Raw genomic sequence first — 144,179 nt, 5'->3', positions numbered from 1 at the left:
TGCTACTAAGAAAGGAAGAACAATCTAAAAGCTGTCAGAAGAGAAACTTTGTCAGGAGTGACAGACTCAAACCCCTGTGGGAGCTGAATGAAGGAGATTGCGTGTGGTTGAAAGGCTCTGCAGAAGAAGGAATAGTACAGGTACAGCTGAACACCCCTTGATCTTCCCCTGTTCGAGTTCTGGAATATCATTTGACACCAGGATTTTTCAGCAAGTAAATCTCATGGAGCACTCAGATCTGTACTTGAAGGCTGAACCTGTGAGTAATGATCCCCCTGCTCATACAGACCAGCCACCATCTCCTCCGAACCTGGCTGAGAGGAGACAGCCAGCTAGCTCTAACAGCCTCCCTCCTGCCTGAAAGATTAGGTCTTGGAAACCCGAGGAACTCAGGGATTTAGTAGCCAAGTGCTTTACTTGGGAAGGACAATCCCCTGGCATGAGTCTGAAGGGTCAGGCAGTCTTAGGGTGACCAGATCATCGCTATAAAATATCGGGACGTGGGGGGCGGGGGGTCGAGCAAAAAAAGGGGTGGGGGGCAGAGCCAAAAAAAAAGAAAAGGAGTTTCAAAGGGGCCGGGGGCATTAGCAAGCCCCGGCCGCGAACGCTGCCCTCCCCGCGGAGCCTCCCGCCCCCCGGCCTGCCACGGGCATATGCGGCACGTGGTGGGTCCGGGCGGGGGAAGCGCGGAGCAGGCAGGGGCCAGGTGGGCAGCGCGGGCCAAATCCCCACTGCTGCCGGAGAGCCCCGCGCCTCTCCCTCCCGCTCGCAGCTGCGGCTCCTTCCCGGCGGGACACGCCTCCCGCCACCCCAGCCACATGCGGCGCACGTCCCCCACGCCTAGTCTCCCTCCCGCCGGGAAGGAGCCACTGATTGTGCGCTGCATATGCCCAGGGCGGACCGGGGGGCGCATTCCGCCGGGAAGGAGCTGCAGACGCGAGCAGGAGGGAGGGATTTGGCCCACACCCCCATGCCACCCACCCGGCCCCTGCCCGTTCCGCGCTGCCCCCGCCCGGACCCACCGCGCTGCCCCGCGGGCTGCAGGACTGGAGCAGCCTCCAGGCTGCGCTCCCGGCCCCGGCCCCCGTGTGCAGCGGCCCAGGCAGGAGCCCTCTGGCGCGGTGGGGGGCTCAGAGCTGACTCACCAACTCCAGGATCCAGGCACCACCGCCACCCTCTCCCTCCAGGCTTGTGCCGCCATGCAGCTGCAAGCCTGGGAGGGAGGAGGAATGCTGCGTGGTTGGGGAAGAGGCGGGGCCAGGGCAGGGATTTGGGGAGGGAGCCAATGGGGGAAGGAAGGGGCGGAGCCGGGGCGGAGCGGGCGTGAGCGCCAGAGCGGAGGGCAAAATTTCTTGTTTGTCCAGTGTCCTGACCAAACATTGGTCGGGACGCGGGACAAAGAAGCAAATATCAGGACAGTCCCGATAAAATTGGGACGTCTGGTCAACCTAGGCAGTCTGTCCAGCTTTCACTGGGCTGTTTTTAATGGTCTGTGTTGATGTTTAGTGCATGGCTGAATGTATTATTTGCATTCCCTCCTCACAGAGGAGGATTTTGTCTAGAGACACTTTTTAGACAGGCCACTAGGGGGCCCTTCCAGAAGACATATACAGCTGCATGCAAGGAGGAAATTAAGGTTGTTCTGTGATTCACCTTCCCTTTAGCGCCCTCTGAGAATTCACCAGTCTGGGCTGGAAGGCTGCACAGCAGCAATGAGGTTGAATCAGATCACTGGGATCAGGCAGGTGTTATGATGCTAATGGCTCATGCTTCTGAAATTCATGCATGATGCTCCAGGTGTCTGCCACATTAGCCATGTTTCCTGCAGGGAGCTGAGACACTGCATTCACTATGGCACTAACCTAGGGTTACCATACGTCCGTTTTTTCCCGGACAAGTCCGGCTTTTTGGTAATCAAACCCCCGTCCAGGGGGAATTGCCAAAAAGCCGAACATTTCTGGGAAAAATACCGTCTGGGCACTTCCCCTCCCGGGCTCCAGTTGCTCTGCTCCGGTGGCTGGGGTCCGGAGGCAAGGGGGCTTCCCAAAGCCGGAGCTCTCGGGCAGCTCGGCTCTTAAACAAAGCCGAAGAGTCACGGGAGGAGCAGAGCAGCCGGAGTCCGGGAGGGGAAGTGCCCGGCTGGGGGCGCAGGGTCCGGAGGCATGGGGGCTACCCGAAGCCCGAGCGCTACCGGCTTCACGGTTTGCCGAGCAGCCTCCAGACCCTGCGCCCCCGGCTGGGCGCTTCCCCTCCCGGACTCCGGCTGCTCTGCTCCTCCCGTGACTCTTCGGCTTTGTTTAAGAGCCGAGCTGCCCGAGAGCTCCGGCTTTGGGAAGCCCCCTTGCCTCCGGACCCCAGCCACCGGAGCAGAGCAACTGGAGCCCGGGAGGGGAAGTGCCCAGACGGTATTTTTCCCAGAAATGTTCGGCTTTTTGGCAATTCCCCCTNGGGGAAGGGGCGGAGTTGGGGCGGGACGGGGGGGGAAAGAGGCGGGGCCAGGGCCCATGGAGTGTCCTCTTTTTTATTTTTTAAATATGGTAACCCTAACTAACCAGCTGGTGGCATCAGTACATCTGTGGCACTGGACTAACACTGTGAACTTCCTGAGCCCAGCCTGGTTCTGTGGTGTTGGTCACATGCACAGGAGGGGAGAGGTTCTCCAAACACAGCTGGAGAGAGAAAATCATTATTAAAAAGACTTGTAAATGCTGAGTACTCATGGGAATCAGGCAGGAAGTGATGTAGTGGTAAAAAAAGAAGAGGGTGAACTCCCAAACTAAACTCCATATTCCCCAAATGAGATCTGGTAAACTCTGTTTACCCTCGTTTAATCCTAACTACACAACTGCAGGCAGGTGCCTAAGGATAAAATTGGAAGCCTAACTCAGGCTGCTATTTTTGAAAATTAGGCACTGAGTATGTTCCTCACAGCTCTCACAGGTGCTATCACCCAGACAGTATTTACCATTGGGTTAATTAACAACTGGTAGTTTATGGCAAGACTGGCAAGTGTGTCTGCCTGGTGAGCAGCTCAGACTCTATTATCATGAGATGTGAGGCAGTGTTCAGAGCATGAGCCTGGTAGTCAGGAAAACTGCTTTCTTCTCCAGGCCTTGTAATCCCATCCCTCTGTGGACTTAACTTCACCTTTCTGTGCCTCAGTTTCCCTGCCTCCTGAACTGGGAAATTTCAAAATCTTTTTTTATTCTAACACAGAACAAAATGTTGAAATTTCTCATAACATGTAAAATTCAGACAGTTTTGACCTGAAAACCATAGAAAGGAAAAGTTTGGAGCTTTTCAGTTTGAAACGAATTAAACATTGAAATCTCAGTTCAGAAGAGGAGGTTGAGGTGTGGCCCTTTTTGTGTGTATTTTCCAATGCGTCAGTGATGGGGAAGGGAAGGGTGGGCTGTCCCTGGCTGTCAGACACACACACACAAAAACTCCTAAGCCTCCAAAACAATGTGACCAAGATAACCCCTATGGAGTGTGAAAGGGTGGGAGGTGGGGATGAGGGTGGGAGAGAAGAAAGAGGAGGAGGAGGGGGAGGGGAGTGCAGCCCAGCTAGCAGGTGCCCAGCTCCACAATGTACAAGGCCTGCACAGGACCCCTGTGTAATGGAAAGCCCAGCCAAGCAGCCACAAATTGCAATGGTCAGTGAGACAATCACCAGCCCCAAATCATTTCCCTCTGTCCAAAAATGTTGGGGGGAGGCAGGTGCATCTCAGCTGGTCTATAGGGAACTCCACAACCAGATGCTCAGTCATGTACTGTGTGTTGGCCTAGCATCAATGCTCATCACATCCAGAGCAACAGTTCACCGTGTGTGACATGCAGATCAGCTGAGCCAGTCACACGTTCTCCCCAGTGTGTGTGGGCACACTCACCAAGCATGGAAAACTCCCTGGAAACATGGGACACACTTCAGTCACCGAACAGTAGAAACAGAGAGAAAAAAAGTGTGAAATTAAAAGAAAATCAAACATTTGAAAATAGGAATTTAAAAAACAACACTAATACGTTTGTATTTGAAATTTGTCATAAAGGGGAATTTCTTCCAAATGAGCTTTCTTCAAACAAAGTATTTCACCAGCTCTCTCCTGACATGCAGAAGTTAATACATTTCTTTCTCTCCATAGAAACCTATGAAACTTTGGTGCATATAGGAAACCACAGGCAAACACACAGATCCAGAGAGATTTGTCCCAAGATGCATGTTTAAAAAAGAGGTGTCCCGACATTCTCTCATTGGAGAGACAGAGATAAATCCTTTCAAACCCAGACGTACCTGCAGAAACCACAGTAGAGCAGCTCATTTAGAGCAGACTCATACTCCAACCAGCAGGGCCTGAGTGAGGAAGAAAGTGGTTTCTCTCCCACCACTCACTTCCCCTCAGGCAATGTCGCTCTTTCCTTTCCTGACTGTGAACTCTGCTATGAGCTCCTTCGCTTACATAAACATCATTATAGGAGCTAACCACAGCTGAGAATCACACACATGCACTCATAAAAAATATACAGTTCTAATCAGAACTGTGAAACCCCTGTAATTTGGCTCTGAGCTGGGGAGTGTTTTCTCTCTCACACTCATACACTTTTACATTGTAAGAGTTTGCAGGCCAGGGACTATCTTTTATTATATATTTGTTCAGCCCTCAATGTACAATGGGGCCCTAATCCTGACTGGGGCTGTTGCCTTTTTTCGACCCGAGCAGCTAATCAAAGTTTGAAAGTTTGGGGCTCTGGGGATGTTCCAGCTGGAAGCAGAAAGTGATGGAGTCTGGTATTTTCTTTGGTGCAATCTTGGTTGTTTACAAGGAACATACAAAGTCCTGCTACTCCAAACGCAGGAGGGACTAAGAACAAAAGGAGCCAGTTTTTAGTTTACAGCCCTCAAGTTTCTTTAGCCAATAGACCCAAATGCTCTCTTTAGCACGGGGATCTGCTCTATGAAGGGCCTGTCCAGCCAGGGAGCAAGAAGCACTGGTCTAAGGAGAAGCTCAGCAGGCAGGTGTTGGCAGGGCCAGCTCCAGGATTTTTGCCGCCCCAAGCAAAAAAAAAAAAAAAAAAGCCGGAGTGCCACCGCCGAAGCAAAAAACAAAACAAAACCGGAGTGCCGCCCCTTGAAAAGTGCCACCCCAAAGAGCCGGAATGCCGCCCCTTTAGAAGTGCCACCCCAACCACATGCTTGGAACGCTGGTGCCTAGAGCTGGCCGTCGGTGTTGGGAACCAGCTAATCCAGCTAAGCAGCAGCTAATGAGTGGCTCCAGTTCCCAACTGGAAGATGTAAGAGAGGACCCAGGCTTGGGAGGAATGAAAGACAAACACTTCCCTGAGCAGCAGCAGGAGGAGGCTGCAATAGTGCAGGTCCCTGTAGCCCCCTGAGGCTAAGGGAGGGCTGTGACCCTTGAGCTATTAAGGCCAGAGGACTCTGCAGTATCAGCTCAGGTCAGGACTATCACTTCTGTTACTTTTCCATATGCCTTGTCTTTGTGTGGTAGAGGAATAACAGAGGAGGTAAACCAGAGTTGGGTGGGGCTGGTTGTTTTCCCCCCAGGCTGGTGGACAGGCCCAGCGGACAGGTGGAGAATGTCGGCTGTGTCTGCCACTGCCCAGGAAACCATGGATCTTGAATCCCCTTTACAGTGGAGTGTGAGCAACTGTAGCTACAACATCAGCAGCTGCAGCAGATTGTTACCCAGCAGCAGCAGTTACACCAGCAGCTTCAGCTACAACAACAACAGTGCCAGCAAAGCAGCAGCAGTTTATGCTTCACCTATTAACCCTGCAGAACTGGAGCCCACAGGTGGGTGCTGGGCTGTGGTTACCTCTGTGGGAGGGAGGAGTCCTCACCAAAATGGGGACAGAAGACGTTCTTGAGGCCTTCCTGGAGACTTGAGCAGTTGACCAGGGCATACTATTGGCCCTGGGAGGAATGGGCCACTAAGATTGCTCCCTACTCAACAGGAGAGGCCCAGGCAGTGTGTCATGCCCTGGGGGTTGAGATGGCAAAGGGCTGTGGGACACTCCAGCCACCCTACCTAGGACTTAATGAAGAGGGCTATCGTCGTCCATTCAAACATGAACCCATTGGCTCTAGATTCCCATCAAGGGCTGCAGCCCAACGATTCCGGGATTTGTTTTCTCTCTGGCTGAAATCAGAGACGTATTTGCCAGTGGAAATGGTGATATTAGAACAGTTTTGCCAAACTACCCTGGCATGGCCTAAGGAGTGGGTTGGCTGCCACCAGGTGACTTGCCTGGAGGAGGCAGTCTGCCTTGTAGAGAACTTTCTGGAGACTGAATTGGAATGAGAGCCTCTGGGAAAACCTTGGCAATCAAACGTCCATAGCTCAGGTTCAATGGGGAAGGGGGCCTGGGCCCCAAGAATGGGAAAGGCCACATTTGGCTATGGGGTGCACACACAATGCCCCAAAGGACTGAAAGCCAGGCATAGCCCTGACAATGAGCTAGCTGTAGTGAATGAGGGCTGACAGCTGAAGGAATCACAGCTGGGTGTGTGTGGGGGGCATAGTTTGTTTTACTTGTGGCAAGAAGGTCACAAGTACAAAGATTGCCCCCAATTGCACTGTGACTCTACCTGTTCCTTCTGTTCCTCAGAAATGTGTGGCGAACCCCTCGAGCTGAAGGCTTATGTAGCCCCAGTTACAGTAGCGGGGGACTGAGGTGTTGGGCCTTGTTAACTCAGGTTCTGGGCAGATGTTCATTCAAGAGCACTTAATTGCTCCCAGCTCTCTAAAGGGGCTGAATTGGTCTATGGAGAGTGTATTCATCAGGATGTTTGGCCCTACCCTGTGGCTAAAGTCAGGTTAATGGTGTGGGGCAGCAGGTTAAAATGTCAGTGTTGGTGGCCTGACACCCAATGGTATTGGGCTGGGACTGGGGACCTGTAAACAATCTTGTGAGGGTATCTGGGAAGGCAGGGTTGGCACTTAACATGGGAAGCCAAGAAGAGGTTAATGTTAAAGAAATGTTACCCTTTTCTGACCCTCAGCTGTTCGGTTCCAAACCAAAGTCTGGCTGGGAGCAGTGTCACGCCTGAAGGGTCGGGGTGCAGTATAGTTTGGAGCGCCCTAGGCAGCAGGCACAGGAACAGCCTCCTCCTAGGGACAACCCACTGGTCTTAGATGAGGGGCCCCACTACATCCAGAATCAGAGGGAGGAGCCAGTCTTGAGTCTTCCGTATGACCAGTGGACTTGGGCAAATGGGTTGTTGGTTGATCCAGACCAAGATGCCCAGTACCCACATTTTGAACTAAAAGGGGATTTCTTGTTGAGGGTGATCCTGGACAAACAAACCAGGGCCCGTCAAACCCAATTCCTGGTCCTCAAGTTGTATTGGAATTAAGTGTTAAAACAGGCCCAAGATGTACCGTGGTCCTGCCACTTGGGAGTGGAAAAGACCCAAGGAAGAATACAGGCCCAGTTCTTTTGGCCCTTGGATTATTGCAACCTCAGAAATTATTGTGCATCCTGTCCAGAATGCCAACTGATGGCCCCACCGCCAGCCCACAGGGCCCCTCAGTCCTCTTCCATTGGTGAGCAGCCCCTTTGCCACAATTGGGGTAGACCTCTTGTGATCCCTAGAACCAAATTCAAGCCAGTGTCAGTTTATGTTGGTGATTGTTGATTATGCCACTTGGTAACCTGCAATGTAGCACTGCACTTGGCAGTGTCCCAGACACAATAGCTCCCCAATTAATTAATGTGTTTGCAAGAGTGGGTTTCTAAGAGTTCTCCTAACAGACCAGGGCACAGCCTTCATGTCCCAGTTAATTCCTCAGTTTTGTGGAAACCTCTGTTGCCCGCAAAGAGCCAGCCTGGTAGAGCAGCTTAACCATACATTAAAAAAGATGTTGCAAAAATTTGTAACTAAGGTGTGACACTCTGTGCCCCAAAGTAACACTCTGCACCCCTGTAGTGGGGTGGTTACCTGCTCCTGCCCAGAGGGGTTTAAAGACAGCCCTGGGAGAGGGCTGTGGCAGGGGAAAAGCTACTAGGCTGATTGGGGAAGCAGCTGCAGCTGGGCCACACCCTAATCAGGCCTCAGCTGGCCCTATAAAGGCAGGGATGCCAGGGGCAGACACAGTCTCTCTCTAGCTGTAGAGGGAGATGGGCCTGGTTGCAGGGAGCTAGAGACAAGGTACCTGAGAGGAGCAGGGCTGGAGAAAGGCAGAGGAGCTGGGGAGCTCCAGCCTAGAAATCCCCAGGCTGTGGCCTAGTATAAGGCCAAACAGGTACTGCGGGTTGCGGAGGGCAGCCCAGGGGTAGGCAGAGGCAGCAGGTCCAAACGCAACCTTGCCAGTGATGAGTAGGCTGATATTGCAGTCTGCCTAAGGGCACGGGGGCTAGACAATAACTGGCAGTAGCCTTATACTGAGGTGGGGATAGTGGGTGGGGGTTCCCCAGGGAGGGGGGACCCTAAGACTGAGGGGTTACTGCCAGGGGACAGCGTCCCAGATAAAAGGGGCACCGGGGTCCTGGGAGGGACACAGGGGCCAGAGTGAGGTAAGGCAGATCACTGGCCTGCAGAGGGTGCTCCTGGCTGGAAAGTGAGCTAATTCCCAGAGATGACCAGCAGGAGGTGCTGCAGGGGTGAGTTCACACCCTTACAACCCTATATTCACCATAATGATATCATTATATGATTTATATAATTGTGATACGTTTTGTACAAAGTATGCTTTGCAAAATATCATTTTAAGTACTAATCTGTTGCAATTTAACAGGACATTAATGTTTATGTGCTATTTATATCTAGAGTTATGAAGTTTTGCTCAGTATCTGTCACTAAAATATGTCTGTGTATGTAGCTGAGTATGGCGAAATAAAGCAAATTCTCTGCAGTGCCCTGGTACTTCACAGCCCAGACTTTAGTAAAGAGTTTATCTAACAAATGGGTGCATTGGAATGGGGCCTGGGGGCTGCACTCTCACAGGAATTGGAGGGCAGAGACCAGCCCATTTTGCACTTGAGAAAGAAGTTGCCGCCCCAAGAACAAAAATACACAGTGATAGAGAAATAATGCCTGGTGGTAAAGTGGGCCACTGAGGACCTTAGATACTATTTATTTTAATCTCATCATAGACCATGCCCTCTTTAAAATGGCTGCATGCCAAGAGAGATACAAACCCAAGGTTGCCCCAGTCGTACTTGGCTCTGCATCCTTATGCATTTACCCTTCGCCATCGAACTGATGCCACACATATAAATGAGGACTTTTTTCACGAGATGGGGGAGGGGCTGGTAAGATCAAGAGACGACTCCAAGTCGACTCCAGGGAGCGGCATGTGGCAGGGCAGTCTGCCCTTTAAGGGGCCGAGGAGCCAGGGAGCAGCAAGCCCTGGCCTAACGAGAAGCTGAGCAGCAGATGTTGGGAACCAGCTGACTAGCTAAGCCGTAGTTAAAGAGTGTCTTTCATGTCAGGGCCAGCTGTAACTTTTTTGCTGTCCCAAGCAAAAAAAAAAAAAAAAAAGCGCCGCTCTGCCGTAACAACCCCCCCGCCCGAGTGCCGCGCCACCCTGCTGTAACAAACCCGCCTGAGCGCCGCCCTGCCCTGCCAAAACAAACAACCCCCGAGCACTGCCCAGTCGAAACAAACAAACAAAAACCTCGAGCATCGCCTCGCCACCTGGAGATTGGTCGCCCTTTACAAGGTGCCGCCCCAAGCATGTGCTTGGTCGGCTGGTGCCTGGAGCTGGCCCTGTTTCATGTGCAGCTGGAAGATATAAGTGAGGATCCAGATCTGTAAGACGGGAGCACCAGGACAGACAAATACTTTCTTAAAGAGCAGCAGGGCAGGCTCGCAGGCCAGCTCTGTGGTCCCCCTCAGGCTAAGGGAGAGCTGTGACCCTTGAGCTACTGGAGAGTACAGGACGCTGCAGTGTCAGTCCAGGTCAGGACTATCACTTCCGTTACTTTTCCATACACCTTGTGTTTGTGGGGCAGAAGAATAATGGAGCCTGTGCAGAAAGCTAAAACAAAGCTGGGTGTGGCTGACTGTTTTGCTCTCCACCTGATAGACAGACACACCAGACTACACACTCTCTTTGGCTTTTGCCAGAGTCACACTGTGCTCACTCACAGGCTACTGCTTGGCTCTCTTGCCTTTTGCCTCTGCCTCTCTGGCTGTTCTTGTCTGTTCTCAGTTTCTGTGTGAACTCTCCTCTCCCACTGCCCTTTGTAAAACAATGCTCAGCCAAAAGCTCCTGGGTGGATTCACAGACACCTTTTGTCTTAGATGGGAGCTTATGCTGACCGTTATGTTAACTGAAAGGTGAGTTCATACTTATCAGTATCCAGGGGGATTTTACTCAATCCGTGATACAGTTTCAAGTAGGTCATATCAGGGGCCTTCTGAACACTACACTAGTACAAATAATGATAAATATAATGCCTTATTTTAAAGAGCTATGGATATTCTACAACTCAGACTCTCTGGCCTATCTCAGTGCAATGGGATTTTCAGGTTTTCATACTTTATATATCAAATACAACATAGTCTCCCCCAAAATACTGCAATACCTGCGGTTGCAATATCTGTCACATCCATTCTGTAAATTCTCTGAACTAGGTGAAATCAGATAGATTTTCTCTGTGCTGTCTAAGAGCACATCTGCAAGCAACATCTGCTAAACATCTAGTGTCTGCACCAAACCCCGGAAGTGCTATTGGTGTTCAGGATAAGATGGTTTGGGGCTTGTTTTTGTTTGTTTGGGTTTTTTAATAATGGTATAAATATATCGATTTTTTTGTGCTCAAAAATGGCTGACCCATTTTCACTAAAAACAAATGTAAATCACTTTAAGTAAAGACCAGATGTGAAAGAATTCAGCCTGAAACATAAAAAGCTATAAGGAGCTGAAAAGGGACCTTTTCAAAAGGAAATACTCAGGCAACATTAACCATACCTTTAGTGCAGGGGTTGCTAGGTGCTCCATCTACAATACAAACAAGATGACACCCATACAGTTGGATGTGCCTATCAATGGTCAGCTCTTGTAGTGAATTCACTCAGTTTCAGCAATTCTTTGGACAAATTTGGTTCACTAGATCTGGTGACCTTGTTATGCTTATAAGAAGCACACAGAATCTTTTTCATGGGAAAAGGCAATACGCCACACTTATTGGAAATACAACAATTAGCATATGCATTCAAACACACACACACTCTCTCTCTCTCTCTCTCTCCCGCCAGTCAATGTTCTAGTTACCAGTCCAGAGTCCAGATCAATCTAGTAGTCAGCTAGGTTGATCATGGGTAGGGACAAGTTGGGTTCTGTTAGTCGTGACACGATGTTCCGGGGAAGTCTTGGCAGGGCAAACCCAAGTTTCATGGCAAGGCACCCTGTTTATATAGTGTTTTTCCTTCATTGGGACCAATGAGTTTTGCTCCGTCATGCTGTAATCAATTGTCTGACGAGTGCTTGTTTTCTTAAATTGTCCTTCTCATCCTTTATCTTGTGCTTTCATCAAGTCTCTCAGGGAGTTACCCCATGCTGGTTTTGAACACAGCTATCTTGTCCCCACTGATAGGTGCCTGTCTCATCTTTAGAGTTGTCAATCTGCCCTCTTCTGACATTTCAATAGGGGTGTGTTGTAATCTTCTGGTGCCCTTGCGTCTGTCCTAGTTTCCTCCCTAGAATATCTGGCTCGGTGATGGCCTTCACACTTATTTTCTAACACACCCATTCCTCATTCACACACAAAACAGAATTGATTTACACAGAACATTTGAACAGGAGCACCAAATTGCAATGCAAGAGAAAAACAATCATGGCATTCTTTTACTTATTTTAAAATGCTAAACCTACAACAAAGTGGTGACCCTAAAAGGTCTGTTTCTGCCTTGAAATCAGCTCAGACACAGATTCTGGCTGATGCATCTTTACCAATGGCACACTAGGCCATTCCTTTCTGCAATTCTAAAAGGGTGGCTGAAAGGATATGGTCAAATCATACACCAATACATTTAATACATGCTACATTATTATTCTTTATCCTTCATTCTACATTATATAAAATACAAACATAAAATCCTACTACTACAACCTCAGTGACCTTAATTCTCCAAAGTGGAGGTGTAGTGGGGTGGCTGCCCCATTCCAGCAGAATATGGGTGAAAAGCAGCCAGGGAGAGGGCTGCGGCTGGGATAAAAGGAGTGAGAGCAGCTGAGGTAGTAGCTGACCACAGATGTGGCCAGCTCAATCAGGGCCCAGCTGGCCCTGATAAGAGGGCTGGGGGGGCAGGAGCTGAAGGAATCTCACTCTAGCCCTGGAGTAGGAAGGACTAGCTGCCTGGGAGCAAGGTACCTGAAGTGGAGCAGTGCTGGGGAAGGGCAAAGGGAGCTGGGGAGCTCCAGCCTAGTAAGCCACCAGGCTGCAGGCCTTGTTGAAGGCCTACAAAAAGTACTGGGGCTGCGGAGGGGCAGCCCGGGGATAGGCAAAGGCAGCAGGTCCTACCCCCTTGCCAATGATGAGTGACCATGACAGACTGCAGTCTGCCTCAGGGAAAGAGAACTAAATGATGACTTGCAGTAGCCACTGAGGCAAGGTGGGCGTTGAGGTTTGGGGGTTCCCCTGGGAGGGGAGACCCAGAGTGTGGGGGTACTGCTGGGGCAGAACCCCAAGGTAAAGGGCCCCGGGGTCTGGGAGGGACACAGGGGCATGAGGCAGGTAAGATACCAGCCAGCAGAGGGCACTCCAAGGCTGGAAAAGAGCTAATTCCCAGTACGACCAGCAGGACTGCGGTGGTGAGTCTTCGCTCGATTTGCTACAGGAGGCTTCATAGTGGAATTGGTTGAATAATAAGAAAGATTTACAAATCTCAGACAAACTGCTCCAACTCCATTTGCTGCTGTTCATGAGGTCAGGCCACTATTCAGATGATTGTTTGGGACTCTCCCAATTACTTTCCAATCTCATGAATATCATGAATATTTCCTGGAAATGTATTATTGGGTCCTTATCAATCACAGTGCATCATGTGTTCTTCATCTTCTAGAAGTCTCACTCATCCAGTTGAGGAACAGACACAACATTTTGGGATCAATCATGCACCACAAATAGTGAATAGCTAGCAGTCAGTGTGAACAGTTTGCAAACATTCTTTGGGCTGAGAATACCTAAGACATTTTTATGTACTGGTGCAGGTGAGCAAATTATATGAAAGCCAAAACTCACCACATTTTTGGTTTGATAACAAATGTTCAGCAAGATCTATTGTATACCCAGCTTGGTGAAGCAGCTTATGTTAATAGTTAGATTGATGCCCTTTCAATGGACTGGTTCGGAAAACATGTGAACAGTTGTAAACCAACAAGGGAGAATGATTAGCCCTTTTGCCAGGTTGACAGAGGTATTTAGGTTTTTCTATGTTCAGCATTGCAAGGCCTAAGGGTATGTCTATACTTCAGGCTTCCCATGTGTTGGGCCATGTGTTTTTCCCATCCCCCCCCCCCCCCCTTCACACTCAAAGCTTTTAAACATGTTTAGAGGAGCATTGAATCTGTGATGGTGTGGATGGCTGGTGGTATGGGGAATAGTTTGGGTTAACCCTTGACCTTATCCACCCACACCTCATTTTGAGAGAGTCATCTAATGCCATTCCCAAAATTCCTTGTTCCTGTATTTTCCTGCCTTTCGACTTACTCACTCTCCCTTTATGCACCAGAAGCTACCTGATGGTTTAGAGACACTTGGTTGGTATTTAACCCTTCATTTTCCACATGGCCTGCTCTAGGTACTGCACAGCTTAGTCCAGTTCTGCCAAGCAGGCCAGAAGATGTCAACCCTGCTGCATTCTGCTGGCTGGCAGGATGGATGAACCAGAGCATATTGGTTTTCAAACTTTGGAGCTCACCCCTTTGGGGTGGGGAGGCACAGCACAGTTAACAAGCATCCTCAAAGACCTGAGTGGTTGGTGAGGGCTCCTCTCACTGTCTGGGTGTCCTGCTCCAGCTGCTGCTTGTAAGAGTCCTTGGACTAGAACCCAGGTCTGCAGAGCCTGGGACAGGTGATGTTCCCACAGTGCCAGGGAGAGGCCCTGCAGACCCACAGCCAGGGAGCACTGTGGAGAGTAGGTGCCGCAGGAAGTACCGCCCCAGAGTGACAGTACCCTGAAGCCCTCTGATTGGCCAAGCACCCTATTTAACTGCACAGACTGTGGGCCTGCTGCGACTCCAGACCTCAGCTTGTTTCCTGATCTCTGAGCTCTGACCCGAGTCTGACTCTGACCCTGACTCTTGCCTCTTGCCTCCTGCCTCCTGATTCCAGCTTAGTACTACCTCTGATACTGACTTTGACCCCGACTCTTTCATATTGAACCCGGTTCTAGCGATTCCTCTGACCCCTGCTCACCTACTACCATCCCCGATGTGTTGACCCCAGCCCAGTGGTGACCACTAGGCCAGAGCACCTATACTCGGGTCACTTATAATATGCCCAAAGCTACTTCCACCCCACTCTGCAGAAACTCCTTAACAGTGAGATGGAAGAGGTGGATGTGCCATCATTCACTGCACCCCATGTGGTACTGAATCTGCAGGAGTGTGTCACACAACTCCAAACCAAGAACCATCTGGTGCAGTCCCAAGTGATGCAGCTCCTAGCAGAAAATCAGACACTCCGTGAGCAGATACCACGGTCCCAGGAAGAGAATTCTGTGCTCCAGGCTCGGGTTGGGAGGCTGCCCTCTGAACAGGGCGCCACAGTACCACTGCCCGAACATTTTGATGGGAACCACAAGAAGTTCAGGGGTTCCTGAACCAATGCCATCCCCGATTCCTGCTCCACCTTCAAATGTATTCCACCATCCATACCAGGGTCTGATGAGTGATCAGTTTACTTGCTGGAGAAATGCTGGATAGAGTCCACTTCTGGAGCAGGACAGCCTTCCTCTGTGGCATGGAGCATGGGTCACTTGCTGGTTTAAACTAATGTAAATGGTGGATTCTCTGTTACTTAAATCATCATTTGAGGACTTCAGAAACTTGGCCAGAGGTTAAGGGTCTATTACAGCAGTGGGGTGGTGGGGTTCTGTTGCCTGTAGTGTGCAGGAGGTCAGACTACATGATAATGATGGTCTATTCTGACCTTAAAGTCTATGGGTCTGTGAGCCCGGTGCTAACAGACTGGAACACCTTCCTGCAAGCATTTTCCTGCAATTTTTGACAACTCTCATAACGCTTGCTTAGCATCAGCTGCATTATGGAGGGTCCAGCAAGGGCAAGGAGCAGCTGCCTCACATGCTGATAAGTTCAAGCAACTCACAGCTCATGATGTGTAGAATGCAGGGCTGGCTCCAGGCACCAGCCGACCAAACACGTGCTTCGGGCAGCACCTTGGGGCAGGGCGGCGCTCGATTTTTTATTTTATTTATTTATTTTTTTTTGATGCGGCGCTCGGAAGGGGTGCGGGGACTTCAGGTGCGTGGTGCTCGGAGGGGAGGTGGGGGCTTCAGGCAGCGCGGGCGATTGGGGGGCGGGGCTTCAGGCAGCATGGTGCTTGGGGGGCGGGGCTTCGGGTGGTGTGGTGCTCGGGGGCGGGGTCTTGGGGGGCGGGGGCTGGTGCTGTGCAGCGCTCGGAGGGGGGCGGGGGCTTCGGCTGGCTTGGGCGCAGGGATTTCGGCGGCGCTTGCGGGGGGCGGTACGGCAGGGCGGCGCTCTTCTTTTTTGCCTGGGGCAGCAAAAATGTTAGAGCTGGCCCTTGTAGAATGAGGCAGTCCAACTGCATTATTTTCATTATGGACTTAGTAAGGAAGTAAAGGATGAGCTACCCCACACTGAGACCACAACCCTCTTGGATGTGTTCATTGACTCTATCTCTGCTTCTACAACAGGCTGCATGAATGCAGAGGCACCAACTTTCTGTTTCCCTTGGGGGAGCTCAACCCCTGCTTTGCCCCCCACTCCACCCCTTTCCCAAGGCCTCATTCCCATCCTGCCTCTTCCCACCCCCACTCCACCCCTGCCCTGCCTCTTTTTGTCCCATTCCGTCCCCTCCCCAAACACACTTCTTCCTGACCCCACTCCACCCTGTCCCCCTCGGCACCTCCTGCACACCTCTGAACATCTGATCACTGGCGGATGGGAAACACTTGGGGAGAGAGAGGAGCTGATCTGTGGGGCCGCTGGTGGGTGCAGAGCACTCACTGTTTTTTCCCCATGGATGCTCTAGTTCCAGAGCCCTCACGGAGTTGGCACCTATGCATGAATGAAAGGAGGAGAGGAGGGGCACCTTGCCACTGCTTTGCCCACATGTTACACTGAAAACTCCAGGGCGCAGCCATGATGCAGGTTGATCTGGGCCACTGGCACTTGACCCTAGCAGAAAAGGAATGTTAATGACACAATAAGCGATGCAGCACCCAAACATGCCCTCTCCTCTTGCCCGTTGCAGATCTCAACCAGCAATGAATCAGGAAATAAGTGAGACTAGGCAGCATGGGGGTGCTGGTCTGAACAGTACCAGATCACTATGCTTTGGAACAATCCCCCGGCCCTCAAGAGAAACTCGATCCAGGACATGCCACCCCCCCACACACACACTTCCAAGTACAAATAGTTACATACCATGGATGGGGCCAAGCCAATTGCCTCCCAGTGGGCTCTGATCAATTTTGAGGCTACTGATAACTTCACAGATGCTAAAGTTGCTCAAGCACTACAAATCCCCCTATGTTTAAAGCCTACAGCATTTCTAGTAGAAACGATAGATGGGTCCCTCCTGTTTTCAGGGCCAGTGATGCAGGAACAGTACTGCTAGAGACCATTATTCGGGGCCATTGGGAAGTGCTACAGTTCAGTGTCATCCATTCTCCACACTTCTTCCTAATTCTCGGCATCACCTGACTGGAGCAGCGTAAACCTTGCAACTCCTGGTGAGAAAAGAGGATCAGCTTTGTTTGAATACTGCCAAAGTCTCTGCCTTCATGCACTTAGCCCCAACCTTCTGGTCCCAGGCTCCTGCACCAAAACTCCCTCCCAGAGCTTGCACCCCTGACATCTTCCTGCACTCCAACCCCCTGCCCCAAGATCAGCCCGAAGCCCTCTCCCACACTCCGAACCCCTCAGCCCCAGCCCAGAGTCCGTACCCCCTCTTGAACCCCAATCCTCTGCCCTAGCCTGGTGAAAGTGAGTTAGCATAGGGGAGAGTGAGTGATGGAAAGAGTGTGGGGGGGTGTAGTGAGCGGCTCAGGGCTTCAGGGAAGGGGCAGGGCCTCAGGGAAGGGATGGGGTAGAACCTGGGTTTCACTTATATTCAAAAAGTGATCTTGTGCATAAAAAGGTTGAAGATTGCTGACCTAGACCCTGGACCTCCATCACTTTGGACTTTCATAGTGGAACTCCCTGACTCTCATAACCACACAGTGGTCTTGATTATTGTGTGCCATTTTGGTCAGCTGATCTACTTCATCCCCTGTAACAGCTTGTCCTCTGCTGAAACAACAGTTCGACTCCTAATGGTTCATGTGATCTGTCTTGATGGACTTCCAGAGCATATTACATTGCACCGAGGCCCACGGTTTGTCTCACACTTTTGGCATGAAGCACTCAGGCTAATGGAAGTTCACGCTTTTAACTCCTCCATCTACCATCCCCAGACACATGGACAGACAGAGCCGATGAACTGAGTATTAGAGCAAAACCTACAGTGCTTTTTTAACGACCATCAAGATAACTGGCTCTGCCTCCTTCATTAAGCTTAGTTCTCATACAACAAGCTGAACACCTCACCAAGGGCACAGTCAGTTCTTTGCAAATTATGGGTTTCTCCCAAGCTTCCACCTGGACTTGACAGCAGCCTCCCTGAACCCAGCAACTGCCGACTGGATCCAACAAATTCACCACATCCAGGAGGAGCTTAAGGACTATCTCCAAGATGTGAAAAGGGACTACAAGCCATATGTAGATCATCGACACCAGGAAGGCCGAGCTCTCAGGGTGGGTGGAAAGGTCTGGCTTGCAACAAAACACCTCCATATGAACAAGCCATACTGCAAGCTAGACCCCCCAGTTCCTTGAACACTTCCAAATTTGTCAGAAAATCAACCCCATCACCTTCAAATTGCAGCTCCCTCGGTCACTGAACTTACATCCCCTTTTCCATGAATCCCTCCTGAAGACTTACACAGAGCCTCCCTTTGCCAATTGGTCTCAACAGCCACCCCTGCAGGTCCAGGTCCAAGAGCATGGAGAATACATAGTCCATGCTATCCTCTGCTCTAAACTGCAGTGGGGGAAATTGTACTACCTAAGCGATTGAGAGGCCTACGGTGCTGAAAAATGCTCCTAGGAATCCACCGCCCATTTCCATGCCCCTGACCTAGTAAAAAGGTTTCATCAAGACCACCCAGATATACTGGACCCAGCTCCCAGGCAGAGGAAGGGTGCCCCTGAAGAGGGGAGTGATGTACAAATTCATTGATAAGAACCTGGGTCTGCAGAGCCTGGGACAACTGATGTTCCCACAGTGCCACTAGGATGCCCTGTGGAACCACAGCCAGGGAGCACTGTGGAGAGTAGGTGACGCAGGAAGTACTGCCCAAGGGATCCAGAATGACAGTTCCCTGAGGTCCTCTTGTTGGCCAAGTGCCTTATTTAACCCTGGAGGGAGCCCCAGGAAGTCCCTGACATGTGGATCCCAGCCCAGCAGTGACCGCTAGGCCAGACCACCTACACCTCAGCCCCTAACACTGCTGCTGGGCTGGAGGAGCAATGAGGAGGATGGAGTGGGGAGCAGTGGGACGTGGCTACTTCCTGTGTGAGGTTGGGGGGCCATTCCAGTTCACTTGTTTATATGGAGGCAGGTGCATGTGCATCCTTTGGGAGGTGGTTCCTCTCTGCCTGCGCAGGCTGTTGGGCATGTGTGCTGGGGTCACCCTGGGTCTGGAGGAGTCTGGCCTGTGGGTGATTTGGGGGAAGGAGTTCCATGGGTAATGCCAGAGGAAGGGGAGCAGACGGGCTGTTTTTGTCCTACTCGGACTGCCCACCTGGGGCATGTTGCAGGCAGGGAGTGCTCGTGGACTTGGAGTATTAAGGCATTCCGTCCGATGTGGGCTCCAGGACCCAGGAATCCATGAAGTTGCTGTTTCTGTTTGGAGGGAGCAGGGCCGGCTCCAGGGTTTTGGCCTCCCCAAGCGGCCCAAAAAAATAAAATAAAATAAAAAAGCCGCGATCGCAATCTGCGGCAGCAATTCGGTGGAAGGTCCTTCGCTCCGAGTGGGAGTGAGAGACCGTCCGCCGAATAGTTAGACCTGCTGCCCCTCTCCCGAGTGGCCGCCCCAAGCACCTGCTTGCCAAGCTGGTGCCTGGAGCCGGCCCTGGGAGGGAGGGAGGTGCCGGGGAGGGGGGGAATATCAATCTCTGAAGGAGGGTGGAACGTGCCAGAAAACGTTTGGGAATCTTTGGGCTAGTGCGTGTCCAGGATCCATTTTCCAAGGACCTGGTTTAGGGAGGACCTCAAGAAGAGCCTGGAGAGGGAGCAGCGAATAGCCAGGGATTGGATCCACAGCCTGGTAAGGATCAGATCTGCCCACCATCATTATTATTACCACGCGGGAAAGTGTAGTGTAACAGGGAGGGATTTCTGTGTTGTAACCAATACAATTATTCCTATGGAGGATATTGCAGGCAGTAGGATGGGTTAGCGTCACCTAAGGGTGGAAGCCACAACATTTCCCTGGCAACCATTTTCTCCCACTCTCCTTCACTGCTTGTCCTTCTTCTTCTGTGCATTTGCTGGGGTGGGAGAGGGAAGGAGGAAGAATCTGCTCTGCTACCTCTGCATCCTTATTCAGCATCCTGGTAATGTTTGCCCTAATTTTCCCCAAATCCTGGCAGGTGATGCCTGAAAACATTTCATCCAGGAGAAATTCTAGATGGTCAGTAAGGTTCCAGGCAGAGAATAAAAATATAAGAATGGCCATACTGGGGCAGACCAAAGGTCCATCTAGCCCAGTATCCTGTCTTCTGACATTGGCCAATGCCAGGTGCCCCAGGAGGAATGAACAGAACAGGTAATCATCAAGTGAACCATTCCCTGTCACCCATTCCCAACTTCTGGGAAACAGAGGCTAGGGTCACCATTTCTGCCCATCCTCGCTAATAGCCATTGATGGACCTATCCTCTATGAATTTATCTAGTTCTTTTTTGAACCTTGTTATATACTTGGCCTTCACAACATCCTCTGGCAAAGAGTTCCACAGGTTGACTGTGCATTGTGTGAAGAAATACTTCCTTTTGATTGTTTTAAACCTGCTGCCCATTCATTTAATTTGGTGTAATTGCCGGGATCACTTCTGGATCCCTTTTCAAAAATTGATGTCACCTTAGCTATTCTCCAATCATGCGGTACAGAAGCTAATTTAAATGATAGGTTACAAACTACAGTTAGTAGTTTTGCAGTTTCACATTTGAGTTCCTTCAGAACTCTTGAGTGAATACCATCTGGTCCTGGTGACTTATTACTGTTTAGTTTGTCAATTTGTTCCAAAACCTCCCCTAATGACACCTCAATCTGGGACAATTCTTTAGATTTGTCTGAGATGGGTGGTCCATGAACAACTATATGAGCTAGAACAGAGAGATGAACTCTGTGCACTCAACCTGCATACATCCCGCATTGTCTGTACAGACACGTGCAACTTGGACAACACATTCTGTTGTGGACAGGAGAGCAGGGGCCACTTCTGGCACCAAGTTCCACCACCAGGGTGACTGACTGTGATGCCTGAGTTTCAGATAATTGCACTGAGTTGCACTATTTGTCTTTCACTGTCAGGCATCAATCAGCAGTTCATTTCACTCTGCACATTGGTTAATAGTTATTTATGGACAAGCTGTGCTCCATCTGCAATGGCTTTAGTCATATCTCTTTTATTTTCATTAGTTTATTTTAGTTGTGTTAATAAGTTGGTTTGGTTGGACAATATGATGGTGTGGGGGTGCTTGTTAAAGAAAGAAGAGGCAGGAAGTTTTGTCTTAAGCTTTTCATAAAGTATCCAAATCTCATAATCATGAAAAAACATTACCAAAGTGACAACAGTCATTTTGATAGGTTTAGTACAACAGTGTGAAACCTTACTGCATCATGTTCCCCCAGCACATGCCCCATCACTGCATTACAGGCTCCTATCCCGGTACCACATCTCCTCATCCCTGTTCACTGGATGTGGGCACACAAGGCATCCCTCATTTCCTTTACTGGCTTGGATCCAGCCCCAATGATGATAGGGACATGTCTGGTTGCTAGTAGTTGGGGCAGGTGAACCAACAGGAAGCTCCAAGCTCAGTCAAAGAGGAGCTGCTGGGAGCCCAGAAAGCAAAAGAACTCAGCTAGCGCACAGCCCCTAGAAAGAGGGCTGTGAAACCCTGATCTAAAGGGGTGAAATTACAGGCTGGAGAGGATTTGAACCACACAGCCCCAGAAGACAGACTGCAGAAACTCTGACCCTAGGGTCTGACTTTGGGGAGCTGAACTAGGTTGAACATATTAGACCCTAAGAGAGGAGGAATACTGCTTTGAAGACTTCTTGCTGTGAGTGGATTATTTTTGGGACTCACAAAGGGAAACTGAAGGGCCACCCCAGACCATAAAGGGGTGTCCTGGGACAGCACCTGTCTAGAGTCTGAATTTGAGATGGGATATATATTTCTATATTTTGAAAATTTGCAGGATGGGAAAACTGTTCCCCACCCCCCAGCTCTACTGTTTAGATTTGCTTGTTTCCTGTGTCCCTATAACAGGGTCACTGCTTCTGAAAACCTATCATGGCTTTGGATGGTTCTGCAGGTGCCTCTGCCTCAATTTCTTCTCATCAGGGTTTTCCATTTCTCCCAAGAATTCACGTGGTTCAGCCCTCTGGCCAGGTCACTCTCATAGTTCAGCCCCATTCAGGGTACTCAAAGTTCAAAATAAACACCACCTTCGGCAATAGTCTCACGTTCTTCTCACTCTCATGGGAGCACTGACTCTCTGGGGTTTTCCCCACTGGGAGTCCAAGTATAACACAAACAGAAACAGTATCCTGCGCCCTCCTGGGCTTCACACTCTACTTAAACAAAGATTTTCTTACTCCTTATCACAGCACTGATTCCCAGGACTTTTCCTGGACCCTGGCCTCTTCTCTGCCTTGGCAGGTCATTCCTAGCGTGACCTAGCAGGAGTCCATTTCAGGGTCTCCTGCGGGAACCTTTTTGTGTTCTGCAGTTTCTGCAGCCATTTACCACTGCTATTACCCTTTCTGTCCATGCTGTTGGGCTAAATGAGGCCAGATTGTGTCATGTGACCCTCTGTCATTGTCCACACCTGTTGAGTATCACAGGTGGGGTGGGCCCATTTCCCCTTTAAGGGGCTAGTCACTCTGCAACAATCCCATTTGCTTTTCACCTGTTGTTTTCATGGAGAAGAGGTAGGAAATATGACCTGCAGATTCATCCCTGGAACTTCACTGATTATAGACATTTGTCTCCTGCCCACAATTCATAGACTCATATATTAATAGGCCAGAAAGGACCACTGTGATCATCTACACTGATCAATCTTAACACAGGCCACTGGAATTCCCTGAATTACTTCCTATCTGAATAGAGCTTAACTTTTAGAAAAACATTCAATCATGGTTTAAAAATTACTTATGATGGAGAATTCACCACTGAACTTTGTAGGTCATTCCAATGGTTAATTGTTCTCATTATTAAAAAAAAATAATAATTTTCCAAACGTTTTCTGGCCGGAGGGAGTTTGGGTGCAGGAGGGGACTCAGGGCAGGGGGTGTGGTGCAGGAGGAGGTGTGGGTCTAGGAGGGAATTTGGGTGTGGGAAGGAGCTCAAGGCTGGGGCATGGGTTTGCGGTGCGTGAGGGGTGCAGGCTCCTTAGGGAGTTTGGGTGCAGGAGGTGGCTCAGGGCTGGGGCAAAGGGTTGGGGTGTGGGAGGTGGTGAGGGGTGCAGGCTCCAGCTGAGCGGCACTTACATCAGGTGCTTCCCAGAAGCGGCTGACATGTCTGGCTCCTAGGCTCAGGGAAGGCCAGGTGGCTCTGCACATTGTCCTTGCCTGTAGGCGCTGCCCCCACAGCTCCCATTGGCCACAGTTCCCGGCCAATGGGAGCTGTGGAGTTGGTGCCCCGGGCGGAGGCAGCGTGCAGAGCCCCCTGGCCAAGTCTCTGTCTAGGAGCCTGCCTGCCCCGCTGCACTGCCAGACTTTTAGCCACCAAAAATCTCCTGGATTGGCTTCAGTAGCCTCCAGTAAATTGAGTCCGATTCCGGGAGACTCCTGGCCAATCCAGGAGGGTTGGCAACCCTAAGTCTTTCTCAGCGTCACTGCTTCCTAGGATAAGGTACCCATCCTATAAGCCTGGTCTACATTCTTTGTTCCTAGATATATAACTTCACATTTAGCCATATTAAAACACATATTATTTGCTTGTGTTCAGTTTACCAAGTGATCCAGATCATTCTGTATCAATTACCTGTCCTTTTAATTGTTTACTACTCCCCCAGTGTGATGTCATCTTCAAACCTTATCAGAGATGACTGTTTTCTTCCAGGTCTTTGGTAAAAAAGGTTAAATAACATAAGGCCAAGAACTGATCCCTGTGGGGCTCCACTAGAAACACACCCACACAATGATAAATCCCAGTTTACAGTTACATTATGAGACCTATGTTGACCTGTAATGCTGACCTAATCTGAGTGTGCAAGATTAGATTATATATAACGTGTTAAGGCATATTAAAATGCTTGAAGATCGTAAAATAGAAGCTATTAGAGCTGTAATGCAAGACTTGCTAGTAGGTTTACTTAAGAATCTGTGTATCAACTAATGAAGGCTTGACAATAAGCTGAGGCCTAATGGATCTGTTAGTAGTTATGATAGCCTATGTAGCAAAGGAGTTAGCATGACAACTTAACCTGACATTATAAGATTTAACAATAGTTTACAATATGTAGCTTGGGATACACAAGGACACCACAGAATCTGGAAATAATGGATTTCTAGGGGATTTATGGGGATTTGTAACATGGAGAAACCACATTTATGTATTGAAACCACTGAAAAATGAATTACACAAAAAGGGCTAATGCAAAAAACCAGAATCTAAATTATGGGCCCAGGAATGACAAATCTGGGCAGCAGATGAAGACCTAAATAAAAGATGTGGAGGGGACATAAGGAAAAAGATGTTTGCAGATAAAGATATTACCTCACCCATCTCATCCCTTTTATAAAAGATGGTCAGACTAACCGTTACTTGGGACATTGGGATAACAGGATGGTGGAAACAGATTGTCACTGCCAATTTTGGGTGCTCTCCACTTACTGTTCCCTTCATCTTTAACTCTAATGGTCTCCATAAAATTTCAAGAATGTGAGCTGTGGGAGTGTTGTGTTATATGTATTTGTTTTCATATAATTATGCTTGGATTTATTTAAATTTATTTAAAATCCAAATAAAGTCTTCCTATTTCTATTTGTCTGACTCACCAATCTCACTTCATAATAATCTTAGGTACCTCCCTGAGTAAGGAACCTGTTATTAGTGACCTGTGCAATTTGCACCTTAAACTTATCAATAGCTCCAATTGTCAGGTAGCCAGTTTTTAGTCCATAACCACGATGATGCTATTTATCAACAAAACTTGTAATTTCGGCAAAAAGAGATATCAAGTTAATTTGACAGGATCCATTTTCCATAAACCCACGTTGATTCACATTACTTGTATTACACTCATTTAATTCTGTATTAAATGAGTCCCATATTAGAAGTTCTATTAGTTTGCCTGGAATTGCTGTCAGTCTCACAGAGGCTTACAATTATTTAGGTCATGCTGTTCAGCCTTTTTAAATATAACATTAGATTTCTTCTAGTCTTCTGAAGCTTCCCCAGTGTTCCAAGAGTTACTGAAAATCAATATTTATGATTCGGACAGCTTCTTGGCCACTTCTTCTAAAACTCTTGGTTGCAAGTTATCCAGATCTGCTGATTCTAAAATGTCTAATCGTAGCTGCTGTTTAACATTCCCCTGAGTTTTTTCTTCATCATCATCCTTATCCTCATATGATATGACTACATCATCTGACTTTGTCCCAAATATGGAATAAAAATATATAGTGAACACTTCTGTTTTTTTTCTACATTGCTACAGATATTTCTACCATTTCCATCTAGTAAATAGACTGACACCATTTTTAGTATTCATTTCTTTTGCTAGTATACTTTACAAATTTCTTCCAATTGTCCTTAATTCTGCTGGCTATAGACTTCTTCTTGTATGCCTTTGCTTCCCTTATCAATTTTCTACAGTTCCTGACTGCTCATATATACTCATTCTTATCACGTCTATATAATTTTTATAACAGCCTTCAATTACCCTCTAAGCCAGATTGGTTTATTTTTTAACTAGTGCAGCCTTCTTCTTTCTTCTTTCAAGCTCCTAGTAATAAAGAACTCCTCCCACCTCCCTCTATCAATCAGGATGGGTTTTGCCCCCGTAGGACCACCCCAAGAGGAGATTTGACCAATCGAGGGAGTTCTGGGGCAGGGTGACCCATCCAGAAGTGGTTCATGTGACCCCTCTAAGAACTCCTCCCACCGCCCTCTACCAATCGGGATGGGTTTTGGCCTCAGAGGACTGCCCCGAGAGCAGATTTGACCAAAATAGGGCAGGTTCTGGGGCGGGATGAACCACCCAGAAGAGGGTTGTGTGATCCCTCTAAGAACTCCTGCCTCCACCCTCTGCCAATCAGAGCACATCACCACCACCCCATAAGTCCAGCACCAGGCAGAAGAGGCCAGGTCTTACCAAGAACAGGTGTTTTAGAAATCGTGGAAATGCTGAGAGGAAACATGGACTCCTTCACCACCCCCGTGAGAACTTTGGACTTTGTTTTAGCCCTGAGCACGTTTGCACTTGTGTGGAGAAAGCGCTACATCAGCGACAGTTCTGATGAAGGCCCTTTGACTCAACTGTTGATGGATACGCCAGAACCCATCCCCGAAACCCAACCACTTGTGAGGAAGACCAACGAGCATAACAGCCTCTCATTGTCCACCCCTATGGAGGAAGGCGACCATGGCTCGGGGGAGTCACAAGTGGACAAGGTGAATGGAAAAGATGTTGCTCAGGTAAATGAACATTTAAGAAGTAATGTTAGAGAATGTGTGGGTGTGTGCAATGGGGTTAGGAAGTGGGGTTGCATAAATCTAAAACAAACAGTGGGAACTTACACGGTTTCTTTTCTGAAAACGTCTCGACAGCTCAACGATGTCTTTCTAGAGGCCTTTGAGGACTTACACAGCGGTAGCCCTCTGGGGGTAAATCTATCCTGCGTCGGTTGTTTTTGCTTCTGCCTGGGATCTCAAGAGGACAGCCCAGAAAAGAACAAAATGGAGGGATTAACCAACTCAGACCCCCTAATGGTAGAAGTCATGGCATCCATTTTCTCAGGTGGCTGTAAAAGGTTGTGTTAAACCAGGCGATTAATAAAACTTATTTCAATGTGTCAATTTGAATGTGTCCCCCCTCCATACTCATGTTAGTAAAAGCCGATACAAGTAACAGTCATGTCTACACATACGGCTCTGTTAAAGAAAATATATTACACCCCCGGGGAAGTTGGGAGCTTCAGCGGGGTGAACCAGCTTTTTCAAGTGGCCAAAAAGCATAGTAAAAGTTTAAATAGAAGACAGATAACAGCTTGGCTTTCAGACCAGGATGCTTACACTCTACACAAACTGGCTCAAATATGTTTTAAAAGAAACAAGACCATTGTTTGAGATGTGGATGTGCAATGGCAGGCAGATTTGATGGATATGTACTGGTTCTCCAAACACAACAGGCAAGGGCGTAGCCAGGTTCTAACATCAGGGCGAGCGAACACACAAAAAAAGGTGGAACCCATTTTGGAAGGCTAAAAATGCCCCGGATGTGATTAATTAAAAAAACTGTCCACATGGTACCCAGGTCAATTTCGCCTTGGTCCTGTATCCTCAGCCCAGCTGCCCGCACCCTGCCCCAGCCATCAGCCTGGCCCCGCCCTGAGGCCATGGTAACAGCAGGCATCCCAACCTGTGGGGGAAACTGAGAGCGGCTCCCTGCCAGGCTGGCGGGGACAGGGGGTCAGCAGCGCCCCAGGCAGGTTTGAGCCTGCAGTGGCCCATAGAGCCATGTTTCTTCATGTTTTTCTATGGCAAATGGATTTCTAGGATCCCTGATTATCATAATGGTCCCAGCTGTGCTTAAAACCTATGAAGCTGTATAGATAATTAGCATTCCCACCTACATCCCCAATTCAAGCAACAATGGCACAAAACAATGCAGCATCATTTTCTCATGTAATGCTCTCACTGATATTAGAATCATAGAATGATAGAAGATTAGAGTTGGAAGAGACCTCAGGAGGTCATCTAGTCCAACCCCCGCTCAAACCCAGCTAAATCATCCTAGCCAGGGCTTTGTCAAGCCAGGCCTTAAGAACCTCTAAGGATGGAGAGTCTACCACCTCCCTAGGTCCCATTCCAGTGCTTCACCACCCTCCTAGTGAAATAGTGTTTCCTAATATCCAACCTAGACCTCCCCCACTGCAACTTGAGACCATTACTCCTTGTTCTGTCATCTGCCACCACTGAGAACAGCCTAGCTCCATCCTCTTTGGAACCCCTCTTCAGGTAGTTGAAGGCTGCTATCAAATCCCCCCACTGCTCTTTTGTGCAGACTAAATAAGCCCAGTTCCTCAGCTTCCCCTCATAAGTCATGTATCCCAGCCCCCTAATCATCTTCATTGCCCTCCGCTGGACTCTCTCCAATTTGTCCACATCCTTTCTGTAGTGGGGGGCCCAAAACTGGACGCAATACTCCAGATGTGTCCTCACCAGTGACGAATAGAGGGGAATAATCAATTCCCTCTATCTGCTGGCAATGCTCCTACTAATGCCGCCCAATATGCCTTCTTGGAACAAGGGCACACATATTGTGTTCATCTAGCACTGGAATCACATCTACCTATTTGTTTCTAGCAAGAGTTCATGCTGGACTTAAGACAGTAGTGCCTAGCATGGAAAGTACCAGTTAGACATATAGCCAGATACTGCAGACACAGGATCTAGGGCTCCAAAAGTCAACAAGCATACAGGGAGTCTCAAGATATCTACAGCCTATTAAGAGGTACACATAGGAAAAGTAGCATATAATCCACCTGTGCTGACTGCCTTTCCACTTGGTTATCTGGGGCATCCAGCACAATTGCTGTGGTTGTTGGGAATGTGCTAAAATCCATTTTCAGGTCACCTCTAGCATGTAGCTCAGCGATTGTCAGCTCTGATTTTGCCATTTCATTTCTACTCTCCTCCACTCAAGTGGAAAGACCCTTGAGGACTGTAGGCTGTAATCTGTTTATTTCCACCAGCACCTTCGGGATCTCCTGGGCTCCACCGCGCCCGGCATCTTCACCCCCTTCCCGGCCACTGCACTCATGATACTGCCCCTGCCCGTGGCTCCCAAACCCTGCCCTGCTCCCCACACGGTTCCTGCCCGGCCCTGCACTGACCTCACCCCACTCCGCTCCCCGCTGGCTCCGGGCCCCACTCTTGCCACCGGCCCCTAGGATTTAAAATCCAAGCCGCCCGCCGCTAGGCACCATGGGAACGCTGCCTCCTGCCCGGTTTAAAGGGACAGGCGCGCCCGCTGCGCCGCGAGCTGACAGCCACAAGCAAGGAGGCACTTCCATAACACAAGATCTCACCCCGCAACGTCATCCCCACGTGAGTGTAAAAATTAAAAAGGCGCCAGTTTGGGAGAATGTGCTCAGTGGGGAAGTGGCCGCTCCCCCTGCTGCTCCCCTAGCTACGCTATTGAAAACAGCAGTTTTAAGTAACATCTTAACAGTGATAGACATTCTATCCAAATATGCCTGGGTCTTAGGCCTAAAAGACAAGATGAGCGGTGAGGTATCCAAAGCCTCTAAAGCTATTTTAAAGGTATCCAAAGCCTCTAAAGGTCATGTGCCTCAAAAATTACAAACTAATCACGGGAAAGAATTTTTAAACAAACCTTTAAGGAGATTGTTAAAGTGGCATGGTGTTCACCATTTTGTTACTAATAATGAAGTCAAAGCAGGGGTTGTGGAGCAATTTAACAGAACTTTAAAAACTAGGATGTGGAGATATTTTACAGCCCATAACACCTTTTGCTACATCGATGTGTTACCTGTCTTTATAAAGAGTTACAACCAGAGCTTTCACAGAACTATATGTACCAGGCCCGCTGATGTTAACCCTTCAAATTCTCTGAAGGTATGGAAAATGGTTTACTGAGATGGTTTTAAAATAAAACTGGTTGTTGCCCCTTTTAGAAAAGGCGACTACGTGAGACTATCTAAAACCAAAGGACCTTTGAAATTTTTATCCTGGCCCAGCTTATTTAGCAATACTAATTATTATATTTATATATACTTAAATATATATTGATTTATTAATATTCAATTATTTATATTATTATAAATATAATATTATACTAATTGCTCCCCGAAGAGATATTTTTATATTCTTATAATGCTTATTCACATTATCTAGCACAGGGGTCGGCAACCTATGGCACGCGTGCCAAACACGGCACGTAAGCCGATTTTGAGTGGCACGCTGCCTGCCTGCCGCGGTCCCAGCCCCCAGCCCTACTCAGCCCCACTGCTCTCCACTGCGGGGGCAGGAGGCAGAAGCTTGGTCCTGCGGCAGCCACGCTTCCCTCCTCCCATGCTTCTTCCCCCAGCATGGTGCTTTCCGGCCCCTCCTCCTTCCTCTCCCTGCCGCTGATCAGCTGATGGCCCTTGCGACAGGATGGGAGAGGAGTGGCAGCGTGCTCCCTGCTCTGTAGAGAAAGCAGAGAAGAGGTAGGGTCGGGGCCTTGGGGAAGGGGGCGGAACAGGGCATATCCCTTCCAGCCCCTGCCCTGAGCGGCTCAGGGCAGGGAGCACCCCAGCCCACTGCCCTTACCCCTGAAGCCCCCTCCCAGCCTTCTGCCCTGCACCTCCACACACACCCCAGCCCTCTGCCCTGACCCCTGAACCCCTCCCCACACCCAGCCTTCTGCCCTGTACCCCCACACACCCCCAGCCCTCTGCCCTGACCCCTGAACCCCCCCACACACCCAGCTTTCTGCCCTGCACTCCCACACACCACCAGCCCTCTGACCTGACCCCTAAACTCCCCCCTACACCCAGCCTTCTGCCCTGCACGCCCACACACCCCAGCCCTTTGTCCTGACCCCTGAACCTCCCCACACTCCCACTGCCCTTGCTCTGACCCCTGAACCCTCCACACACCCAGTCTTCTGCCCTGCACCCCCCACACCCTCCCAGCCCTCTGCCCTGACCCCTGAACCCACCCCAGGTCTGGGGTCCCGGCTGTCTGCTCCTTGCCAGCCGGCATCCCGGCCGCGGGCCCCGCTCAGACCACTGCCGGCCTAGGTGAACAGAACCCCAGGCTGGCAGCGAGCTGAGCAGGCTGGAAGCGTAAGATCAGCATTTTAATTTAATTTTAAATGAAGCTTCTTAAACATTTTGAAAACCTTGTTTACTTTACATACAACAATAATTTAGTTATATAATATAGACTTATGGAGAGAGACCTTCTAAGAAATGTTAAAATGTATTACCGGCACATGAAACCTTAAATTAAAGTGAATAAATGAAGATTCGGCACACCACTTCTGAAAGGTTGCCTACCCCTGATCTAGCACCTCCTGAGCAACAGAGTCTGAGGGCTTTGGTGTTTCTGGGGGTTTGGCAGTCACACTCTGTTCCTGTAGAAACAGACTTATTTCCCCTTTATCCGCATCTCTCTGCTTCACGTTCGTTAGGTACCTTTGAAGCACACTGCGGTAATGTTTAGCCTTTTCATATTCAGCTAAGTCAGTTCTTTGAAGAACAGATTTAATTTCAGCATCCAGTAAGCGAATTGCAGTTGCTCTCATAATTTCCTCCGCTGGACGGGGAGCTCTTAATTGCTCCAACCGGCGGCTGGGCACCAGCTAAATTTTTTCTGCATACTCCATTATCGATTAGTCAAAAGCCCTGTTATCAGAGGAATAGCAAAACTTAACAGAGGTCCAATACATCCCCCAGACTGCTTCACCAGATCCTTCTTTCTTTTTAGTGAAAGCCTTTTATTACACACAGTTTTTATAAGCGTGTGTCTCTTTGTCAGCACGCGCACTTGATTTTGTGTCAAAGGTACATTTCCTTTTAAGGTATGGAGTGCTATTTCTGAGATGGCCACTACTAAATCGTGAGAGGCTGAGCACCATATAGCCCTCCTTTGCTGCAGGGACGATTTGCTCAGTAATTTTCAAAGGACCAGGTTTCTCTTCACACAGCTAGACATGTTTTTGGTCAGCAACCCTGCCTGTTAAAAAGAGGCCTGCTGATAATTCATCTCTTTTTATACCCAGCTGTTGTTCTTTTCAAAGTATAAACTGCCAGCCAGACTGGAGGGAAAAGACCGGTTCTTAGTCTGTAAGCTTCTGGTGTGGAAGTATTTAAATCCATCACCAGGTAGCCATAAGGTCTTTTGGTAGCATCCTCAAAAGCTTTGAGAAAAAATTGTGCTTTATCAGGGTACATTTGCTGAGCTAGCGTAGCGATCTGTAATTTATCTCTGGGGTTTTTGAACAGAACCATGTACTTTATGTTTAGGTTAAACATGAGATTCTTTTTTCCCTGACAAAATACGTTCTAAACAATATACATAATGCTCAGGTTCCTGTGATGCACGTACTTGGTAAAGGCTTTCTCGATTTCATCACTTTCACAAGCAGAGTTCATCAGATCGTCTACTATCATCATATTTTCTTTATTGGCAGGAAACAAACTGTCATCGTCAAAAACATCGGACAATTCCACCAAATTGATAAAGGGATATTTACAGAGCAGTTCTTTATAGAGAGGTTGCCAACAACTGTAACACCACACAATATTCTTAGGCATAACAGACAACATTTGTTCGACATTATCCAACACATTTTTTATAAAGTAAGTTTTCCCGCAGTTGGTAGGCCCCACGAGAATTGAAGAAAAGGGGTGTTTCCACCTTATATCCATTTTCAGAAGCCGTAGGGTTTTAAACCATTCTCCTAGGACCATCTTGTTGTAAATGACTTTCTGCGTTTTCTTCAGGGTTTTTGTCTCTATTTGCCACTGATTTTTGTTCCTTGCGATAGAGGGCTGCTGCACCTCTATCTTTTTTTAGATGTTTTCTCACAGACCCGTGCAATAGTCCAGGACTAGATCTTTCAAACTGTCAAAGTTGATCTTTTCACAGTTTGCTATGTTCAGGGTAATCCCTTTTGATTTTCATACAAGCCTTTCCTCCCGACAGCTTATACCCATATGTTTTCGGGCCTGCCGACACAAACTCAGTGATGTGTTGATCTGGTGGGATCGCACTCGTGAGGTCCCCTAAATAATCCCCCAGAGGGGGAATCCAGTCACCCTCCCTTTCACAAATATCACCGAGTCAGTGTCGTGGTACAGGCTCTGCTCTTGCAGACTGTCTAGAAGGTTTTATAGTTCTAAGCAGGCATAAGCAGTGATGAAATAGGCTATGAAGACGTTGGTATTGCCAAAGACCGAGTATCGGTCTTTTGTGTGCTTCCAAGACATGCACGCTGTTTCACTGTTGATAATCTTGCAGGATGAAACCTCATAATTGGGAGAAAAACAGGTACTGAAAGAGTTCATTAGGGTCTCTGACAATGCTGGTATTGGGTAGGTTTGTTCTGTGGCCGAATTTACTCCACAGAGAATTTAAAAACAGTTTAGCAACTTGGCATTTAGCGGGATTCAACCTGATCTCCTGTTGGTGTAAATGCACACCTTCTTTCTGGTAGAAATCGTTAATGTACTTATTTTGTTTTTCTTTGTCTGTGCACCAGCTGGGATACCCTGAAGCCTCTTGTTTCTTGCAGAGGTGTAATTTTATGTACTCTGAAAAGGGTTTGTCAGATTTTTCATTAAAATGCCAGATTTCACATATTTTAGCCACTACGTACCCCTTTGCTATTGGCGCGTTCAATTCCACCATGCACCAAGTCCCCAAGATGGCCCTCTCCTCGACAGTATGGGTGCATGTCTCCCTCTGCTCGGTTTCCGCACAGGTTCGGCATAGCAGGAACATAAGCTTGCCACCCATTCTGACAGGTAACAATAGGAAAAAGAGGCATTACAGGGGGTACAGTTAAACTTTTTCAATTCCAAAATAATTTGTGAGGGGTCCAAATTTGTCATAAACTATATTGGGGTGTCCGATAGGGTATTCTTAGGTTTTGTTTACAAAAGGGTACAGGTTAGTAAAATCATAATAGTGGATTTCTTCCCAGGCTTAGGTTTGTAATACAGGCGGATAGCATTTGTCTTCCTCTCAAAAAGAGCATTCCTAGGTACGAGAGGCTGGGGCAACTGGTCTCGGTTTAAAACCTGCAAGCTCCCTTTCTGTTTCTTTCATCACCTCCCACTCATGCTCCCAGAGTCCTCACTACAAAACCAAGTATTTTCAGATAGTTGGTCTTGAGCTGCATCTTTCCTAGATTCTTAGATTCTACGACTGGAAGGGACCTCGAGAGGTCATCGAGTCCAGTCCCCTGCCCTCATGGCAGGACCAAATACTGTCTAGACCATCCCTGATAGACATTTATCTAACCTACTCTTAAATATCTCCAGAGATGGAGATTCAACAACCTCCCTAGGCAATTTATTCCAGTGTTTAACCACCCTGACAGTTAGGAATTTTTTCCTAATATCCAACCTAAACCTCCCTTGCTGCAGTTTAAGCCCATTGCTTCTTGTTCTATCCTTAGAGGATAAGGTGAACACGTTTTTCTCCCTCCTTCTTATGACACCCTTTTAGATACCTGAAAACTGCTATCATGTCCCCTCTCAGTCTTCTCTTTTCCAACCTAAACAAACCCAATTCTTTCAGCCTTCCTTCATAGGTCATGTTCTCAAGATCTTTAATCATTCTTCAGAGGGGTAGCCGTGTGCCACAGGACCCTCTGTTGCTTTTTAATCATTCTTGTCGCTCTTCTCTGGACCCTCTCCACTCCAATTTCTCCACATCCTTCTTGAAATGCGGTGCCCAGAACTGGACACAATACTCCAGTTGATGCCTAACCAGCGCAGAGTAGAGTGGAAGAATGATTCCTCGTGTCTTGCTCACAACACACCTGTTAATGCATCCCAGAATCATGTTTGCTTTTTTTGCAACAGCATCACACTGTTGACTCATATTTAGCTTGTGGTCCACTATAACCCCTAGATCCCTTTCCGCCGTACTCCTTCCTAGACAGTCTCTTCCCATTCTGTATGTGTGAAACTGATTTTTCCTTCCTAAGTGGAGCACTTTGCATTTGTCTTTGTTAAACTTCATCCTGTTTACCTCAGACCATTTCTCCAATTTGTCCAGATCATTTTGAATTATGACCCTATCCTCCAAGGCAGTTGCAATCCCTCCCAGTTTGGTATCATCTGCAAACTTAATAAGCGTACTTTCTATGCCAATATCTAAGTCGTTGATGAAGATATTGAACAGAGCCAATCCCAAAACAGACCCCCTGCGGAACCCCACTTGTTATGCCTTTCCAGCAGGATTGGGAACCATTAATAACTACTCTCTGAGTATGGTTATCCAGCCAGTTATGCACCCACCTTATAGAATCCCCATCTAAGTTGTATTTGCCTAATTTATCTATAAGAATATCATGCAAGTCCATATCAAATGCCTTACTAAAGTCTAGGTATACCACATCCACCACTTCTCCCTTATCCACAAGACTCGTTAGCCTATAAAGAAAGCTATCAGATTGGTTTGACATGATTTGTTCTTTACTAATCCATGCTCGCTATTCCTTATCACCTTACCACCTTCCAAATGTTTGCAGATGATTTCCTTAATTACTTGCTCCATTATCTTCCTTGGTACAGAAGTTAAACTAACTGGTCTGTAGTTTCCTGGGTTGTTTTTATTTCCCTTTTTATAGATGGGCACTATATTTGCCCTTTTCCGGTCTTCTGGAATCTCTCCTGTCTCCCATGGTTTTCCAAAGATAATAGCTAGAGGCTCAGATACCTCTATTAGCTCCTTGAGTATTATAGGTTGCATTTCATCAGGCCCTGGTGACTTGCAGGCATCTAACTTTTTAAAGTGATTTTTAACTTGTTCTTTTTTTATTTTATCTTCTAAACCTACCCCCTTCCCATTAGCATTCACTATGTCAGGCATTCCTTCAGACTTCTCGGTGAAGACCGAAACAAAGAAGTCATTAAGCATCTCTGCCATTTCCAAGTTTCCTGTTACTGTTTCTCCCTCCTCACTGAGCAGTGGGCCTACCCTGTCCTTGGTCTTCCTCTTGCTTCTATTGTATTGACAAAAAGTCTTCTTGTTTCCCTTTATTCCTGTAATTCTTGTAATAAAGAAACCCAAAAGTTGTCCCTGTCATAGGGCTCTGTGCTTTTTCATAACAACAGGTGACACAGCCATGGAAAAAACACCCGTTAAACTCAAAGGCCATGTGTACCCCATCAACATTGGCATAATAGTCTAAAAAGTAGGGGCTTACCTGTAGTTCCCCACCCTGTAAAGCCTGCCATATCTGTATATTTTCTTTGTGAAGGTATATGACAGCCACTGAATAGATGGGGTTGAATATCTCTTTTTCTGCCCGTGGTTGTTGTCTGGAGGGAGAAGAGCTACCATCTTAGGCTCCAAAAACATGATCCTGTACATAGCCATGCAGACAGATGCCAGCGTTATGTACCGGAATGGATCTATACACAGTTTTATCTCTGTGAATTTACCAGGGCCTCTCTGTACTATATCTCCCATCTCTATCATTTTCATAATCTCTTTACTGTATAGGATACAGGCCTGTCTCAAAATTTTGACATCCTGCTGACAGTAATACGCCAGCTCTTTCTGCAAGTCAAACTTCTCATATCTGTGGTCCCGATACCAGTCGAGAAACTCTGCTTTCACCCTGTGCATCATGCTTTCTACCCCACATGCCCAGTGGTGAGCTGGAGCCGGTGCGCACCAGTTCGCAAGAACCAGTTGCTAAATTTAGAAGCCCGTGTAGAACCAGTTCCTAAAGGGGCGGGCGGGTAGGCAAACTCTGGTCCGCGGGCCACATCCGGCCCATGGGACTGTCCTGTCTGGCCCACCTGAGCTCCCAGCTTGGGAGGCCAAGGCTCCCCCGGCCCCTGTCCCACTCCCCCCCCCGTTGCAGAGCCACCTGAGCCCTGGGGAAGCGGCAGGGCTCCAGCAGCTATTTAAAGACATACACTTGAGCCCTGGGGCGGCAGAGGCAGCTGGAGCCCCGGCCCTTTAAATAGCCCCTGGAGCCCCCCGGTATCCCCAGGTCTCTGGGCCCATACTCACCTCGCGGTTCCCTACCGGGTCTTCGGCGGCAATTTGGTGGTGAAGACACCCGCCGCCAAAGTGCCGCTGAGAGGACCTGGTGGGTAATCGGTTCTTAAGATTTTGGGAGCTCATCACTGCATAGGCCCCATGCAATTTTGATTTTCTAAAGTGTTAAAAAGATGTGGGAAATCCCCTTTCCACCCTTCAAACCCTATCACCTGCAGGAGCTTGCTAAGCTTCATGGGCAAGAAGTTTAAAGTGTCTATAAAACGAATGCCCAGGGCCTTAACTTCCACACACATTAGTTTACTACCCTGAGTGATGAGTTTTATGCACATCTTTTCTTTCGGTAACTGTCTAACGACGAAGTGTGCATTGTAACCTTTGGAATTGTGTGCTAGGAACATGTAGTCCTGGAACTCTTTGCCAATAAACATCTTAACAAAGTTAGAAAGACACTCATAGACCTTAAATTCCCAGGATTTTTCCCGGCTTTAAGGGACATGGCAAAAATGTAATTGCGCACATGCAACACCATCTCCTGCATGCATTCAAAGTCTTAAATATATAATATATATATATATATATACATACACTTTTCAGATGATTCAGGCTTTTTAATGCTGTCCATAAAACACAGGTGGCTGTCTACATCACCAGTGATCAAACCCTAACACTGCTTACAACACCTCCCTTTATACCATGCCACTTGTCCACGTAAGACTGACACGTATCACACAAAGTTTTAGACAAGCATTTCACTTGTTTTTTTTGATCCACAGTCGATGTGTCTGTCTAAACAGTCTTTGGACTGACAATACAGTCTACAGCTAGGACACCTCAGCTGCACGTCCATGCTGTCTGAGCATGTTACGCACAAGCAGAAGTGGTAATGATACCTGCAAGAGTGGTCGTGACTGTACACTGTTACAGAGAAAAACACAGTTCTCAGTTTTTGTTTGGGTATAGCTAGTCAGATGCTTTATTTCTCTCACAATTGCGCAGAGGGAGAGAGCTAAGCAGGTCTCTGCTTCCACAACCCCCCCTTTTGTACTACTAGTACAACAAACATTTTCAAATCTCTATTTGCATTAAGTCTTGGAATTCAGATTCTACATCAGATGCTTCAACCTTAGGGGTTTTGATTGGATGTAATGACAATACATGATGAGCATGGACATGAAAGGTATTACTATTATTATGTTCTTTATAACAACAATAACATACTCCTAACAACAACACAAGCAATAACATTCCCATAGCAATAATATGATGGGGTTGTTGTACAGTCTTAGTCATAAAACACAATACATCATACTTAGTACATAAGGTGGACACTCTATAAGCTGTATGAAAGGCTTACTTTTCAACTTGATATTATATATATATATATATATATATATATTGAAGCATGTGAATTTGCCCTTGTATTTGAGAGATTTTCTGAACCTCTGGTAACAGTGAAAGCAAATTTTGAAATCGATCAGGTACTAAACTAGTCCAATTAAAGGGTATCTGGAACCTAAGGACTACTTGCAAAATTCTATTTGCAGGCCAGTAAATAATATGATTGCCTGTAGTGGTAATGAGATTAAAATGTATGTCTTGCAGTGTGATGGCTTTAACATACACACAGCTATCATTAGCTTGAAAAAGTAAGTGTCCTGTCAGGGTAGTTCCTTGTCCCCTACCCTCCCAGCAAATGTAGTCATGAAGAGTAACAACTGCTCCTGGCTTCAGTTTACGGATACACTGAAGCTGTGCGGGTTCTAACGTCCATTGACTCCCTAACCCCATCCAAATGTAATCCCAGGAGCACTGACTAAAAATCGATTGGGCATACCAGGAGGTCTAATTTCCCAGATGTCTCAGTGAATTACCCACATGCATCCTCCCCATGGACCCAGCAGGATTCGGTATGTGGAAGCCCACACCCCCTCCAACCGGTCCATATGCTTGGAAGGAGCACTGAGAACGTCTGCACTTCCACCCAGAAAGTCTCCAAGTATGTCTCCATGGCCACAGATCAGATGGTACTCCTGATGTGTCTGTAAGGGCAGTGGGCCAAGCCTGATGCTCTAGATCATTCCGAATGGCCCTTAGCTGGTCATTCAGGAAATCTTGAATTTCTGAACATGCTCGATCCCACTGCAATGCCTTCCCAGCGTCAGTGATATTCAATACCATCTCTGTCAGCAACTTCTGGGTCATAGAACTAAGGGCGGAAATAACATGTAACTCACCAACTCCAGCCTGTACCTGGGTTAGTTGTGCTCCAGAAACAAGGCCAATGGTTGTTAGTATGCAAATTTTAACAATTTTTCAATTAAAAAAAACTGGCCAATGAAGTTTCTTTTTCTTACTTAAGCAAATGTATTAGACTTTAGTATATCACATTTTCCTGATTTATCCAAACACTTTGTATTCCAAGTTGAATAAAACAAGTATCTGCTTTTTGATTTAACCCTTCTATTTAATTTTGAACTAGACTGTCCTATGAAAATATTAAACACAACAATTCTGGTCACAAGTCAAACACCACAAGTCAGGACATTGAACACAAAAATAATTCCTATTGTACCAGTAAATGCATGGTACGTTGAATGCTGTTCAGCTGGCATCCGTTTTCTCTGATGATCTGAAAGACAAAAGAACAGAGGTCTACCCCTTCTGGGTAGTCAGTCATTGCTTAAAATATTTCCTTTATATACACATACTCTTGTTGATCTTAGACAAAACAGAGGAATTACCCCATATTTCCTTGTATTTGTTTCATAGGCAGCCCAGGTTTCAGTGGCTTCTACCTTATTAGTTAGAAAATTGCATTAATACAGATGCTTTCTGGCTTGCTTCCAGATCCAAAGCTATCCACAGCTTAAAAATTCTTACTTAAAAAGGGACACAATTCACTTTCCCAGACTTTTGATTGCCTTTTACTTCTAACTTCTGCTTTCAAACACACAGTAATCTGAAAAAGACAACACAACCTATATTGGTAGGTTTGCATTTCTTTTACCTCTGCTACAATATACACTGCACATCCTATCCACAATTCAATTTCCACAACACTAGCCATATCAATTTCTACACAAGGTGTAACTGTTTCTTTTGTCCTTACAAAATCTCCATGCACCCCTAGTAAAGTGACAGCTCGATCACACAGAGCCAGGGGCACTGTCCTTTTCTCTCTTTACCAGCTCTTTTATCTGCTATTTTGCTACCCAAAAACAAATTCAAATCTTTTATTCTCCTGGCTTTGACTACCCTGCTGCAGCCACAACCTTTGGTCTTTAGTTAAAACATTTTAAATCTTGTAAAGCATTAAGTCACCTTAAGGATTAAATCCTAAATACCATATTAAACAACACTAGTTTCCTGTGTCTGGCAAAAGTAGGCACACTTTCATACTCACACGTACGTCCAGACTGGCCACGTCTGTGTATAACATTCAGAGAAGGTGCTGTGCAATCTCCAACTTGCTTCCTCTCTTGGGAGGGCAGTTCTTTTACACCCTGAAGTCTCCTGGGACGTCTTTTCAGTGATTCCAGTCCAGGCCGGCTGCCTGTTGCTTCTTCAACATTCCCAAACCATGCCGGCTCCAGGGTCGCAAAGGCAGACTGTTGGATCTCACTGGACAGTTAAGCTTTGCAAATGTAATCTCAGCACTGTAACTTGTATTGCCTTTGGTTTGACTATGTCTATATTTTTTCACAGCCAGCTGGGGCTGAAAGCAGTTTTTCTTTGCACTTAGCCTGGTCCGCATTGATTCTTGACCTTGAACGCAGATTAACTTTCTCTTTATCTCTGGACCAAGCTGAATTTCAAATTAACCCGTTCCTTTCCTCGATAGACAAATTGCTCCCATTGTGTGTCAGAGGCTTTTTGGTGATTAAAAGCTCCTCTGAGATGTATGATCTTATCTAGATTAAAGGTACCTTCTAGTGGGCATTGTTTAGATGAATTTTCACGCGTGTAATGATTCCAATTCTCTAAATACCTGCAGGATTTCGGACCATAATGTACATACATGAAATAAGCTGGGGTACCCTTAGGGGGTGAGAGGGAATCCTTAGGCTGTCCCCCACCCATTTTCCAATCACACACACACAGGGAGGATGCCCTGTCCGCTCTAGCGGCACATAAACTAAGGATCTCTCCCTACAGGTACTCACACAGTAGAGGCTAACGAGGATGGCCACAACCCTCCTACACCTCCCTTCAGCAAAGAGCGTCAGCTAGTCTCTGAGAGATGGTGCCGCTTACTCTGTTGCATCCAGTGAGATGATCAGACTGTCAGTGGCTCACACAGAGAGGAAAAGGGGAGGGAAGATGGGTTCACACACTCCTAGACCCAGGTAGTCTCCTCGCCGGACGATGCCAGGCCGAGTTAGCCCACCGTGGGTCGGATCTCCTAAAAGATCCTCTAGTTACTGGGCTTGCGTTAGAGTAGTTCTGGTCACGAGCCAAAAGACTTCGCAGAGTACTCTGGGCGTCTTCTGGTAACAGTCAATTAACACTGGTGTACACACACACACACACACACACACACCAAGGCCTTATTCCAGGTACTATTCCCAAGTACCTCCAGGTACTATTCCCAAGTACCTCAATGCATCACTCGAGGCGGTAACAACCCCTCCTGAGGCGGTAACAACCCCTCAACACCGGTGCATACCTATGCACCTCGCATATGCATACAGGGGGCGGCAAACAATTCCCCTACGCCACTCAGCATCTGACCTTGCTGCACAGTCAATAAGTTCGGATGGCGTGAGCCCAACAGGGACAGACGGCCCCACGGACAGTCCTCCTCCGACACCCCAATAGAGATTTCAAAAGGTCTCCTACCTCTATTGTGGCGCCATGGGGTTCGAAGGGGAACGATCCGTAGCAGCTGCCGATACCTCTGCGGGCATTGCCATCCCGGACGAGCCCCCAAATTGTCGGAGAAAAACACAGTTCTCAGTTTTTGTTTGGATACAGCTAGTCAGATGCTTTATTTCTCTCACAATTGCGCAGAGGGAGAGAGCTAAGCAGGTCTCTCAACAGTTAAACAATTACAGCAAGCATTTATACCTTTTGTTACAGACAATAATGAGCAACAGCTGCATTTTGTTTATACATAGGTCATTCTGATATCTTGTTTTGCTCACTACTGTAGACTCTTAGTCTACAGTCCATATTATCTACACAAGGTCGCAACAACTTCTCACACAGTTCTTTCCCACTTGCCTCACACATTCCTCGCTTCTACAAATCTCGCGTTATTAGGGTTACAGTTAGCCTAACTCTTGCTAACGAACTGTCATGCATTGCAATCCCCTTCCTATCAGTTCTTTCTCTGCTTCCACAACTGTGTGACAAAACTCACAATCATTTTTCATACCAAACAACTTTTTCACATCCAGAACCCCATAGTAATGCTCATCGTGCAACAGGATGAAAAAAGTATTGGGATACACCGGGCCCACCATTTAAAAAAAGCCCCATCCGCCTTTCGCTGCATAAAGCACCACCTGTATGTTGACTCCTAAATGCTGTTCAAACATTGCTATGTCACTGAGCAGAACCCTTTTTTATCTGACTACCCCAGTTTCTCATGCAACTTTCTTGCCCCCGCTAACAATTCAGTGTCCATAGGTTTATGGTCGGACATGATAGCCAAGAGCCCGCCTGCAAAACACAGATTGGTACCAGTGTAAATCAGGTCTACTAAACATTTTCTCTTTTTATGCATGATTTGACTACTGAGGATAGAATTTAAAACTCTACGACTGCCCCCACCCCTGTTTTTACAACTGTCACAACGAGGCATAACGTCCCATCGACATGCAACTCTCTATTACTCTGTAGCAGCTTTGAGGTCTGATTTAAGAAATCCTCAGCAGAGAGCTCATCCCTAGTTCTTCTGAGGGAAAACAAAGGGTTAGTTAAATTATGGCTCTCTAAACATAACTGAACATAATCATCAGGACCTACCCTACCATTAACGTCATCGAGAACTAACTGTATCCCCCTGTATACGGCTTCAACAACCTGCTGAGGTGAATTTATTTGCTCAAGATTGACAAAACAAAATTCCTCACAATACACCGATCCCCCAAATCTAGGTAATTCATTTTGCCAGCTCCTCACTCTCTCCATATACACCTCTGTATTTTCAGGGTTACTTGGGGGTTCCTCTAAAGGACCATCAGTGGCATCTCCTACGTCAGAGGTTATTTGAGAGTCAGACTCTGAGGGGCCTCCATGAGGGTCATTAGGAGTAGATGGGGACCCATCTAGAGAGCCTTTTGGGGAATTTTCTAAATCAGACTCTGCGTGAGAGACACCATCACCCCGCAGGCCAGATTTCACCTCCTCATTTTCAGATGAGCCAGTTTGAGAGCCTCCAGTAGGAAGCATCTCTTTTTGTTGTTTTTTTTCTCATTACCTCTTTAGCCTTTTTAAAAAAATGTACAGAGACCCTGGCCTGGAACTTTTTGGCAGCAGTCTGTTTATCCCCCAAGTGCTGTCCCCCCTTTTGTTTACACATGAGTTGATGTGTACTCTTGAGTTTGCCCCTTTTGCCCAGGCCCCTTTCCACGAATAGTCACACCAGCTCAGAGCCACCCTTTGAAAAAATTGAAGTATTTTTCAAAAAGTTACCCGCAAGAGCTTTTGCATTTTTGATGTAGTTTCCAGCCCTCCTTTCTTTTAGAACCCCTGAGGATACAGCGTCCACCAGTTTTCTGAATGTAGCATCATATTTTTCCCAAATACTAGAATATAGGGGAACTGTGATGAGCTTATGGTGTTGGGAGAATGGTTTGTCAGTCCTTGGTTTTTTAGTCACAAACCCTAGAGCATGTGCTCCGGGTTTGTGAATGTGGGTGTTTTCGCTCACAGTTTTCTCAGGGCTTGGTGTGGTGGTGACCCCTGAGGAACTGGAGTTGTGTTTGCGTGGTTGCAATACCTCAGCACCTCAGAAGCTGTCAGTCCTTGCTTTTTATTCACAACCCCTAAAGCATGTGCTCCTGGTTTGTGAATGTGAGCATTTTCACTCTCAGTTTTCTAAGGGCTTGGTGTGGTGGTGGCCCCTGACAAACTGGAGTTGTGTTTATGTGGTTGGCTTTTACCAGAGTCTTTTGTTTTGTCCTTGGGTTTGACTTATATGAGGATTGGACTGCCCTGATGCTTCATCTGCACTCTTGTGCTGTTTTGTGTTGGCATTGTTAAAGGTCTCAAAGCAGATTCCTGGTTCTTTGGCGAATCTGGTGGAGGTGTCCCTGTAGCTCTGACTACAGAATTGTCAGGAGAGCTGCACATGCCTGATTGGGGGGAAAAACATTTTACTAAACTTAACTTTACCATCTCCCCCCCCCCCCCCTGCACACACACACACCTATGTATTTACTTAAAATACACAACCTCATAAAACAACCAAACCAATAAGCAAAATATATTTACTGGATTTCATCCATCCATCAGTCACTGATGCTGGAGAATTTTCCTTTTCAGCTGTCTCTTTCCTTTTTCTTTTGAGCTTGTTTACCCTTTGGTCTAAGGATCTCTCATGTTTTGACCCTACTGTGGAGCAGACAACATTATTATTATAAAACACATGAAACTGTCTTACAAACTTAAAAAATAAAATACTCATTATGGTGTTCTTCTATTTAAAAAGTCATAGCTTTAAAACAAAATAAACATTTTCTGGCGGTAAAATAAACACGGGTTTTGAGTTTATTTCTACCACTTTAAAAAAACAACAACAACCCACACACATTTTTAAAAACACATCTCATTTTGCAGAATAAAAACCAAACTGCTTTAAAAAACAACTTTTAAAATTCATTTTAAAACACATTTTGCACAGAAACCCCTGTTAGTTTGAAACACACCAAACCAATAGTTTGCAGCCATATACACTTTTTAAAAAAACATAAACATGTTTTGCATAAACTCAGACACACACACACACCCACCAGCAGTTTAAAACACCAAACCAACAGTTTGCAACAAAATGCTTTTTTAAATACCCACACTTATCTCTAGCTTAGGCCCCTGAATCAATTTAAACATTAAAGCCAACTCTTTTAAGTAGACAAACAACCCCATTTTTTAAAAAAAATACATCTCATTGGTTTTTATTCTGAAAATAAACTGCTTTTAAAAAAACAACTTTTAAAAATCATTTTGCACAGAAAAACACTGTGTTAGTTTGAAACACACCATGCCATCAATATGCAGCCATAAAACCCCAGTAGTTTAAAACCAACAGTTTGCAACAAAATAATTTTCAATAAACCCACATGCATTTAAAAGCCAATTGCAAAATGTTACCTTCTACCACAGGATAAAGGGTTGCTGGCACATGGCTGTTCTGTTTCCCCCCATGCGTATTTGGGCCTTTGGGTTAAAGAACAAGCAAACAATTTAGTTAGTATTATTCCCTAAATGCATCAAACCCCTATGCAATCTGTGTAATACCTGAAGTTTTTTTAATTTAACAGCATTAAGCACAACTATAGTTAAAAATGGGTTTTGTTATTTACCTTGGCCTGGTGGTGAAATGCAGCTTAAAGTTACTGGTTCCATGCTAAACAGATCACACTGCAATAAAGATAGGTACTATTATTTAGTAAGAACAGCATGGCCAAAGAGTGACATTATAATACATATTTTCAGAGTTAAAAACAGGGAGCCTACCTTCTCTTGCAGTCCAGCAGCAATTCAATTCAAGATAGTTTCTGTTGAAAGAGGACAGTCTCCAAAAAACTAAGATTTTTATACCATTCTGACCCTACACTGGCAAGTTTGTGCACAGTAAAGCAGCTTTGAGCACTGTAACTCCCAAGGTGTACACACTGCCAAGCCACTTAGTGCACAGAAACTGCGCAGATGAAGCGCTCTAAAAATACCACCCCGACGAGAGGCGTAGAGCTTTCTGCGCTGGGGCTACAGCGCTGCGGTGCCAGTGTAGACACCGTGGTGATTACAGTGGTGCAATTGGCCTCCGGGAGGCGTCCCACAATGCCTGTTCTCACCTTTCTGTCCATTGGTTTGAACTCTACTGCCCTGCCCTCAGGTGACCAACTATCAGCCCCACCCCATACATTCCTTTGCAAATCTGAAAGCCCCCTTCCTGTTTGCTCGGTGATGCATGCTGTAATCTCAGTGCCTCTTTCCAGGTGGCCATGCCTCCTCCACACACCAAGTGATCCCCCGCTTGGAGCAATGCTGAGCTGCTGGACCTCACCAGCATTTGGGGAGAGGAGGCAGTGCTGTCCCAGCTGCACTCCAGCCGTAGGAATTATGATTCCTATGGACAGATTTCTAGATGCATGATAGAAAAGGGCCATGACCAGTACACATTGTAGTGCAGGATCAAAGTGAAGGAGCTGTAGAACACCTACCACAAGGCGTGGGAGGCAAACTGCCGCTCCAGTGCTGCGCCCACAAGCTGCTGGTTCTGCAAAGAACTGGACGCGATACTTGGTGGCGACCCCCCCTCCACTGCAAAGGACCCTGTGGATACTTTGGAGGCTCGTGTGCCAGTCGAGAGTGGACCGAGCTGGGAGGAGGCAATCTTGGATGAAGAGAGGGAGGAGGAACCCAGAGGCACAGGATGACTCGGAGGCCAGAGATGCATGCAGTCAGGAGGTCTTTTCTACCCTGGAGGAGCCTAGCCAGTCACAGCAGTCGGAGCTTGGTGAAGCGCAAACAGGAGAGAAGGCCCCTGATAAGTGGATCTAATTTTGGGAATTGCTGAAGCGAGTTGTTGGGGGCAGGAGGGTTGCAGAAAGCAGGCTTGTCTCCCACCTCATGCCTAGCCTGAGCGGCAGAACAGGCTGTTGATAGATTCCCTCACTTCACAAGAATCTCCCTCAGAGATCTCCAGGAAACTCTCGTGGAGATACTGGGCAATCCTCTCCCGCAGGTTCCTCGGCAGAGCTGCTTTGTTTCTTGCCCCATTAACGGTAACTTTCCCAACTCACTGTGCTGTCATGGGGGGGTGGGGAGTGGAATCATTGCTGCACACAGGCAAGCCACATAGGCACCAGGGCAGAAGCCACAGGCTTGGAGAAGACCCTCCCTTGATTCCCTGCTCATCCTCAGCAGTGAGATATCTTCCATAATGATCACCTCCTGTGGAAAGTGTGGGGAAAAGAATGATTATCAGGCCCACTCTGCAGTGCTGGCTCTCCCCAAGTGCCCAAGAGTCATGTGCCCAGTGTACAACAGGATCTTGTAACAGTGATTTACCCTGCCCTTGAGGCTACTCACTGTTGTGGGGGTCTTGTGGCTCATGTGTGCTTGGCTGGGGTCGGCCAGTTAGTGACGAGTGTGTGAGTACTGGCTGTGTTTTAAAGCACTGCAACAGTGTTGTCTGAGAATACTGCTTCAGTAAAACATTGCATTTAAACTTTACAGAGATAATCTTGGGAGCACAGCCTCCCTCTTTGTTATTGGCGGAAGAATGGCTGCACAGAATTAGAAAGCATCTGAGAGGAACTAAGAAGGACTTTCTGCGTGGGCTTATGTGGACTTCGCCGCTGAGAAAAAAGAATTGAAGGAGTTGCGGGACAGCAAGAAGAGGGACTGAAAGGAGAATGCAGCACACCAGAAAGAAACTGCAGAGCGGCTCTTAACAAGTGGACATGCTCCACTGTGCGCATAGGACTTGGCTTCTCCTACCCCAAAACCCCAGGCCTCAATGGTTGGAGCTAAAGGAGATTCTCCACTAGCTGTTAGCAGTATAGAGCCTACAACTAAGCACTGCTGATTCCATCCAACTATGCCCTGCATTGCACACATACACTAGACAGTTGAGTACAGTGTTAGTGCTGTTTATAATGGGGATGATTCACATTTGCTCCCTGCACCCCTTTAGCCACCTTGTTGTTAGAGGGATGAATAGAAACCACAACATGCATATGAACAATGAATAATTTACATGGCAATTGCCACATTGAAGCAGCCATTGTAAGTACACAGGGTTATCTCCAGCCTAGGGGGACCATACATCCCATTTTGGCCAGGACAGTCCCTTTTTTAAGCCCTGTCCTGATGTTTTTGGTAAAAGTGGGCATTTGTCCCATTTGCTCTTGTGTTGTGGTGGGGGGGAAGGGGTGATGCTAGCCCAAAGGGACAGGCAGGGCTCAGGTACATTACCTCCCTCACCCTGCATGAAACTTACCATGCTTCATGGAAACACCCTTTCTGTCTCTAGGTGTTTATAGGACACCCAGCACTGTAGAAACCAGGCACTGTATTAAGAGGCCTCCCCTCATGGCCTATCGCTCAAGGGGCCTCTCTCTCTCCATGATGTAATTAAGTAATCACAATGGAACAGGTAAATCAGAAAGGTCCTCACAGGCTAGTCATGCTCTGGAGAAGAACATTTCCTCATTTGTGGTGCAGACTGATCCAGTCTCTCTGGTTTCAGTTATGCCGGGAAGAGCAATCGCTCCAGCATGGCCATTGTTGATGTCAAGATGCTCTCAGGCTTCATCCCTCTCAGATCATCCCTGTGGAAGGTAAAGGATGGGAGCAACGTGAATAAACCACCCCATGGGCAGAGCGGGTTACAGGCTGTTATACCCTGGGCTGGATAAAAGGAGGGCCCTGGCCAGCCAACCAGTGTTCTGAGCCATGCGGGTGTAACCCCCAAGGAGATTACATAGATCCCTGGAGCTCTGTCTGCTGGCAGCTCAGGGAGGAGGAGCCAAGGCAAACTCAGAGTCTGCCCGGCAACCAATAGGGAGTGAGATGCCCCTCCCAGGGAGTTCAGGAGAGGGGAGAAGCCATTTTGGAGAGTCGGGAGCCAGCCAGGGCCAGGGCAGGACTGGCTGTGTGGGGAGCTGGTGAGTCCCAGGCCTGCAAGCAGGGTTCCCCCTGAGAACTGGCCTCTAGGGACCTGACAGCCGATCCCTCACCTGGGATTTCTTTCCCCACGGATGAGTCCCAATTGATGGCGTTTGCTGAGAAATTTCCCAGCCAGGCTGGGTTCACCTCCAGCTCCCTAGGTGAGACTAGTCACCACATGGTCAGCTCTGCTAGTCCAGGGAAGCTGCCTGCTGAGTGTGTGACTGGAGGCTGGGCTAGGAGGCTACAGTTTGGATGTTGTATAATCTACACCTTGCGCCCTGCAACCCTTTGTGGTGAAGGGAAATCCTGGGACAAACGCAGCCTGATTCCTGCTTGAGGAGGATCCCTGACAGCAGACAGCAGCCCCTCTGCAGTGACTGAAGAGTCCAGCGTCATCTTCAAACCTGAAGATCATTCATGGAGTTCGTGAGTGCACCGTCTTTTAGTTAGTTAGTCAGGGAATTTGTTTTGGGGACCCCCTATTCCCTGAACTGTGTCCTCAAGCCAGGGAGTAAGGGTTTGACGATTTTATAACCTGCTGCTTATTATACCTGTGGAGGGATTCACCACCTCCTCCCACTTGTGGGTCTTTGGGGCTGTACTGAACTCAGTCAGCCACACTGCTAAACCACTGCAGAGAATTTTATAGGTCATCAAGGGCCCCAGCAAAGTACGTGTACCAACAGGACACTAGTTTTACACTTGTTACATCAAGTCATGGGTATTTTCAGTGTGGGCACCGGTGACCCTAAAAATAGTGTTTCACCCTGTTATGTTGTATTTGTTGCCTGTTTAATATAATTATTGTGTTGAATATATTTTTATGTGTTGTGTTATTTTTTGGAAGTCTCCAACTATCTGGCAAGTAAGAGGGGATTACTCTGTAGTTAGAATTTTCCACCCAAACTGCCCTGGTGACCCTGACAGGAAGGAGCGAGGGGGGTGGAGGCACCGCCAAATAATTTCATAGGAAAAAAAAAAAGAAAAAAGATGCACCCTGCTGAGTGGGTGGTGGGATCCAAAAGAACCCTGTCCATCAAAACCTGTAAGTGGATTGCCATTAAAGGAGGTAACCAGGTGGAGAGGGGCGCTACACGGGCATTCACTGGAGCCCACCTGGCTCAGGACACATTGCCATCCCCTTCATTCCATACAACCAGTAACCCACTTAATGAAACAAAGATTATACCCAACCTGTGTGTGGATTTCCTGATGAACTGCTAAAAAGTAGTTTAGACTGTGTGTGTGTGATTGCCTCTACTCTCCCCAGCTAAGAAAATGGTGGATCATAATGTCATCACATGGCTATTTCTGCAGAATCTGGGACACTTCTTGTGTTTAATGCTTGTTAATAATGGATCCTCTTTCCCATTTCCTTCTTTAAAGCTTCAGGATCATCATGTGATGATGCTGGTGGAAACCAAGAACAACCGTGTCTCCTTCTACATTGAGAACATAAATTCAAAGAGAGATTTTTTCCCCTGATGTTATATATGTCTACAAGCTTTAAATCATTGCATTATGAAAATTTTTGGTCTCAGGACCAAAAAATCTTAACAAGACAATTGTAAAGAAACTGATCAGGTGAACAGGGACTCTCTGGGGTGATGGTGCCATGCAATGTGGGAGCCCCATGTATTTGGAATCCACCTGAGTAGATCTTTGGTGGAGAGAAATTGATATTAAAAGAAAACATCTAATGCCCTCCTCTGTCCTCCCATTCCCAGTTCTCACAGAAGAATATCAGTTTCTCTTTCTCAGCTGAGCAAGAACTTTCTGTGTCCAACATAAAACCAGCTTCAGTGCTGATCTATGATTTCTATGAAATAGGTAGGAGGCCTGGCTGAGATCTTTTTCTATTTCCACTAAACTGGGTGGTGTTTGTTTTCACTTTGCTGCTGGTACCTTACCACAATTGACAGAGGGCCACTCCCAGCTTGTTTGTTGGATGTTAGCCCCATGTCCCTCCCAGATGGGACCAAAGAACTCATTGGAACTCACCAGACACTGCCTATATATTGTAGCTCTGCCTTGGGAATTGATCATTCCAAAATGGGGAGATTTCAAGAGAGTTTCATCAAATATTTACTGACTTACTGAACATGTCAGATTCTGCCCATGAGTTTGTCGATCAGCTGTGAAGACAGGTCATTCTGAAACAAGGGAGGCTGTGACCCTGGAACCTCTTGGTGCCAACTGGCAGAAGACAGAGGGGTGAATAAGGATTACATCGATCCCCCGTGGGTCTGGTATTCACATATTAGTTTGCCAAAGAGTGTCATATAAGGTCTTTACTGAAATCCCATGTGTCATTGGTCCTCAAAATTATTGCAAAAGGTATGTGTGGTTCATATGCAAGGAGTTGTGTGTATATACTGAAAATTATGTTATAAGGTCTGTGAGTTGCGTCCACCCACCAGAAGTGGATATTTTTTCTTTCAGCCAGAAGATGTTTACCTACCTGTCTACATGTAAATTAATTACTGTATACTTCATAATCAACACCTGTGTACAATTTGAGCAAAATGTTATTCAAGTGGTTGCAAAAGCTCCAGTGAAGACAATGGATTATTAGGCTATAACTGTAGGGACAGAAACAAACTGTGCATCTTTCCAGTGAGGAGGCAAGAGGGCAGTGTACTTGTCTCATGAATGTACAATCACAGCCAAGCTTGGCTGTAATACACTGGAAGAGTTTTGTGTGAGCTTTTGCTCTATATGATGTGACAAGTTAAGTTTAGGCTCTAGAATGCATATTATGATATTTAATATGTAACTCTGTTTCCAATATTTTGTGGGAGAAAAACAAGTCCTCACTCTGAGTTTGGAGCAACAAGCCAGAGGCAGGTTTATTTCGAGCAACTGCAATATGCACAGGAGAGTACACATGGCAGGTCTCCATTAGAGAAACAATTAGGGCAAGCATTTATACCTTTTGTTACAGACAATAATGATCAACAACCGCATCTTGTTTATACATATTCTTTTTGATATCTTACTTTTCTCAGCAATTCCTGCTACAGTCTGTATTCCATTCTTATCTAACACAAGGTCGAAAAACAGTATCTCTTACAGGTTTTTTTTCCCACTCGCATTCCACTTAACCAGGCCCTCCCTTGAAATCTCGCGTTATAAGGGCTAATGTTAGCCTGACTCTTGCTCTATTCCTAGAAACTAAGATATCTGCATTCAAATTATCTTTATCCTTTTCTCTGCTTCCACACTCCCACTTTTTGTGCTTCCAGCACAACTATCAATCTTAAACCTCCATGTTCATCAAACCTTGTATTTCTGATTCTAATGGTTCAGCCTCATGGTTTTTTTTTTTTTGGATGCAACGACAATGCATGGTTAGTATGAACATAGAAGATGCTAGTATTATTACATCCTTTACAACAACAATAACCTAATCCCAAACTAAACAACAACAATAAAAGCATTAACATTCCTATTATAATAATATGATGGGGTCGTTATATAACCTTAGTCACAAAACACAATACATCATACTTAGTACATAAAATAGACACTATGGGCTGTATGAAAAGCATACTTTTCAATTTGATATATGTTTTGGAGCATATGAATTTTCCCTTGTAATTCAGAAATTTTCTGGATTTCTGGTAGGAGTGAAAGCAAATTTTGGAACTGATCAGGAACTAAGGCAGTCCAATTAAAGGATATCTGAAACTTAAGGGCTGATTGTAAAATTCAATCCGCAGGCCAATAAAGAATATTATTGCCTGCAGCAGTGGTGAGATTAAAATGTATGTCTTGCAAAGTGGTAGCCTTAACATACACACATCTATCATTAGCTTGGAAAAGCAGGTGTTCTGTCAGGGTAGTTCCTTGTCCCTACCCTCCCAGCAAACGTTGTCATGAACAGTGACAACTTCCCCAGGCTTCAGTTTACATACGCACTGAAGTATGTGGGTTCTAATGGCCAGAGTGTCCATTGACTCCCTATCCCTATCCAAATGTCTGGTGTTATTCCAGGAGCACTGATCATAAATCGATTAGTCATACCAGGTAGTTTAATTTCCCAAATGTCTCAGTGAATTATTCAATCCCACATGCATCCTCCCCATGGACCCGGCAGGATTCAGTATGTGGGAGCCCAATCGGTCCGTATGCTTGGAAGGAGCATTGCAAATGTCTGCACTTCCACCCAGAAAATCTCCAAGTATGTCTCCATGGCCACAGATCAGATGGCATTCCTGAAGCACTGGTAAGGGCAGTGGGCCAAGCCTGATGCTCAAGGTCACTCCGAATGGCCATTAGCTGGTCATTCAGGAAATCCTAATTTTCTGAACATGCCATATCCCACTGCAATGCCTTACCAGTCTCAGTGATATTTAGCACCATCGTTGTCAGCAGTTTCTGGATCATTGAACTAAGGGCAGAAATAACATGTAATTCACCAACCCCAGGCTGCACCTGGGTTAACTGTGCTCCAGTAATAAGGCCTGGGGCCTTTTCCAATTGGCCCAATTTCTCTTCATGCTGTTGGTCTTTATAAATATTCCAAACTGCTGCTGCACTATTGGCGACATCCCATAGGGATCACTAAGGTGTAAAGGCCTTGGCTATTTCGGTTTCATCAGAGTATATGGTATTATCTGTATTAGGATGTGTTACAGGGGTGGTAGTGGTAATGAGGATAAGGGCAGGGGCAGTGGTCTTGGCAGCAAGGTGCCTTCGGTATTTGTCATCTGAAAGCCAGTTAGGTAGGGCTATACATGCTGAAGGTACTTGTCCGAAAGCACAGAGCCCAGTCCCCGGAATAAACCCAAACCATCACTCAATACCACAGTACCAAGTGCGGTTCCCAAAAATTCCTCCCTGCCAGGTTACGATACTCCATCTCTTCCACCAGGGCCAATTCTTAATATCTTTTGTAGACAAGAATCCCTGGACTTTGCTGGTTTCAGCGGAACAAACATATCTTCTTCTTCTTTCCTGGAACAGTCATAGTTCAGCATCATACAGGGAAGAGGTTACCAGCACGTCACCCTGTAATAACGGGGTTCCTCCAGCAGATGGTGAATGTATGGTGGTTCTGTTAGTGGACAAGGGAGAGGTTACCAGCACTTCTCCTGCTGTCCAGAAGGAGGAAAAAAGTACCAGAAGGAGGGACAGGCTGATCAGCAGTCACAGGGTCATCTCGAGGTGGAGGGGCCTTCTTCCAGTGAGATGCATGTGTCCAGGCAGTTAGTCCTTGGCACTTCACAGCGATGTTGGTTCCAGCGAATGTCAGGGTTGCTCAGGATCCTTGGGTAGTGCTTCTTTCACCTGTGTATAAAAAGACCTGACACAAAAAGGCCCAGTTCGTCACAAGGTGCCACTGGAAGCTCCAACAGGCATCCTGTCAGAATCTCATGAGGGCTGAATCCAGTCTTTATATTAGGAGTGTCCCTCATATTCATCAATGCTAATGGGAGGGCATCTGGTCACTTTAAGTTCTTCTCAGCACAAATCTTGGCTAGTTTATTTTTCAAAATCCCATTTTATGTTCCACTGTCCCGGCAGACTGCGGATGGTGGGGGCAGTGGAGGTTGTGCTGAATCTGCAAAGCTGCACATAACTCTTTTACAATCTGTCCAGTAATACTCACAGGTATGCCAAATCGTGGTACAAAATCCTTAAGCAAAAGTTTCACAACAGTCTTGGCATCTGCCTTTCTGCAAGGGAAGGCCTCAACCCAATTTGAAAATACATCAACTACAGCTAATACATACTCATAATTACAACATTTAGACATTTGAATAAAATCAATCTGAATATTCACAAAAGGTCCCCAGGGAGGGGGATGCACTGCCTGCCTAACCTTGACAGCTTTACCAACATTGTGTTGCTGGCAGATCGTACATTGTTGGCAATAGTGCTGGGCCACAGAGGAAAAATCCCGTGCAAATCAGTCTCATCTAACTGTAGCAGCCATCCCCCCCGCTTTGCTCAAAATAGGGCAAGAGCACCTGAGGCACAACCAGGAGACCGTCCAGGGAGCGCCAAAGGTGATCAGGGTGTAAAGTGCACCCAGCAGCACTCAAGAACATTTCTCAGCTTTTGGTGCAGCTTCTGTCACGTATATTAAAACCTTAGTATTTCCTGATAGTATCCAAACCACTTTGTATTCCAAGTTGGATAAACAAGTATCTGTATTTAGCTCTAACCCTTCCATTTGGTTTTTAACTGGGCTGTCTTGTAGAAAATTAAACACAATTCTAGCCACAAAACAAAACACCACAAGGACATAGGATACAGAACACAATTTCTATTGTGCCAGTAAATGCATAGTATGTTGGATTGCTCTTTAACTGGCATTAGCTTTTTCTAATTTTCTAAAAGGCAAAAACATATTTCTACCCCTTCTGGGGCGACCAGTCATTGTTTAAAATATTTCTTTCTTATACAAATGCCCTTGCTGATTGCAGGCAAGACAGAGGAATTACCCTCATATTTTTCTGTGTTTGTTTCATAGGCAGGCCAGGTTTCAGTGGCTTCTACCTTATCAGTTAGGTAGTTTGCATTAGCACACAGATGCTTTCTGGCTCGCTTTTAGATCCAGAGCCATTCACAAGTTAAAAACTTTTACGTAAAAGGGACACAATTAACTTTTATCAGAGTTCTGATTGCCTGTTACCTTTAACTCCTAGTTTCAAAAACACACAGTAATCCAAAAAGGAAAACACATCTATTGTAGCCCCTTTGAGCCTAATAGGATTTTAATTAGGTAGCATTGCATATTTGCATTTTCCTCCCTTTTACAATATACACTACACATGTTCTTTTCCTTGACATTCCTTTTATACAATTTGGGTGGTTAAATTCCAATAGACACCCCGTATGTTTTCTCTAAGCTGACTAAAATGTTCATAGCCAAATGATTTTAATTAAATAGTCTCTTTGCCTAGATTTATTTACAGACATTTCTTTGGAAAAGGCCCCATTTTCCCTTCAGAATGTCTGCAAAAAAACCAAGAATTCCTTTTCCTTTAACACTGTTACAATGTTCAACTGATAATTCCCTCCAGCAACTACACAGTTAACTTCTCACTCTCTTTCCTTAAATCACTTGCTTATTTTCCCAAAACGATACCCCAATCAACTCAGCTTTTACCATTCAAATTATTATTCCAGGGGTTTAAATTCCCCATGCCTATATTTACTGCTTTCCCTTAGTCCTGCCACTATGCTCCTCAGGGCTTCCAACTGGTTTTCCATTTTTTTCCCCTTCCCTTCTCTGCCTGTCTGTCTGATTGTCTGGGTCCGATCCTTTTTTCTTTGCTGCGCTGTCCCTTTCCACTGGCACAGGCTTGTTCCACTACCAATTTAGCAAGGAGGGTGGTCTTCTCAACTAACCCCCACCCCTCCTGGTCCTGTTCTTGAACATTCTCACTCACAAGGCTACCTGAGTCCTCCCCCATGAGGCTTATCACCTGAACAGAACGCATGGCCAATTGGCATTTTAACTGTTAAATTTTTCTAGCTGTCAGGCACACATCTCTTTCCTTTTCCCCCAACTCCTCTTATTGCCCGGTCCTGCTACAACCGGGGGTAGACCCACCTGCAACCCTTCCCCCCCCCCCTTTTTTTTTTTATACTCACGAACACGCTGCCTGGGCTGGCCAGGCCCGGGGGTAGGAGAGACAGAGAGAGAGAGAGAGGTGGGCGGTGTACGGGGAGACTTTGGCAAACCAGTAAAGTGCCTAAAACCACTATGGCTTATTGTTAAAAAGCAACCTAGTCAGCAAACTATAAATTGGCCATTCAGCAATCTCAGCGTGACCAAGGCAGGAGGGGAGGAGATTTTGGGATGCTACAGAAAGGGCAGTTTGACCCCGCATCCTTCCTGATAAGAATTGTGTTGAAGTTGCTGATACATGCATTTTAAAAGAGCAGAATGTACCCCCAGGAATGTCTATTGGGTCTCTCAAGGCTGCAGACTCTGGAAAAACCCACACCTGGTTAATCAATAATCAGAAGGAACCTCTTGCTTGAAACTGCTTACTTAACAAGTTTTCTTTAAGGGACATGTCATTGTATTACTAATGTATAAATAAGGGGACTTGTTTGTGGGACTCTTCGGGACTGGTCTCTCCCTCTGGATGCATTTTGTGTTCCCCACCGGCAGACAGGCTGCCACTGTGCCACTCAAGAGCCACACTCAGCTTTGGTAATTATCAAGGGTTGGGGGTGTTTTACTAATCTTGTTGCGGACGTGTGTAAGTGCTTGAAACCAAGTAAAGGTTTAGCTTTAAGTGAAAGCACTCTTGTGTTGTCCTGTTTGTGCCAGCCATCTATCGGTCGGACGGCCGTGTCTCCCCTGATTTATTTCCTGACACCTCCTTGCACAGAGTAAAAGTTACCAAGAGCTTTGGGTTGAAAGAACCCCGTGTAACAGGTGGGAAGTTATCCTGTGCACAGGTTGGCCAGAGGTATGCTGCAAAAAATTTCCAACTTGCTTCCGCTCTTGGTTTTTTCCCCCGCCCTGGGATCTCTTGGGGCATCCCTTTCAGAGACCTTTGCTCAGTATTCCAGCCCAGGCCGGCTGCCTGTGGCTTCTTCAGCGTCCCCAAACCACACCGGCTCCAGGGTCGCAAAGGCAGACTGTTGGGTCTCACTGGGCAGCTAACCTTTGCAAATGTAATCTCAGTCCTCTAACTTGTGTTGCCTTTGTTTTGCCTCTGTCTGTATTTTTCACAGCCAGCTTGGTTTTTTGGTGCTTGGCATGCAGAGCAAGGCAGATTGTGTTGATTCTTGACCTTGGACACAGAGCAGCTTTCTCTTTATCTCTAGGCCAAGCTGAATTTTCGAATTAATCCGTTCCTTTCTCTCCTCCCTTCAGACTTAACTAATTGGGGATATAAGGTAGCAGAGGGAACTGCTCGGGTAGGGAGGCATCCAGATGCTTTGCATTTAGTTTTCAAATCCTGTATTTGAGTTTTTAATTTTTCCTAGGAGTCCTTCAAACTCCTCACTCGAGACTCATGGAGTCTTTGTAGCTTCCTCCCACCAATAGACAAATTGCTCCCACTGTTTATCAGAGGCTTTTGGTGATGTAAGTGTTCCTCTGAGGTATATAATTTTATCTAGATCGAAGGTACCTTCTAGTGGGAATTGTTTGGATGGATTATCACGCGTGTAAAAATTCCAATCCTCTAAATACCTGCAAGTCCTTGGGCCATAGTTCACATACATGTAATACGCAAGGGTGCCCTTCAATGGTGTGGGGAAATTCTTAGACTGCCCCCCCCCGCATTTTCCAGACACACAGGGGAGTGCCCTGTCCACTAGCGGTTCATGAACGAGGGAAGAGTTCCACACACACACAGGGAGGGCACCCTGTCCACTAGGTCAGCAGCTCATAAACTAGAGAAAATTCTCACTCTCTCGTATCCCCAGGGAAGGGTCCACTGGACCACGGGTTCCACCGACTAGCGGCTTATGTCCGGACCTGGTCAGCGGCTCATAAGTAAGGGAAACCGCTCAGCTGGGTCACAAGGTTCAGCTGATCCCCCCCCTTGCTTTCAGAACTCCCACATGGGATGGCCCTGGGGCGGCTGGAGTCAGCTTAGTCTTAGACCTGGTCAGTGGCTCATACCCCTCCCGCCTTCCATTCATTCACACACACACACATTCATTCCCCATATCTCAATGCATCTCATTTAACAATAACCTTAATTCATTATGTCTGGATTCAGTATAACCTTTCCCTTATTTTGAGGTGGTAAAAAACCCTCAGCACCGGTGCATTAACCTTGTTGAGGACCTCAGAACCACAATAACTAACTGACTTGAGGGCGGCAAAAAACTATTCCTCAGAACCACAATGACTAACCTTACTTGAGGGTGGCAACGAATTCCTCAGAACCGCTCTGCATCTGGTCTTGTTGCAAAACAATAAGTTCGGCTGTCATGAGTCCCAAAGGGACGGGCGGCCCCATGGGCAGTCGTCCTGCGACACCCCAATAAAGATTTCAAAAGGTCTCTTACCTCTATTATGGTGCCATGGGGTTCGCAGGGAACAGTCCAGAGTAATTTGTCGCTGTCTCAGTTGGGCGTTTGCCATCCGAGTCACGGCACCAAATTGTGGGAGAAAAACAAGTCCTCACTGAGTTTGGAGCAACAAGCCAGAGGCAGGTTTATTTCAAGCAATTGCAATATGCACGGGAGAGTACAAACAGCAGGTCTCCATTAGATAAACAATTAGGGCAAGCATTTATACCTTTTGTTACAGACAATAATGATCAACAACCGCATCTTGTTTATACATATTCCTTCTGATATCTTACTTTTCTCAGCAGTTCCTGCTACAGTCTGTATTCCATTCTTATCTAACACAAGGTCAAAAAACAGTATCTCTTACAGTTTTTTTTCCACTCGCTTTCCACTTGCCCAGGCCCTGCCTTGAAATCTCACGTTATTAAAGCTAGTGTTAGCCTGACTCTTGCTCTATTCCTAGAAACTAAGATATCTGCATTCAAATTCCCTTTATCCTTTTCTCTACTTCCACAATTTCTACTTCCTATGACGTGAATCTCTGTTCTTCATTAAATAAACTTATACTTAAGAACAAACATACCAGGCCAGACCACTTGTTCATCTAACTCAGTATCCTGTCTTCTGGTGGCCAATGCCAGATGCTTCAGTGGGAATGAACAGAACATAAGAACGGCCATACTGGGTCAGACCAAAGGTCCATCTAGCCCAGTATCTTGTCTTCCAACAGTGGCCAATTCCAGGTGCCCCAGAGGGAATGAACAGAACAAGTAATCCATTCCCTGTTGCCTGTTTCCAACTTCTGGCAAACAGAGGCTAGGGATACCACCCCTGCCCATCCTGGCTAATAGCCATTGATGGACCTATCCTCCATGAATTTATCAAGTTCTTTTTTGAACCCTGTTATAGTCTTGGCCTTCACAACATTCTCTGGCAAAGAGTTGTGTGAACAGGCAGCCATTGAGTGATCCATCCCCTGTCGTCCACTCACAGCTTCTGACAGTCAGAGGCCAGGGACACCCAGAGCCTGACCATCTTGGCTAATAGCCATTGATGGATCTATCCTCCATGAACTTATCTAATTCTTTTTTTAACACAATTATAGTTTTGGCATTCACAACACCCCCTGGCAACATGTTCCATGGGTTGACTTTTAATTGGGTGAAGACATACTTTTTTGGTTTTAAACCTGCTGCCTATTAATTTAAAAAAATAAAAATTAGTGTGTAATTTTTTTTAAAAAATCTAATATTTGAAAATAAATATTAAAAAAGCCATCATTTTTCTATTTTAATTTGTTTCCACAAAAAGGAAAATTTTGAAATGTGTGGTCTTCAAAACAACAATAATGATGAATACATTTTCATTAGAAAACTATTTGACTAGCTCTCCTGTCAAGGCTGATCCCCCACTTCGGCGCTTTGAGTACAGAAGGTGGGGGCCTGCAAGGATTTTAAAAATTAATACTGACCACGCCAGGCTTGTATTAAACTCCCAAGGTTACAGCTTTTCCCCTTGGAACCCAGGAAGGCGCACTTGGGAATTCCTTTCTGTGGTACCTTCAAGTCCTTTCACCATGCCCACCACCCCAGGGAAGAGCTGAGAAAGAAAATGAAGGAAATCAGCTGTTGCCCCCAGCTAATTAAACAACATATGTACAAACCTCTTAGGATACCAAAAATCCAATCCTGTTCTTAAGAAAGGTCAATTTTATTTTAAAAAAATACATTTGGAACTTAGGCATTTGCTAGATTTAAAAAACCCCACTTACAAAAATTAAACATCAAGAATAACCTTCTTGAGATCCAACTTAAAGGTTACAAGCAAAACAAAAAGCATTTGGAGTTAGCACAGAGGAGTCCACAAGCCAGTAAGAAATAAACAGAAATAAATCTAATTGCATCTTTCTAAACATTCCTGATCTACTTACATATCTGGGTTGTTAAATAAGTAGTTCTAGATATGATCTGATGATTTTCATATCTGGCCTTCAGCTTCTCACAGCATAACTGCTCCCTGTTCCCCTCTTTCCCGGAGAACAACAGCACACAAAGGGAAAGCTTTTTTCCCAATTTTAAAAAGCTCTAGCCTTCCCGTTGGCTCTTTTGGACAGGTGCCCACATCCTTCCTTTTACCTGGACTTTTTTTAACCCTTTACAGGTAAAGTAAGTAGAGAACAGCTACCAAGAGGGACTTTGTAGTTAACTGGCTGGCTGGGTGTTCATAAAAGGGAGCTACCTCCCCACCCCCCCATCCCCGCTTCATTTATCACATCTCCTCTGACATGCTTAGCTCTTGCAGGAGTTAGGCCCTGTCTACACTGGCAAGTTTCTGTGCAGCAAAGCAGCTTTCTGCACTGTAACTCCCAAGGTGTACACACTGTCAAGCCACTTAGTGCACAGAAACTGCACAGTTGTAGCACTTAAAAAAAATTATATATATATATATATTAATTATTTTTTTTAAATATTATATATATATTATTTTTTTAAATATTTATATATATATATAAACCACCCCTACGAGAGGCATACAGTTTTCTGTGCCGTGGTTACAGTGCTGTGGTGCCAGTGTAGACACCTTGGTCGATTACAGCACTGTGATTGGCCTCCGGGAGGTGTCCCACAATGCCTGTTCTTACCACTCTGGTCATCGATTTAACTCTACTGTCCTGCCCTCAAGTGACCAACTGTCTTCCCCACCCTTTAAATTCCTTTGGATTTTTGAAAGTCCCCTTCCTGTTCGCTCAGTGATGCATGCAGTGGTCTCAGCGCATCTTCCCAGGTGGCCATGCCTGCTTCACGCACCCGGTGATCCCCCACTTGGAGCAATGCCGAGCTGCTGGACGTCATCAGCATTTGGGGAGAGGAGGCTGTCCAGTCCCAGCTGCACTCCAACTGTAGGAATTATGATACCTATGGATAGATTTCACTATGCATGACAGAAAGGGGCCATGACCGAGAGACACTGCTGTGCAGGGTCAAAGTGAAGGAGCTGCAGAATGCCTACCACAAGGCGCAGGAGGCAAACTGCTGCTCTGGTGCTGTATCCTCACACTGCCTGTTCTACAAAGAGATGGACACGATACTTGGCAATGACCCCACCTCCACTGTGAAGACCACTGTGGATACTTCGGTGTCTCGTGTGCCAGACGAGGGTGGACCAAGCCAAGAGGAGGAAATCTTGGATGAGGATGTGGAAGGTGACCCAGAGGCAGAGAATGACTCAAAGGTCAGAGATGCATGCAGCCAGGAGCTCTTTTCTACCCCGGAGGAGGCTAGCCAGTCACAGATGTCGGATCTGGGTGAAGCGAAAGAGGAGAGGAGTCCCCTGGTAAGTGGACCTGATTTTGGGAATCACTGAAGCAAGTTGTTGGGGGCAGGAGGGTTGCAGAAAGCAGGCTTGTCTCCCACGGCTAGTCTGAGCAGCGGAACAGGCTGTTGATTGACTCCCTCACTTCATGGGAATCTTCCTCAGAGATCTCCAGGAAACTCTTGTGGAGATACTGCAATCTGCTGCCGCAGGTTCTTCAGCAGAGCTGCTTTGTTTCTTGCCCCATTATCAGTAACTTTCCCGCACCATCATGGGGAGGGGGGGAGAGACCATTGCTGCACACAGGTGAACAGCACGGGGCCAGGGCAGAAGCCACAGGCATGGAGAAGACCCTCCCTTGATTCCTTGCTCACCCTCAACAGCGAGATATCTTTCATAATGATCACATCTCCCCCTCTTCTTCTTACATTACTCCCAGGCCTGGCCAGTCTTGTTCTGTGCTTGTGTGAGTATGAAAGTGGGTTAGGGCTTGGGGCTCTAATGCTTTCCTTCTTTCCCTAAATGACATAAAAGCATTCCCAGAACTCTCTGCTGTATTTTATTATTTTATTAATAAAGCTTTAAAATTTAAACACTTGATGTGTTACGTCATCTCCTCCCCGAAGAATCCCGTGGTGTCAGCCTCATCACCTGACACTCCAAACAGATTGGTAACAAAAATCTGTCACAGCTGAATGGCTGCGCAGAATTAGAAAACGGCCAAGAAGAACTAAGTAGGACTTTCTACATGATGTTATGATGCACTCCACGGCCGAGAAACAGGAATTGGAGGACTGGCAGGACAGCGAGAAGAGCAATGGAAAGGAGAACGTGGCACACCAGAAAGAAGCTCCTGAGCAGCTCTTAAAGTTTATGGAGCACCAAGCAGATACGCTCCAGGCAATACTAGCTCTTCAAACCGAGCAGCTCCACGCCGACCCTCCCCTGCAGCCGCTGTCGCAAAACTGTTTCCCAGGTGCTCCCCAGATACCGCCAACACACTGTGCAACTGGGCTGCTTCTGGCGAATTTTTTATTATTATTATTAAAATACATTTTTCTATTTCAACAAAAAAAACAGTAAATCACCATACACAACAATCCTTAATGTTCCTGTACCCCATTCCCAAGTGGGGGCCCCTTGCAGATATCAATGAATGTCTTGGGGCTTGTTTGTTTGTTTTTTAAACATGTTTCTTTCATGCTTAAGGTTTGGGGGTTGTTTTTGAAATAAAATGTGTGTATCACAACCATAGTAAGCACCTACAGATACCCATAGATTTTAAATGTTTGATTGTCTTTAGAGCAAATACTTGTTCTAAAGTATAGTGGAGGTTTGTGAACCCTTGAAACATTTCAGTTTTGGGTTAGACCCTTGTTTATTTTTGTAAATATATTGTTTTAATGACTTTGATTTGTTAGAAAGAACCCATATCCTAGAACCCATAGTGTTCAACCAACTCCTGGGTTATATTTAAACTGTCCAATAGCGTCTGCGAACTCCTGAGCTTTTATTTCATTTCATTTTAACCAGAGCTCACCATCTCACCCACCTACGTCCCTCCCTCCCCTACTGTGGGCATACACCCATCAGATTTAATTATGGATCACTAATGCGATTAACCCTGATGGCAACAAGGGTGGGTAATCTCAATCACCCTGGCTATTCAGTGGGGGTGTGGTAAAAACCATTCAGTTCAACAAGGTGGGTCAGCTCTATTGTACTCAAACACATGTCTGAAGCACAAGATTCTACAACATACATTTCAGTTTTTTGCTGTAAATGGGTCTCTTTTACACAAAGACACAAGAGCTAAGGTCTCATAAACTATTTTTTTTTTATTTAAAAGACATACAGTTCCTTGAAAACAAACCAAGATGCTCCATCAAAACTTTTAGCTCACTTAAGGGCCACAGTGACCTTCTAACAGAAACAAAGATATCACAAAGTCCTTTTCAATAGATTTTTAAAAATGTACAGCTACCAAGTTTTATATCACATGTTTGTCCCCTCATCGTTCTCTAACTTAATCCTTTTAGATTTCTTACAAATAGTCTTTTTCTTAAGCAGGGTTCTTAACTTTTTATATGGACCAGACAGTCAATATAATGCTGAAAGCAGCATCTTCCGGTTTGGTCATTTTCTTTAAAACATGGTCAGGGTCTCCACTGAATTGCACAGCACTTATTAAGGTCACTCCTTGCACTAAATGTTCTTGAGTTGGGTTTCGGGGTCGGGTGTGGCGTATCCATCAATGACTATGCCAAAGGGCTCCCATCTGCTGCTCCCTCCTCCTCCTCGGAACTGTCACTGATGTAGCCCTTTCTCCATGGATGGTTGAAGTCCCTCAGGGATAAAACAAAATCTGAAGTTTTTATGGGGATGGGGAAAGAGTCCATGTTCCCTCTCGGTGATTCCACGATTTCTAAAACATGCATTCTTGGTAAGAGATGGCCTCTTCTTCCCGGCACTGAGACTTATGGGGTGGTGGTGCTGTGCTCTGATTGACAGAGGGGGGTGAGAAGAGTTCTTAGAGGGGTCACAAAACCCTCTTCTGGGCGGTTCATCCCGCCCCAGAACCTGCACTATTTTGGTCAAGTCTGTTCTCAGATAGGTCCTCTGTGGCCGAAACCCATCCCGATTGGTAGAGGGCAGTGGGGGGAGTTCTTAGAGGGGTCACACGAACCACTTCCGGACAGGTCATCCCACCCCAGAACTCCCCCCGATTGGTCAAATATCCTCTCAGGGGTGGGCCCCAGCAGCTGAAATCCCTCCTGATTGGTAGAGAGTGGTGGGAGGAGTTCTTAGAAGGGTCACATGACACACTTTGCTTCCGGTCATGTGTCTGGCTTGACTCCAGAAGTAATACCCCCTGGGGGTGGGACTTCTGGTGATGGATGGGCAGGGCTTAACGGGTCATGGGGTGGGGCTAACGTTTGATTGATGGTAGGACCCTTATATTACTTGGTGAAATTTCCTGTTTTGTCATTGCTGTTTCTTTAAATAGTGGGAGGGCCGAGTGAGGGGGAATGGCAGGATTGGGGCGGGGAGTTTGGTAAAAATAAGGAGATGGAAGGAAGGGGAAGAGGCACAGCAACACCTCTTCCCCTGCCAAGCTAGTCACTGTCAAGTGTTTTTCCAGTATCACAACAGAGCGGAGTCTCGAGGGATTCGAAGGAGGATCAGGTGTTGGATGCATAGATTTTCTCAGGGAGTTTTCTCCATACAGAAAGGGCAGCATGGGAGAAAATGCAAAGGTAAAGAGTTAAAGACGTTTCCCTTAATCCAAGTATTTGTAACAGTTCTCTTGAGGAAGAGCAGGAGGTAGGTGAGGTGCCAGCCAGTTATTGTTCTGTTTTATATGCCCTTTGCCCTGTGCCTGTTCCTTGAATTGTCTGTGTCCCATGAATCAAGTAAACTTGTTTCCAAGGAGGCTTCCTCCTGCTGACAGCACTGATGGGCATGGTGTTTGCAGGAGCTCCTGTTACTGCAAGAGAGGGTCATGGCCTACTCAGGAAGCCCTAAGCTCTGCCTCTATCACTAAGAATCATGGTCTAGGCAGGAAACCCCAAGCCAGGGGTGAAAGTAACATTAAGCACTTACTGGTACGGGGACCCGGCTCTCGGCCCCTGGAAGGGGCGGGGCCTTGGGCAGAAGGGGTGGGGTTAGGGGGGGTCAGCCTCCCCCAGCCAGCCCATCCGCTCGGCCTGGCCCATGCTGCCCGGGGCTCCGGCAGTGATTTAAATTTTAAATCGCTGGCCCCAGGGCAGCTGTCCCTTTTGCCCTCCCCCAACGGCCCTGCCCCAAGGTCTATTAGTAGAAGAACTGTAAATATTTCAGTTGCTGCTAAGTAATTCTTCGTCTATAAAGCTGAACTGAGTGACACAGCCTGGTTCTAGTGAGTTGTCCTTGTCTACAATTGGGCATGTCCTATACTGGGAATTGTTCTTGTAATGATCACTTTTGGCATAAGGGATTTCTTTCCTAGTTTATAAAATAACCAGCCTCTAATGCAGGGGTCAGCAACCTATGGCACGCGTGCCAAACACGGCACGTGAGCCGATTTTGACTGGCATGCAGCTGCCTACCTCGGTCCCGGCCCCCAGCCTCACTCAGCCCCCCCGCCCACCACTCTCCCTTGTGGGGGCAGGAGGCAGAAGCTTGGTCCTGCTGCAGCCAAACTTCCCTCCTCCCCCTCTTCTTCCCCCAGCATGGTGCTTTCCTGCCCCTCCTCCTCCCCCTCACTCCACCGATCAGCTGATGGCCCTTGCGAGGGGGAGCGGGAGCTGAGCAGAGCCAAGCGGCAGCGTGCTCGCTGCTCCATAGAGGAGGCAGAGAAGAGGTAGGGATGGGACCTTGGGGAAGGGGGTGGAACAGGGCATATCCCTTCCAGCCCCCCGCCGTGAGCTGCTCAGGGCAGGGGGCTGGGAGCACCCCCACGAGCCGAGCACCCCAGCCCTCTGCCCTCACCCTTGAACCCCCCCGCCTTCTGTCCTGCACCTCCACACACCCCCAGCCCCCTGCCCTGACCCCTGAACCCTCCCACACACCCAGCCTTCTGCCCTGCACCTCCACACACCCCGAGCCCTCTGCCCTGACCCCTGAACCCCCCCACACCCAGCCTTCTGCCCTGCACCCCCACAACCCCCATCCCTCTGCCCTCACCCCTGCACCCCCCCAAACCCTCCCCAGCCCTCTGCCCTGATCCCTGAACCCCCCAGGTGTTGGGTCCCGACTGCCGACCCCTTGCCAGCCGGCATCCTGGCTGCAGGCCCCGCTCAGCCCACTGCCAGCCTAGGTGAACAGAACGCCAGGCTGGCAGCGAGCTGAGCAGGCTGGCGGCGTAAGATCATCATTTTAATTTAATTTTAAATAAAGCTTCTTAAACATTTTGAAAACCTTGTTTACTTTACATACAACAATAGTTTAGTTATATAATATAGACTTTTATAGAGAGAGACCTTCTAAAAAACTTTAAAATGTATTAGTGGCACGCAAAACCTTAAATTAAAGTGAATAAATGAAGTCTCGGCACACCACTTCTGAAAGGTTGCCTACCCCTGCTCTAATGTCTCCCAATTCATGTTTAATATGATATAGAATCTATTGGGGTGAGAAACACCACGGATACTTACAGTTTGTACAGCAGTTTTTCTTCTTACAGCAGAGATGGGGGTTACCCGATGATTTGAGGCTGTGGTAAACCTGACATCAGGAGGGGGCTCATCACTCATATATGGTGATGTTTGTTGCTTTCAAGTTTTATTGGATGTTTTAGCTGCATGAAGTCACAGATAAAACCACTGATAATAACTAAAAAGGCAGGTGGGTTTGCTATTGGTTCCTTCCCGCAGCTGATGCCAGCCTCTGAATCTATATATTTCCCTTCCACTGCTTTGTTGTCACTTGTCAGACACAGAGGAGCCCTGGCAGGTGCTTAGGTGCAGCCAGTGCAGTGAGTGGGGGGACAGCAAGTCAGGCTGGCAGTGAAGGGACATCTCTCTACTCTGGTGCTGTGGCTTCCTCTTCTCACAATTCAGGACATAGCAGGTAAGTCTCCTCTGTGTTTCACCAGGGGAGCTGGGTAACTGGAACTAGGGTGGTAACTTTTACAGTCAGTTTTTTACCATCAGTGCCTGGCTAGGAGGTTGTGACTTTTCTTTTCGGGATTGGACCTTGCCACTGTTATTGAGGCTTTTGTTATCTTGAGATTGGATTATTCAAATGACCCTAATGTGTGGCTGCACCTTAGAACCATTCAGAGAACGAAGATGGTGCAAATAGAAGTGACTCATGGATTAGCACATCTTGCTGGGAGCATGTTATAGCCATGCTACCGCGTCTGCACTGGCTGCCCATCTCTGGGTGAAGGTTTAGGTGTCGGTTAGGATTTATAAAGTCCTGAATGGCCTGGGACCGGCCTCTCTGAGGGATCACCTCTCTCCCCGTGCCATACGGCCACAGCTGTGGTTAGCAGGGGCACCTGAGCTGGTTCCCCCTTTTTATAAAGGAGAGGGGTGGCTGGCAGTGTGTTCTCTATGAGGCCTCCAGGACTCTGAAACTTGTCCCCTTTGGGCCAAAATAGCCCAAATTTGGTGACCTTGTGGACACTTGTTTGGGGCTAGGGTTGGGGGTGTGAAGGACCCAGGTTGTGCATCACATAATGAGAAATGTGTGGGAAGGAGTTTCTGTAGGTGTCTGGCTGGCTGAGTTCCTGTTGAAATGGTCACTTCATGCTGCAGGGATTTGAGCGTGTTATCAATGTCGTTCGGGTGCCAACAGTCCTGGCTGGGCATCGCGTTAGTATTTTAAAACCCAATAAATACATCAATAATTTGGGATCCAACAGAAATGTCTGTTTGGTCCAGAATCCAACAACTCCAAGGGCCAAGTCTTGGCTCCTCACTCCCCCATTCACTCACTGAAGCCAGTAGAAGTTTTGCCATTTTGAAGTGATCAGAATTTATCCAAATAAACCCAAAGCTGATTCCTCCCAGAGAAGGGGTGAGTGCATGTGTTGGGGTGCAGTGTGCAATGCCCTGTGCCCATGGGGATACTGGAAGCTCTGCCAGCAGGAAGATTTATCCCTCCCCCACTGTTTCTGCTGGAGCAGAGAAGCTTTGAATCCTACTTGGAGACTAGAGAAGCCCGACCTTTGCGTGGCAGAGGTGCTGTATCGGTGCCTCTCATGGCCACATTGGTTTCATTCCCTCAAGGTTGCCCCTGCCCAGTTTTAGGGCTGCTGTCATTCCTCTAGCACAGAGGGGGCTGCAGGCTCTTTGCCAAGCTGGGTCCCAGCTCCAGGAAGGCTTAACAGCAAATTGGGTGGGGGGGCCAGACTATGGGGTACATCAGCAAGTGCTGGTGCATCTTAGGGAGTGAATCTGGCCCAAGATTCCAAAACTGATTAAAATAGGATTACAATTGAATGTGAGACCCAGATATGATTCAAATAATACAGTGATTGGAACCTGTTGAGCTGGTGTTAGCAACACGAGGATGATCCATGTGGCTGGCAGGGCAGGTGTCTGGCAGGGCAGTGAACTCTTCAGCAGTAGCTGGTTCATGGGAACCCGATGTGCTGCTGCGCCAGCCTGAGAAACTGACCCTGAATTTGATAATCAGAAATGTCCGTCTAAATTATTGTCTTAGAGAAAAACCTGCCCTAATGTATATTTCACAGACAGCTCAGTAACTGTGCAGTGATTAGGGGGCTGGAACCGAGAAAATCCTGAGCAAACCAAACCGTCTAGCAGGTTACTTGGAGTTTATATTTGAGATTCCCAAGAAGTTCAAATATAATATGCTGGGGTTAGAGCCCATAACACAGCTGTACATGACAGGAAAGCAAAGAATTCTGTGGTGAATCCTGGGCGATCAGACTGACATTGCAGGGGATGGACAATTATTATCACATGAGGGATAAATTACTGCATGATTGCAGGATATTGTAATATAGAGATGCCAAGCACATGTTCATATCAGTGTATTTTGTTGGATTTCTGAGCAAATGTTTATCATCCCCTGAATACTTGTTCAGGGCATATCAAAAAACCTGTGTAGTAAACCTATAGTAGGAGGGCGGGGCTCCTGCCCCCCCCCCTCCCGCACCATGCCAGCTCCTCCATGGATGGGGCTCACCGCCCCCGCAAGCCAACGCTCTGGCTCTCCGGTGCCTCTGGAAGGCGGCTCCTCCCTGCCGAGCCAGGGCTTTTTGGCGCCCCCAGGGCCATCCTTAGGATTTATGGGGCCCTATGCAGTATTATTAAACTGGTGCCCCTATGCCCGACGGCAGCCTGAGCTTGCAGCCCGGCGGGGGCGGAGGGACAAGGCAGAAAGAACAACAAGATGCCTGGCCCACCTCATGGTGGCGGAGAGTCACAGTTCCCCACAGAGACCCCTGTACCCTCTCTCTCATGCAGAATGGACATGCAGAAGGTACCTCATTAAAAGCACTTAACTTGGGAATAAAAAATGTCAGTCACAGTTTTTTGGATATGCCCTGAAGTTTGTCAGACATTTATTTACAAAAACTTCGTAGTAAGGGCAAGTCAGCTGCCCTGCTGAATACAACATTAAATATTATGGAATACATGATGCAGCTCTTCTCTGTTTTACATTTTCTTAATCAGTATTTCTAAGCTGATTTTATATTTTGAATGTACTCTTAAGCCTTCATAAAGTAATCATTCCAGCTTACTACATATTTAACTCACTGAAACAGACATTATTTTAAATTAATCAGTCACAGAGGTTAAGTGTGTTCATAACAATGTTCATTCCTTTTAGAAAAAGGGAACACTAATTTACTGTGTGTGATCTCCATAACAATACACATGTTTATGAAATTTCACCAACTTTAAAAAATATGTTTCCAAAGATTTTAGGCATAACAGAGGATTTTATATCTTACTAAGGTACTGATTTTGCTGGAGGGTTCTCTTAAAACTAGTTCATCAGATAGTCAGAAGTAAAGAAAGGGAAACTCTTTGTCCAGCTATCTGGAAGCAAAGGGCTGTTGTCCCATTAAGGGCTGTCTTCAATGGGGGGATGGGAGGAGAGGGAGTGAAGGGAGAAATGGATGTACAGAAAGGACAGGAAGACTTTGGAAGTAAGTTTTTTTACTATAGTAATTAAAATGTGTATTTTAGATAAGGATGATCTTTTGAAGGATTTATTTAAAAAAACATCTGTCTGAAGATCCCAGCATTTAAGGCTAAAGATGATTGTGCATCTAAAAATCTATGCAAGGGTTTTTAGAGATGTGATTTTATAATCTTCACCAACTCACTAATGACATATTTTTAAAGCAAATTTTAAACTAAGGTGCTGTAGACTGACATGTCCTGAGTAAATATTACAGTGATGCACAACTGTTTTTGTCAAAAAGAACAGGAATACTTGTGGCACCTTAGAGACTAACAAATTTATTAGAGCATAAGCTTTCGTGGACTACAGCCCACTTCTTCGGATGCATCTGGTAGGGAGCACAAAGCTGTAATGCCAAGCGCCCCAGAACAAAAATTAGGAGGTTATAAAAAACATCCTGTCATGTTACTCAGTCTGTCTGTCTATGGACTGTAGAAGTCCCCTCTACTCCTCTGCCAGCGTGGGGGTGAGAAATGCAGGCTGAAAAGTCACCCTTTAGTGCACCCGAACTGCACAGCTCCCCCTGGAGACTGCGCTTACCCTCCCCTCACCCCTGAGATAGGAACTGCCGTCCATGGCCCAGCACTGCCTTCGCTCTCCCTTCCTGGTTCAGTTCCTCTGACAGAAGGAGGACTGGCTGGGAGATAGCTTCACAGCCACTCAGCTAATTCATGCTGCATGGTTCACACACACAACATCTGTTACTGTTCAGGGGTGAGTTACAGATGTTGGAGACCTTCACACTGACATCAACCATTCACATCAACTACAGTGTCACCATAACAGGAGGGGAATGATTTAGCCAATTGCAAACAGCAACACTTCCCTGGCTTCCCCCACCCTACACCCGCAACTTCTCTGCCTGAGACTGGGAAGCACTGCCCCCATTCTAGAGACCCCTCCCCTATCCTCCCCATTTCTCCTTTGCTCCTGTCCCCTCCCACTCCTGACCTCATCCCCTGCCTACTCCAGACTCCATTCCCCTCCCCAATACTCCCTCCTGTCTCCCTGCCCCAACCCACCCACCTCCTGTCCACTGGCACCAGACCATCCCCCCATCCCCACTCCTCCATCCTCCCCAATACTCCCTCATGTGCCCCTGCTCCAGGTTAACTCCACTCCCTCCCATCCTCTGCGCCACACCCCTCCCCTCCTCACCCTCTTGCTGCCCTGCTTCAGCCCCCTCCCTCCTGCCCCTACACATGATTACACTTCCCCACCCCTACCTCCCCCTTCCCCCTTTTTTAGAGCCCCCTCTTCTCCCCAGGCCTCCTTCTGACCCTTCTCTGCTCTCTCCTTTCCCCTCTCTCACTGCGGCCTGATTCCCCACCCCATCCTCACTTCTCACTCCTGTCCCCCACTCCAGATCCCCTCATCTCTCCACCTCTCCATGCAGACTCCCTTCTCTAAACCCCGTCTCCTCCCTTCCCTCCTGCCCCAAGCTCAATAACCCCCTCCAGCCCCATTATCCCTGCTCTCCCTCCAGAACACCCTGTGCTCCACTCCTCCCTCCTGCCGCAATTTCAGATCCCTGTCCCCTCCCCTCCCTTCTGTCCCTCTCTCCTGCCTCCCTATTACCCCCACTGCAGACCCCCCTCTCCACTTCTCCCTCCTGCCCCCCTTCCAACCTCTTTCCCGCTCCCCACTCCAGACCCACCTCCTCGCTCCTGCCCCTTCCTACTGCCCTTTCCAGACCCTCCTCCCCTCTGTCCCCTCTGTCCCCCCTGCCCCCTGCTACAGACACTCTCCCTTCCCGACCCTCTTTCCTCCCTTTGCTCCAGAACCCCCTCCCCACTCCTCCCTCCGGCCGACTCATCGTCTTAACCCCATTCCCTTTGAAACCTTGAATCTGCCTCCTGTCCCCCCCAGTGCCCTGCTCCCCTCACTCTCCCCCTCCTCCTTTCACTGGGTCTCTGCTGCCCATCGCAGTCCCTGGGTTCTCTCCAGCCCCCTCAGCCACCCAGAGACGGCCGTGTTCCCCGCAGGCTTTAGTGGAAAGTGGCAGCCAGCTTTACTCAGGGCAGCTTCACTCCCACATGCAGACAGACTGTAGGGAGATGGCGGCATCTCTCTGGCTTCAGCGCCAATGACAGTGACAGAAGATGGCGCCATTTCGAATAAGGGAAACTCCGTGAATTGGCGCCTTTCATCGTGTTCTCATGAGACAGGTAAAAACACCCCAAATCGCCAGAGTGGGGATAAAATGGTGAGAGGTAAAGCACTGACAGCCCCGAGTGTGAAGCCCTGAGATGGGATCAGGTGGCGCAATGCAGGAGCGGCAGGTTTGTATAATTTTTGTTGGTGCCCAGAATAGGTCCAAGTCCTGGCCCCCCACCTGCCTTGTAAGCCAATATATATTTTTTAAAATAATGTTAAAATGTGAGGGCTCTGGGGTGGGACTGGTGATGAGGGGTTTGGGGTGTGGGAGGGTCTCAGGCAGAGGTTTGGGGTACAGAGGTGAGGGCTGTGGGGTGGGGCCAGGGATGAGGAGTTCACAATGCAGGAGGGGACTCAGGGCTTGGGCAGCGGGTTGGGGTGGGGGGTGGGGGTGAGGGCTCTGGCTGGGGGTACAGGCTCTGGGGTGGGGCAGGGCTGGGGATGAGGAGTTTTGGGTGCAGGCAGGCTGCCCCGGGGCCAGAGAGGAGGACTCCCCCCAGCCCTCTCCCCACCGGGAGCTCCGGGGGAGGCCCCCCCGATCCCGGCAGCACACTCACCTCGCACCACTGTCACTGCACATGCTCCTAAGGCCCATCTCAGGTCCATCAAGCCCCCTCACCTCCTCCGTGGTGGGTGCCGGAGGGTGCTGCATGCGCCTCCTCCCCTGCTGCTGCCCCTCACTGTAGCCTCACTGGGGGTGGGGGAAGTGTCAGCCTGCCCTGGCACTAGTGGATGGGGGGCACTAGCACACTGCAGCAGCAGTGGATGCCGGGAGCCGGCAGAGTGGAGGCAGCGTGGAGCTGCAGCGGACAGGCAGAGACACTCTGGGGCCCGAGGGAGGCAAGTGGGGCAGCAAGTGGGGGCCAGGGGACACTCAGGAGAGGCATGTGGTGGTGGCAGGTGGGGCCGGGGGAGAGACCAGGCCCCAAATATTGGTGGAGCCGGGCCCCCAGGCCCTGAATATTGCTAGAGCCTGGGCACCATGGCCCACATAACTTGTTGTCCCTGGCACCAAGAGGCAGCTCTGGGCATGTCCCGTTCTCCTGGCTCTGGGCGCGGATCCCCTGCTGCCGGGCACAGACTCTGCTGTGATAACGCGGGGGAGGGGGCTCCCTGCTGCTCTGATCCTGCTCTGTGTCTATCTTTGAAGGTGCTGAGGAGCTGAGGCTCGTGAATGGAGGCAGCCCCTGTGCCGGGAGAGTGGAGGTTAAACACCAGGATCAGTGGGGGACGGTGTGTGATGATCGCTGGGACATGGCAGATGCTGGGGTTGTCTGTAAGCAGTTGGGATGTGGAGCTGCTGTCAGTGCCCCTGGCTTGGCTCCATTTGGACCAGGTTCTGGAACAATTTGGCTGGATGAAGTTGCCTGTGATGGTAGCGAGTCTGCTCTCCGGCACTGCGGGAACAAGGGATGGGGTCAGAGTGACTGCAGTCATGGAGAGGATGCTGGAGTGACCTGTTCAGGTAAGAATGATCCAGCTCTGTCCTGAAAGGCAAATCCCCTGAGACAAAAGGGCTTGAACCCAGAGGGCATCGTGTGCCTGTGACCCTAATGAGAAACAAACAAAAACTAGAGCAAGTTCTGTAATTATTGTTATTACTGAACTGTAATTATTACTGTTCATGTCACTGGCCATTGAGGAGTTCCCTGTGTTACTCTGAAGTTTTTTCATTATCTCATTTCCAGTTGCTTCAGTGCCACATCTTTCCTTTCCCTTTCCCTCTGAATGGGTCTAACAATGCAGATAGGAGAGAAAATGAAAAAGGAAAATGTCACTTAGGCTCTAAGTTGCTGAGGCACTTTTGAAAATGTTACACTCCTGCCAAAATCCAGACCCAGACACCCAACTGCAGAGGTACAGAGGGTAGGGCATTTGTGTAGCCCCTTTGCCACCCTCTTAGGGTGACTGAGGAATGGGCAGATTCTCCCAGATTGGCCAGAATTAGATTTAGCCAAGATCACTCCGCTGTCTGCTCTGTTACGTCTCACATTTTGGACCAACCAGTAATAGAAAATTTCACAATCATTGATACCCTGGGAGAGCGACAGCTCAGTGGTTTGCGCATTGGCCTGCTAAACCCAGGGTTGTGAGTTCAATCATTTAGGGATTTGGGGCAAAAATCTGTCTGGGGATTGGTCCTGCTTTGAGCAGGGGGTTGGACTAGATGACCTTCTGAGGTCACTTCTAACCCTGATATTCTATGATCTGGTATAGCATAGAGAGCTCAGCCTAAAATATACCACAACCCTACACAGCACAAGAATATCATATTATGGAGTCATTCGTTATGACTCAATAGTTAACATTACAGCTAAGGACCCATTATACATTTTATTTTTAACTTCTCTCTTCTTAACATTTAGTAGGAATCAGGGCCGTCTCTGACTTTTTTGCCGCCCCAAGCAAAACAAGAAAACAAAAACCCAAACCCCCCAGGGCGCAGGCGGCCGGACCCGGAGGCAAAACAAAAAAAAAAAACCCCAAAACCTCCCAGGGTGCAGGGCGGCTGGACCCGGTGCCAAAGCAAAAAATAAATAAATAAATTTTAAAAAATTGGGCAACCAATAAGATTGGAGGGAATGCCGCCCATTAGAATCTGCCTCCCCAAATTACGAGCTTACTCGTCTCATGCCTCGAGCCTGCCCTGGTAGAAATAATATCTTCCTCTGACATAGCACAAAAAAGAGAGAATATTTTCCCATAGTTCCAAACATTTTAGCAGATTCCCCCGGCAATGGGAGTTCAGGGCAGTGTTTAATCTTAACCCTTTCCTGGATATTGAGTGTTTCAGTGACAAACCTCAACATTCTCTTCACATGGGTAGCAGCGGGGAGGGGGAGGGGTTGTATGTGTCACCCTTCTGCCAGGTGGAGCTGGCAGCAACCAGGGCCAGGTTCAATACCTAGGTGTTCCTTTTCAACAATACAACAGAACCGATTCAAGCCCCCACCAAGTAACCTGGGAAAATTACACACCACCCCTGGGTGCCTCTGAGAGGCAATACTTCCCCACTGGGGGTCTGCATGTAAAAAAGAAACATTTAATGAAAAGAGGGAAGTCACCCAACATTAATTAGGGAAAATGCCACAAGCAGGATTCATAAACATAAAACTGTGAGTAGGACACCCACCCCAGAGTGCATGGCTCATGTTCTTGAGTTCTACAAACAAAAGTTCCTTTACCATGCCCCCTTCTGCCCCCCTCACCATACTACACTCACAGTGGTTGTCCTTGGGTCGGAGAGGACCCAGGGTTCAGATGTACATCTGTGTAAGTTCATCTCGCACCCGGGGAAGAAGGCATCTTGGTTGCTCTGCCATCTGAGCACTTGCTCTGGATGGCTGCCTTGCCAGAAACTGTTCTTCTCTGCTGGCCACCCTGGCAGCTGCTGTTCCTTACCACCTAGCTACCCTGCCAGCCACTCTTCTGCTCATTGGTCACGTTCTGCCACCTGCCTCTCTGCTGTGACCTATGCACATCAGTCTCTTGAGAGTCCACCCAACTCCTAGTGATTGTCAGCTCTCAGTGAAACAGGTTGGGCAGAATTGTTTCCCACCACAAATGTTTTTAGCTCTAGTAAGCACTTAACATAACAAAGGACTCCTAACCAAACCAAGAACCCTTAAGAAGAATGCATGCCTGCTGGCTAGAACACCTACCATCGCCTTACTTTCTCAAGATTCTGGTATTCAAGCCCCTGGCTTAACATGTTTCTTTCAGCTGAGGGTGACCCCCTCATTTGGGACAGGTTAAGCACAGTTCAGCTCCCATTTACTCATACAATAAAGACAACAACACTGATAACAGCATTTCACTACCCCTGCATTCACTACTAAAGTGATTTGTAACCCAATGCCAGCCAAGTTGATCACTTTGAGCAACATTGCTCTATCTGCTGTATATCTAGGCAGAGGAGGTGTGTTCATGTAAATCTCGCCCCCTCTCAGCTAGCTGTCAAGGGAGAACTCATTCAGATCCTGCTTACATCTGTCATTTCCTAGTTTTTTTTAGAAAAAGATGTGTTGGGCAGGAACTTTACAAAAATGAGGACTTTGTAAAGTCAGGACTTTGTCAGGACTTTGAAACTGTGCAGAAAACAGATTGACCTTCACCAATGTAAATTTCCTAACCTGGTAATAACAACTGCAATGCCTTGTGCTGCACACCTAGCAAGTGCACAGCAGGGAGTCCCTCTCCTCTGAACCTCACCAGGAGGAGGGAGCTACACAAGAACCAGGGGTATCAGAGCAAAAGTCCCTTCTGTAAAACTGCTGCTGCATCTCAGCTGGAGCTGCATGTTTGCAGTGTGAGAATATAGTTCAGGTTTGTAACAGGGCACTTGAAGGGCTGGGCTGCCTAGTGGTTGGTGCCCCTGACTTCCAGCCCCTTGTTTTCAAGGTTAATTTGCCTCAGTCTTTTGGGCAATGGGGTAGGGAAACCCAGGGCCTCCCTCTCCACCCGGTCCCAGCCCAGGTAGTGCATGCATCAACCCCTGAATAGGGGAGGCCTCCAAGCAGGAAGTCTAAATCCACTGCCCTGGGCTACTTCCTACCACTGTCCCTTTTGTTTGGGGCATGCCCCCCCTAGTCCCATTTGCTGGATGTCTTGCATCCCCTGGCGCCCTTTCATGGATCTTGGGTAGCCTCCTGCTGCAGTCCCAGGCTCCTTCAGGTGGGGCCTGGTGGAGAATGAATCGTCATTGAGATCAGTTGGTTGCTTGCTCCTCCCAGCTTTTGATGTCCCCATGAGTTTTCTTGAGATATGCTTTCAGAATGTCTTTGTAGGGTTTCCTCTGACTACTACGGGATCTCTGACCAGGGGTGAGCTGACAGTAGAAGGCTTGTTTTGGGAGGTGAGAGTCTGGCATCCGCACACAATGTCCAGCCCAGCGGAGTTGGTGAGTGAGAATCATTGCTTCAATGCTGGTGAGATTAGCTTCAATGAGGATGCTGGTGTTAGTGCAGTGATCTTCCCACTTGATGCAAAAGATCTTCCAGAGGCATCTTTGGTGGTACCTCTCCAGACTCTTGAGGAGCTGTCAATAGGTCACCCAGGTTTCGCATCTATAAAGGAGTGTAGGAATAACAATTGTCTCATAGACCTGGATCTTGGTGTTCTTCCCTTGGTCACGGTCTGTGAAAAGCGTCAGAGCAGTTTCCCAAAGGAAGCACTTGAGCAATGGATCCTATGCTGGAGCTCACTGTCAATTTTTGCATGTTGAGAACATTGGCTACCGTGGTAAAAGAAGTTCTCAACTCTCTCCAAAGTCTGTCCCTCAATGACAGGTTTCAGAGTAGCAGCCGTGTTAGTCTGTATCCGCAAAAAGAACAGGAGTACTTGTGGCACCTTAGAGACTAACAAATTTATTAGATGTGTGCAAGGCCTGAAGCAGGCTGATGGGGCACTTTAGTTTTCTTGATATTGAGTGAGAGTCATAGGCTTTGGTAAGCTTGTGCAAAAAATCCAGTGAGGACTGAAGGTCATTCTCAGTGTGCGCAAGGATGGCACAGTCATCAGCATACTGAAGGTCAGTAATGGATGCCCTGAGGACTTTAAACTTCGAGTGGAAACGTCAAAGATTAATAAGCTGCCCATCCATTCTGTATTGAATGTCAACTCCAGTGGGGAGGCAATCTTTAACGAGGACCAAAGTGACTGCTAAATACATGGAGAACAGAGTTGTGACAATAACACATCCTTGCTTAACCCCAGTTTTGATGATGAAAGGATCCATCTACAGGCCATTACAGAGAACGGTGGAAGTCTATGAAGGCAATGTACAGATCATGATTTTGCTCTCGAGACTTTTCCTGGATTTGGTGGGCAACAAAAATCATGTTGGTTGTCCTGCAGGATGGTCTGAAACCGCACTGAGATTCCGGCAATATTTCCTCAGTAAGGGGAAGTAATCATTTTAAGAAGATACAGGTGAGAATTTCCCCTGCTGTAGATAGCAAGGCAATGCCACGATAATTTCCACACTCCAAATTATCTCCTTTTTTAAAGATTGTAACAATGCTGGCATTTCTCAAGTCTTCCGGGATCTTCTCATTATATCGAATGTGAAGAAAAATGAAGCTCCCTACAGCATTGCTCTGAGGATCATTGGAGCACAGAAGCCCCTTCAGCACAACAAAGTGACAGTCCCCGAAGAGGGGTTGCAGCAGAGCTGGGGTGTAAATCTACCCCGCACTGTCCTGCCAGGCACCGAGTGTCTATGTGGACGATGTGGCTGCGCACTGAGGCCTTGTCTGCACTACTACTTAAGTTGATGTAAGTTACGTCGCTCAGGGGTGTGAAAATACCCCCCCCTCCACCCCGAGCAATGAGACTTACATCGACTTAAAGCAGTGTCTCCATCACAATATGTCAGTGGGAGACGCTCTCCTGCCAGCATAGCTTCTGCCTCTCGATGAGGTGGACTAATTATGTCAACAGCAGAGCGCTCTCCCATCGACGTAATGTGTCTTCACCAGACATGCTAAATCGGCACCGTTGCATCGATACAGTGGCACTGATTTAGTGTGGTAGTGAAGAGAAGCCCTAACAGTTCCCTTGTGTGCTTTGATCTATCCCATTTCCAAGCATTAGGGAAATGTTAGTGTGCAGCAGCAGGCTCCACAGGGACACTCAGTGTGCAGCAGGCTAGTGTGAGGTAATTTACACCTCAGTTTGCCACAAACTAGTGTGTGTAGAGAGAAACCCTGAGACTGGATGAGGCATTCGGGAGGGAAACTGGGGCTTGGGGCAGACAGGACAACTCAAGACAAGAGTAAGTGTGAGAAACAGATCAGCTGAGGACCCCAGAGGGGAGGGGCAGCTCAGAGAACAGGGGGGAAACTGGGACTTGGCTGGGGAAGCCAGACGTGAAGTCTAGGACTGGCTTGGCAAGGAGACTGGGAATGGGGATGAGAAGCTTGAGGAGTGGAGACTGGAATTGGATGGACAAGAAGAATGGGACTGGGACACAGAGCAAGAGATGGGGAAGAGACAGGACTGGGACAGGTTGGAGGGGTGGGGCAGAAGGAGTTAGGCTTGAGGGAACATGGGAAAAGGGGTCTGTTACCAATAGAGCACACACCTCTCCAGAGCCTGGAATGGAACCCAGTATCCCTGAGTTTTTCCATTCCCCTGTTATCAGCAAATATTTGTCAAACCCTCCAAAAAAATCTTCTGATCCCCGTCTACTGCTGGTTCACAAAGAGGATGACAACCTACTACTGCTGTCAGTTACTCCATTAACTCAAGTGGCAGAGGTTTGTGTGGCGGATCTAAGGGTTCCAACCCTGCTGATGATCCATGTCGATATCAACATGATTCCACATCTTGAAACTTCTGTTTTTTCTGTTTGCTTTTTAAAAAAAGGAAATTATGCACAAAACATTACTTTTAAGGAACATTCAGTTTGCAAAGTTGAGCTATAAAAAATAAGGAAATGGCAGAATTAAAGTTGTCTTTGCAACTCTAGTTTGGCCCACTTGTACGTATGCATTAAGATATAGTCTCTGATTACATGATAACATGCTATTTTCTCCATAGTATAGATAGTGCTCTGAATCAGAACTGTGGAGTGAAGGAAGCCGTTGTCTGTAGGTCCCCTGCCTCATTTGTTGCAGAGACTGTGAAATGTGCTGTATATGAGGCAGGGGATTGCAGAAATGGAAAGGAGAGTCTCTTGTTAAGGCAGTTGGATGCTGCCCTGGGGAATTGGATACTATCCCTGCCTCTGCCACAGAGTTCCTATGTGATGCTTGGCAAGTCACTGAAACCAAATGGTTCACAGGTGGTCACTAATTGTGTGTTCCTCATTTTATGGGTGGCCCCCTTGTAACCGTGGGGGTCTGATTTGCAGAAGTGCTGAGCACGCGCTGCTGTAAACTGAAGTCAGTGGGAACTGTGCTGCACAAGCCTAAGTACTCTCAAAAGCCAGGACGTGGGTATCTCAAGTTGGGCACCCAAAATCAGTGGACGCTTTTGATGATTTTGGCCATAGTGTCTCTGGGCTTTGGTTCCCCGTGTGTAAAAAGGAGATAATTACACTTCCCAGCCTCCCAAGTGCTGTCAGCTGTTGGCTGCGTGTGTTTTCAGCTCTCTGCAGATAGCTGACCCAGGGGGCCTTGATCAAACTGCCCAAGACCACAGACTTGGTTCAGTGGCGAAGGCGCTCGTTCAGGTTTATTGCTGACAAAGTACGGTACTAGCTCCCGGGATCAATGTCTACAGTTACACTGGCACCTCTATGCCCCTTACAATGGACTTGGCTCAGTGATTGGCGAGACTTTCCACTCCCCCCCCCCCCCCGCCAAGGCCAGAAAAAGACACCACCTCTGTGACCTGTCTTTTTTTACTCTGATACAAACAAGTTATGCATTGCCCCTCTGATGTAGCTAGTTGCCACCCTTTATCATGTCCATGTTGGTTTGATCAAAACATCTCTATCCATCACCCTGTCATCCTGACCTTATTTTTAGAAGGGTCATTTTTTCCTTTTCGTCATCATTGGGGAGTGTGTTTACACTATAACCCTGTATCAGGGTGTTCTGGTACCACACTTCTGGAATGTGTTTATGCAAGTGCCAGTGCCAAGCACTTCTCATAAGTGTTTGTGTTTTTCCAACACCAACCAGGTTCATGTTCTGGACCGGGGTGGGCAAACATTTTGGCCCTAGGGCCACATCGGATACAGAAATTGTATGGAGAGCTAGGTAGGGAAGGCTGGGGAAGACTATGCCTCCCCAAACAGCGAGGCATGGCCTGGCCCCTGCCCCCATTCGAGCCCCCTGGAACTCCCACCCATCCAACCCCCCTGCTCCCCACCCCTGACTGCCCCCCCGGGCCCCCTCCACCCTATCCAATCCCCCCGATCCCCACTCCCTGACCGCCCCTCTGGGCCCCCCGCCCCCTATCCAGCACTCTCTGCTCTCTCCGCCCCCTGCTCATTTGGCTGCTCTCCCTGGCAGCCGGGCAGGACTCTCTCCCTGTCTGGGTTTGGCTGCCGAGGACAGGGACCAAACATACTGGAGGTGGACGGGGGCCCTGGCTTGCTCTGCCCCTGTCCCTGGCAGCAGGGCCCAGGCCCCTTGACCACCCCCCTGCAACCCTCCCTGATCCTTGCCCCCCCATGAAACTCCCCCTGCAATCCCCGCTGCTCCTCGCCCCCCCCCCCCCGAACTTCCCATGACCGCACTGCCCTGGAGCACCAGGTCTGGTGCACTATAGCCATGCCTCCCAGCTGGAACTGCAGCCATGCAGTCCAGGCGATGGGGGAACTGTGACTGCGAGAGGGGCAGGGAGGAAGGGGAGCAGAAGGGGAGGGGCCAGGGCGTAGCCTCCGCCCCACTCACCGTGCTGCTGGGGAGTTGGGCTGGCTCCTCTGCAAAGCTGTCCTGACCCCGCTCCCTGGCAGGAGCTTGGGGGCCAGAGGGAAGGGTCCTGCTGGCTAGATGTGGCCCGCGGGCCGTAGTTTGTCCCCCTCTGTTCTGGACAATGAACCTGCAAGCATAGTCACAAAAGGGACTAATGAACGTTTCACTGGCAAGTACAAGTCTGGCATTCTGAATGTTTGAGAGCTTCACTTTGCAAACTTTAACTTTCTTTTTGATTCATAGCTGTATAGATTTTAGGGCCAGAAGGGAGTGTTAAATCATCTAGTCTGACCTCCTGGGTAACAAAGACTATACTATTTAAACCAATTACTCCTGTACTTCATCTAAACTTCTGCTTGGCTAAAGCATATCTTCCAGAAAGGCATCCAATTTTGTTCTGAATACTTCAGGAGGTGGAGAATCTTCTGCTTCCCTTGGTATTTTTTTCCAATGTTTCATCAGTATTACTGTGAAAAATGTATGCCTTACCTCTAATAGGAATTTATCTGGCTTTAACTTCCACTAATTGGTTCTTCTTATGCCTTTCTCCAATAGATTAAAAAGGCTTTTAATATGCAGTGTTTTGTCCATGCGAAGGTACTTATACACTACAATTAAGACACATCTAGCTCATCTTTTTGATAAGCTAAACAGATTGACCTCCTTAAATCTCTCATTGCGTGGCACATTTTCAAGCCCTGGAATCATTATTGTGGATCTTCTCTGCGCCATTTCCAATTTTTTAACATCTTTCTTACAATGTGGACACTAAAAGCAGATGCAGTATCTGTCTCCCCAGTGCTCTACACACAGGAAAAATCACCACCCTACTAGAGCTGGTTGGAAATTATTTGGCAAACCAGAGTTTCATTGGAAAATGCCAGTTTGTTGAACTGAACATTTATCATGAAAGTGAATTGGGTTCAACGAACTTTCTCGAAACCGCAAGCAGGGTCTGGTGGAAATGTCCCTGGTTCCCTCCCAGGTTGCCATGCAGATTGTCTGGGGGCTGGGTGCCCCAGTCTTCTCAGATCTGCAGCTCTGGGGCATCATACAGATTGCCGCAGAATTGGAGACCCTGGTCTTTCTAGGGTCTGTACCTCCAGAGCAGCCCTGCCAATGCTTTCAGGCTCTCTGCCATGGGATAGGAACCTGAAAGCCCTGGGAGCCCCAACTCTCACCAAGGCTTGGCTCCAGGGTCTGCATCAGGGATCCTGGAAGTCCTGGGATGGGTTCCGGTATCCCAGGGTCTGTGGCTCTGGGGCAGCCCTGCCTTGTAGAATGTCCCGGACTGGGCTATTTGCCTATTTAGGCTGCCAGCTGGCCAAGGAGTCTGGAAGCCCGAGGGTCCCCAGTCCAGGGCAGGACACATGGTGGGGCTGCCCCAGAGGCCCAGCAGTGGCTGTGAGAAATTGACATGCTTGTCCTGATGCTAACAGTGGTGAAACTGACAAGGATGTCAGTATCACTACGCATCTGTTGGGGGTCCTGGGAGCATATTTTATGTTGGATCCACCATGGGCTGGAGTTTCCAAAACAAAATTTTAGCTGGATTTCCAATTCACAGGAAATTTTAAAAGAGTGAAATTTCCTGTACAGTGGAAATCATGCATTTCAGCCAGCTGTACTCATTGCTCCCCTGTTTATACATCCAAGGATCACTGTCGCCGTTTTTGCAGCAGCATCACACTAAGAGCTCATGTTCTTTGTCTACTATGTCCCCTGCAAAGAACATGGGAAATATCTGTATTTCTGTGAATATTATGTGCACTTCAATCCCTTTTACTGCTATTTTCACATTTCCTACCAGGGTTCAAAGGGCAACCACCATATGACCTCCCGACATGTCCCAGGACGGCAGACAATGGTTTCATAGAACCCAGTTACTGGTACTTAACTGACAATACAGGTGTCAGGGATTTTGATCTTTTCCATCTGGCCAAGCTGAGCTCAAGCCCCCTTCCTTGGGATGGACCCATGAGGTGGGAAATCTTAAACAGAGAGATTGGGAATTGTTAACAGGGGAGCCCTGATGAACAGAGGGGGTGAGGCAGGGTCTGCAGGGAAGGAGACTGAAACACAATCCCCAAAAGCAGAGGCTCATGGGATAAGCTGAGTCAGACCAGATTTTCAGGGGAAAACTGAGCTTTAGGTAAGACATAGCCCTGTAGGCCTTCAGTAACTTTATTCTTTTCTCTGTGATTGCTGTGTTCCTATGGATAAATACAAAATAACACTGTCCTGGGTCTGGCACTATTCAATATTTTTGTAAATGACTTGAATGATGGAGAAGATAATATACTTACACAATTTTTGTATGACATGAAGTTGAGAGGGGTCACAAGCTCTTTGGAAGGCAGGGTTAAAATTCAAAATCAGAGAAGCATAGATTCATAGAATATCAGGGTTGGAAGGGACCTCAGGAAGTCATCTAGTCCAACCCCCTGCTCAAAGCAGGACCAACCCCCAACTAAATCTAAAACTAAAATGATCTTGATAAACTGGAGAATTGGTCTGAAATCAGTAAATTGAAATTCAGTAAAGATAAGTGCAAATCATTAGACTTAGGAAGGAAAAATCAAATGCAAAAAAACCCAAAATATGGAATAACTGAGTAGGCAGCAGTTCTGCAGAAAATGATCTCGCAGTTATAGTGGATCACAATCTGAAAAGCTGTGATGCTGTTGTGAAAAAGGGAAATGTCATTCTGAATTGTATTAACAAGAATGTCATACGTAAGACACAGAAGGTAATTGTCCCGCTCTACTTAGCAGCAGTGTGGCCTCAGCTGGAGTACTGTGTCCAGTTTTGCTCATAACTGCTTAAGAAAGATAAGAACAAATTGGACAATATCCAGAGGAGAGAAACAAACAGAGTAAGAGGATTAGAAAACATGATCTATGAGGAAATGTTGAAAGAATTGGACATTTTTAGTTTAGAGAAGAGAAGACTGAGAGGTGAACTGATAACAGTCTTCAAATAATTGAAAAATTGTTTGTCAATTGTTGTCCATATCCACCAAGGGTAGGACTAGACATAATCATCTTAGATAGCAGCAAATGAGATTCAGATTAGATATTAGGAAAAACTTTCTAACTATAGCAATAATTAAGTACTGGAACAGGGTATGTAGGGAGGTTGTGTAATCCCCATCATTGGTGACTTTACAGAACAAGTTAGACAAACATCTGTCGGGGTGCCTAGGTATACTTAAGCCTCCCTTGGTGTGAGGAGATGGACTAGATGACCTCTTGAGGTTTCTTCCAACCCTACATTTCTATTGTTCTGTGGTTTTATCAGCTATTCAGGCCTTCCGATGTAAATTTTTTTTGATCCCTGATAAATGCTATTTAACATGCTCCTTAGGAACCAATAGATTGGAGAGTGATTCATCCTCTTCACAGGATATGAATAGACATGCTGCTGCTGTCCAAAACCGGAAATGTCTATTGAACACCTCTGCCATTCCTACCTCATTCTTAACAATTTTACCATCTCCATTTCTAATGGCCACAACATTGTTAGGATTTGTTTGTTTGTTTGTTCCTAATATACTTAAAAAACTACTTATTTTTCATAGTCCTCCCAGTCACAGATTTTATCCTGACATCTTTAGCTTCCCTTATCAGTTTTCTTCATATCATAACTTCTAATGTATATTGATTTGCTCTAATTCCCACTTTTTCCATTTTTGTAATATATTGCCTTTTTATTTCTATTGCTGCATTCACTTTCCCACTGACCCAGAATGAGATTTTAGGAAACGTTTTATACCAGTGGAGCACCTCAACTCCCAAAGCCCCCTTTATAATTTTCAGCCTTCATTGACTTTCTAGGACACATTAAGCCCCGGCTGGTTGGAGGAGATGGTGCCTGCTCAGGACGTGTGGAGATAAAACATGAAAACACATGGACCACAGTTTGTGATGCACACTTAGATCTCAAAGTTGCCAACGTTATCTGTAATGAGCTTGAGTGTGGAATAGCTGTATCTATCGCAGGAGGAGATCACTTTGGAGAAGGACAAGGAAAGATCTTGACTGAAGAATTCCAGTGTGTGGGGAATGAGTCTCTCCTGTTCTCCTGTTCCAGGAAATCACATGTGAATCAGACATGCTCACACATAAATGATGCTGGAGTCATATGTTCACGTAAGAATTCAACACAATGTCTTTAAAATCCCAATGATGTGTATTCTAGATTAGGGTGAAACAACGTACTGATCTCACTGTGTAGGGAGCTGGGTTTAATAGGGTTGGACCAAAACCCCAAACAGGCCAAGATAATGAGAAAGGGATCAAATGCCCCCGACTTTCCTTTCTTTAACTATTTGCTATAAAATAGTTCCAAGGCTCCCTCTCTAAACCCCTTCTCCCTTCTCCCCAGGATACACAGGGTTCCGGCTGGTGAATGGCAGCACAGCATGCTCAGGGAGGGTGGAGATCCAGGTTCTTGGTGCCTGGGGAACCCTCTGTGACTCACGCTGGGATTTACCGGACGCCAACGTTCTCTGTCATCAGCTCGACTGTGGGTTTGCAATACAGGCTTCAGGAGAAGAATATTTTGGGAAGGGAACTGGCTCTGTCTGGACAGACAGATTTCACTGCAAAGGGACTGAAACCCATTTGGGTCATTGCCATGTTACTGCTCTGGGGGCCTCTGAGTGCTCACATGACAATGATGCCAGTGTGATTTGTTCAGGTAAGTGCAGTAGAGATGCTGGATTAAGGACACCTGCCCCTCAGTGTGTGACACTCCCCCTAGAGCAGGGGAACCTCAGGGCACAGCAAGGACAGGGGGAGCTAGATCCTAAACCATGTAGAATAATGGTAAATGTATTAAAGATAAAATTAAAGTAAATAATATGATCACAAAAGAATAGTTGTGACCTAGGAAAGCCCTGGATTCTCCAGTAAAAACATCAGCAACTCTGTCCTTACGCAGGGCAGCAGAGCAGGGGCAGCACTTTGTCCTTCGGGTTACATACATGTCACCAATTCATTGTCCCCAGCATTCTCCAATAGTAATTAGAGGAGGAGCTGGTAGTGACTCCCAATATGGAGGTTGCTTCACACTTTCTATTATAAAATATTCTCGGCACCTTCTTGAGAAGCTCTCGCACCTTTCTTGATTGCTGGAGCCTTTGTGATTTGGGAAGGGGTCAGTGCTGGGGTCGGGGAGGTGCCTTCTCTTAGTGTAGTGAGATTCCGTCTGGGTTTGGCTGAATTATAAATTGCTGAAAATCACCATTTCCCTTCTCTCATGTGAGTTCCTGCGGATATTTTTGGTAGCACACCATAGAGAAAGTAGTGTTATCACTCACTTAGTTTTCTCTACTTTCTTCACATCTTTCCAATTGAAAAAACTCAAAAGATTTTTCCCCCTGCTTTCTTATACTTTTACTTTTTTCTAACTTTTTACAGTGGAAGAAAAGATGAAAAAAATAGAAAGGGGGAGGAAGTGGCAAACCTGTAAATCCAAAAACTGGAAAATTGAATGTTTCATTTTCCAAAAGTTGAAATGAATCAAAATTTTAGTTAGAATCTAAACAAAAATTCGCATTCCATTTCCACAGGCCAGTATCTCAGATCTGTTTAAAAATTGAAATACTGCATTCAAAATACTTCACGGGAAAAATTTTGGGTTGTTGACCCGCTCTAATATTTACCTTTTATAATTTTTTTTAAATTAAACACCGTTAGTTAGTTAATTTAATCAAAGGCACAAGATGTAACAGCGTTAAGGTTACCTATGTAATGTTCATTCAGCCCCTCACCCTCCCTTGTGCATATACATTATGATACAGTCTAATTGCATGCACACATCCTATTGTTCTCACCTACCCCCAACTCCTGCCTCCTTCAGCATACTGGGAGGATGGTGCTCAGGGGACGGGGGAAGCAGTTGAATATTTATTTTTTATCCTCATCATTCAACATGTGATCCAGGGTCTTATTTACCATAGAATATATGGAGATATACATATCTCATAGAACTGGAAAGGACCTTGAAAGGTCATTGAGTCCAGTCCCCTGCCTTCACTAGCAGGACCAAATACCATCCCTGACAGACGTTTCCCCCCCCCCCCGATCCCTAAATGGTCCCCTCAAGGATTGAACTCACAAGCCTGGATTTAGCAGGCCAATGCTCAAACCACTGAGTTATCCCCCATACTGCACAAACACTGCACTGAATACAGAATTATTAATTTCTTCATGGGCTTTTCTATGGTGCTCGTCACCGTAGTAGGAGAATGCACCACGAGCATGAATGAATTTGTCTTCATAACACCCCTGGGAGATAGCAGACTCTTATGATGCGCATTTCAAAGGTGACTTAGGCACTTAGTCCAAGAATAACATTTTCCAAATGCCTAAGTGACTTAGAGACTTAAATCCTATTTCCTCCAGTAACGTAGGAGCCCAAGACCATGCAGACTTCTCCCTCTTGCTGCCTAAGTCACTTCTGAAAATGGCACTTAGGCTTCTACATCATTTAGCTGCTTTTGAAAATTTTACATACAATGATTAAAGCCAAAATTCCAAACTTGGAGGGATTGGGCAGTAACCTGAGACCCTCAGGGCCTGATTCTTCAGAGTACTCACCATTTCTGCAGAGCTTTGTGTGTTCAAAGAACTGTCCAGACATTAATAAACCCTCACAAAACTCCAGGGAAGCAGGTGGGTAAGTATTATTATTAGTTCCACTTTACAAATGGTGAAACCGAGAGAAAAGCAAAGTGACTTGCCCAAGGCCACCCAGTGAGTTAGCAGCAGAGACAAGATAAACCAAAGTGTTTTGCCTCAGAGCCCTGTGCTCGTTCCACCCGACCCCACTGCCTGACTGCAGAAGAGCTGAGCAGCTACATCTTGTCTTGACCCTAGCGGCAGTTGTGAGTGCTCAGTGCTTCTGCAAATCACACCCCATAAAAATGGGCTTAAGAGACCTGCTCAGCATCACCTGTGAAATCTGTGGCAGAGGCAGGAGCAGAACTGAGCTCCACTGAATGACGGTCATTGCTCTTAACAAGATCATCCTAGTTCTTCCTGCGCTCCCCTGCTCATTCTCTTCAGGCCTTCCAGTTTCTAAAGTGAATGAGGCAGAAGCCCTGAATTTCAACCTTCTCCGTAAGAATGCACACGTAGCTTCCAGAACTGTCTCCCACAGACTCTAGTGTCACTGATGCAATTACACAGCATAACTAAGCCTATAGGGCCCTGCCCAGCACTCTCAATAGATGTCTACTCTCCTCTTTACAGCTGATACCTTTGTACCTTGGGGCAATTCACCTCACTGTTCTCCTGCTTCTCACAGATGCTGCTACCTGCATTCCTAACTGAATTCCCTGCAGCCCTGACCTGCCTCTCCTAACTAGCTACCCAGCCCATCCCCTGGTTCTCGGAGGGAACTCCTCAGCACATGAAGATGCTGATTTCTCCCTACAGTTGCTGGAAGGAGAATCCCTTCTAAGGAAAAAACACCTGGTCCCTTCCGTACGAGCTCCATCTGCAATGATCCCATCTGGCCTTCCTGAGGGGCTGTGGTACCAGTTATATCCATGAGCCTCCTTGGAAAGCCCCAAATCTACTCTCTACCCTCACACTACACTAGTAGCATAGCTAAGACAGGAAACCTGGGTGGGCCCCAGCTTTTGGGGGTGGGCAGTGATGGGAGGGGCAAAGGGAGGGGTGCAGGAGGGATCCAGTGCCCTGGGGAGGGGTCAGGAGAGACGGGGAGCTTGCATCCCTACACCCCTTCCAGTCGACACCCGAAGCTGAGGCTGCCCGGGGCACACAGGCTGCGGGGCGTGCTTAGGGTAACCAGATAGCAAATGTGAAATATTGGACAGGTGGTGGGAGGTAATAGGCACCTATATAAGAAAAAGCCACAAATATCAGGACAGTCCCTATAAAATCGGGACATCTGGTCACCCTAGGTTTACCCTTTGGGTAAAGGGGGGTCCCGCTGGGGCTCGAGCTCCACCCAGCCTTCCCGATCCTGGCTCTGTGTCCGTCAGCTCAGCCGCGTCCCTTTCCTCTCGGCATCGGGACCTGACACAGCCAGTGGGTGTGCCCTGCACTGACTCTGCTGCTTGTCTTTTAACATTGTCAGTCTCTCCTGGCTGCATCTGGATCTGAACTCGGTGAGTAATTCCTAACTTACCACCTTGCTGTAGGACTCACTGATTCTGAGACACACGCAAAGACTGAAATTCACATCCCAAGGAAGTCACAATATTCACCAACAGAGAATGTCCCTTCCCTGCCCCACACACAACCTGCTTAGTGTGGTGTGAATTGATCAGCTGGAATCTTATGTTGGGCTCAGAGATGACACCACACTTCAGGGGACAGCTCCCGTCAGAACCACCAGTGCCAGGAACTATCTCACACTGGGAGCTCCTGCACACCCAGGGGAACCAAGAAATTTGCCAGCTACCAAGCAAAGTTCAGAGGGAACTAAGGGAACTTACCAACAATAAGCTGTTCCTGACCACCATGAACCCTGCTCTTCCATTGGCCAAACTCCCTCAAGGCAAACTTTCCTAAACCAGGCACAACCCACCTGCTAAGTGCTTGTTCAGACACTATTCACTGGCTTCCAGGCATTTAAGACTGGATAAAGTGACTAAAAACCTCAGCAGCCATTCCACCCCCCACAGAGACTATTTTCCCAATCAGTAATCTGCAGGAATTCCCTCACTCACTCATTTACAGGGTCTGCTAGCAAGCCCTTCTGTCAAGCTCAGAGGTTTGCAATCCTTATAGCACCTTCCACTTATAGAGTGAAAAGAATAAGTGTCTTCTGACAGAGGTTGTTCCCTTTAACACTGTGATGCACTCTGATCACTGGGTTATACCTTCTTATTGAGAAACAGTCCATAATTTCATGTGCCTTCTGTATTATTTCTAATGTATAACAGAGACTATTATTCAGTGTATTTCCCATCTCTCCTGAGCCCAGGTCGCTCTGAATCACTCAGACTGCTGAATGGAGAGAGCCGGTGTGATGGGAGAGTTGAGATTTCCCTCCGTGGTGCATGGGGCAGAGTGCTGGATGACCAGTGGGACATGAACGATGCCAGCGTGGTGTGCAGGGAACTCCAGTGCGGAGTCGCTGAGAAAGCTTATAACCCCCCTAAGTCTGAGCGAGGAACGGGCCCCGTGGAGCTGAGAAGTGTCCAGTGTACAGGAAATGAAACTTGTCTGAATCTCTGACAAATCCATGTCTGAGGCAGCCCAGCCAGGAATTGCTGAGGACGTTGGTGTTGTTTGCTCAGGTGATTCATTTCCAAATCTCACAAACATTCTCTGTTCAGTAGGAAAATACATATTAACAGCTAGGATCTATCCCTGCAGGGAGCCGGCAGATCAGACTGGTGAATGGGGCAGGTCGCTGTGCCGGAAGAGTGGAGATTTATTACAATGGCAGCTGGGGGACAGTCTGTGATGATTACTGGGATCTGTCAGACTCCAATGTCATTTGCAAACAACTGGGATGTGGACATGCCATCAATGCAACTGTCTCTGCTCATTATGGGCAAGGATCCGGGCAGATCTGGCTGGATGATGTGAACTGCTCTGGGAATGAATCCAATCTCTGGGACTGTCCTTCCGGGAGCTGGGGCCAGCACAACTGCAGACACAAAGAGGACGCGGGAGTTCTCTGCTCAGGTCTGTTCTGTGAATGCTCTTGTGAGCCGTGTTACCAGGGGATTTAATGGAGGGAGCAGATGTTTAAGGAGATCGCTGAGAATGATACTTTCCCTGACTGTCTCTGCCTCCCTTTCCCTTTTGTAACTACCTACCAGGGTCACCATTAGAAAGTCCTCAGCTCCTACCCAGAGGTATTGGAGATATTGCAAGATTTCCCTAATGTTAGAATGCTGCGTCTCAGGTATTTGAAGGACACAGCATCATGGAAACCAGCGACTGAAAAGGATGTAGGGTCCTAGTAGAGAAATAACTGAACATAAGCTCCCAATGCCCTGTGTGGCAAAACGGGCTAATGCGAACCTTGGATGTATAAACAGGGGAGTAGTGAATAGGATTGGGGATTAAATGTTACTGTTGTGTGTGGCACTAGTGAGACAGGTACTGGAATACTGCGTCCAGGTCTGATGTCAACAAAAATTGGAGAGGGAGCAGGGAAGAGCCACAAAAGTGGTCTGAAGGCTTGAATAAAAGCCTTACGGTGAGAGATTTAAGATGCTGAATCTGTTCAGCTTATCAAAACAATCAAGAGGTAACTTAATTACGGTGCATAAGTTCCGTCACAAGGAGAACATACACTTACTAAAGGGGTCGTTAAACTAATGGAGGAAGGCAGAACAAGAGTTGATGGCTGGAAGCTGAAACCAGACAAATTCACATCAGAAATAAGGCCCAGGTTTTTAACAGGGAGGGTGATTAACCATCAGAACAAACTACCAGGGAAATGCAAAAAGAACAGGAGTACTTGTGTCACCTTAGAGACTAACAAATGTATTAGAGCATAAGCTTTCGTGGGCTACAGCCCACTTCTTCGGATGCAGCCCACGAAAGCTTATGCTCTAATAAATCTGTTAGTCTCTAAGGCGCCACAAGTACTCCTGTTCTTTTTGCGGATACAGACTAACACGGCTGCTACTCTGAAACCTACCAGGGAAATAGTGCATTCTGCATATCTTAAAGTCTTCCTGTCTAGACTGGATGCCTTTCTGGAAGCTATGCTTAAGTCAGACTCAAGTTATTAGGCTTTATGTAGCTGTTTTACAGAAGGTCAAACTATCACGCTGTTTTGAGTGGCTCACAGCACTGAGTGCCCACCTCAGCGCAGATGGTGAGAAACAAGGCAATACCCCAAACTGGTGGTGTGTCTATAAGTAGATTTAACCAAGACAGTAACAGATGTGAACTCCTGGACCAATGTTCCCTCTAATTTTTCACATCCATGTTTGGAATGAATGATGTTATGTGCATCGGTATAGAGGTGATGTGTGGTGCGGTGGGGCTGAGGGGTTTGGACTGTGGGAGGCGGCTCAGGGATGGGGCAGAGGGTGGTGGTGCATGGGGTGAGGGCTCTGGCTGAGGGTGTGGGCTCTGGAGTGAGACCGGGGATGAGGGTTTTGGGGTCATGAGGGGGCTCAGGGCTCAGCAGAGGGTTGGAGTGTGGGGGCTGAGGGCTATGGCTAGCGGTGAGGGCTCTGGGGTGGGCCCGGGGATGAGGGCCTCATGGTGCAGGAGGGGGCTTAGGGCTTGGGGTAGAGTGTTGGAGTACGGGGGGTGAGGTCTCTGGCTGGAGGTGTTGGCTGTGGGGTAGGGCCATGGATGAAGGTTTAGGGTGTAGGCTGCTCTGGTGCTGCAGCAGGAAGAGAGGACTCCCCCCCTCTCTTGCTGCAGCAGCCTGGGACCAGGGGAACATAAGAACATAAGAACGGCCATAGTGGGTCAGACCAAAAGTCCATCTAGCCCAGTATCCTGTCTACGACAGTGGCCAATGCCAGGTGCCCCAGAGGGAGTGAACCTAACAGGTAGTGATCAAGTGATCTCTCTCCTGCCATCCATCTCCACCCTCTGACAATCAGAGGCTAGGGACACCATTCCTTACCCATCCTGGCTAAAAGCCATTAATGGACTTAACCTCCATGAATGTACCTAGTTCTCTTTTAAATGCCGTTATAGTCCTAGCCTTCACAACATCCTCAGGCAAGGAATTCCACAAGTCGACTGGGCGATGTGTGAAGAAGAACTTCCTTTTATTTGTTTTAAACCTGTTGCCCATTAATTTCATTTGGTGGCCCCTAGTTCTTGTATTATGGGAATAAGTAAATAACTTTTCCTTATCTACTTTCTCCACATCACTCATGATTTTATATACCTCTATCATATCCCCCCTTAGTCTCCTCTTTTCCAAGCTGAAAAGTCCTAGCCTCTTTAATCTCTCCTCATATGGAACCTGTTCCAAACTCCTAATCATTTTAATTGCCCTTCTCTGAACCTTTTCTAATGCCAATATATCTTTTTTGAGATGAGGAGACCACATTTGTAAGCAGTAGTCAAGATGTGGGCGTACCATCAATTTATATAAGGGCAATGTAAGGGAGTTGACTCCTGCTGATTGTCCATGGGAATTAGCTCATCCCAGCTCAGGAGCGCCCTCTGCAGGCCAGTGATCCACTACTGCTTGGCCCCCGTGTCCCTCCCTGCACTCCAGTGCCCTTTTAGCTGGGGTGCTGCCCCTCTGGCAGTACCCCCACACTCTGGGTCTCCCCACCCAGGGGAACCCCCACCCACTAACCCCACCTCGCCTCGCCTCAGTGTATGGCTACTGCCAGTCACCATCTAGCCCCACTCCCTGGGGCAGTCTGCAGTATACGCCACTCATCACAGGCAAGGTTGGGTTTGGACCTGCGGCTTTTGCCTACCCCTGGGCTGCCCTCTGCAACCCCCAGTGACTATTAGCCCAATGCTAGGCCGCAGCCTGGGGAATTCCAGGCTGGAGTTCCCCAGTTCCTCTGCCTTTCCCCAGGCCTGCTCCACTCAGGTACCCTGTCTCTAGCTCCCTGCAGCCAGGCCCTTCTCTCTCTGAATGCAGAGAGAGAGAGTCTGTGTCTACCCCTGGCTTCCCTGTCTTTATAGGGCCAGCTCAGGCCTGCTTAGGGTGTGGCCCAGCTGCGGCTGCTTCCCCAATCAGCCTAGTAGATTTTCCCCTGCCCCAGCCCTCTCCCAGGGCTGTCTTTAAACCATTCGGGGCAGGAGCGGGTAACCACCCTGCTACAGGCAATAATATATTCTCTATCTTATTCTCTCTCTCCTTTTTAATGATTCCTAACATCCTGTTTGCTTTTTTGACCACCTCTGCACACTGCGTGGATGTCTTCAGAGAACTATCCATGATGGCTCCAAGATCTTTTTCCTGATTTGTTGTAGCTAAATTAGCAGCCATTGTATTGTATGTATAGTTGGGGTTATTTTTTCCAATGTGCATTACTTTACATTTATCCACATTAAATTTCATTTGCCATTTTGTTGCCCAATCATTTAGTTTTGTGAGATCTTTTTGAAGTTCTTCACAGTCTGCTTTGGTCTTAACTATCTTGAGCAGTTTAGTATCATCTGCAAACTTTGCCACCTCACTTTTTATCCCTTTCTCCATATCATTTATGAATAAGTTGAATAGGATTGGTCCTACGACCCTTGGGGAACACCACTAGTTACCCCACTCCATTCTGAAAATTTACTATTTATTCCTACCGTTTGTACCCTGTCTTTTAACCAGTTCTCAATCCATGAAACGACCTTCCCTTTTATCCCATGACAACTTAATTTACATAAGAGCCTTTGGTGAGGGACCTTGTCAAAGGCTTTCTGGAAATCTAAGTACACTACGTCCACTGGATCCCCCTTGTCCACATTTTTGTTGTCCCCTTCAAAGAACTCTAATAGATTAGTAAGACATGATTTCCCTTTACAGAAACCATGTTCACTTTTGCCCAACAATTTAGGTTCTTCTATGTGTCTGACAATTTTATTCTTTATTCTTGTTTCAACTAATTTGCCCAGTACTGGCGTTAGACTTACCGGTCTGTAATTGCCGGGATCATCTCTAGAGCCCTTTTTAAATATTGGCATTACATTAGCTATCTTCCAGCCATTGGGTACAGAAGCCGATTTAAAGGACAGGTTACAAACCATAGTTAATAGTTCCGCAATTTCACATTTGAGTTCTTTCAGAACTCTTGGGTGAATGCCATACGGTCCCGGTGACTTGCTACTGTTAAGTTTATCAATTAATTCCAAAACCTCCTCTAGTGACTCTTCTATTTGTGACAGTTCCTCAGATTTGTCACCTACAAAAACCGGCTCAGGTTTGGGAATCTCTCTAACGTCCTCAGCCGCAAAGACTGAAGCAAAGAATCCATTTAGTTTCTCCGCAATAACTTTATCGTCTTCAAGCACTCCTTTTGTATCTCGATCATCCAGGGGCCCCACTGGTTGTTTAGCAGGCTTCCTGCTTCTGATGTACTTAAAAAACATTTTGTTATTACCTTTTGAGTTTTTGGCTAGCCGTTCTTCAAACTCCTCTTTGGCTTTTCTTATTACATTTTTACACTTAATTTGGCAGTGTTTATGCTCCTTTCTATTTACCTCACTAGGATTTGACTTCCACTTTTTAAAAGATGCCTTTTTATCTCTCACTGCTTCTTTTACATGGCTGTTAAGTCACGGTTGCTCTTTTTTAGGTCTTTAACTGTGTTTCTTAATTTGGGGTATACATTGAAGTTGGGCCTCTATTATGGTGTCTTTAAAAAGCATCCATGCAGCTTGCAGGGATTTCATTTTAGTCACTGTACCTTTTAATTTCTGTTTAACTAACCCCTTCATTTTTGCATAGTTCCACAAATGCCACAGTGTTTGGCTGTCAAGATGTTCTTCCCACCACAGGAATGTTAAATGTTATTATATTATGGTCACTATTTCCAAGTGATCCTATTATAGTTACCTCTTAGACCAGCTCCTGCGCTCTACTCAGGACTAAATCGAGAATTGCCTCTCCCCTTGTGGGTTCCCGGACCAGCTGCTCCAAGAAGCAGTCATTTAAAGTATTGAGAAATTTTGTCTCTGCATTTCGTCCTGAGGTGACATGTTCCCAGTCAATATGAGGATAATTGAAATCCCCCACTATTATTGAGTTCTTAATTTTGATAGCCTCTCTAATTTCCCTTAGCATTTCATCGTCACTATCACTGTCCTGGTCAGGTGGTCGATAATAGATCCCTAATGTTATATTCTTATTAGAGCATGGAATTACTATCCATAGACATTCTATGGAACATGTGGATTCACTTAAGATTTTTACTTCATTTGATTCTACATTTTCTTTTACAAATAGTGCCACTCCCTCCCCCCCCCCCCCGCACGACCTGTTCTATCCTTCTGATATATTTTGTACCCTGGAATGATTGTGTCCCATTGAGTGCCTCAGTCCACCAGGTTTCCGTGATGCCTATTATATCAATATCCTCCTTTATCACAAGGCACTCTAGTTCACCCATCTTATTTTTTAGACTTCTAGCATTTGTGTACAAGCACTTTAACAACTTGTCACTGTTTATTTGTCTGCCCCTTTATGATGTGTCAGATTCTTTTTTATGTGAATGTTTATCATCTGATCTGGCCCTTACATTATCCTCTTGTATCCTCTCCTCCTGACTAATAACTAGAGAATCTCTATCAATAGACTCTCCTCTAAGAGAAGTCTCTGTCCGATCCACGTGCTCCTCTGCAGCAGTCGGCTTTCCCCCATCTCCTAGTTTGAAAACTGCTCTACAACCTTTTTAATGTTTAGTGCCAGCAGTCTGGTTCCACTTTGGTTTAGGTGGAGCCCATCTCTCCTGTATAGGCTCCCTCCATCCCAAAAGTTTCCCCAGTTCCTAATGAATCTGAACCCCTCCTCTCTACACCATCATCTCTTTCATGCATTGAGACTCTGAAGCTCTGCCTGCCTACCTGGCCCTGCGTGTGGAACTGGGAGCATTTCTGAGAAACCACCATAGAGGTCCTGGATTTCAGTCTCTTCCCTAGCAGCCTAAATTTGACCTCCAGGATATCTCTCCTACCCTTCCCTATGTCATTGGTACCTACATGTACCACGACCTCCGGCGCCTCCCCAGCACTACACATAAGTCTATCCAGATGCCCCTAGAGATCCGCAACCTTCGCACCAGGCTGGCAAGTCACCATATGGTTCTCCTGGTCACCACAAACCCAGCTATCTATGTTTCTAATAATCAAATCTCCTATTACTAACACCTGCCTTTTTCTAATGACTGGAGATCCCTCCCCGGGAGAGATATCCTCAGTGCGAGAGGATACCCTAATACCATCTGGAAGGACGGTCCCAACTATGGGAAGGTTTCCCTCTGCTCCCGTTGATTGCCCTGCTTCCCTGGGCTTTTCATCCTTCTCAACAGCGCAGGGGCTGTCTGACCGGAGGTGGGACTATTCTACAGTGTCCCGGAAAGCCTCATCAACACCCCTCTGCCTCCCTTAGCTCCTCCAGTTCTGCCACCCTGACCTCCATAGTCCGTACGTGGTCTCTGAGGGCCAGGAGCTCCTTGCATTGAATGCACATACGCCACCCGCCCACGGGGCAGGTAATCATACATGCTACACTCAGTGCAATAAACTGGATAGCCCCCACTCTGCTGCTAGGCTTCTGCCTGCATTGTCTCCTGCAGCTATATAGATAATGAAAGGGTTTTGTTTAAATCAAGAAGTTTTGAATGTAGTTTAGTTTACAGGTTTTAAAGAACAGCAAGTGAACCTTGCCTCCTTCCCACTCCCGTTCCGAACTCCCTTGCGAAACTTCCTGTTAGCAGCCCCTAGAGGTACCTCTTTCCCCGATGCGGCAGCTCCGGGGCCAAGAGAGAGGTGCCTCTCCCCAGCCATGGCAGATCTAGGGCTGGGGCCAGGGGAGAGGCGCCAGTCCCCGGCCACAGCAACTCCGGGGCTGGGAAAGAGGTGCCTCTCCAGCCCAGGTCCCTGTGACTGAGTGCCTATGCGGCCCTTGATAGCCTGCTGTGTGGACACATGGCCGTGCAGCTTAGAGGAAACTTAGTCCTGGATCACTATATCTATCTTACCATGGAGTCACAGACAGTCCCCTTAGACTCTCCAGTCAATCTTGTCACCCGGACAAACTGGACTTAGTTATAATTGATCATTTACTCCACAAATCACATCACATTCAGGTTGCTCCAGTCCCAAGAGACCAGTCACTTACCCCAGACCAGTTGGTACCCTGGATCTTACATTAAAGACAATGCCTGTAGCCAATCCTGTAATAAACTATATACAGGTTTATTAACTAGGAAAAAAGAAATAAAAGGGTTATTTACAGGTTAAAGCAAGCAACCATCTACACACAAATGAGTTACCATTTACATCCTAGGCGTGACAGAGTTGTAGTGATCTGTCAATTCCAAATGTCCTTCAGCGCTGACCCAGAGGTAACCCCTTGGGGTCTCTGGCTTCAGTTTGGTGTCTCTAGCCCTGTCATAGTTCAAACAGCCAAAAAGATGAAACATCTTCATATATACTATTTTTATTTTCCTCTTCCAGCCTTCAAAGCGATGGGACGAGGCCGTCTGCACGTACTGCTCCATGGGTGCGATAAGGCCATTAACCAATCCTTTGTATTGTGATGATCCTTGATGGCCCATCTGGTTTTGATAGTCCTTGGGGATGGATGGGGGGTGGGGGATGATTCCTGTGCCTGAGTTCACAAGTTCAGAGCCAGCATTTTCAGTTATAAAGCAAAACTTACATATTTTCTTGTATCATGGACAACAGATATTACAAGTGAGATTAATGCCTGCAGCAACTAACCACCATTTTGTAGAGTTTAAGCACAAAATACATTCTTAAAACACCAATATCTGTTCTGAGCAAAAGTGACCTGGTCTGGTCTCCAGCTACGAGATTGTCAGTTCTCAGCTAAGGCCTGCAGCCTGGGCAAGAGCTGGCGTCTGGCCTGCCAATGTCACAATCCTTCCTGACCTTTATCTATGACAATCTGTATGTAGCTGCTGGTAAATGGTGGCCTTCCAGAGATGCCCATTGTATTTCTAAGGGGTCTGTGGTGTCTAAAAGAGTATCTCATTCTTGGAGTGGTTCTCTAGCAGTTGCTTCTGCAGAATGATGCACAGGATTGTTAGCAATCGCTGGGATTTCACTCTTCACACCCCAGTTAATTTCAGAATCAAATGATTTAAATTCCCTTTTTGTGCATTTGCTTCTAGAATTCACAGATCTGAGGCTGGTGAGCGACAGTGACTGTGCAGGGCGGCTGGAAGTTTTCTACAATGGGACGTGGGGCAGTGTTTGCTCCAATCAGATGTCTGGAGTCACTGCAGCAATTGTATGCAAACAGCTGAACTGTGAAGACGGAGGATCTATTTCAGGAGGATCTGAATATGGAAAGGGTCCCACATGGCTGGACCACATTGCATGCAGTGAGCAGCACAGCTCCCTCTGGCAGTGCCCATCAGACCATTGGAATCCAAAGTCATGTGATAACCGAGCAGAAGAGACCCATATTTCTTGCACTGGTAATTCTGAAACTACCAGCATGTGCACGTGCACACATGCATGTATGTGATGTGTTCAATTAAATGAAGGGTTAGGATAGAACTTGTTGTTGTTCACATCTCAGTGTAGGCAGATGTAAATTCTTAACACAAGATGCAAACATATTTTCACAGTCTTTTATATAAATAAGCATTTCTCGGATTAACAACAAACATGGAAGTTAATCAATTAATTATAAAAGAGACCCGTGTTACACAGTGCGCTAAGATAGTGTGAGAGCGAAGAAAAGCCTCTCCCTATAGACCATCATTAGGCAGCTCTGTGGTTATTAATCCTTTTGGGATGAAGATTCAGAGATGGGCCCAGGCTGTGCAGATCGCTTCAAGACTGGAATCCCCCACAAGTCTGTGTGTATGTTGGCCTGTGTGTCTCAGTAATAGCTGAATAGCAAATTAATTTGGTATGAAATGACCCAGACTTCACATTTCAGTTCATACAGTGCTGAAATTAGGGATTGAAAATACAGATAAATTCTACTCCCACATCACACACACAACCTAGTGCATTCACTTCGGCTTTTTCTCTCCATAGGAAAAAAAGCAAAACCAACTCAGAACCCTGAATGCCCGAACTCTACGAGCTGCACAGGTATCTCTGCTTCTCACTGTCTCCCTCTTGGTCCCTGAGGACTTTCCCAGCTGTCTCAGTAACATGTGAGGTTTCTGCATTTCCAGACAGGGAGAAGTTACGCATCGTGAGAGGAAAGGACAGATGCTCGGGGAGAGTGGAGGTTTGGTACCGTGGCTCCTGGGGAACAGTTTGTGATGATTCCTGGGACATGGCGGATGCTACCGTTGTGTGTAAACAACTGGGCTGTGGATCTGCTGTATCTGCCCTGGGCGAGGCTGCATTCGGTGAGGGGACTGGTCCCATCTGGGTGGAGAAGGTGAACTGCAGAGGGACAGAGTCATCTCTCTGGGACTGTCCTGCCAAGCCCTGGGGTGAGAGCAACTGTGATCATAAGGAAGATGCTGCCGTGAATTGTTCAGGTGAGTGACAGGAGATGTTTCTGCTACATGCTGTAATTTTCAGGGAGGAGGATGGATCAGCCCACCCACTCCTTGACACCATTGTGTTGCTTCCCCCTGTGTTGCTCGTTAATCTGATGGACCTGCCGATAATGAATAAAGATGAATGCCCTGGGAGCAATGTGTCAGGCAGACAGTTTGTCAAGTAGGAAAGTGAATGCTGAAGCCCTCACAAAATGCAGAGGCTTTTCTTAACCTGAGAACTGAAAAAGAGCCAGATACCCTGCATGGGTTTGAAAGTGACAAGAGCCTAGCGACTGACCAGAGCAGCGCCAGGTTTGAAGTGATGAGGAGGGTCTGTGTCATGAAATCTGCACTGAGGACTCTTCCATCACCAGGGTAGCGCTGGCGCAAGTCTGCCACCCGGCACAGCAATGCTGAGAGGTGCCAGCGTAGACCCGACCCACTGCCCTCAGCCCCCACCCTGACCCTGTTCCCTCAGCCTCCCCCGCAGTCCCCCCTGTACCTCCCACCCCGAACCCACTGCCCTCAGTCCCTGCCCCCATTCCAACAGCCTCCCCCACAGTCCCCCTGCTCCCCCCAACCCACTGCCCTCAGCCTTGCCCTACCTCAAATCTCTTCTTCAGCCTCTCCCGTCATCCCACCCCCATCGCTCCCCCTGCTGTCCCACCCCCTCACCTTCCCCCCATTCCAGTCCTGCTCCCCTCTGTCTCATCCCCTCCAGACCCTGTCCCGCTCCCCAACCCCCTGATCCTCCCCAGCCCAGCCCCGCCCCATTGTCTCCTCCGCCCCGCCCCACTCTACACAGCTCTCTCTACCCTGTCCCATTCATGCTCCCCTCAGCCCCTACCCTACTCCCCCCATCCCAGTCCTGTCCCATCCCCCTCAGCACCCCCGACTCCCCCAGTCCCAGTCCTGCCCCCCTCAGTTCCTCCACCCTGCTTCCCCTGGTCCATCCCCACACACCCACTGACTTCCTCGACCTCCCTCCCCCGAATCCCACTGCCTGGACCCACACCCGTCCCACTCAGGACATGCAGGAAAAAGATGCAATGGGCTTAAATTGTAGCAAGGGAGATTTAGGTTAGACATTAGGAAAAACTTCCTAACTGTAAAGGTAGTTAAGCACTGGGCAAATTACCTAGAGAGGTTATGGAATAGCAGTCATTGGAGTTTTTTAAGAGGTTAGACAAACACCTGTCAAGGATGGTCTAGTGTTGTTATTACTCAGTCCTGCCTCAGTGCAGGGGTTTGACTAGATGACCTGTTGATGTCCCTTCCAGTCTTACATTTCTGTGATTCACACTGAATTGCCTTGTGGCACTGTCTAGTAGTAGTGGCACACAGTTCGCTGACATGCAGGTTTATAAATCTGTAGTTAATATACAGTTTAGAGCATAACATTTTTAAAGCTCTGCATGTTCAGACCAACTGAGCTGAAAATAGTGATCTATAGTGTTCAAAACTATTAAGATGTGGGCTGAAATAAAATCAGCATGAATTGCTCAACAATATCAATGGAATCAGCATTGCGCTGCTATATATTGTAAAACATTACAGTGAAATCTTGCAAGTATTACATAGCAGGCTGCCTTGCCCAAGTGGTAACTAAGCATAACATCTTCCTGTTTCAACATTCTTAACTTGTATCCCATAGCTCCTAGAAGTTTTTTTTTTTGTTCAAATATTGAATACTGCTAAGTTATGAGTTTTAACAGTTTTTTTTCTTTTAAACCACAGCACTGAATGTTATTCTAAAATTGTTTTCCAAATATTCTTAAACTCCCAGTTTATCCCCCGCTGATGTTCATTGTGAAAAGTATTGCAGGTCTAATAATAATATTTGGCACTTTTGTAATTCACTCTCCAACATGTGTTTTGTGCCCTCCTCTGGTGGATTTTTAGAGGATAACTGTATAGCTACCAGCTAAGGGAGTTATATCTTGAACTCAAGTAGTAGAAGCTCATGCTTTTAAGTCTGGATGGCTCAGGTTCAATCTTTGGTGACTAGCTATGATGGAGGTTGCTACACTTATAATCCCTTTAATCAGAGGTTCTGAATATGCTTTGTTGTAGGCAGAGCTAGCCTATAGTTAAGCAACCGAAAATTTAGAATGGGAAGTGTTGAAATGTTGGGAAGCCTTATAATTTTGCCAGTCTGGAACGGACATCCCATTTGAGGGATGGGGGCGGGGAGAGAAGAGAGTGACACAGGACCAGGAAACTGGGACAAGGAATCCAGAGTGGTAGTGGGGGGCAGTTGAAATCAGATGAGGAGCTGGGGCTGGTTAGACAGCAATAGGATAGACATAGACTGGAGGGGACGGGGAAGAAGGGTCTTTGACTACTAGAGACCACTCCATTCAGGAGCCTGGAATAGACCCAGGATTCCTGAGTTTCACAGTTCTTCTTCTGTCAGCAGATATCTGTGAAACCCAGTGGCAAAAAGTGTCTCATCCCCCTATAGAACTGATCTATCACATATAGGATGACAACCTACTGCCTCTGCCATCACTTACTCCATTAACTCAAGTGGCAGAAGTCTGTGCAGTGGATCTAAAGGTTCATCGGCAGGGTTGGAGCCATGCGAGTTTCATGATGATTCCACATGCCAGAATTTCTGGGGCAGTTCAGTTTTGATTTTTACAACAAAACCTGGGGAAATGCATACAGAAATAGGGTGACCAGCTGCCTAAATAGGGGACTCTCAAGCAGGAGTAGAGAGGTTATTTTATCTCTGTATTTGGCACTGGTGCAACCACTGCTGGAATACTGTGTCCAGTTCTGGGGTGCACAATTTAAGACGGAAATTGATAAATTGGAGAGTGTTCAGAGAAGAGTCACAAGACTGATTAAAGGATTATAAAACATGTCTTATAGTGATCGACTCAAGGACCTCAATCTATTTAGCTTAACAAAAAGAAGGTTAAGAAGTGACTTGGTTATAGACTGTAAGTATCTACATGGGGAACAAATAGTTAATAATGGGCACTTCAGTCTAGCAGAGAAAGGTAGAGCATGATCCAACGGTTGGAAGTTGCAGCTAGACAAATTCAGACTGGATATAAGGCATACCTTTTCAATGGTGAGAGTAATTAAGGATTAACAATATACTAAGGGTCATGGTGTTTTTCTAAAAGCTTTTTCTAAAAACTATCCTCTAGGAATTATTTTGGGAAAGTTCTAAGTCTGTGCTATACCAGACCAGGTGATCACCGGATCCCTTCTGGCTTTATAATCTCAGAACTAGATACATCAATTCACACGCAAAATTCTCATTGAATTCAATAGGTGTCCTTGCCCTGTGGCTTGTGGTGAGGGCTGCAGCAGGGGCCATACAACCCCTCTCGCAGCTTCCTAGGGCCCCCTCTCATGGCTCTGTGCACCTGTGTCTGTCGTTGTCGTCCTCTCCCTGCTCCCCCCCGCCCTGCTCGCCCAATGTGTTCTGATATTTCACTCTTGCAATCTGGTCACCCTAGGAGCATCATGGATGCTGTGGGGTGGAACCTTTGTGGAGTCAGATTGGCTCAGACATCAGCCCACATAACCCTGCATCCATCACAGACCCAGTGTGCTGGTTTGTTACTCGTGTGCTCATCACCACACAGAGCACAAGGGACTTGGGCCCTAAATCACTAACAAACAGGCCCTGTGCTGCTGTGAGGGAGTTTGTGGAGGTGACAGCTGGAGACAACCAGGGACTCTCAGAGGTGAGGTTCCCCCCAGGAACAAACACATCACCTCACCCTCACTCCAGACTCCAACTCTCTCCCTTTCCCTTTGCAGGTGTGACAGAGAGGACAGATTCTCCAAATACCCCAGGTAAAGCATCCCCCTCGTCCCATCAAGGGTTAAATTTCCCTGGTGCTGGGTCACAGAGGAGGAGCTGCAAGCTGCAGCCTGAGGGAAGGAGCTCCTTTCCATGGCCTGTGACATCTGAGGGGGAAGGACACCCGGGTGGGAGCTGCAGGCCCTGCTGAGCCAGAGGATTCCTGTCTTCTGGCTCCAGCTGACAGGGCAGAGCCCATGATTTAAACAGCAGCCTGTGAGCTGCCCCCATGGAGCAGAGACTGTGTCCCAGCCCATTACCCTGCTGTCCTGGTCCCTACAATGAGTAACTGGGGAGCTCCCTGCCCCGCCCCCCAACTCTCACAGGATAATCTCTCCCTTTTGCCTGTTCATTTCCATCCAGCTCCTCCGCGCCGCCCTTCGACCGACAGTGGGAGAGTCACGGTGCCTGTGGTCATCTGCATTATCCTGGGGGCCCTGCTCTGCCTGGTCTTAATCATCCTCGGGGTGCAGGTGCGAAGTGCTAGGGCACAGCGCAGAGGTGGGTCCTTATTGGTGTCACTGTGTGAAATGCCTCTGCAATAGCAGGGGGGCTGCAGGGTATCAGGGTGAGGGGTCATACCGGGCTGCATGGGGTGGTCGGGGGTGTCTGGTAACTCCTCTCTCATTTACTATTTTATTAACTGTTTGGCAATTGAACAGCCCAGCCATGAAATCTGGTGATGATACTAGCTAGGGAGTGTCACAGTTTCAGAGAAGCTGCATCTGTATTCCCCCCACCCTCCAGTAATCCATTCCAGGAGTTCCTACTCTGGTATCCATCCATCACTTGTCTCTGGGTGGGAACCCCCTGTCCCACCTCCTTGTGGCCAGGGTTTTTTAATACTGCACAGCCCCCTGCCTTCCACTGTGATACCCCCAGCAAACTAGTCTGCCCACAAGCCAGCCCCCATGCTGTGCTTTCTCCCCAAGGGCTATGAGCAGTGATTTGCCAGCAGTCACAAGTTACCAGCCAGCTCTCTCTCAGCAACCTGGTAGACCACCATCTGTCCAATGATTCAGTGTTGGGATCCCCATGGTCAGAAGGTCCTGCCCATTTGCTGAATCAAAATGAAGGCCCTGAGTATGTTTAAATTCAGCCTTTCATACCAGAAGCCTTTCTTTGTCTCTTGGGCTCTGGTAACCCAGTTTGAACCAGTCTGTGTAAATCACCTTGAAGGGTGTTACCTTTCTGGAGTTGTTACAATCTCAGTGATTCACCTTAATCATGCCTCCTCCCCACCCAGCCACCAACCCCCACTGTTTTTTCTTCCTGAAGGAGCTGTGGTACCCCTCCCAAATGCAGAAGAATATAAACCATTCATAGATTTAATACAGTGATTCCAAAAGATACTGCCTGGGGCTGCAATATCTGTCACAGGGCGGGGTTCTGAATATCATGAGTAGAGACATCATGGAAAAGGAACCTAGAGAAATTGGAAATATTGTCAGGAAAAAAGTCTATTGGAATCAAGCTGTGGTAAATAGTTGTGAAGAGAGTGATCCAGTAGAAAAGACAATCTTAGGAAGGAGAAGTGCAGGAAAGGAGTTTTATACAAGGAGCAAGGAGCATTGTATTGAACTGAAAGCTGGCACTTGTAGGGGATTTTACTTCTATAAAACACTGCACAAACATTAGCTACCAGCTCCTTGGAAAGAAGGTAGAGAACGGGATTGCCATTAACATACGCGTAACATTCACTACTTTGCAGTAAGACAATGACTATAATCAGACCTCATAGTTCAGGGCTTCAGCCAGTCGCCTGCAGGGGTCAGGAAGGAATTCTGGGAAGCCCCCATATTTGTGTTTTGTTTTGCTTTGCTTTGTTTCTTGCCCTTTTCTGAAGCATCAGACATTAGCTACAGAGGGAGCTGTGACACTGGATGGGCTGGACCAGTCCTCTAAGGTGGTTCAGAGATACCTCTTGCTAAGATATCTGTCTGGTGTATCTTTTCCACATGCTCAGGTTCAAACTGATTGTCAGATTTGGGATCAGGAAGGAATTTTCCCCCAGGTCAGATTGGCAAAAAAGGACCTTGGAGGATTTTCATCTTCCTCTGAACCATGGAGCATGGATCGCCTGCCAGGATTATCTAGGCCAGGGGTCGGCAACCTACGGCACGTGTGCCAAAGGTGGCACGCAAGCTGGTTTCTGATGGCACGTGGCACGGGTTGAGCCGCTCAGCCCACCACCACTTTGGGGTTTCCGCCGCCGGCTCCTGCCAGCCGGGGTCCCACCGCCGGTCCCACTCAGCGCCCACTGCTGGCCTGGGAGAAGTAACCCCAGGCTGGTAGCGGGCTGAGACCCCGGCTGGCAGGAGCCGGCGGCTGAAACCCCAGAGCGGGGGTGGGCTGAGCCGCTCAGTCACTGCTCTGGGGTTCCGGCTGCTGGCCTCTTGCCAGCCGGGGTCCCCGCCTCTGCAGCCCCACTCCCCTTGCTTCCAGTTGGAGTTCCAGCGCAGGCCCCCTGACAGACAGGGTCCAGGCCTCCGGCCCTGCTCAGCCCTACCAGCCGCCAGCTTCACTCACCTCAGCTGCCAATCTGGGGTTCCAGCCACTGACCTCCTGCCAGCCGGGGTCTGGATCTCCAGCCTTGCTCAGCCTGCTTTCCGGCCTGACCCTAACCCTAACCATAGTTTGGTTATATATTATATATAGACTTATGGGGAGAACTTCTAAAAAATGTTAAAATGTATTACCGGCACGCGAAGCCTCAATTTAGAGTGTATAAATGAAGACTCAGCACACCACTTCTGAAAGGTTGCCGACCCCTGATCTAGGCATCTCTCACCTAGTCAGTTCCCTGCCATTGCAGGGGCCTTGGGCATTGGTGGTACCTTCGTCACTCCTGCTTTCTGCCCGTGGCACACAAGAGTTTATTCTTCTGAGACTGAAATGCTTTAGTCTAAGGGCATCTTTAGGCTCAAACCTAGGGGTATCTGGGTGAAATGCAGTGGCCCCTGTTATACAGGAGGTCAGACTAGATGTTCTAATGGTCCCTTCTGGCCTTAAACTCAATTTTTAAAAAAAAAGATGTTATCACCATTTTGCTGATAAACAGCATCATAGGGTAATAATTATTTAAACTGCTCCATAGGGGAATAGCCCGGAATAATGGGATGAGATTAAAAAGGGAACATTTAAGACGAATGTGAGGAAGCTTCCAGACAGCGAACTAGCCCTGGGAACCATCATCAAAGAGCTGTTGTGGAAAGAAACCCTGTCCCCTGGCTCATTTCAATTCCAGCAGTGGGAATGTGCTGTAGGGTTCAGGCTCGCACTGTGCCCCGGGGGGAGGGGCTGGATGATCCCATAGGGTTTCCCATCTCTGGTTTCAATGACCCTGTACAAACCCTGACCTTTGTTTTCAGGTTCCAGAAGGCCCTTGGATCCCTTCTCTGAGGCCGTGTACGAGGAGATTGATTATAACCTGATGAGAGAGAAGCAGGAGATGTTCAGTCGCTCAGGTCTGTGTGTCTCACTCTTAACAGGGAGCAGCTATCTAACGCCCTTTCCATCTGGGGCCCTGACCCAGAGTTAAATCACTGCAGCTTCAGCCCTGTGAGCTTGTCATTGGAACTGGGCACAAGTCTTCATTACAAAATGTTTTGGTGAAAAATGCAGATTCAGAGACACTGAAACATTTCACAAATTCCTGTCAATTTCACCCAATTGTTCCAACCACACACAGAACAATTCATTTCATTTCAACACTTTCTAAAGAAAACATTTTGTTTTCTTCAATTTGATAGTACTTTTCCATTAGAAATTTCCTTTAATTTTATCTATAAAAAAAACAAATCAACAAAAATTAACTAGTGTCTAAAAGAACACCAAATGGTTTCAGTCAACATTAAACTTTTTTTTTACTTTTTCATTTGCCAAAAATTTTCCAACATCACTTTTGGCTCAACTCAAAACCATCTTGGAATTATTTTGGTTTTTTTTCCCCAATGGCCAGAGAACCAAACCATCTTGTTTTTTTGCCAAGCTCTAGCTGTGATAGCTGGGTCTGTGATGAGACCAGCAATTACTCATATAGACTGATGGAGACAGGCTTCCTTCCCACCATACACTGTGAGTCCCAATTCTAGGGATAGTTAATATCCTATCTGCCCATCCTGAAGCCTTGGAGTATAACCAGAGAGGGGTCAGGAAAGCGACTGTCTGGGGCCAGGCTAAACTATCATTTGAAAACTACTCCGGAGCATTGGAGCAGGGGATGTTCTGTGCCCTCCTCCCACCGCAGCCACTGGACTATGGGGAGGCGCCACTAGGACCCAGAGTGTAGAAAATTGCATCTGCTGCTGGTGCATATGTCTTCTCTCTGCTCCAGATGCACAGAGATGGTGGAGTGCTGTGCTGGAGGAAGTAGGGCACAAGAGACATAACAGGCAGGCAGAAGAAAAGGTGAGAGGGAATAACAGAAAACAGCAGGAGCTGCAGGGAGAGAGAGGAGGAGGAGCCTCTTATGTACGTCTCTAGCACCCCCAGGAGCCTGGACTGATTAACACCAGCTTCTCAGGGAGCTTCCTGTTTCCTGCTGCTTCCCTGAACCCACTTGAGGAAAACAGGCAGTCAACTGATGTAGTAGGAGCCAGTTAGGCCCTTAAGACGCTGATATCTTCCCTCACTCAGGCCCTGCTACCAGCCTGCTTATTTGTCCCCTTCAATTGAGTGTTGAGAGCCACTATAGCTGGCACAGAACAGCAGTCATGAGTGAAAGAAGAAAACGCCCCTCTGGGGCAGCATTCAGAAAAAGAAAGAAAGCAAAGGAAGCTTTTCTAGCTAAGCAGGAAGGAGCTCTCCTGAGATACATAGACACAAATGTTCACGGTGACCCTTCCAGCCCCAGTGAGGATGTGAGTGGTGAGGAGATGCCTGATCTTCCAGTTAGCCAGAGTAGCCTGTAGCCTGGCAGCTACTGCAGCATCCATATCTCCATCTCAAATGGATGTAACCATGCACATTCCTGAAGAAAAGTGTAGATCAGAGAAGAGTGTGGTGGAGGCGCAAGAAACAGCTGCTGCTGAGTTTAGTTCCTTAAGTCTAGATGATCCAGGACTGTGCATCCACTTGAGCAGTAGCCTGAGGGACTTCTTTGTACTGCATGGGCCACAGCAAGTGAAAAACTTCATGTTCCCCAAAGACAATGAAAATAGAAGTTTCCATCCAACACATTACTGGCGTGAAATCCCCAATGGTGACAAAGTGGAGAGGCCATGGCTTATGTACTCAAAACCCCAGAATGCTGCATTCTGTTTTTCTTGCAGACTCTTCCAGTCTAATGTTCCAGCCACATTGGGTTCTACAGGAACAAAGGACTGGAAAAATCTGCCTAGAAATCTGGCATGCCATGAGAAGGCAGCAAATCACCAGAGAGCATTCCATAGTGGAAAGAGCTTGAGATGAGACTAAGGTTAAAGGCCACCATAGGTGATCAGCATCAAGAGAAGATTGCATCAGAGTCTCTTTACTGGCAAAATATTCTGAAAAGGCTCATTGCCATTGTGAGAATGCTTGTTACCCAAAACCTAGCACTGCGTGGCACTTCAGATCAGCTGTATGTGCCAAACAATGGAAACGTCCTCAAAACTGCGGAGCTGATGGCTGAGTTTGATGCTGTACTCCAGGAGCATCTAAGAAGAGTCACCACCCAAAAAATGTACACACACCACTACCTTGGAAAAACAATTCAAAATGAGATCATACAGTTACTGGCAACAAAAGTCAAACAGATTGTGGCACATCTGAAGTCAACAAGATATATTACTATGACAAAGTGGGTATTCACCCATGAAAGCTTATGCTCCAATACTTCTGTTAGTCTATAAGGTGCCACAGGACTCTTTGTCACTTTTTACAGATCCAGACTAACACTGCTACCCCTCTGATACTTGACACCATGCAAGGCACTGCATTTAGTTGTATGGAGTGGAAATCCATCTGACGAAGTGGGTATTCACCCATGAAAGCTTAAGATGGTTACAGGGAATCACAGATTCTGCTTGGGCCTGTCTTGGCCTAATCTGGAAACACCCCAGAGAGCTGATTGACTGATTCAGGGGGGAGGCGGGTATTTCCCTTAAGAAGGAGGAGTCCCCCCTGTGGCTGAGGAGGCCAGAACCATTGTGGAACTTCCCTGGACCAGCAGCCAGAGATGTGCCCTTCACTCACCCCAGCATCTTTCAGGTCAGATTGTAGCATCCCCTCAGTTACATTTACCACAATAACATGGAGATTTCTCTTGGGGAGTCTGTGTCAGCTTCTCACCGCTCAGAGTCGCTGTGAGTCACCATCTCCTGTAGACGAAGGAATAGACTGAGACTGGAAATCCTGCTCCTGGCCCCGGATGTGTTCCCAGTCCCACAGTTCGGCTGTTCTCACAGTGATGAATTTCTGGTTCTTGTCTCTCCAGTCTCCTATTCAGATGACTCTGTGATGAAGCTGCAGTATTACACCGGGGACAGCGAGGGGGAAAACGATCCTGGATCAGAACAAGGTAACGGGGGAGGGGCAGACTCAGGCCGAGAGACCCAAATCTGGACAGAGAACAGAATATCTATGACGCTTCCTGCAGTTGCAGCCATTTCCCCTCACACGGTTCCCATTTTACACAGTTGGGTGTAATCCCATTGAACAGGATTTCTGTCAGAATCTCAGGATGGGAACATGTGACCATCTCCTGAGCACATATCCCTGGGAGTGGTTCCCAGTGACCTCCCCAGGTGAGGAGGAGACGGGTCAGTTGCTTTGGGTGGAAGGCGTCAGTGCCCAGCAGGGCTCGTCTCTAACCTCTGAGAGAGATGAGAAGATTGTCCTGTGTTATAATTACAGATGGGCTCAGCCCAACTCACTGATCCAAACCCACCAGAACATTGTTGGTGGGGGGATTTGCAGATTCTGACCCCAGCTCCTGATGTCAGTTTTGCAGCTGACACCTGTTGCTATAACAAGCTGAAGCAAAACCCTGGATCTGAACTTTCTGGCCTGGGCCCATCTCTAATTATAAAAGTGGTGGCATTTCTACCCCAGCTGCTCTCAAGGGAGTCCATGATTTGGGCCCTGTGGGAGTTTAGCCTGTGGCTGGGGGAGGAGACACTGAGCAGATGAGTCAGTTCTGCTGAGAAGCTGGAGCGCTGCCAAGCTGAGCCCTGGGCTGCCTGAGGGGCTAGTGGAGAGCAGGAGCTCACAAAGGATCAGGCCAGTGACCTCCCAGCGGGAGCTGTAATTCCGGCAGAGGGGAGGTTCCCCCTCCCCAGTGTAACAGGAAAACTCAAACCTGTCTGCAGAGATCAGCTGAATTCACACAGGCCGGCTCTGGCCTGGCAGCGCCCGTGTCCCAACCTGTTATCTCAGCACAAGCCCAGATCCTGCTCCCACTGAAACTCATACAAGAACTGCTGTTGCATCCTGCAGGGACAGGATTGACCCCTAGTTATTTCTGGGACTCCTGTTTCACTGTAGTTCTCTGGCTTGTGCCCTTCTCACCATGGGCCCCTGTGACTTCCCCTCACACGTGCCATGATACACAGCTCTAGTTATAAGGGTCACCTGTGCTGAAGAGACGCTGCTGGTGCCATGGGCTGAGTGTGGTGTTTGCTGTTCCAGAGGGAGCTTCCCTGGGGGAGTCTCAGCTGGATTATGATAATGTGGAGGAGCCTGCCTTGAACGACGTCCCCCAGACTCGAGACGGCCGAGGTGAGCAGTGAATCCGCCCCCTGGAAGCAACGTCACCCTGACGAAAAAATAACTGTATTTCCAGTAGGACAATAGTGGTTTGTTAAGAAAACCAGGAAGTTCACCCACCAGTATTGTCTACTGGCGTAACGCTGGGGGCACTGACCAGGTGCATTATAAGAGCTGTGTGGAGGCCCAGGGGTAGGGAAGCGTGTGATGTCCTAGGTCATGACAGAGGCCCATTGCGAGCAGTTTACTCAGGAGCTGCCCACACGGTACTTGGCTCAGATCACTGCCCTGTGACCCTCACTGTCATGAGCACCAAGGTTACTCACTAGTTGTAAAGAGGGAGCATCGAAGGAGAGACCTTTACATAGGAGCAATGTTCTCTGCCAGCCTTTCCTGACATGCAGCTATGGCAGCTTATATACATCTGTGTCAGACACACTGTGACGGGAGGGTGTGGGGGGTGGGGGACATAGAGATTTTACACCCAAAGTCCCATTTCTGACCCGTATTAGCTGCCTCAGCTCCTAGTGGTGTCAGTGCATTGGAGACTGATGGCAGTTTATGGGGTAAACCTTATCAGGAGAACACATTGAAAAGACATTTTAAAATATTATCAAATTTAGGAAGCCAGGAACAAACTCTAGACAATTCCAAGTCATTTACATTTGTAATTATTGTAACCAAATGCCTTGTGGAGCAATCCCTCTGGACTAGATCCCGGTCACCTCTTTCTACAACTCCCCGTCTCTCTTGTCATCTGGGAGCTCTAGGATCCTCACAACCAGCTATTGAAATGTATCAAATCAATGATCTGTAAATCCCCTCAATCTGAGGGTTCCAGAGGAGGGCTTCTCTTACCACCATGAGGGTGGAAGTGCTGAGAGATCCCCAGGGACCAGTGAGGCTGGTGCATCTGCAGCATGTAGTTTAATTCTGTCTTCACTGTGAATATTCTCTTAATTACTTCACATCTTCATGTCAGATGCCCCTGCCCTGCCTGGAGATGTCCCAGGGGATGGTTATGATGATGCCAGAGAAATGTCTGACCCTGAAGATGACCCTAGTTTGGGGCAGAATGATGAGGAAGGCCCTGGGGTGAGTGACAGGAACAGGGATTCACAGACAGGTGAGTTTGCACTTCACAGTGTCTCTACAGAATGGGATGGGTGGAAATGTGCATTACACAGCAAAGGAACATACCTGACCAACCTAATGCCTGTGGAGAAAAACTCTCCTTCTCTCTTCTCTTCTTTCCCTCAAAGCAGAGGCTTCAGTGCTTGCAGTGGGGACAGGAAAAGCAGCAAGGTCCCTCAATCTCTAAATTCAAATCCTTGTGTGGCTGCCACACCCTGGATTACTGGATTCCCACCAGTTTACTGTGCGTGTATCTTTTGGACAGAATCTTATAAACCAAAGTCCTGTTACTGATGTGTAAATTTTAAAGAGCCCATGACACTTCCTGTAAAAGTCAGGCTTTGCCCATTATCCTTTGCCCATTATCCTTGGCCAACATCTCCCTTCCCCATTGTGTCATGAGCAGAGACACCACCAGCCACCCCAGAGGAAATGGAGTGGCAATCAAATGTGCATTACTTAGTACTTGATAAGAACAACGTGCTTATGTTTGTGATTAGCGCAGAGTGAATTATACAATGCCCTTAAGTAACAGCTACTTCCTGGAAGTGATTGGGTTTTGTACATGAAGTGACAGGTGAATATAGTTCTCACTTGGCAACTGTAAGTGGTCTGGAAACCAAGGATTTTACTTCCAGAATATGTACAGAGATAATGGATTAAAATTTGTCATGGACCCAATGAGAAGAATGAAGAGGGAACATTTTCTAACCCATACCAGAGAGTGCACTCCACCCTTGCTATGTAGCCATAAAATGGATCCACTGACTGTATGTGTCTCCCTTTGTATTTTAGGCTGGAGTCTGCACTCGCTAAGGAATGAAGGTGTCTCTGTGACAGAGAAAGAAACCCTGTTCCTGCCTCCTGGAGACCCAAGTTATGATGACGTGGGACATGGTGACTCTGGGGGATCAGTATCAGAACAATGTGATTGGACCAAATAACCTTGGGATGATGTAAAAGCTTTGCCTCTTTCTCTGAGAAATGCTCCCTCTGGCATGATGCCCAAAGACAGTTCTTGCCTGGTAGATAGACAAAGCAGGGGTTTCTATAGAATTTGTGTGAAGATGCAGGAAATTCAAATGCGAGTGGGAAAAGGTTCACAAATTTCCTCTGTGTAACTTCCCATTGATTGGCCAGGATGGAAGTTTCCTGCTTTTTTATCCCTGTAATTTCTTCAGGTTCAATTTGTGCCTTTTTCTTATTAAATCCTTTCTGAAAGTCTTCCCCGTAATGTAAGTTTTTCTTGCCCGATGAATTGTGCAGTTTCCACGGCTCATCACAGGGAAAGGCTGAGATTGAACAAACCAAGAGACAAGGATGGGCCACCTCTGGTATGGTCGGCTGTTTGAAGGGGGTGGGGTGGTTTACACTGAATGTTGTATCAGGCATTTGGTAAAAGTGTGACACCAGCAAGAGAACATTCTGCAGTGAGCAACATGGTTGTTCCTAAAAGCAAATTCAGATTTGAAACATTCATTGAATCCAAGGAGATAAATGGGAAATTCCCCCTGGGTAATTCACACCTGAAATTAAAAAAATGAAGAAAAGAATTCCCCATTAGCGATAAATACAAAGGATGACTATTTCTGCTAGAATAATAAATACTTTATAGACAATAGTGACAAGGGGAAGGTTAATCAGAGTCTGGATTTCCACTGAACCAATAAAGCTACAACAAGTAACAACTCACTGAGTTGTTACTAGAAACCCCAGTAAAACTGATCATGTTACACAGTGGAATATTTATTTTCAATGCCATCTACAAATAGAGTTTAATATCAATGCTGAGCTGAGTACTGACCAGTGGAGAAGCCAGAAGTGTTCTCTGGATGAACTCTCAGTGAAATCAGTAGCAGAATGCCTGCAAAGTACATCGCTATTTCACAAAAATGTCTTTCTTTCCTTTACCACAAATCCTGCATTCAGTTTGATCACTTCATCTGTACACAGATACAATGGAGATAGAAAAGGTTGACAGAAGGTGAGAGCAGATGATTGGAACCAGGAAGTTTGGGGGTGGCTCTCTCATATGAAGAGACTAGGAATAAAACAATTTACTTTTGAAAGGGAAAAACAGAAGACAATATTACTGAGAGAAGTAATAGAGTGTACTGACCCTTGGGAGACTGAGAAAGGAAACCTCAGGGGCTGTGCTAATCCGTTCCAGGGGTTGTGTCTTCAAGACAGATGTGCGGGACAAAGGAAATGACTAGAGAGAGGAGGTGGCCCCAGGGTGGATGTTTGTGCTTTAGCAGGGAACCCAGGCTTCTGACTCTGCCTAGGGCTTGGGACTGGAGCCTTAAAGAGGGAGCAGGTCAACTCTTCCCTCTTCTTTCAGGCTGAAGGAATCCTGGGTTTGGTCAGTCCATCCAGGAGGGTCTCATTGCTCACAGGCAAAGAGAGGAGGAGAACTCCCCGCAAAATGACACACGCAGATCCTGGAGAAAAGGAAAGAGAAAAGGGACAGCAGTAGGTGAAGGTGACTGAGGAGGGAATTCTATTGTATAAATGAGCTTTGATAAAATGCAAGGTCATACATATGTGACTCTGAGAAGGATTTATGCGTCATAATGGACAAACAACTCAGCATGAAATCCCGGGGTGACACTATGGCCAAAATGGCCAACATAATTCTTGGACGTATATACAAGAGAATAATGACTAGAAATAGGGCGCTGATTTTATCTCTCTATTCAACATTGGTAAGACCAATACCGAAACATTGCATCCAGTTGTGTTGTCCAGTTTTTAAGACTAACTGTGAAAAATTGGACAAGAGGCAGTGAAGAGCTATTTAAAAAAGAGCTGAAAAGATGCCTTACAGTGAGAGACAAGAGCTCAATCTCTTCAATTTATCAAAAAGAAGATCAAGAGGTGACTTAATTACAGTGCATAAATACCCTCACAAAGAGAAAATACTGTGTACTAAAGATCTCTTTCATCTAGCAGACAAAGGCATAATAAAGAAGTTAATGCCAGAGAAATTAAAATTAGAAAAAAGGGACAAATTTGAACTAGGTGATTAAACATTGGAACAAAGTACCAAGGGAAATGATGGATTCTCCATCCCACATGGAGTTGGCGTGAGGGGACAGGGGCTACTTAAGCAAGTGCTCTCAGGTGATATAGAAAACTATTTCTCTCAGGTGCTTGACTGGTGGGCCTCGCTCACATGCTCAGAGTCTAAGTGATCTCCATTTTTGGGGTCAGGAAGGAATTTTTCCCCAGGTCAGATTGGCAGGGACACCAGAGTTTTTTGCCATCCTGTGCAGCCTGGGGCACAAGTCACTTGCTAGGATCATTTGGGTATAACTCACCAAATCAATTCCCTGCTATTAAAGGGACCTCAGGTGTGGGTGCCCCTCAGTCCCTCCTAGTCGCTGCCTGTGGCAAACAATAATTTAGACTCCCGAAGGCTGTAACAGTTTGGTCTAATCCAGGTTGTTGGGCCCAATGCAGGGGTGACTTTGATGGTCTGTCATGTGTATGGGGGTTAGACTAGATTATTTAATTGTCCCTACAGGCCTTAAAATCTACACATCTATGCTATGGCTAAGATGTTGCTGTGTCTGACCCGTGGTCACTTCAACTCACAGGTGCCCCCTCTTTCCAACCCAGTCACTGCCTAGTACTCAGGGAATGGCAGCTGCAGCGAAAGGCAATAGGGCGCTGGTAGGAGTAACTTTAGGGACAGTCACTAGCCACAGAAAACAAAAACACTCCCAACACCCCTGACTGCTGCACATCAGGGTCTCTGGCCATACAGAAGATGGGCCAGCACCCCCAGTGGAAAAGAATGAGAGAGGGAGTTGCATGTTTCAGCCACGTTGGTGTGTGGGTATCAGCTCAAACACATGCACTGTACCCACAAGCAGAGCAAGTTCATACTGTAAAAACACCAAACCCAAGAGGGATGTGTTAGTCTCAGCACAAGTTCTGCTTTAACCCATTAGAAACAATCCTGTAATTATTGGGGCAGTTCGGTGCTGGAGTACACCAAACCCCTGAAGTGGCAGTAGCGTGCCCGGTACACCGTCACTCAGAGGCAAGCACTGTAGGTGCTTCGGCAGCTAGGTCTGTTTGGTCCCACTAACTGCTCAGACACATGGCTAAGGGGAAGGGGAAGGTTATACACACACTAGGTCCAGAGGCTTAAACAGTTACAGTTCATAGGGAGCAATACTGGTAAATGTTTGGGTCTCTGGGGCAGTCCAGTTGAGAGTCAAGGGTCTTCTGGCCTAGTGCCTTGAGTGCCCTCTCTAGTCCAATCTCTATTCAAGCAAATTGGACCTTGCAGGTTTCCAGGCCAGGTTCACTTACTGTCTCTCTTTGGGGCCACTCTCCACTGGCTCCCTGCCCAGCTTCTGCTGTTCCTCCATAAACTTCTCACAGACCTGCAGCCAGCTGTTATCTCTGGCAGTCACAGCTGGTTCCATGTGCAGCTCTGCATACAGCTCCTGGGGACTGCCCTCTGCATCCAGCTCTCTGCAGCTCCTCGCTTGCCATGCGGCCACCGCTTCCCACAATAGCCCAGCCCTTTCCTGGTTCAGGACCATTCCCCGTACCTGGTCAGAGGAAAGGGAAGTGCAGCGGGGAAGGGTCTGGTGGGGGTCGTAGTTCCATTCTTAGCATATCCATCACAGTCCCAAACATAGGATGAAAGATTCTGGAAACAAAGGAGGTTCCTCTCTGCCATATCATTCCCAAAGAGTTTTGAGGTCACATGGATTGCCCCCTGTATTCTTATTGGAAAACCCAGGAGGTAGGCAGGCACAAGTGTGCCAACTTCTAAAGGCCCCTCCCCCAGGCTAGCCGGAGGGACCACTGGACCCAGGGACCAAGTGATTATGGGGGGAAAACAAATGAGAAAAACAGGGACTGAGGTGAAGGTTCACCTTAGGTTCAAAACGAGGGTACCGGATGGGGACACCGAGCACAGAACCTCGGACAGCGCCCACTGCTCCTCAAAGCTGTCGAGGGAGCCAGCGGACGCTGCCCAGTGGAACTCTGCCCAGATGCGTGAAACTAGGGAGGAACGGAAATAGGCTCCACAGTCGCAGAACACCCCCTCGTCCAGCATCCTCCTCCTGGTAGCATAGATGGAGAGTTTGGCCAGGGCCAGGAGGAGGTTGACGAGGAGGTCTCGCGACTTGGTGGGGCCACAGATGAGGTGTGCAAAAAGGAACAGGTGTGGGGAAAAGTGCAGCCAGAACCTCAACAAGAGTCGGAATAGGGTCTGCAACCTGGCGCATTCAAGATAGGCATGCACCAGGTTCTCCCTCACGCCGCAAAAGGTGCAGGCCTCGGGTACGGGTGTGAACCACACCAGGTACATGCCCGTGCTCACGGCTCCATGAAGGAGCCGCCAACCGATGTCCCCGGCGGGCTGTGGGACCAAGGTGGAATAAAAGGCTGGCCCACTGGGGCTCCTCACCCTCTTTAGGTGGAAGATAGTCCCACCATTTGGTGTCGGGGCGGGATGCGAGGGTGAGGAAATGCAGTGTCTGGAGCACGAGAATGTACAGTTGGTCTCTAGGCGCAGTTTCGAACCGGATCGGCTGCAGGGTGTGCAGCTGGCTCGGGGTGTGGGAACTAGGAGGCCGGGGTGCTCGCAAAACAGGGGCCAAATAAAAATGTCCGGAGGATCCAGGGAGAACCCTCTCGCAGGGCCCGCTGCAGGAAGATGAGAGAAACGGGTGACAAGGTGGCCTCCACCTCCTGGAGTACACGCAGGGGGATCGGAAGGGTGGAGAGCCCCATGTGCCAACCGAGCACATGGGGATCCACCCAGTTCCTCTGTTGCAGTCCAGAGGTCTCTGACCCTAGTGGCTTCTACCAGGACCAACCTCCGGCACATTGAGGGAGACTCCGCCACCTGCACACGTAGATTGGGGTTGTGTAGGACCTGGTCGCCGAAAAGAGCTTCCAGGTCTGGAGAAGGTCCTGGTAGAAGACAGGCAGCTCTGAGAGGTCTCGTGGAAGACCCCTCGGGTGGAGAAGAAAGAGCTGCCAGTCATATCGGAGCCCTCGGAGGCGGCGGAGGAAGGCGTGAGCCAACGTGCTCCACGCCGGACTACCTGCACCATAAAGAAGTCTCTGTAGGGCCTGGAGGCGGAAGACATGGACCTGGCTGCGAAGGCAGATCAGGCCCTGCCCTCCCTCCTCCAGGGGAAGGCTCAAAACCCCTGCAGGGACCCAGTGCAGCCCTGGCCAAAAGAACTCCAGGGCTGTCCTCTGGAGCCTGGTCAGAATCCCCAGGGCCGGGCTCAAGGTGTTGAGCCGGTGCCAGAGCATGGACAGCACTAGCTGGTTCAGCACCAGCGCCCTCCCTCGCATGGAGAGATACTGGAGCAGTCCTGTCCATCTCCACAGCCGCTCACCCACCCTGGCCTCCAGATCCTGCCAGTTCTCCAGCAGAGAAGGATCCGTGGCGGATAGATAAATACCAAGATAGAGCAGTGGACCCGCGCTCCAACGGATGGCTTGACACTCGGGTGGGAGGGAGGTCGCCTACCACCTGTCCCCGGCCACCAGACCAGAGCTCTTGACCCAGTTGACCCAGGCCGAGGAGGCTGCCGAATAAACGGCCTGGCAGGCCTCCACCTGCACCAGGTTGCCCGGCTTCTGAACTGTGAGGAGCACATCATCGGCGTACGCTGACAGGACTAGATGCAGCTCTGGCTCCCAAAGCACCAACCCCGTCAACTTCCGGCAGAGGAGACAGGAAGGGCTCAATCGCCAGAGCATACAGCTGGCCTGAGAGGGGGCACCCCTGCCGTACTCCCCGCCCAAAGCTGACCGGCTCGCAGAGTGCCCAGGAGATACCTGTGGTCCATCCTGTTGAACGCCTTCTCCTGGTCAAGAGACAGGAGAGCAAATGACAGACCATCCCTACGTCCCACTCCAAGAGGTCCCAGACCAAATACAAGTTATGGAATATGGTCCGGCCCGGGACGGTGTAGGTCTGATCGGGATGGACCACGTCCGCCAGCACGAACCCCAGCCACAGTGAGATGGCCTTTGCTACTACCTTATAGTCCGTGCTGAGGAGTGAGATGGGACGCCAATTCCATAGGTCACGGAGGTCCCCCTTCTTCGTCAATAAGGCGAGCACAGCTCGCCTGCACGAGAGAGGGAGGACCCCGCTTTGCAAGGACTTGGCCCAGATGGTGACAAGGTCAGGGCTGAGGACGTCCCAGAACATGCGGTAGAACTCCACGGTCAGCCCGTCAATGCCCGGGGGATTTGTTGGTGGGCATGAGATGGAGGGCTTCCGAGAGCTTGGCCAGAGAGAGAGGAAGCTCCAGCCGGTCTCGGTCGCCCGCGCTGACCGTAGAGAGTCTGGTCCAGAGCACCCTGCAGGCTTCGGCGTCGGTCAGATCCAGGGAGAAAAGGCTGGCGTAGAAGGCCCTGGCCCTTCCACACATCTCCTCTGGATCCGTGAGGGGGGCGCCGTCCTCCGTCAGAAGGCAGGTGATGTGCTTTTTAGCCCCCCTCTTTTTTTCCAGGGCGTAGAAGAAATGGGAGCCGCGATCCATCTCCCGAAGGAGACGGATGCGGGATCGAATGAAGGTGCCCTGGGCCCGATGGTCCTCCAGGGCCCGGAGCTCCTCCTGCTTCTCCCGGGGTGGATCCTCGGGGCCTGAGGCCAGACACCTCTCTATCTCTAAGACCTCCCACTCCTATCACCCTATCACCGCATCTCTCCGCTGGCTGACGCCCCGGGAGTAATAGCGGCAGAAGAGCCATGCGCGCACCTTCACCACATCCCACCACTGTCTCGCTGAGGGAAAGGCACACCGCTGCCCCCACCAGGCCAGCCAGAACTCCTGGAAGGATGCCACGAAGCCCACATCGTCCAGCAAGCTGTTATTAAAATGCCAATAGGCCAGCCCTGGCCTCTCCAAACTGAGAGAGGCCGTCACAATCACCAGATGGTGATCCGAGAATGTGGCCGACCGGATGCTGGAGGCGTGGGCCCCTGCCAGATAGAAACATTAGAAATAAATGTGGTCCAACCAGGAGTGGCGCGACCGATCGTCCTCCAGCCAGACATAGGTAAAGGTGGTGTCGTCATCCGGGTGGTGGTCGCACCAGACATCCACCAGGGAGTGACGGTCCACGATCTCCCTGAGGATGCCCGCGGCTGCCTGGGGTTTCTCGACTCCTGAGCAGTCCCGGTCCTCAAGGGTGGTGTTGAAGTCCCCGCCCAGGACCAGGCACTCGTGAGGATCCAGGGTGCCAAGGAAGGCCGATACCTGCCGATAGAAACGCACTCGTTCCGGCCTATGTTCGGGGCGTAGACGTTGACCAGGTTTAATATCAGCCCCTCCACACAGGCCCGGAAGTGCAGCAGGCAACCCGGCACAACCTCGACGACCCCCAGCACCTCGGGCCATAGCTCGGGGGAGAACAGGTGGCTAAAATATACCGTCCCTCCACTCCAGCCGCCAGCTAGCCTTGATGGCTGGAGCTGTGTGGGTCTCCTGCAGGAAGATCACAGAGTACCCCCCCACCCCGAAGGAAGGAGAGCACCTGGCTCCTGCGGAGACCCATCCTACAGCCCCGGGTGTTTAATGTGGCAAAGATGACAGCTTTCATAGGGAGGGTTGGGGTGGATCCTCAGGGGCAGGGTGATCGACAGCCTCCAGCAGGCCCCGCAACAACCCATGTTCAACCACAAAGGTCACGAGGGAGTTGCGGAACTTGCGGGCCCGCTGGTAGGCCTCGATGTCCTGCCTCCCGGTCCCTCTCCCCTCCGCCAAAAAGGCCTTCACAGCCCAAAGGATGTGATGGAAGTCCCCCCCAGCGCTGGAGGGCAAGCTGCACCTTTCCCTTTGAGCCACAGGTGTCCTTCAGGAAGTGGCGCAGCTCATCCCTCAGCACGGAGGGGGACGCGGCAGCCAATCTGCTGCTGTCCTCCAGTAAGCCCCCTGAGAGATCCTCACGGCCTGCGGAGACAGGCAAACAAGGGGCCGAGCCCTGGCACTGCTGCGCCGGGCAGCCCATCTCCATCCCCGGCAAGAAAGGGGGCGTTGGAGGGAATAGTGCAGCCCCCATAATGTCGGGAAGGGGAGACACGAAAACCACCCCCTGAGGCTTGTCCATGGGTAGCGGGAACGAAACAACCTCAGGGGCGGCAATAGAATAGGGTGGAGGGAAAGGGGACAGGTGATGCTTTGGGGGCAGGATCAAGGGCAGGGGCAGGGGTTGGAACAAGAACGGAGACAGAAATGGATACATGGTCCCCAGCAGCCGAGCTGGGGTGCGGCTCCTCTCGACTGGGACTCAGGGCAGGAGGGGAGCCATCACCAATGCCGGGCACGGGAGTCACTGCAAGCGCATCACCTGCAGCCACGACATCCGACAGGATGGAGTCATCAGGGGGCCCCCCCTCTGGAGGGGAGGCTAACTCCTGTCTGGTTGGGAGTGGGTGCACCCACAGGCTCAGGGCCCAGCCGCTCGGCATTGGCCGTCGCCCCGCGGGGCTCGTCGGCCTCACATGGGGTGGTATCTGTGGCCGGGCTGATGGGTAGGGCCAGGGGAGCCCCAAGGACAAGAGTGGGGTCTACAGCATGGGGTGAGGGGCAGGGAGTAGGAGGGGGGCAGTGGGGCTAAACTGCCACCCAGACCGAGGCCCGCTGGCGGGAAGTCGTCCTCCACCTGGGTAACTGGGGTCAGATCGAGGGCCTCAATCTCATCAAATATGGATGTAAAATCAGTCCCCGTGGCTCCAGAGTCCTCCCCGCCAGCAACTGGGGCAACAGCTACCCTGGCATCGGCGCGGGGCACAGATAGTAGAGGGGCCGGGGGGGAACTCCTGCAGAGGCCTCCTCAGGGGGGGAACTCGACAAGGGGGCAGGATCGCCTCCGTCCGCTGCTATGGCTTCCATAGCTGCCGCCTCCTGCTGGGCTCCGTCCAGGGGCGCGGTGGAAGATGTAGCAGCCCCGGCCCCCCGCAGCATCTTTCGGGGGGCCTCCTCTCCCTCCTCATCGAAAGGGAGGGATAGAGCTTGCGATTTGTGGGCGCCGCGCTTCCCCTGGACAAGCACCTAGCCCTCCAAGGCGGAAGTGGAGTTGGAGGGCTGGTCACTGGGGACAGGGCCAGGGGTCAAGGGCGATGGTTTCAGGGCGGCAAGGCGGGACAGCGGGGGGAAGGGAAACCTCCCCCTGGGGCAGGGCCTCTCCCTCGGCTGGCAGGGGTCTCGCCGCCCTCTCCTCCTCGGGCCTTGCCGAACTGCAACCGATGGAGGTGAGGCCCGCCCACTCTGCCGTCCCTGGGGCGCAAGCGGGGGCTGTGGCAGGAGGAAGAGGGGCTGTGGTAGCCGGGCCACCAGGGTTGCCAGCAATGACAAGGCTGGCACCCTCCCGGGTTTCGGGGGTCCCGGATGCCCCTCCATGCCGGACCAGGGGACAGTTCCTCCGGACGTGCCCCGTCGCCCGGCAGAGGAAGCTCCAAGCCTCCCCCGTCGTATAATGGACCCGGTAATTGGCCCCCTGGTAGGGCACCAGGACCCCTCGAGCACCACCCCATCACGCACCACCAGCAGTAACTGGATCTGGACCTGCCGGCGGAAGGACAGGACGTGACGGAGGGAGGGGTCCTTACAGCCCAGCGGGAGAGGGCTGATGATGGAAATGGGCTTCCCCAGGGTGGAGAGGGCAGGCAACAGGGCAGCGTTGGGAAGGAAGGGCAGAACAGAGGTTAACACCACCAGTACGCCCAGGTCCTACAGGGGTTCCAAGGAAACAAACACGCCCCCTACTGCCAGGCCCTTCTTCACCACCTCCTGCGTGGCTGCCTCGGATGCCAGGAAGAATATGACCTTCCCGTACATTTTGGAGGTCGCTACGATGGCCGTGGGCCCCACCACCCTTGCCAATGCCCGCACGTATGTTTCGAACTGCGGCGAGGCAGGCACCAGGAGGCACGGCATCCGTTGCCTCCTGGTCATTGAGGGGAAGGGGTCCCGGCCACCAGGAATGGTACCGGAGGCAGAGGTCGGGGTGGATGGCGCAGTGGCATGCGGGGGGGCAGCGGCCACCTGGGCGTACTCTCTGGGGGCTCGAGATGGAACGCCCCCAGAGCTGGTGGAAGGAACAGCAGGGGAAGGAGGGGCTGCGGCAGGTGTCGGGGCCACGCCGGGGCGGTCGGCTCCTCTGACGGGAGGTTTTGGTTTCCGGGTGGGGCCTTTGCCCTTTTTATTCCCCTGGCCCTTTTTGCCAGTGGAAGGGGTGGCCATGGCAGCGGCGGAGTCTGGGCTAGTGGTGGCCAAGAGGTCAGCCGCTGGGGCGGGCAGGGGCGGTGGCAATGGGAACACCACAGGGTCAGCAGAGGAAAGGACAGGGGCAGGGATCGAAACAGGGGTTGGGGCAGGGGCAGGAGCAGGGTCCTCCTCCATGATGGCAAGAGGAGGCCCTAATGTGGGGGTGAGGCGACGGGCAGCCACTCCTCCCTGCTAGGCAACACGCAGGGGAGGAGGGTCCAGCAGTGGAATATGCAGCGGGGGATGGGGGAATGCAGCTAACCACTCCTCCCTGTTAGGCTGTGTACAGGGAAGGAGGGCACAGATACTGGGTAGGGATACCGGCTCCTCTGGCTGCACTGGGAAGGGGAGGGACTACAATATCAGTGGGGAGGCTGTGAACAGTGGTGGTGGCACAACTAAAAGGGGACACAGCTGCTTATGGAGGGAGCATGGGCACACAGTTAAGAGGGACTGAACGGGGGGCAGGGGCAAGGGAGGGCAGAGGAAAAAACAAGGGGCCAAGCAAATCACAGGGGGGGAACTACAAGGTTAAGGGCGGGGCAGGCAACCTAACCAAAGCCCAAAGTTTGGGGCAGGGCAGGTAACAAATACTGAAGGGCTAGAGTGGGGCAGGCAAACTAACAGAGAGGGAAACCCCTAGAGGGTCAAAGCAGGTAGCGGGTGGGGCAGGCTGCAGGCAGGGGAGGGGCAAACTAACACAGGGGGGCTGGGAGGCACAGCAGGGAGGGGACCCCGCCAGCCAAAAGCAGCTGGGGGGATAGAGTAAGTCCAAAGTGGGGAGGTACGTGCTCCCACATGGGCCTGTATAACTCAGTCCTTCTGCTCACTGCTGCAAACAGTTCCAGGTGGTAAAAAGGTGGGGGAACAAACAGCCACATCGAGGGGTGAAGAGCAACTCCAGGTGGTATGCGGGGTGGTGGAGGGGGCGGCAGTGGGGATGGTAGTGGGGGGGGAAGGAGGTGGGCAAGGGGGGAGGCTCTGCACCTCTCCCCCATGCTCCCCTCAACAGCAACAGGAGTCACCACCACCCAGGAGCAGAGATGGTAAAAGTCACTCAGTTCGTAAACAACCCCCCTACATAATGTCTCGCAGCAGGAATCCTCTCTTCTTTCTCCTCGACGGCAGCAATAGCTCCAACACAGCAGCAACAGTCAGCCGGCCAGGCAAGCAGGAGAGACCGCTAGATGGTAGTGGTGGGGCCCATACTTCTCCCTCCGGGGGGGGGGGGGGGGGGGCCGCGGGACAGGCTAGCAAGTCCCCCCTCCCTCACTCAGCAGCAACATCAGCGGTAGTCCAGGGAGGGAGGGAGACTCCAGCCAGCAGCAGTAGTCCATAAAGGGAAGGAGAGGGCTTCAGCCAGCAGGACAACCCAAACAGATCACTCCCTGCAATGGGGCGGCTGTCCCACTCCTGAAGAGTGTGGGCTGCAGCAGGCCAGTGCACCTGTGCAGACAGACAGCCAATGAGAGAAGGGCTTATTGGGAGCCAATCGGGGACCAGATTGGAGACAGCCAATCAGGGCCAGGCTCAGCCCTATATAAAGGCTGCCCAGGAAGAGAGCAGTGAGTCTGTCTCCAGAGTGGGAAACTAGCACCATGGACAGAGCAGTGCTGGCCAGGCTTGGGGAGCGAATGGGAGCTTTAGCCTGAAACCTGCCAGACTACAAGCCCTGAAGGGAAGGGCCTAGCGGGTGTAAGGGCCAGAGGGGAAGCAGCCCAGGGAAGTGGACAGATGAGGGGAGAGGAGGAGGATGACAGCAAGGCTGCTGCCAGAGGGTGTGCCTGGGTCCCCCCCTTGCAGTACACCCAGTCATCGGCTGTGGGGAGCGGTCATTACAGACTATGCCAGATCCCTGACAGGAGGGATTAGACTTTAGGGGTGTGGTTGGACATGGTGGCTGGGGTGTAGAAGGACTGGTGGTAAACTTCTCCCCCCCCCCCCCCAGAAGGGGGTGTGGATGGACTAAGGGGCACTTCCGGAGGGCAGTAGTCCGGAAGAGGATGCCGTGAGCTGGAGAGCAATGCGGACTCATATGCCAACCAAGGGTGAGACAATGGGTGGGACACCACCAGGAGAGGGTGCTCCACTGGACTGAGCTAATTCCTGGAGGCAACCAGCAGGAGGCATTGTGGTGGTGAGTCCCACCCTGTCACACCCCCTTTTGCTTAAAGAAACAGTCTTAAAGTCTGCATCTGCCTACTCAGCTCTTTTATGTACCTTTAACTGTGAACTTTAAATAATATAGTTTTGGAAACACACTGATTTCCTGTATTCTTTTACTCATAAAAGATCCATGACATTTTATCAAGAAATAGAAATTTGAGAAATTCAAATTGTTTGTGAAAAATTTAAATTTTTTAAAGATATCTCTGGGATCAGTGGACCCTGATCCACTAACGTTCAGGCCAGACTGAAGACTGGGCAACTGAAGGGAACATTCAGTTGATAGACAAAATTTCCCTCTCGCTCCCACAGCAGAACGGTCAGCAAAGCCAGCATCACATAAGCTGGCAGGGACCACAGCCAGGACAGGTAGGGGACATCTCCAAAACCTTGGAGACCACATGGCCCAAGGCTCAGTAGGACTGATGCTCTGTAGACCTGAATCTAAGAAAAGAAAAAGGATAGATACTGTCAACAAGTCAGTACAACCCATTGCTTTTCACTGTGGGGTTTTAAAAAAAAAAATCCTTAACGTTTTAGTTTTGGGTTTAGGTTTCCATTGAAAACCAAAAAGTTTTAATGGGAAATTAAAAACAAAAATCCCACAAAAGCAATTGGATTTTCAGTCCAACTCTGCTCTGCTCATAGGAAATAAGGCCTTCCCGTTACCCCAGGAAGATTATCCATAGGCCTTATTCCACTAGTGTCTCTCCTGTGGACAGGCTCTGTCAGAGAGTGATTTCCCTGTCATGGCACATGCTTTGGTTGGCCATGGCCCTGCCTGCTAGGGGAGGTGGGAGGGGCCCTGTGCAGCCTGAGTTGGTTTGATCAGTGGGGCAGGGGAAAGCACATGGAATCCTTTCCTTTATTCTCCACTCTCTGGGCTTAACCAGCAGGGAGGCTCCTCTTTGTCCCCTAATCTACTTCCTGCCCCTGAGACGAGCCAGGGGCTCTGATCTGACCTGGCCCCATGAGCGTGGACAGGCAAAGCTTGGGTTGGGATGCCCCTGAGTCCCACTGGGCATATTCCCAGGAGGGTGATGAGCTGCACTCTAGAATCTGCTGGAGCAGCTTCTCCTCTCTCCCCCAGACCACTCTGTGAGGTGGGGCACACACAGGCGAGCTGAATCTCAGCGATGCTGTGGCCTGAGCAGTCCTGGCTTCCTGCTCTCTAACGGGGGCCGAATCCTTTCCCAGGAGAATCCCCTGTGGTTAGCGTAGCTCCTGTGCCCTGGTGCGCAGTGAGTGTGTCGGGAAAGGAAATGTTGTAGAGTTGCCAACATGATTTTATTAGGAGTTTCTAGAGGCCCAGCTCTGGCGTCCATAGACTGCATGAGAGTCTCAGCCTTCATAGAACACAGCGATGTTCTAGCCCTTGTGGTTGTGGAGAAAAGCTTAAACACAGGGGCCCCCTAAAGGCTCCAATACAAAAAGCAAAGACAAGAGCCTGAATGTATTGTTTGAAAACATCTCATGATTTTTAAGCCAGTCTTATGATTCTGGGTCCTGACACGTGATGTTTGAATTCTTTTTTTCAACATCCTTTTTGAAGCGTGGACACCAGAACTGGAACCAGTATTCAGAATTGGTCTCACCAGTGCTGCATATAGAGCTACTCCTGTTTGACATGCCCATGTTTATAAAGCTAAGCTTCACACTAGTCCTCTTAGCCATTGCATTGCAGTGCTGTGCCCAGCAGTTGGAAGCTGTGAGCTTCTAAACAAGGTTTGAAATCTAGAAGCCTCTGTTCATTGGCTGAGCCTTAGTCAGGGGGCGGGGCTATCAGGAAGGCCAGGGCTTTATAAAGCAGTGAGTCAGCAACCAGAGGTGGCTAGCAGGGAGTTTTGAGAGGGAGTTTGGAAGGGGAGTGGGAAGGAGATGAGATACACTTGCCATTCTTTAAAACCTTTAAACTATAATAAAAACTTCTTGATTTAAACAAACCCCCCCATCGTTAAGCTACGTATCTGTAGGAGAGAATACAGGCAGAAGCCCAGCAGCAGAGTGGGGGCTATCCTGTTTATTGCGCTTAGTGTAGCATGTACGATTACCTGCCCTGTGGGCGGGTGGCGTACGTGTGCATTCGGTGCAAGGAGCTCCTGGCCCTCAGAGACCGTGTACGGGTGTTGGAGGCCAGGGTGGCAGAACTGGAGGAGCTAAGGGAGGCAGAGAGGTATGTTGATGAGGCTTTCCAGGACACTGTAGAATTATCCCACCTCCGGTCAGACAGCCCCTGCGCTGTTGAGGGGATGAAAGTCCCAGGAAAGCAGAGCAGTCAACGGCAGCAGAGGGAAACCATCCCATAGTTGGGACCCTCCTTCCAGATGATGTTGGGGTATCCTCTTGCACTGAGGTTACCTCTGCGGGGGAGGGAACTCCAGTCACTAGGAAAAGGCAGGTGTTAGTAATGGGAGATTCGATCATTAGAAACATAGATAGCTGGGTTTGTGATGACCGGGAGAACCATATCATGACTTGCCTGCCTAGTGTGAAGGTTACGGATCTCTCGAGGCATCTGGATAGACTTATGTGTAATGCTGGGGAGGCGCCGGTGGTCATGGTACATGTAGGTACCAATGACATAGGGAAGGGTAGGAGAGACGTTCTTGAGGCCAAATTTAGGCTGCTAGGAAAGAGACTGAAATCCAGGACCTCAATGGTGGTTTCTCAGAAATGCTCCCAGTTCCACGTGCAGGGCCAGGTAGGCAGGCAGAGCTTCAGAGTCTCAATGCATGGATGAGACGATGGTGTGGAGAGGAGGGGTTTAGAATTATTAGGAACTGGGGGAACTTTTGTGATGGGGGGAGCCAATACAGGAAGGATGGGTGCCACTTAAACCAAAGTGGATCCAGACTGCTGGCACTTAACATTAAAAAGGTTGCAGAGCAGTTTTTAAACTAAGAGATGGGGGAAAGCCAATTGCTGCAGAGGAGCATGTGGATTGGACAGAGACTTCTCTTAGAGGATAGTCTATTGATAGAGATTCTCTAGATTTTAGTCAGGAGGATGGAAGAGGATAAAGTATGGGCCAGATCAGATGAGAAACATTCACATAAAAAAGAATCTGACACATCAGAAAAGGACAGAAAAATAAACAGCGACAAGCTTTTAAAGTACTTGTACACAAATGCTAGAAGTCTAAATAAGAAGATGGATGAACTAGAGTGCCTCGTGTTAAAGGAGGCTAGCGATATAATAGGCATCACAGAAACCTGGTGGAGTGAGGACAATCAATGGGACACAATCATTCCGGGGTACAAGATATATCGGATGGACAGAACAGGTCGAGCGGGAAGGGGAGTGGCACTATATGTGAAAGAAAATGTAGAATCAAATGAAGTAAAAATCTTAAATGAATCCACATGTTCCATAGAATCGCTATGGATAGTAATTTCATGCTCTAATAATAATATAACATTAGGGATCTATTATCAACCACCTGACCAGGACAGTGATAGTGACGATGAAATGCTAAGGGAGATTAGAGAGGCTATCAAAATAAAGAACTCAATAATAGTGGGGGATTTCAATTATCCCCATATTGCCTGGGTACGTCACCTCAGGATGAAATGCAGAAACAAAATTTCTCGATACTTTAAATGACTGCTTCTTGGAGCAGCTGGTACAGGAACCCACAATGGGAGAGGCAACTCTCGATTTAGTCCTGAATGGAGCGCAGGATCTGGTCCAAGAGGTAACTATAACAGGACCGCTTGGAAATAGTGTCCATAACATAATAACATTTAACATTCCTGTGGTGGGAAGAACACCTCAACAGCCCAATACTCTGGCATTTAATTTCAGAAAGGGGAACTATGCAAAAATGAGGAGGTTACTTAAACAGAAATTATAAGGTGCAGTGACTAGATTACACCAATATTCCACATGAGGATGGACTACAAGCTGTAAGGAACAGTATCCCTGATGAGGCCACAGCAAGCCTGGTGGCTGAGCTTTGTGACTTTGTCCTCACCCACAACCACTTCAGACTTGGGGACAACTTATACCTTCAAGTCAGTGGCACTGCTATGGGTATCCGCATGGCCCCACAGTGTGCCAACATTTTTAGGGCTGACTTAGAACAACGCTTCCTCAGCTCTTGTCCCCTAGTGCCCCTCCTCTACTTGCGCTACATTGATGACATCTTCATCATATGGACCCACGGAAAGGAGGCCCTTGAAGAATTCCACCTGGACTTCAACAATTTCCACCCCACCATCAACCTCAGCCTAGACCAGTCCACACAAGAGATCCACTTCCTGGACACTACAGGGCAAATAAGTGATGATCACATAAACACCACCCTATACCAGAAACCTACTGACCGCTTGTGACAATGCGGTTCTGGCGGAACCCAACTGAGAGTGCCAACTCAGGACAAATTGCTCAAACAGGGGCAGTTACAGCCCAAGGCTGGGGTCTTTTCCATCTCTAAGGCAAACCAAACCAAATCAGCCAGACTAAGAGGACTTCGGTCTCACCGCACTGGCTAACCGCAAGTCTCACAAGCAATCTCCTTAGACACTCCAGTTTCCCAGTATCACCACCAGTGCCACTCGTTATGGGGACAAATGGTTATGAAAACCAAGACCCCAGTAAAAGAAAAAGGTTCTCCGGATCCCAAAGGACCAAGCCCCAGACCCAGGTCAATATACAAATCAGATCTTACCCACAAATCACGCTGTTGCCAATCCTTTAGAATCTAAAATCTAAAGGTTTATTCATAAAAAGAAAAAGATAGAGATGAGAGCTAGAATTGGTTAAATGGAATCAATTACATACAGTAATGGCAAAGTTCTTGGTTCAGGCTTGCAGCAGCGACAGAATAAACTGCAGGTTCAAATCAAGTCTCTGGAATACATCCCCCGCTGGGATGGGTCCTCAGTCCTTTGTTCAAAGCTTCAGCTTGTAGCAAAGTTCCTCCAGAGGTTTGAAGCAGGATTGAAGACAAGATGGAGATGAGGAATCAGCCTTATATAGTCTTTTCCAGGTGTAAGAACTCCTCTTTGTTCTTACTGTGGAAAATTACAGCAGAATGGAGTCTGGAGTCACATGGGCAAGTTCCTGCATACTTTGCTGAGTCTCAAGGCATATTTGCCTTCTCTCAATGGGTCCATTGTATAGCTGATGGTCCTTAATGGGCCATCAAGCAGGCTAGGCAGAGCTAACACCAGTTTGTCTGGGATGTCACCCAGCAGCATAGCAAAGGTTTGAAACACAGACAGTATAGAGCCAATATTCATAACCTCAACCACAAAACTGACACACACATATAGCCCAATCATAACTAGTAAACCACAACCTTGTCTTAGACACCCCATTTGACCCCCTTTATACAAGACCTGCGTGCCACTACAGGACCTTGGTTGCAACAATGATCTATATGGTCCCAGATTATATCAATAACGTCATACCCCCAATGCAAAATTGATGCAGGAAGGGATGACACAAACATCACTGACTGCATCCCAAGAGCTCCCCATCCTTGGGTTTGTCTCACTACAGCTAGTATTGGGGTTAGAAGCCATATTAGAGTATAACAGAAATGGTTTATCAAAATTATGTTCAACAACATGATTGAACCTCTTTACAAACTCAAGGTAAAACTTAGTTAGAACAATAGTGGATTGGATCTGCTCTTGCAGCATGGTTCCTGTATGTCTCATGTGATCTTGCCAAAAGCTAAAGAAAACAGCTACTTTATCCATACAAGCTCTGGCAAATGTTTGGAACCCAATTAACATTAAATCAATGTAGATATTAATGATGTTCATAGTACAGGAATCTTGGCATTTAGCCGTGAAAGCAATATGGTAGTGCGCCTCGGTTTCCCTTTTTATACAGCACATCAGCTCTGGAATGTCTTTTCCCTTGTGAAAAGTTCCAAGACTGTTTACAGGCATTACCTGTGAAACACCAGTATAACAAGGCCTTTTAACATAACATGTGTTCTCATGTATTCCTTTTAACATGTTCAAGGGATTTTCCAACAGATTAGGAACATTGTACATTCTCACAGTTCTTGGTAATAGCAACACATTAGTTACAAAATCACCATTAGCATTAACAACAAATCCATTGCAAGTGTCCATCTACAATTATGTTTGTCATGCCACAGCTTTTTCTGGGTCTTACTTACATCCAGGATCACCTTTGGCCCATCAGGCAGATTTCTACACAATCCCCTTTCAGGCAAACCCATCTGTTTTAACAGATAAAAGGTTAGAAACATTTCCCTTCCCTTTGCCACACACAAGTTCAGGAATCCTTTCCTTCTTGCTACAAGTTTCCACACCATCAGTAGGTAACACAACCAAATCACCTTCATGCTCTCCTTGTGCCCTGGCTAGGGTATTACCCTGATTAGACAGAGTTGCTACACCCTTTACCAACCACACATTAGCAATAGGCAAAATATAAGCACCAGAATTGTCTGGTCTCTGGGATCTTGCTAAGACACTAACTGGATGCAACTTAGTTACAGTGCCATTCTCCCCAGCAGACACCGATTTAGGACCATTCCCTTCCTGGGCTTTAGTTGAATTCAGAACCAACTCTGAGACAACTGCACTATTCTCAACCATCACAGGCTGAAAGGCACCTTCTGTCTGCTCCACAGACAAAGAAGAGCTGGAGACACCTTTTTTACCAGACACACAGCTCGGGATTTCATTTCCCTTGTCCCAGCACACAGGGCTGTTCACAGACAACTGCTTGGAGACTGAGGTAGCTTCCTCCATAGGCAAGTCAATACCCCTGACAGATACAGGCACATTTCCTTCACTATCACTATTCTCCACACAGGAAACAGGTAAGGTATAGGGACATTCATTTTCCACTATCCCTGCCTTCCCAAACTGCTGACTAGACAAAGCCATTAGCTCACAAGGCTGCCTTGGCTCCTCCAAACTTTTCCTGCCTTCCTCTCCTTTGTCCCAGCACACAGGGCTGATTACAAAGACTGGGAGAGTGGGGCAGCTTCCTTACCAGGCACCTTGCCACTCCCAACAGATAAACTGCTCTTCTTACTACACTGAGCCACTGCCCGCAAATCACAGTTACCCTTTTCAGGTTCACTTTTACAAGCTGTACTAGCCACCAATGCTTCACCCATTAAAAATCCACCCTTTCCTTCCTCAGTTAGGGCTTCCACCTGACCATCCACTTTAATCTGCTCCAGAGAAACATTTTCCTGCCCAATAAGATTTTGCTGCTCTTGATTTAACTCCAGATTCACTTCTGAGACACTAGACCGACATTCAGAAACTTCATTTACAGACAAATAGCTCTTCTCAGACAAACCTTTGGAGCAACCCTCCCCAGGCAAATCATTGCCCATAATAGACACAGGTTTAAGATCATTCCTGTCCTGTGACTGACTACCTGGACTGAACAACACTTTAACATTTTCCCCAATCAAAAGATCCTTAGGCAATAACCTTTTTACACCAACTATAACTTCATGCTGAGTACCATTCCATTCAAGGTGGATTCTGGCTAAAGGAACGCTTACAGTAAACTCATAGAGGACTACAACATTCTCACTCTGATTTGGTAAATAATCTTCCTCTTTGACAAGATCTGCTTTAACAAGAGTGATGTTAGAAGCCATAATTTGCCCTAAACAGCTTTTACCATTGACTTTTACATTCTCTGTGAATTTTTCACTACCACTCCCATATAGAGCATTGGCACAAGTTATGGAGACACCCTCTACTGAACACACAGTAAAAGCATTTACATAAAAGGTGGCAGTATTGGGGTACATTTGGTTACACCCAGACAACTGCTCAGAGTTATACAACATACCAACATTGTTATAAACTGGACTTTCAAGAGGATACAATTTCTGCTTTTCTTCCCTTGCTTTTTTGACTTGGAGCTGAAATCTTTGCACTTTTGCCTCAGCTTCTAGTTCCTGCAATCGAATTTCTGCCAGTCTTTGTTCATGCTCAAGTTGCAGTTTACTTGCTGCCTTTTGCATTTCAATTGCTTCCGCCTTCTGAAGAGAACTAGGTACGTTCATGGAGGTTAAGTCCATTAATGGCTACTAGCCAGGATGGGTAAGGAATGGTGTCCCTAGCCTCTGTTTGTCAGAGGGTGGAGATGGATGGCAGAAGAGAGATCACTTGATCATTACCTGTTAGGTTCACTCCCTCTGGGACACCTGGCATTCTCCACTGTTGGTAGACAGGATACTGGGCTGGATGGACCTTTGGTCTGACCGGTACGGCCATTCTTACGTTCTTATGTTAACTCTTAAGGTTAGCAAGAGACACTTGAGCTGCACATCACGTCCATGGGATTGTCCTGCTAGAGCAGCTGCACATCACAGTGTGTTCCCAGGGATTCCTTTAGGCCTCTGAGGTCTGGTCCTACCTTCTCTCCTCCAGCAACTGCCTGCCTGGGACAGTGTTCTCTACCTGCAGCAGACAGAACAGCTAAAGGCCAAGAGATGGTTACACTCTTGTTTGAGAGCGTATGAGGCATCGGAAGTCAGAGCTCTGTCTCCATGGAGGAACCAGGCATCTAGATTGGTCTAGAAAATCAAAGAGAGAATCTGCATATTGACAGCTTTCATCACACCCTGAAAGTTTTGGAGGCTTTTGTTTCAATCAGGGATCGCTTGGCAAGCTGTCTGTGCCTGAACACTTCAAAGGGAAAATGTCACAACTCTCAGGAGGGTAGAAGAGGTCCTCTGCCAAATGAGTGATATTCCCATACATGGATTAGTGCAGAGTCAATCTCTCTTTGGAGTCCTAAAGGGCCTGGAGAAGTTAGGCCTAAAATTAAACAATAAGAGTGAGGTAACAGAACCGAGTCAAGTTTCTGGGTCAAATCATTGATGGGACAGAGGTCAGAGCAGACCCAGAAAATGTTCAAGCCATAACCCAGATGAGTGAGGCTCGGAATATCAGTGAAGCATGTCGGTGTGTGGGCATATGAGCCTCCTGGGAAAATTTCCACACTGCCTGGAGGAGAAGTCAAAACCCTCGAGATATCTGGACAAGAACAAAATCTCCTGGCACTGGGGCCAATGCAGAGCCCAGCATTCAGGAAGATTGTGCATAGCCTGAGCATCCTGCTGAGTATAGCCTTATATAGTCTGAATAAAGATACTGCGGTTTCAGACAGTTCATCTTTCTATGGACCTAGCACAGTCTTCTTTCAAACACAGTCACCTACAATGTGGCACCCTTCACACAGGCCTCTCCAGCTCTCACCAACACAGCAGTGCTATGCACTTTTACAAAATGAGGTATTATCCCCTGCATAGCATATAAATGCTTCAGAGACTTCCTTGTAGGCCTAAAGTTTCATTTAGAACAGACCACAAGTTTCTAAGTACTCTGCTAGGGACAAAGTCCCCAGATGAATTACCCCTAAAATATAACATGTGAATGATGCTCATCTGGTTCCAGTTTTCAGTTCCTTCTGTAACTGGAACAAAATCTCATGGCAGCAACCCACTTTCCAGACACTCCTCAGGCAGAGTTCAAGCTGGAGAACCCACGGACCAAGTGCTCCCTCCCCAGCCAATCAGTGTAAAGCACCCCTAAAGACATCAGCACTGCAAACATGGGTTGTGATTGCAGCTCATGTAGACATACCTGAACTAGCTTTAGTCCAGTGTTTCCCAAACGGTGCATCCCGAACCACCAGTGGGTCATGGGATGGTTCTAGATGGGTCATCATGTCCAGGCCTCAATTAACCTGTCACAAGATCCTGGTGTAGGCAAACACAATTCTCCTGGCCAAGTGCAGAAGGGAGGCCCTTAAGCCCTCCAAACATCTCCTTGCAGTGTCCAGTCCCTGGACCCCTGAACACTCTCAGTATTCACAAGAAGCAGCACAACTCAGATTAGCAGTTAGACCTCAGATCACCTCTCCGCTTATCTCTCAGCATTTAGATATGTTTATAGTGAAGTCAAGTATAAGTTTATTTAACAAAGATAGACAATCAAGCATTAGCAATAGAAGTATAGGAAACAAATAGTTACGTATAAAACAAAATTGTAACCCGCATTCCGGACCCCAGACTTAATTAACAAGACACTCTCACGTCTTGTAGAGTAATCTTAACCCAAGACCCTTGCAGCATTTTACAACCAATCTGGCTTTGACTGAGTCAAATATACTGTCAGCTTGATTCCTACGTGAAGGCTTCAGTGTGTTCTTTTGCACATCCCTCCCCCAGAATATACCAGTCCCATCCTTTGTCTTTATTCATAAACAGGACACTCCCCTGCTGTTTTATTTCATCCTATAGATTTTCTCTCTTGCAGATTTTGCAGACTTTCCATTTGCTTTGACTCAGTTTGCAAATAGGCTTCCACTATGAGGCATGCAATACACCATATACAGGTATCTATTACTTCCTGCCTGAGAGGAACATGTCGGAGGTCTGCCTACCTCTTGGTGATTTGTCTTACCTACAGGACCTTAAGAACATAGATCTATAACTCCTTAAATATCATCTGTACATGCATTCTGCAATGATCATGATGACTAGTGGTCTACTGGTTCTTGGTAGAGACCTTACATGGCACCCTTCAGAGAACTATGATTAAGGCTACATTTTAGTAATGGGTATTTTTAGTGAAAGTCACAGATAGGTCACAGGCAGTAAACAAAAATTCATAGCCCATGACCTGTCCATGACTTTTACTATATAACCCTGACTAAAACTTGGGGGGAGGGGCATCTCCGGGGGTGCCGCAGGTGCTGGGGGGGCACGACTCAGGGGGGCACTGCCGGTGCTTGGGGGGGGCACTGCTGGTGGTGCTGGGGGGTGGTGTACTTAGGGGAGTTGCTGTGCATTCAGGGGGGGATGGTTGGTGGGGCTGGGGCAGGCTCCCTACCCAGCTCCTGAGCTCCACATGCTCTTGCCTCTGCTCCACCCCAAGCCCCAGTTCTGCAGCTCCCATTGGCTGGGAACCATGACCAATGGGAGCTGCAGGGGTGGTGCCTGCTAGCAGAGGCAGCATGTGGACATTGGAGCTGAGGGAGGGGACTCCCCCCTTCCAGGTAAGCACTGCACCAGACCTCAATCCCAAGTCCTGGTCCCCCTCCGCACCCCACCCAATTCCTGCTACTGGGGGGCAGAGAAACCCGAGATAGCCCCAGCCCCTGCTGGTGCGCTTGGCCCAGGGGCTGCCTGGGCTGCTCAGGGGCCCCCGGGCCAGGCACACCAGTCACTTCAGAAGTCACAGAGATCACAGAAAGTCATGGAATCCATGACTTCTGTGACCTCTGTGACAAACCCGGAGTGTTAACTATGATGCATATATCAGACCCAGGAAATCCCTGTGAAATACTATGCACCATTGGGCTCCTGGGTCACATCACCTCCTTGCTCCAGGCATTGTCACCTGGCATATGGGGGTCACAAAGCCACTCATTTTTGGCCTTGCTGCCCCTCGATCATCTGTCTTTATCAGGGCTCCTAGAAATCTGTTTGCCATGGAAAAATGTGGAAAAACACAGAATTTGCATTTTTACAGAGAATCTTTAGTTTTTACATTTTGTGAAAAAATAAAAACATTTACAGTGGACGGGGGTCAGATCAAATCATCAAAACTTCAGCTAATCAGGTGAATGTGTGTTGCTCGGGCTCAGCTTAAAAATTATAAATATACTTGTCATAACTATAAAGGGAAGGGTAACAGCTGTCCTGTGTACAGTACTATATCCCTCCTGGCCAGAGACTCCAAAATCCTTTTCCCTGTAAAGGGTTAAGAAGCTCAGGTAACCTGGCTGGCATCTGACCTAAAGGACCAATAAGGGGACAAGATACTTTCAAATCTTGGGGGGGGGGGAAGGCTTTTGTTTGTGCTCTTTGTTTTGGGTAGTGCGTTCGCTCTCAGGACTGAGAGGGACCAGACATCAATCCAGGTTCTCCAAATCTTTCTAAACAAGTCTCTCCTATTTCAAACTTGTAAGTAAATAGCCAGGCAAGGCGTGTTAGTTTTCCTTTGTTTTCTCAACTTGTAAATGTACCTTTTACTAGAGTGTTTATCTTTGTTTGCTGTACTTTGAACCTCAGACTAGAGGGGAGTCCTCTGAGCTCTTTAAGTTTGATTATCCTGTAAAGTTAATTTCCATACTGATTTTACAGAGATGATTTTTACCTTTTTCTTTAATTAAAAGCCTTCTTTTTAAGAACCTGATTGATTTTTCCTTGTTTTAAGATCCAAGGGGTTTGGATCTTGATTCACCAGGAGTTGGTGGGAGGAAGGAGGGGAATGGTTAATTTCTCCTTGTTTTAGGATCCAAGGGATTTGGATCTGTATTTACCAGGGAATTGGTGAAAGGTTTCTCAAGGCTTCCCAGGGAGGGAATCCATTGGGAATGGTGGCAGCGGGACCAAAGCTAAGCTGGTAGTTAAGCTTAGAAGTTTTCATGCAGGCCCCTACATTTGTACCCTAAAGTTTAAAGTGGGGATACAGCCTTGACACAACCCCTGGAAAGTTTTTATTTGCCACTTTGTGGTGGGGACAGGACATTCTATGAGGGCCTTTACCTTCTATATTAAGGATTAAATCCTCCCATTTCCCAGTGTGTAGACAAGGTACTTTGTCTCTGTGCAGCCAGTCTGGCATTTGGCTGGGCTGGATGGGAGACTCACAGCTCAAAGGGACTGGAGTACGTCATCAACACGATGGAGGTGCTCCGCCCAGGTGGTGGAATAGACCATTATATTGTCTAAGGCAGTGTCTCTCAAACTTATTTACTAGTGACTGCTTTCACATAGCAAGCCTCTGAGTGTGACCCTCCTTATAAATTAAAAACACTTTTTTTATATATTTAACACCATTATTGCCTTCCCTCAGACAATGTCACTCTTTCCAGAGTTTGGGGTAGAGTTTGACAGCTCGTGACCCCCCATGTAATAATCTCATGACCCCCTGAGCAGGGCTGTCCCTAGTCATTTTGTTGCCCTATGCATTCCCCCCGTGGGGGGGCTGTGTGGGGCCCCAGGCCTCCACGGGGGGGGGGGAGGAGCGGGAGCTGGCCCCATGCCTCTGTGTGCGGGGGGGAGGAATGCTGGCCACCTCCTGCGAGAAGTGGAGTGACCCGGTCCCAACCTGCTCTGCTCCCCTGGCTCCCAGGCTTGGGGGGCAGAAGGAAACCGTCCCCCAGCACTCACTGGTGGTGCAGTTGGGAGTCAGGGGAGTGGAGCAGTCTGGGGCCGGGTTGCTCTACTTATCACCGCCGGTGAGTGCAGGGAGCCCGACCACTGCAGCAGTCCTCAGGGGAGGGGCTAGCTGGAGTGGGGGCAGGGCTGGGATGGAGCAGGGGTGGAAAGAGGTGGGGCTGAGGGGGAGCAGGGCAGGGGCCATGTGGAAGAGGCAGAGCAAGGGCTGGAGCAGTACCCAGCAGCATAGGGCACCAGGAAATTTGGGACACCAAATTTGCTGGTGTCCTACGCAGCAGCATACTTTGCGTATGGGTAAGGGCGGCCCTGTCCCTGAGGGGTCCTGATCCCCAGTTTGAGAACCTCTGATCTAAGGCTATGTCTACACTCACACCTATTTTGGCTAAGCTTTTGTTGCTCGGGGGTGTGAAAAAACACACCGCCCCCGAGTGACATAAGATTTGCTGGCATAAGCGCTCATGTCACTCATGTCTCCCGCTGGCATAGCTACCACTGCTGTTTGAGCTGGTTTTATTATGTTGATGGGGGAGCTCTCTCCCTTCAGCATAATGGAGCTACACAAGCGCTTTTTCAGCACCACAGCTGTATCACTACATGCTGTGTAACAATTCAAAGGGTGAAAAGGAGGTGGAGGATTGTGGGTCCTCCTGGATTGAGAGCTACACATGCAGGGGCTTTTTTGTCCCAATTCTGGGATTCCTTACTTATGTAAGCAGAGTCAGAATGAGCTCTACCCTGACATCTGGTGGTGAGCTGTGGAAAATGACTTCAGGGGCTGATCTCATTTGCATGGGCACACCCACCCCACCTAGCATGATGGGACTGCTTGCCCAAATGGTCACGTTGGCTGCTGTGGGATCCCCAGTCTCTTTGTTATTGGGGCAGGACTAATAAAGTGTTGTTATCCTGGTTATGTGAATCAAGGACAGTAGAACTCTACTTGGCATTTTATGACGGAGGGATTCAACCTCAACTAAGTAGCACTCGATAGGCAAGGGACATGGGGTTCAAAGCCCAGTGAACTGAGAAAAAAAAAAAAAAATGAAGATAGATATGTGTAGTCTGTGTAATGATGGGTCATTTTCTTGCCCCCACCCCTTTCTTTCTCTACTGGGTAATAAAAGAGCTAATTTTGATTCTATTAGGAGTCTTGTTACATGCTATAGAGCTGAAATCACTGATTCCTAGGTCTAAGCATTAGATCTACTTTGGGCAAGTGGTTTTGAGGGTGCTAACACTGGGGTCTATCTACTAACAGCTGAAATTGTTGAAGTTACTAAAGAGCTGACATCACTGAGAGGTGTGTTGGGGGGGACTGAAAAAATCTTGGTGAGCAGCTAGTAGAGAGGTGTGCAGAGGCATGGCTAGCAGGACAGCTTGAGGAGAGGAGTGGCCAGCAGGATGGCTGGCTGAGAGGAGTGGCTGGTGGTGAAGACTGTAGCAGAACCCCATGGAGAGGCGTGGCAATCGGCCTTCTACCCGAGCAGTGGAGCATGTAAGCTGCCACTCATACCTCCCCCTGCTTCCATCCAGGCTGGGAGATAAACTCTGCAGATAAACTTCTGAACTTGGGGGTCTGCACTGACCAAGGACAGAAACTGTGGGTGGGGGTGACTGTTGGGTTGTTGGACTTAAGACCCTAAGGGGAAAAGGACACTGCCAAACTTACTTGGGGGTGGGTCTTTTGCTCATAGTTTATATTATGAATCCTGTTTCTGGTGTTTCCCCAACATAATGCCTCAATGTTTTGTGTTATGAATCCTGTTTGTGATGTTTCCCCAACATAACGTCACAATGTTTCCCTCCTTTATTAAAAGGTTTTTGCTACACTCAGACTCTGTGCTTACGAGAGGGGAAGTATTGCCTCTTAGAGGTGCCCGGGGGTGTGGTATGTAATTGTCCCAGGTCACTGGGTGGGGGCTCGAGCCGGTTTTGCATTGTGTTATTGAAACGGAACCCCTAGATACTGAACCCGGCCCTTGTTGCTGCCAACTCTGACGGGCAGAAGGGTTACACTTACAAATTTTTGCAACATCTCCTTTAATCGATGGTTAAGACACTCTACCAGGCCATCTGTTTGGGGTGACAGAGGTTTTAACTGAGTAAATTTTCAGGAGACCACCAAACTGAGGTATTAACTGGGACATGAAGGCTGTGCCCTGTTCTGTCAGAAGAACTCTTGGAAACCCCACTCTTGCAAACACTTTCATTAATTGAGTAGTTATTGTCTGTGACATGGCTGAGTGCAGGGCTATAGCTCGGGTTACCAAGTGGCATAATCAACAATCACCAAAGTAAACAGACAGTGGTTTGATTTGGTTCCAGGGACCACAAGAGGTCTACTCCAATTGTGGCAAAAGGCCTGCTCACCAATGGAAGAGGACTTTGGCTGGCTCTGGGGCCACCTGTTGGCATTCTGGATAGGATGCACAATAATCTTTGATGTTGCGATAAACCCAGGGCCAAAAGAACTGGGCCAGAATCCTCTCTTGGGTCTTCTCCACTCCCAAGTGACAGGACTACGATACATCTTGGACCAGTTGTAACACTTCCTTCTGATACAACTTAGGGACCACGAGCTGGGGTTTGGCGGGCCCTGGTTTGTTTGTCTCAGGTCACCCTCACCAAGAGATCCCCTTTTAGTTCCAAATGAGGTAATGGGTGTCCTGGTCAGGATCAGCCAACAACCATTTTTCCCAAGTTAACCAGCCTCACAGAAGACTCAAGACTGGCTCCTCCCTCTGATGCTGGATGAAGTTGGGCCCCTCCTCTAAGACCAGTGGGTTCTCCCTAGGAGGAGGCTGTTCCCCATTCTCACCCTGACCTGTTCAATTCCAGAACAAAGTGCTGCTGGGAACAGTGTCAGGCCTGAAGGGTCAGGGTGCAGTGTAGTTTGGAGCACTGCGCTCTGACCCTTCAGGCCTGACGCTGCTCCTGGCCGGACTTTGGTTTGAAACCGAACAGCTCAGAGTCAGAAAAGGGGAAAATTTCTTTTAGCTTAATCTTTCCTTGGCTGCCCAGGTTTAGTCCAAACCCTGCCTTCCCAGTTACCCACACAAGACTGGTTACAGGTCCCAACATGTCCCCAGTCCCAGCCCAATAAAACCGGGTAGGCTAGGTGTCAGGCCATCGTAATTCACATTTCAACCTGATGCCCCATACTTTTAACCTTACTTTAGCCACAGGGTAGGGCCAAACGTCCCGATGAATACACTCTACATAGACCAATTCTGCCCCTGTAGAGATCTGGTAGTTATTAAGCGCTCTTGTATGAACATCTAAGAACATTAGAACAGAACAGGTAAGCATCAAGTGATCCATCCCTGTTGCCCATTCCCAGCTTCTGACAAACAGAGGCTAGAGACACCATCCCTGCCCATCCTGGCTAATAGCCACTGATGGATCTATCCTCCATGAATTTATCTAGTTCTTTTTTTAACCCTGTTATAGTCTTGGACTTCACAACATCCTCTTGCAAAGAGTTCCACAGGTTGATTGTGCATTGTGTGAAGAAATACTTCCTTTTGTTTGTTTGAAACCTGCTGCCTATTTATTTCATTTGGTGACCCTTAGTTCTTGTGTTATGAGAAGGAGAAAATAAATTACACTTCCTTATTTACTTTCTCCACAGCAGTCATGTTTTCATAGACCTCTACCATATCCCCCCTTAGTCATCTCTTTTCCAAGCTGAAAAGTCCCAGTCCTATTAATCTCTCCTCACATGGCAGCCATTCCATACCCCAATCACTTTTGTTGCCCTTTTCTGAATCTTTTCCCATATATCTTTTTTGAGATGGAGTGACCTCATGTGCACACAGTATTCAAGATGTGGGTTTACCATGGATTTATATAGAGGCAATATGATATTTTCTGTCTTATTATCTATTGCTTTCTTAATGATTCCCAACATTGTTCGCTTTTTTGACGGTTGCTGCATATTGAGTGGATATTTTCAGAAAACTATCCAGAATGATTCAATCTGTTTCTTGAGCAGTAACAGCTAATTTAGACCCCATCATTTCTTCTCAGCTGGAATTCC

At 48.1% G+C, this 144,179-nt stretch overlaps 2 protein-coding genes across 2 annotated transcripts; both read left to right on the top strand.

Annotated features, from left to right (window-relative positions):
• The first annotated feature begins 61,359 nt into the window (after nt 1-61,359).
• Nucleotides 61,360-91,045, top strand: LOC117873363 (scavenger receptor cysteine-rich domain-containing protein SCART1-like). The gene is made up of 4 exons (XM_034762695.1): nt 61,360-61,486; nt 73,553-73,867; nt 86,157-86,471; nt 90,735-91,045. The coding sequence occupies exons 1-4, from the start codon at nt 61,360-61,362 to the stop codon at nt 90,986-90,988; spliced, it is 1,011 nt and encodes a 336-aa protein (XP_034618586.1). The 3' UTR covers nt 90,989-91,045.
• Nucleotides 90,996-114,740, top strand: LOC117873302 (antigen WC1.1-like). The gene is made up of 12 exons (XM_034762559.1): nt 90,996-91,050; nt 91,115-91,444; nt 99,556-99,864; nt 100,436-100,492; nt 100,579-100,893; nt 104,680-104,715; nt 105,086-105,223; nt 108,094-108,189; nt 111,141-111,224; nt 112,334-112,423; nt 113,394-113,537; nt 114,341-114,740. The coding sequence occupies exons 1-12, from the start codon at nt 90,996-90,998 to the stop codon at nt 114,487-114,489; spliced, it is 1,803 nt and encodes a 600-aa protein (XP_034618450.1). The 3' UTR covers nt 114,490-114,740.
• Nucleotides 114,741-144,179: the final 29,439 nt, after the last annotated feature.

The sequence above is a fragment of the Trachemys scripta genome, chromosome 1 (assembly GCF_013100865.1).
Source record: "Trachemys scripta elegans isolate TJP31775 chromosome 1, CAS_Tse_1.0, whole genome shotgun sequence".
Lineage (NCBI taxonomy): Eukaryota > Metazoa > Chordata > Testudines > Emydidae > Trachemys > Trachemys scripta.
The sequence above is the reverse complement of the archived record's forward strand: the minus strand, read 5'-3'. Positions and strand labels throughout refer to the sequence as shown.

What these genes read in the sequence shown, in the direction of transcription:
- LOC117873363 (XM_034762695.1), top strand. Translation starts at nt 61,360, where the DNA reads ATGGACACGATACTTGGCAATGACCCCACCTCCACTGTGAAGACCACT. An exon ending in CTTGGATGAGGATGTGGAAG is followed by an intron (nt 61,487 to 73,552) that starts GTGACCCAGAGG and finishes CTATCTTTGAAG; the next exon opens with GTGCTGAGGAGCTGAGGCTC. An exon ending in TGCTGGAGTGACCTGTTCAG is followed by an intron (nt 73,868 to 86,156) that starts GTAAGAATGATC and finishes CCTTCTCCCCAG; the next exon opens with GATACACAGGGTTCCGGCTG.
- LOC117873302 (XM_034762559.1), top strand. Translation starts at nt 90,996, where the DNA reads ATGTCTGAGGCAGCCCAGCCAGGAATTGCTGAGGACGTTGGTGTTGTT. An exon ending in CGCGGGAGTTCTCTGCTCAG is followed by an intron (nt 91,445 to 99,555) that starts GTCTGTTCTGTG and finishes ATTTGCTTCTAG; the next exon opens with AATTCACAGATCTGAGGCTG. An exon ending in GGAGATGTTCAGTCGCTCAG is followed by an intron (nt 108,190 to 111,140) that starts GTCTGTGTGTCT and finishes TTGTCTCTCCAG; the next exon opens with TCTCCTATTCAGATGACTCT.